General features: G+C 49.5%; 1 protein-coding gene across 1 annotated transcript; it reads left to right on the top strand.

Annotated features, from left to right (window-relative positions):
- Positions 1 to 10,585: 10,585 nt before the first annotated feature.
- LOC148453680 (uncharacterized) lies at positions 10,586 to 63,988 on the top strand. Its single transcript, XM_088461863.1, is given in 5 exon segments — positions 10,586 to 11,185; positions 11,304 to 11,401; positions 12,235 to 12,673; positions 16,176 to 17,933; positions 59,500 to 63,988. Coding segments are annotated over 5 exon segments (3,318 nt in total). The 5' UTR covers positions 10,586 to 11,079; the 3' UTR covers positions 60,417 to 63,988.
- Positions 63,989 to 125,402: the final 61,414 nt, after the last annotated feature.

Here is a 125,402-nt window from a genome sequence, read left to right as displayed (position 1 = left end):
CTCCTGTCTCCCTACCTCTCCTGTACACACGGTCTCCTGTCTCCCTACCTCTCCTGTACACACGGTCTCCTGTCTCCCTACCTCTCCTGTACACACGGTCTCCTGTCTCCCTACCTCTCCTGCGTACACACGGTCTCCTGTCTCCCTACCTCTTCTGCGTACACACGGTCTCCTGTCTCCCTACCTCTCCTGTACACACGGTCTCCTGTCTCCCTACCTTTCCTGCGTACACACGGTCTCCTGTCTCCCTACCTCTCCTCTTACTCCGTTCCATCCCAAACACTCAGTGATTTACCTACAACGAAGTCTAAGGGTCACCTCTGCATACTCCTCCTCCTGGACCTCTCCGCTGTGTCACCATTCATCACCCTCTGCTGCACGCAGTTCCCACCATTGGCCCTCATGACACAGTTCATTCCTCATGTAATTGCTTCCTATCCATCCGCACTTTCCACATTGGTAGGTCTGCCAGTTTTTCCCTTCCCTTCATCTGCCAATCTTTCACCCCCAACTGCCACTCTTCCCACTCGGCTGCCAGTCTTCCCCCCCCTCCTTCCTCGGCTGCCAGTCTTTCACCCCCAACTGCCATTCTTTCACCCCCAACTGCCATTCTTTCCCATCAGTTGCCAGTTTTTCCCTTCCCCCTCATAATGACACCGCACCTACCTCTCCCCCTCCTTACTGCCTGGTGTGTCTCTGCCGTCTGGATGTCCCTAAAGCTTCTCACACCCAAACCAGCGCTGGTTATCACCTCCCTCCAAATCCCCCTGACCATCAGCAGCACCACCATTTCCTCCGTCTCCTAATCCCACTGCCCTCCGCTGTATAGCTGACAACCAGTCTCTCCCCAGAACATCTCCACCATAAACCTAGATAGGATGCTTCCTTCTCCCTTCCTGTGTGGTCTGTGGAAGGTGTGCTCAGGGACACATGTTTGCAATATGCCATCAACAGATCTGTCCTCGTACACCTGTCCCTATTGCACTACATGGCGTGAGACGTCTGGCGCAACTCTTATTCTGTGTCCTCCTTACTCAGTTTTGGGTCTTAGTTTGATTATAGTGTACTAGGTACTTAGGATTAGTGCCCTCGTGCTCCTGTGCTACCTGGAGAAGAGGTCCTTGATTTCGGACCTATCGGTGGCCGGGAGTAAATAAATGAACACATAAGAAATCCAAGCGCCACTGGTCACAACCTATGCTGCTACACATCTGATAGAGGATCTGCCTTAATCTCTCAACGTGAACAAAAACACCAATAAAAACTACGGAGGAGCCGCCCAAAATTATAAACCTGAATTCCCGTAAAAAAAAACCCCAATGTTTTATTATAAATTGTATTGAGAATAGTAATAAAAAATAGTTAAAAAGAAAAAACCTTCAAATGGATACAATATATCAGTCCAAGTCCGCTGTATATAGTAATTGTAATTACTATAGTAATGTTGTATCCACAATAAATTTACTGTCTCACAGAGGTTTAATATCAAAAAACGTATATACAGTCAGGTAATAAATATTGGGACATTGACAGAATTTTCCGATTTTGGCCTCTATTCACCACCACAATGGCTTTGAAATGAAACAAACAAGATGTGCTTTAACTGCAGACTTTCAGATTTAATTTGAGGGTAATTACATCCAAATCGGGTGAACGGTGTAGGAATTACAACGGTTTCTATATGCACCTACCACTGTTTAAGGGGCCAAAAGTAATGGGACTATCAACTCCAAAGCTATTTCATGGACAGGTGTGGGCTATTCCCTCGTTATTTCATTATCAATTAGGCAGGTAAAAGGTCTGGAGTTGATTCTAGGTGTGACATTTGCATTTGGAATCAGTTGCTGTCAACGCTCAATATGAGATCCAAAGAGCTGTCACTATCAGTGAAGCAAGCCATCATTAGGCTGAAAAATCAAAACAAACCCATCAGAGAGATAGCAAAAACATTAGGTGTGGCCAAATCAACTGTTTGGAACATTCTTAAAAAGAAAGACCGCATCGGAGAGCTCAGCAACACCAAAAGACCCGGAAGACCACGGAAAACAACTGTGGTGGATGACAGAAGAATTATTTCCCTGGTGAAGAAAAACCCCTTCACAACAGTTGGCCAAATCAAGAACACTCTCCAGGAGGTAGATGTATATGTGTCAAAGTCAACAATCAAGAGAAGACTTCACAAGAGTGAATATAGAGGGTTCACCACAAGATGCAAACCATTGGTGAGCCACAAAAACAGGAAGACCAGATTAGAGTTTGCCAAACAACATCTAAAAAAGCCATTACAGTTCTGGAACAACAACCTATTGCAGATGAGACAAAGATCAACTTGTACCAGAGTGATGGGAAGAGAAGAGTAAGGAAAAGAACTGCTCATGATCCAAAACATACCACCTCATCAGTGAAGCATGGTGGTGGTAGTGTCATGGCGTGGGCATGTATGGCTGCCAATGGAACTGGTTCCCTTGTATTTATTGATGATGTGACTGCTGACAAAAGCAGCAGAATGAATTCTGAAGTGTTTCGGGCAATATTATATGCTCATATTCAGTCAAATGCTTCAGAACTCATTGGACGGCGCTTCACAGTGCAGATGGACAATGACCCGAAGCATACTGCAAAAGTAACCAAAGAGTTTTTTAAGGCTAAAAAGTGGAATGTTATGCAATGGCCAAGTCAATCTCCTGACCTGAATCCGATTGAGCATGCATTTCACTTGATGAAGACAAAACTGAAGGGAAAATGCCCCAAGAACAAGCAGGAACTGAAGACATTTGCAGTAGAGGCCTGGCAGAGTATCACCAGGGATGAAACCCAGCATCTGGTGATGTCTATGCATTACAGACTTCAGGCTGTAATTGCCTTCAAAGGATTTGCAACAAAGTATTAAAAAGTGGAAGTTAGATTTAGGATTGTTTAGTTTGTCCCATTACTTTTGGCCCCTTAAAAAGTGGGAGGCACATATAGAAACCGTTGTAATTCCTACACCGTTCACCTGATTTGGATGTAATTGCCCTCAAATTAAATCTGAAAGTCTGCAGTTAAATCACATCTTGTTTGTTTCATTTCAAAGCCATTGTGGTGGTGAATAGAGGCCAAAATCTGAAAATTCTGTCAATGTCCCAATATTTATGGACCTGACTGTATATATCAAATGGATTCTGGAGCGGTAGGCATCATATACAACGGATAATAGAGTTGTGTGTGAAAACTTGCTCACCCGTCCGTCTGTCAAGGAGCACCAAAAAGTCCTCTCACTGTCTGTAATTTGAATCCCGTCTGCTCACGGAATTACTCAGCCAGTGGATCTGTTCACCGGTAATCAGATTGATGGTGGCCGGAGTCTAAATCTCCCCACTTCGGAACCGGATCAGGCAGTGCAGCTGGGCCGCCGCACCGTCCGATAACCTCAGAGGGTATGTGACGGTCCTACTGAGGTGGGGGCTGAGCACCGTTCAGTAGTAATGCCGGCTCGGTGGTGGCCGGGAGTGACCTAGATCACCACGAGTACTGACTCGCGGCACTAGGACCGTGGCTCCGGTAGTGTTAGTGCTTGCTGCCCCTCTCTGGCAGCCAGACAATAACTAGAAAATAGTATACTCTGTACTACGCCATCTCCACCTTTAAAGGGGAGATTGGGCTCCTTATGGTTATAGTTGCTGCCTGGTCCTTCCATTTATACACCTGTTTCTGCTTTGCTGATTCCTCCTGCTGGAGCTGTTGTAACTGGGCAATGCTTTGTGGTGCTTTAGTTCCTGCGTTGTTTGACCCCCGTATTCTGTTTGGTTCACTCTCAGCTTAGTGTGTAATGTGTTCTGTAGCTTGTCGTCACTTGTGTTTTCTTCATTCTTCTGCTATTACTGAAAATAAATCTTCCTCCAGGTCTCAGGCTGAGGGGGTACAGTCGGTATCGCACTGCACGTGTTCCAGGTTAAATGACCTCACGGCTCTTCTCAGCCAGGTAGACGCTGTGCATCTAGCGCCATAGGGGACAAAGCTTCGTGCTAATCTTAAGAGCTGGCAGGAGAGTTGGTGAAAACCGTCTGGTTAAAGAAGTTGGTGCACTCCATTGTGGAACTTACTCAGGAGAAGTCAGACCATCAGCGCCTGGTGCATGACCAGTTCTCCCCTTCCCTTACTGTGTAGTGGCCCCTCCTCCTTGTCCCCTACCCTTACAAACCCCACTGCATCCAGTTGGGATTGTTTCCCAGTTCAGAAGTCTGTCTCCACCTGGGATATTGCCATGCAGCAGACGATGGCCTCCATGACCTTGCCACTAGATAAACTTTGTGAGGTATGTTCATCTGGGCTTCCTCACAAGCATAATGGCTTTGCACGGGTTCAGCCTCCAGATGATTCTGAGCTCTATAAAGTGGAGGAGAGAGGATGAGATTGGATTGATATAGAAGACCCTGTTCCTGGGGTGGGGGACTCTACCACACACCGCGGAGTGAAGGAATTGGCCTTGGCAGTCCGGCATGCTTTCCAGGATGCGGTGGAACCTTCGGTTTCATTGTGGAAAAGTCCAAAGGAAGCTCCTGTTCTTTTTCTTGTGATCTCCCACCTTACAGATATCCTGGGAGAAGCTTGGATAAAGCCTGATAGGCCTTGTGCCGAAGCGCTTCACTTTATCCTATGCCTTTCCAGAAGATGATATGGGTAAGTGGTAGAGCACACCTCGAGTACCCATTCCTCACCTGGCTAAGGCCACTATTATCCCCATTCCTAATGCAGTATCCTTAAAGGACAGCGTGGATTGGTATGTGAGGGGATTGTTAAATCAATCTTTGTCAGTGCTGGGGCATCTCTCTGGCCTGTCTTGGTGGTTCCCTGGGTGAATAAGGCAGCAAAGAAATGGGCTGAGCAACTCTGGTTACAATTTAGTCCATCCATACAATCATAAGTTCCATGGGACAGAACGAGTTTCTTGCTGCCATGAATAAAAGATGCATACTTGCATATCCCAATCTGGAAGTGGCATCACTGTCCCCTCAGATTTGTTGTAGGCAAGGTCATTACCAGTTCAGTGATCTGCCCAGCGGTCTGGCAACAGCTCCTGGGGTATTCACCAAGGTCATGGCTGTAATAGTAATGCACCTCAGATATCGGGATCAGCTCATATCTGGCTGATCTCATCAAGGCCGGCTCAGTAACATTGCTCCGGCTTCCCTTGCAGCTGGCAATATAACGGCATTGATTGGTGATAAAAGTCCAACTCGTCGCATATTTTGGTCCCCCTCCAAAATATAAGCTCATTGGATGGTCGGCAGAATCCATCTGGCGTCCGACTGTTTAGTTGTTAGCCAGCCTCTCATGGAGTTTGTCTGTTTTACTGAATACAGTAGATCTCTTCAGGACCTTTCAATATTTTCTAGTGTAACTTGGACGCTATCTCTGAAGTTCAGACTTTTCTTCATGTCCAACCACGGCGCATGATCTTCCTGAGTCGCCAGGTGTCACATGGTAATCCTGCCGGAGTACACAATCTTTGCCCTCCACAGACAGTTTCTCACCCTGCTGTTTGCCAAGTGGGTGTCTGTTCTGCTCTGCTTGAAGTTGTTGGGCATTTGTAGACCTTTCAGCGGCAACTTCTTACTCCCATTGGTCTTGTGCGAATCCCAACTTGGCGTCTCAAGTGTTTCAGTCGTAGCAAACAACTCTCCTCTCCTTTGGTGGCTCAGGAGCTGCAAACTGGTATAGAGTCGACCTCTGTCAACATGGCAGTGGACCATACTGACCACAGATGCCAGTCTGCAGGGTTGGGGTGCAGTGACATTAGGATCTTTGTATCCAGGGGGTTTGGACTTGGACAGAGGCAAGACTTCCAATAAGCATTTTAGAGTTAAGGGCCATTCATTTTGCTCTCCTTTAGGCACTGTCTCATCTTCAAGAAAGACCATTAAAGATCCAGTCGGGCAAAACTACAGTTGTGGCTTACATCTACCACCAAGACAGAAGATGCAGCTTGATGGGTGGAATGGCACGTGCCAGTGATGTCAGCAGTGTTCATCCCAGGTGTAGACAACTAAGAAGCAGATTTTCTAAGATGGCACAAGGTTCATCCCGGGAAACTATCCTTTTTGGAGATCTTCGAACAACTCCTGACCGATGGGATCAGCCAAAGGGGTGGACTTGATGGCTTCTCGACGCAACCACAAGGTGCTGCTCTACAGCATGTGCATGAGGGATCGAAACGCAAACCTGGTGGATGCAATGACTGTCTCATAGAAGTTCCACTTAGTGTATCTATTATTGCCATTTCCGCTGCTCCCATGCGTGCTGAAAAAAGCAAAAGCCAAGGGCAGTCCCATGATCTTGGTGGCTCCGAACTGGTCAAAACAGTTATGGTACACTGACATTCTCAGCATGGTGATGACTGTCAATCCGATCAGATCTGCTCAGTCATTGCCTGGTTTTCCATCTGAACTTGGCTTTGTTGGTTTTGATGGCATGGCTGTTGAAGCCATGATCTTCTAAGCTAAGGGCCTCTGATCAGTTCACTCAGACCATGATAAAGGCTAGGAAGCCATCCTCGGCAACAAATTATCCTTGCTTTTGGAGTATTTACATCCCATGGTATGAACAGAAGTAGGTCCATACGTCTACATTCAACTAGGCTAGCCAGCTGTCATTTCTGCAGGGCAGCTTGGACAGTGGGATGAAATTATATTCACTGTAGGTTCAGGTTTAGGACCTTTCAATATTTTCTAGTGTAAATTGGACGCTATCTCTGAAGTTCAGACTTTTCTTCAGGGTGTGCTTCATGTCCAACCACCCTTTGTTCCTTCGGTTGAGTTGTGGGATCTCAATTTCATCATGTGCACATTTCAATGGCCGCCTTTTGAACCTCTGGATAATGGAGATCTTAACTTTCTGACCTGAAAAGTGCTGGCCATTTAATCTGCTATGCAAGTCTCGGAGTTGATGCTTTGAGCACCAGACCACCTTTTCAGCTGAAGGTTGTCTACTGGTTTAATCTTATTTTTTTATTCTAGCTCTCAGTGATGACTCATCCTCAGGCAGCAGGGATGATCAGGGCCTTTGTGACGTCAGAGCCTTGTGGATGTATGTGAAGAGATCTACTGTATTCAGTAAAACAGACAAACTCCATGAGAGGCTGGCTAACAAGTAAACAGTCGGAGGCCAGATGGATTCTGCCGACCATCCAATGAGCTTATATTTTGGAGGGGACCATATACCAGATCACCGGAATATTCTACCAAATCGGTTGACTGACTCTTAGGGGGCACAGCACAGTGCTTAGTGAAGAAGTTATGCAAGGCAGCCACATGCTCCTTAATCCATACTTTTACAAAGTTCTACAAATGTAATGAGTTCGTAGACAGAGATGGCAGTTTTGGGTTTAAGATTTTGCACGCAGTCATGAATGAGCATTGTTCCTCCTTAGGAGGCATCTTTGGAACGTCCCTTATGATATCCAGTGTCCCACAGGTATGATGACAGAGAAAATGGGATTTCTGGTACTCACCATTAAATCTGTTTTCATTCCCTCCCTTTCTTTGTTACACTCTGTTTTGACAATCCCTTGTTAGTGTTCTTGTTACGTGTGTGATCTTTCTCCTATGGACTTTTTAAAATAAAAAAATAAGGCACTATGGAATATAGAGGAGGTAGAGGCATCCCACAAACAAGTTTAGTTTGCAGTCGTGCCTGCTCCTTGAACAGCGCCCTCCTCCATCCCAGGTGGATTAAGACAAACGGATTCAACACTGGGTACCAAAATTCTATGATTTAAAAATAAAGTGTAGGTCTGTTTTTTTTTAAGAAATTGCAGAGAAAGCCAAGTTGTCAGTGATTACCGTTTTCTACACCTTCAAAAGGCACTTGGAGACTGGGGGCAACTCTGGCAGGAAGAGGTCTGGCCAACCCAAAGCCGCAACAGAATCAGAAAACAAGTTTGAGAGTCAACAGCTTGCGTGGTAGGTGGCTGATAGGACAACAGCTTCTAGTCCAGCTCATCACTGGTCAAACTAAGCAAGTCACTGGTTGAGTATCAGTAAGAAAACTATTGCTAAGAGAGCAGTGTAGGAAAAGGAGGCTTGCCTGGGCCATGAAGGACCACCAGTGGACTACTGAAGACTGGAAGAAGTTCTTATGGAATGATGAATCAATATGTGCAATCTTGTCACACAGGGTTTCTGTGTGCTGAGTTGAGTAGGTGAAAGGACGGTTCCTTAGTGTGTGACACCAATTGTCAAACATGTAGGAAGTGTGATGGCCTGGGGCTCTTTGCTGGATCCTGAGTTTGGTGACTTCTAGAAAAAGAATAAGACAATAGGCCTCAAATCATGGTATGGCCGCACAGTCTCCAGACGCACCCCATCAGGCTGGTTTGGGTGCAAGCAAAGCCATCTACAGGTGCAGCACATCTGTGGGAGCTTCTGCAGTAGTGTTGGGAAGAACTTTCTAAGCAGTATTGTAGGAAGATGTCATGTGTGTGATTGGCCATTATATCTGTTAAAAGCGGCTACTCTGAAGAGTCAGAAATTGACATTAAATGATATTACCATAAATGATTCTAATTACATTATCTCCTTTTTGTTTCTTTGTTCAATGATTTATTTCAGAGTGGAGGGAGACAGCAAAGTGGGATATTCTAAAGCCTTTTACCCGCAGTGTATCTGGTGTTGTCTGTTTTGTAGGGTGAGCCAATTGCAGGCCGTGTGCACGTCAGTGGGATGAGTATATAGTTCTGTGAGCTGTGGCCCTGATTCAGAGCCGATCGCTCTGAATCAGCGCCGGGCTTTTTTTTTTTTTTTTTTAACGGCCTCCTAGCCGCTCGCATAGCTGTGGATGACCACCCACAGCTATAGCGAGCGGCCAGGAAGATGGTTGTGATGGTCAAGACCATCGCGACCATCGGGCTTGTGACGAGACCCTTGTGGTAGGGTCTCATTGCCGCAAGCCCCAGAGAGGTTTCGGCTCTACCAGAGCCGAAATCCATGTCAGTGGGGCCGGCCCCAGACGGAGGCGTTCACATGGGAATGCCTCCGTTTGGGCAGCCACTCCCCCGGCCCGCCCACCAAAGGGGGCATGCTGTCACTCAACATCGACAGCACGCCCCCTTTGATGCGAGACCCAGAGCGACGGAGTGCCCGTCGCTATCCGGTTCTCGCGCATTGCGCACGACAGCCGGCTCTGTCGTGCGCATGCGCACTGGCCCACCATGGACCCGGTTGCGAGCGCACAGCACTTGCGACCGGGTCTGAATCAGGCCCTGTGTGTATAATGCTGTTTCTCAGCTTTTCTATGTATGGTCATCGTATCATCTCCAATCGTCTTCGTGATTATACCCATATATGGTCATCCTGTAACCTCCAATCTGCATCATAAGTGATTATACCCATATATGGTCATCCTATAACCTCCAATCAGCATCGTAAGTGATTATACCCATATATGGTGATCGTATAATCTTCAATCATCAAGTGATTATGCCCATATATGGTCATTGTATCATCTCCAATCATCAAGTGATTATACCCATATATGGTCATCCTATAACCTCCAATCATCATGAAGTGATTATGCCCATATATGGTGATCGTATAATCATCATCATAAGTGATTATACCCATATATGGTCATCCTATAACATCCAATCATCATAAGTGATTATACCCATATATGGTCATACTATAACCTCCAATCATCATAAGTGATTATACCCATATATGGTGATCGTATAATCTCCATTCATGATAAGTGATAATACCCATATATGGTCATCCTATAACCTCCAATCATCATCATAAGTGATTACACCCATATATGGTCATGCTATAACCTCCAATCATCATAAGTGATTATACCCATATATGGTCATCCTATAACCTCCAATCATCATAAGTGATTACACCCATATATGGTCATCCTATAACCTCCAATCATCATAAGTGATTACACCCATATATGGTCATCCTATAAACTCCAATCATCATCATTATAAGTGATTATACCCATATATGGTGATCGTATAATCTTCAATCATCACCAAGTGATTATACACATATATGGTCATGCTATAACCGCCAATCATAAGTGATTATACCCATCTACCGTCATCCTATAACCTCCAATCATCATCTTAATTGATTATACCCATATATGGTCATCCTATAACCTCCAATCATCACTATAAGTGATTATACCCATATATGGTCATGCTATAACCTCCAATCATCATCATAAGTGATTATACCCATATATGGTCATCCAATTCCTCCAATCATCATCGTAAGTGATTATACCTATATATGGTCATGCTATATCCTCCAATCATCATAAGTGATTATACCCATGTATGGTGATTGTATAATCTCCATTCATGATAAGTGATTATACCTATATATGGTCATCCTATAACCTCCAATCATCATAAGGGATTAGACCCATATATGGTCATCCTATAACCTCCAATCATCATCACTATAAGTGATTATACCCATATATGGTCATGCTATAACCTCCAATCATCATCATAAGTGATTATACCCATATATGGTCATCCAATTCCTCCAATCATCATCGTAAGTGTTTATACTTAGATATATGGTCATGCTATATCCTCCAATCATCATAAGTGATTATACCCATATATGGTGATTGTATAATCTCCATTCATGATAAGTGATTATACCTATATATGGTCATCCTATAACCTCCAATCATCATAAGGGATTAGACCCATATATGGTCATGCTATAACCTCCAATCATCATCGTAAGTGATTATACCCATATATGGGCATCCTATAACCTCCAATCATCATCGTAAGTGATTATACCCATATATGGGCATCCTATAACCTCCAATCATCATAAGTGATTATGCCCATATATGGTTATCCTATAATCTACATCCTATAATCTACAATCGTCTTCGTAAATGTAAGAGCCAATGAATAATAAGAGATCTTGTTACAGGTTTATTGGGTGAGCAAATGTATTAAAAATGACGTTGGTTATGTTATCAATAACTGATTAATAAATAATGAAATCAATAAAACTAGTTGATGACTGTATCATTGTGTGTGTCAGGTTCCTATAAGGTGTCAGGATGTCACTGTCTATGTCTCCATGCAGGAGGGGGGAGTATATAGAGGAACACAGGGGTCTGTACAAGGACGTGATGATGGAGAATCACCAGCCCCTCACATCACTGGGTAAGAGGAGACTGTCATTTATTGTACAGGGGAGAGCATGTACGGGGGCCCGTATATATACACACCCCCTGATAATCACATATATACAATGTACTCAGTCACTGTTTGTCTCCTACAGATGGACCCAGTAACAGAAATACCCCAGAGAGATGTCCCCATCCTCTTTATTCCCAGGACTGTACAGAGGAGAATTACAGGATCCCACAGGAGCATCATGTAGGTGTGATTTAGGGTCTCACCAATATACCAAAGTTACTGTCAGAATTCAGTAACAGTCAGAATACTCATGGGATAGTAGTATGTAAAGGTAATGGTAGGTGGTGTCACCGTACTGTGGCATCTTGGAAATGCCCAGACCTGCATCAGTTGTAATCTGACGTCTCGTAAGATGAACACCGGCTAGACTGCTCATGGCAAGGCAACGAAAATTGACTGGTAACTGCTATGTTGTATTGCTTAATAACCATTTGCAGCCCTTCATGTTCCCCCACACCAAGATGGAATATTCCAGCAGGATAATGCACCATGTCATCAGTCCCATGTTGTCCAGAATTGGTTTGAGGAGCATTCTGGAGAGTTCTGACGAATGGTGTGGCCACCACGTTTGCCCAATATGAACCCAATTGAGCATTTATGAGACGTGGAGGTGAAGTACATTCATACCCAAGACCCTACAAATAGGGAGCTGTGGGAAGCTATCCAGATGGTCAACATCTCTGCAGAGGTTTTCCGTCCACATGTGGAATCAATGCCACGTTGAGTTGCTGCTCTTTGCCGTGCTAGACGGGGGTCCTACACAATACTAGGCACCTATCCCATGAATTTTGCTTCTAATTGTAGAATTTTTGCTTCTAATTATATTAACAAAGACAACTACCGCACAGGTTCGTATTGACAACCACCAACTGGATATATTTGTATATTATAATATTAAATATAATATCTCAGGGGTGTGCTACCTGCTACCAATTTGCTTCTAATTATATTTATTGTTTAATCTCTTACTGAAATCAGAAATTATTAATGTATTTTTTTGCTCATTTATATAGTGTGAAGTCCTCTTGAATGATAAAGTAAAAGATTCAGAGGGAGAAGAGACATATGTGACTGATATAAATGCAGAAGATATAGAGGGAGAAGAGACGTATGTGACTGATATGAAGGCAGAAGATATAGAGGGAGAAGAGACGTATGTGACTGATATAAAGGCAGAAGATATAGAGGGAGAAGAAGAGACGTATGTGACTGATATAAAGGCAGAAGATATAGAGGGAGAAGAAGAGACGTATGTGACTGATATGAAGGCAGAAGATACAGAGAGGGAAAAAGAAACGTATGTGACTGATATAAAGGCAGAAGATATAGAGGGAGAAAAAGAGACGTATGTGACTGATATAAAGGCAGAAGATATAGAGGAAGAAGTAGAGACGTATGTGAGGGGTGATCAGCAGTATAAGGAGGAGGAAATCCCTACAGATATCAGCACTGGTGAGTAATAAACACTTATTACAGGAAAAATTCACATATTCTCCCAGGGCACCATGATGACACTGTGTAGCATTGTTGTCTCACAGTGCTGCGTTTGATTCTGACCAGGGCGTTATGTGTGTGGGGTTTGTTTGTTCCAGTTTTGAGTAGATTACCTTCCCCAATCCAAAAATATACTGAAATGTTTATTGAATTTTGACGACATGTGCGTTAGGGAATTTAGATAGTAAACTCCAATGGGTTTGAGACATGTGCATAAATACAAATAAACCATAATAATACGGCACTATATAAATAAACCATAATCACTCGGTACAATAATCTCGTTTTCTACACCCTTTTCAGCTCCTATTAGACTCCTGCTCTACCCCTCACATCATGTCACTGTGTGTTACCAGCCCAGAGATCTGACCAGTCTCCTCCCCACACTCTCTGGTGTATCTTATACATCAGGAGCCATCAGTCCCTATTATACTCCTGCTCTCCTCCTCACATCGTGTTACTGTGTATTACCAGCCCAGAGATCTGACCAGTTTCCGCCTCCCCACACTCTCTAGTGTATCTCATACATCAGGAGCCATCAGCCCCTATTATACTCCTGCTCTCCCTCTCACATCATGTCACTGTGTGGCACCAGTCCCTGGTAGGGAGTGTAAGAGTTAAGGCTCCAAAACAGATGCAGAATATTTCCACCACTGAAACACCACCTCAACATCACCAGATCCTTAAGGACCCAGTGGAGGACTTGTATGCGCATGACACCCTACAATATGTCATCTCCAAATGAATCTCTAGGCCTCTTCATTGCTGAGAAACATCCAGAGAGGCCCAGATGCACCAAATTTGGGGTATGGAAGGACATACTCCTCTCTCAAATGCTCATTCCCAGTTTTAACAGCCACGCCCCTGGTTTCTGAGGAAGCCATCCCATGGAGCTCAACTGGGTAATTACTACCTTAGTACCCACATAATAGTTCTGAACTATTCCGGGCACCGACCACCCAGTCAGGGGTCCCTGAGGCTGACTTGTAGAAATGGTTCCTTGCTTCAGTATGACTCCACCCTGCTTCTCTAGGACACTCCCTCACAGCACTAGTGCCTCTCAAAGCCAGAGACCTCAAAACAGAATTTGGTGGCCCCTTAAAATGAACTGCCTTCAATTTTGAGGGGCCACAGCTCCTCAATACTGGGCCCTAGGTGCACCAAGCTTAGAGGAATGAAAACTGGGACTGCACCCTTTCGAAGAAATTTGGACTTGTTTTTAGGAGCAGTCCCCACAGTTTGTGGAAAATTTTAATAGTACCCCCCTGTTATCTTAATGGGGGAATGCCACAGAACACCAGGAACCAGTGGCGTAACTGCCGTAGGTGCTGCTGCTATGGGGCCAGGACTAATCCGGGGACCGGCACTGCCCCTGCACCTATGGTGCCAGGCCTCGGTCCGTGTCACCCCTCCCGCACCCTCTTCACTCCCCTCTCCATGCTTTACCTGCTCATTGCTAGCGGCCCCCATTCCGTGTTGCGTCCTGGTCGGCTCCCCTTCATTGACTGATATTGCATCAGTCAGTGAGGAGAGAGGAGCTGGCCGGGAGAGGCGGTGTGCCTGCCCTGCGCACCGAGACCATGGAACAGGTAAGTCAAGGAGGGGTAAGTGAGGTGGGTGCGGGGGGCGCAGCCCAAGTGGTGGGGCTGTGAAAAGTTTGCTGTGTGGGCCCCCTAGGTCTAGTTACGCCCCTGCCAGGAACTGCTCAACCCTTATGGAGCTGAGCCGAGTGTCTATTACCCCACTACCCGGAAAGCAGTTCTGAACATTTCCAGGCACTGCTAATCCAATTAGGAGCCCCTTGGACCTTCATACCCAATAATTATCTTGTAGCAACAGTTCCTGGATTCACTATGACTTAACCCCCTACTCTCTGAAACACTTCAACATCTACCCTCTGGAACACTTCAACATGTTGCTCGAGCCTCTGAAAGCCAGGGACCCCAGATTTTAGGATAGGCACACCCTTTGGTGAAAAATATAGGAGACACCACTCAACACAAGAGGCATGGGTACAACAAACTTGGGGAGAGGGAGCGGTGGGCACTCCTCTCTCCAATTCTCCACTCCTTTGGCAACTTTATGCCCGCCTCTCGCATTTTGGTGATGAAGAGGCCGCAGGAGAAGACATTCCAGTTCTCTATAAGGGCACCTGAGGGAACCAGCATTCCACAAAGTGCTCTAGATTCTCCTAGACCACCCAGGGAAATTTAAGTGCAATTTTCTTATAAATACTTAACTCACATGTAATAATGTAGAATATTTATATACACCGCTATACTCTGTGCTCAGTATTCCCATCTGCACTGCCGCCCAGGACACCTCTATCCCAGATACAGTGTCTCGCATATATATTAGGTACATTATTATATATAAATACCGGTACACACTTTATTCTGATACACTGGCTTTAACCAGTACAGCACCTGTGGTACGGTAAGATACTTTCCCAGTCATCACGTTCTTTGTACTGCCATCAGCACTGGGAGGGTGCTGGGAGCTACCCTCCTGGTCGCCAGTAGATGGGTTCCTTCGCCTATAGCCGGTACCATGTTCTCAGAGCTGAACACCCCCACTCCTGAGCATCATATCATCCCTACAACATTCACAAAGCAATCGCGTGCGCAGTGCGACTTACACCCATGCACAATGGCAAATAATCTCCCCGTCTGCATACATTTCGGCATTACGTCTACTGTATCACGCCATCAGTGTCCTCACTTTCCTCAGAGCTGGGACTTAAACTATTCACTCTCTGCAGCCGCCGGGGGGTGGTCTGGGCTGCGGCACACACAAATTCAATACCTGGTGCCTAGCGCCAAATGGTTAATTTGAAAACGGCGCTTCGCCGTCAGTGATAACCAATTCAGTGCTATGGCTACTACGGTGGAAGCAGCGGAGTCGGCAAAGCTAACTCACAACAGTCCTAGTGTGCAAACAACCTGGCCTACCACTGGGTGTAGTGCACCAACACAACCTTGTAATAGATGAGGCTACTTAATATGAAGGATGTGCTGCAGTTGCAGATGAGAACAGAGAAACAGCAACACATCGTAGGACAAGGAAAGTAGAAAGAAGCACAACCTCCTGGCTCTATGGGAAATGGTGAAACAAATTACAGCCTCCTACAGAGATATAGCCTAAATGCTTACGTGAGTGATGGACCTAATGCCGTCACCCTTTGCCTATATCTTGAGAACCAGGTGAAAGTTCCCAAGAAGTAGGAGGCACTGATTGGCTGAGACTGTCTTAACACCTGGTGTCTATTTAGACATTGTCTACCTTTTTACTGTAGATCTTTCAATCCACCTCCATTATGTTTGAGTGTGAACGGTAGAAGTCCAAAGTGTCCCTCATTATGTTGTACTAAGCACAAACTTATGGGAATAGGGGTGAGATAAATAATGATTAATGACACCTTTGCTGTGGGATAACTAGATAACTATTTTATTTCTACCAGATGGACACAATACAAGGAAGACCTCGGAGGGACATCTCGTTTGGTCTGCAGAATATAAAGTAAAAGATGAGAACGTCACGCTCCAGTCTCCAGAAGAAAACCTAAATATACATTCATCACTTCACAGTGCAGATATATCATCTGATCCCTCTATTCTTGAGGAATGTACTTCTGGTAACTCGCATATTGCTGCGCATAGTACAGATCATAGCGGTGATACAGTCACTTCCTCTTCTGAGTGTGGGAAAAGTTCTACAGATAACCTAGCTATTGTTACAAATGAGAGATGTCACACAAATGAGAGGTCATTTCCATGTTCTGAATGTGAGAAATTTTTTACACATAAATCATTTCTTATTATACATATGAGAAGTCACACAGTTGAGAAACCATTTCCATGCTCTGAGTGTGGGAAATGTTTTGCAGAGAAATCACATCTTGTTATACATGAGAGAAGTCACACAGGTGAGAAACCATTTCCGTCTTCTGAGTGTAGGAAATGTTTTACACAGAAATCACAGCTTGTTATACATCAGAGAAATCACACAAGTGAGAAGCAATTCCCATGCTCTCAGTGTGGGAAATGTTTTGCACAGAAATCAAATCTGGTTACACATCAAAGAACTCACACAGGTGAGAAACCATTTCCATGCTCTAAGTGTGGGAAATGTTTTACACAGAAATCCCAGCTGGTTACACATGAGAGAACTCACACAGGTGAGAAACCATTTCCATGTTCTAAATGTTCAAAACGTTTTGCACATAAATCAGCTCTTGTTACACATCAGAGAAGTCACACAGGTGAGAAACAATTTCCATGCTCTCAGTGTGGGAAATGTTTTACACAGAAATCATCTCTTGTTATACATGAGAGAAGTCACACAGGTGAGAAGCCATTTCCATGTTCTGAGTGTGGGAAATGTTTTACAAATAAATCAGAGCTTGTAATACATCAGAGAAGTCACACAGGTGAGAAACCATTTCCATGTTCTGAGTGTGGGAAATGTTTTACACAGAAATCAGATCTTATTATACATGAGAGAATACATACAGGTGAGAAACCATTTCCGTGTTCTGAGTGTGGGAAATGTTATACAAGCAAATCACATCTTTTTACACATGAGAAAAGTCACACAGGTGAGAAACCATTTCCATGTTCTGAGTGTGGGAAATGGTTTGCACAGAAATCACAGCTTGTAATACATGAGAGACGTCACACAGGTGAGAAACAATTCCCATGTTCTGAGTGTGGGAAATGTTTTCCACAGAAATCATCTCTTGTTACACATCAGAGAACTCACACAGGTGAGAAACCATTTACATGCTCTGAGTGTGGGAAATGTTTTGCACAGAAATCCCAGCTGGTTACACATCAGAGAAGTCACACAGGTGAGAAGCCATTTCCATGTACTGAGTGTGAGAAATGTTTTACAAATAAATCAGATCTGGTTATACATCAGAGAAGTCACACAGGTGAGAAACCATTTCCATGTTCTGAGTGTGGGAAATGTTTTACAAAGAAATCAGCTCTTGTTATACATGAGAGAAGTCACACAGGTGAGAAACCATTTCCATGTTATGAGTGTGGGAAATGTTTTGCACATAAATCAGCTCTTGTTACACATCAGAGAAGTCACACAGGTGAGAAACCATTTCCATGCTCTGAGTGTGGGAAATGTTATACAAAGAAATCAGATCTTGTTACACATCAGAGAAGTCACTGAAAGAAAAGATTTCCATGTTCTGAGTGTGGGAAGTGTCATTTTAATATTCTGAATGTGAGAGATGTTATACACACAAATCAGCTCTTATACATTAGAAAGTCACAATTGAATTTCCTCAAGTGGTAGACTTGAAACAGGGTTGTGTTTAATATTTTACATATAAGAAAACGAATGACATTGTGTATATAGCACCTTTCTCCCAATAGGATGCAAAGCACCTTGCATTTTGGTATGAGAAAGAAGACATTTTAAATGTGCACAGTAGCTAGTGGTTACTCACATTCAGCCATTCACCATTGGAGCTTACAATCTATTTCCATATCACGCACTTAATCCATCAGTCTGCTTTTGAAAGCTGTGGGAGAAAACCAGAGTAACCAGTGGTAGCCCATGCATAAAGAGAACCTCAAAGCTCCAAACAATTAGGTCCTTGGTGGGAATAGCTAAGGAACCCTCCCACTAACATAAAACTCCTCCCCAGTGTTGCCCTTTGACTGATAGTGGACAAGGGAGGAGGTGGCTGAGCCTCTACCAGCAGCTGCAGAACTAGTGAGGCTGAGCCGCCTGTATCTGAGGTCACTCTCACCATTGGCATTAGAATACGGCTGTACCACTGGACTGTCCATTTCAATCGGCGCGGTGAATTACACTGCACTGGGCCTCGGCTAACCCAGATCCATTGGCGTGGCCGTCTACTTCAGCGGAGAGACGGCCCGTGAAGTTATCATGTACAGTGGACCGGCTACACAGCCGGAGACATATCCACTGCAGCTCATCCTCCTCCCATCTGAGGGTGGGCTCCTTGTCCTTGAGTCCTTTTGCTGAATGATAATAGGTGCAGTTTGGTTTACTTGCAGCCCCCTGGGTTGGAGAATTATAACAAATCTGAGATATTAGAAGTGCTGCTACTGCTGTACCTCAGTTTCGTTTAACATTTGGTCAAATCTGGCTTTCAATGGGGATGTAGTTATTATACCTACAATCGGGATGTCGATTGACGAAAAACCTGCGCTAGAATCCTGACAACTGGATCCGTTAGCTTTTAGACGCGTGGGAGGGAGAGTTAGTTTTAGGCCCCCCAGAAGGTTAGGGTTAGGCTGTGGGAAGGGGGAGGTAAGGGTTAGGCTGCGGGAGAGGTTAGAGTTAGGCTGCGGGAGGGGGGAGGTTTGGGGTTAGGCTAATGGAGGGGGAGAATAGGGTGATGCTGCGGGAGGGGGGAGGTTTGGGGTTAGGCTGTGAGAGGGGGTTGGTTTGGGGTTAGACTGTGGGAGGGGGGGAGGTTAGGGGTTAGTCTGTGGGAGGGGGGAGGTTAGGGTTAGGCTGTGGGAGGAGGGAGGTTTGGGGTTAGGCTGCGGGAGGGGTGAGGCTACGGGACGGGGGAGGTTTAGGCTAGACTGCAGGAGGGGTGAGGTTATGGTGAGGCTGCGGGAGGAGTGAGGTTTGGTGTTAGGCTGCGGGAGGGAGGTTTGGGGTGAGGCTGCGGTAGCGGGGAGGTTTGGGTTAGACCACGGGAGGGGTGTGGTTAGAGTGAGGCACTAAAAGGGGGAGGGTGCAGAAAAAGGGTTAAGGAGAGGGTTTGGATGCTTACCTAACCCCTGTCAGGATACTGAGCATCGGGATGACAGCCGGGCATCCCATACCCAGCCCTTTCCATATATGACTCCTATGTCACTGGATATTTTTTATCCATTCACTACAGTTATAAGTTGGTTATAAAACTAAACATAAATGTATTCCTGCTGAAAGATTTGTATTATCACACACAGACATTGTGGACTCAAATATATACATGTATATATACACTACATGAAAACTGTCTTATTTATCAAATGAGTTGTAAAATGAATAGAACATATAGTCTAGACATTGGCAAGGTTAGAAATAATGATTTTTATTTGAAATAATAATTTTGTCCTTCAAACTTTGCTTTCGTGAAAGAATGCTCCTTCTGCAGCAGTTACAGAATTGCAGACCTTATTAATCTTTTCCTTTTATTGGCCAGTCTCAGATATGGCTTTTTCTTTGCCACTCTGCCTAGAAGGCCAGCATCCCGGAGTCGTCTCTTCACTGTAGACGTTGACACTGGCGTTTTGCGGGTACCATTTAATGAAGCCGCCAGTTGAGGACTTGTGAGGCGTCTATTTCTCAAACTAGAGACTCTAATGTACTTGTCTTCTTGCACAGTTGTGCACCGGGGCCTCCTGCTTCTCTTTCTACTCTGGTTAGAGCCTGTTTGTGCTGTTCTCTGAAGGGAGCAGTACACACCGTTGTAGGAAATGTTCAGTTTCTTGGCAATTTCTTGCATGGAATAGCCTTCATTTCTAAGAACAGTCTGTCGAGTTTCACATGAAAGTTCTCTTTTTCTGGCCATTTGGAGAGTATAATTGAACCCACAATTGTGATGCTCCAGATACTCAACTAGCTCAAAGGAAGGACAGTTTTATAGCTTCTCTAATGAGCAAACCCGTTTTCAGCTGTGCTAACATAATTGTACAAGGTTTTTCTAATCATCCATTAATCTACTAACGCGTTTAGCAAACACAATGTATCATTAGGACACTGGAGTGATGGTTGCTGGAAATGGGCCTCTAGACACCTATGTAGATATTTCTTTAAAAAAACAGATGTTTGCAGCTAATATAGCCATTTACCACATTAACAATGTATAGAGTGTATTTCTGATTAATTTCCTGTTATCTTCATTGAAAAAAAAACATTCTGTCAAAAATAAGGAAATTGACCCCAAACTTTTGAACAGTTGTGTGTGTGTGTATATATTATATGTGATGCATACATGCTGATAATATATATGTGATAAAAGGAAATTTTGATATTTCAATATCTACAGATTGATATTATAATACAAATGTACATACAAGCAATTATATGTATTAAACACCATCATTAATTAACATTGATTAAGTCCATTTGTGGTTACAGCGCTTCCCACTTTCTTTCCTATACTCTTTATGTGTGACCCTGTGTATGTGTGAGAGCTGCTGTGAGTGTGACCCTGTGTATGTGTGAGAGCTGCTGTGAGTGTGACCCTGTGTATGTGTGAGAGCTGCTGTGAGTGTGACCCTGTGTATGTGTGAGAGCTGCCGTGAGTGTGACCCTGTGTATGTGTGAGCTGCTGTGAGTGTGACCCTGTGTATGTGTGAGAGCTGCTGTGAGTGTGACCCTGTGTATGTGTGAGAGCTGCTGTGAGTGTGACCCTGTATATGTGAGAGCTGCTGTGAGTGTGACCCTGTGTATGTGTGAGAGCTACTGTGAGTGTGACCCTGTGTATGTGAGAGCTGCTGTGAGTGTGACCCTGTGTATGTGAGAGATGCTGTGAGTGTGACCCTGTGTATGTGTGAGAGCTGCTGTGAGTGTGACCCTGTGTATGTGAGAGCTGCTGTGAGTGTGACCCTGTGTATGTGAGAGCTGCTGTGAGTGTGACCCTGTGTATGTGTGAGAGCTGCAGTGAGTGTGACCCTGTGTATGTGAGAGCTGCTGTGAGTGTGACCCTGTGTATGTGTGATGGCTGCTGTGAGTGTGACCCTGTGTATGTGTGAGAGCTGCTGTGAGTGTGACCCTGTGTATGTGTGAGGGCTGCTGTGAGCGTGACCCTGTGTATGTGTGAGAGATGCTGTGAGTGACCCTGTGTATGTGTGAGAGATGCTGTGAGTGTGACCCTGTGTATGTGTGAGAGATGCTGTGAGTGTGACCCTGTGTATGTGTGAGAGCTGCTGTGAGTGTGACCCTGTGTATGTGTGAGAGCTGCTGTGAGTGTGACCCTGTGTATGTGTGAGGTGCTGTGAGTGTCACCCTGTGTATGTGTGAGAGCTGCTGTGAGTGTGAGCCTGTGTATGTCTGAGAGATGCTGTGAGTGTGACCCTGTGTATGTGTGAGAGCTGCTGTGAGTGTGACCCTGTGTATGTGTGAGAGCTGCTGTGAGTGTGACCCTGTGTATGTGTGAGAGCTGCTGTGAGTGTGACCCTGTGTATGTGTGAGAGCTGTGAGCGTGACCCTGTGTATGTGTGAGAGCTGCTGTGATTGTGACCCTGTGTATGTGTGAGAGATGCTGTGAGTGACCCTGTGTATGTGTGAGCTGCTGTGAGTGTGACCCTGTGTATGTGTGATAGCTGCTGTGAGTGTGACCCTGTGTATGTGTGAGAGCTGCTGTGAGTGTGACCCTGTGTATGTGTGAGAGCTGCTGTGATTGTGACCCTGTGTATGTGTGAGAGATGCTGTGAGTGACCCTGTGTATGTGTGAGAACAGCTGTGAGTGTGACCCTGTGTATGTGTGAGAGCTGCTGTGAGTATGACCCTGTGTATGTGTGATAGGTGCTGTGAGTGTGACCCTGTGTATGTGTGAGAGGCTGCTGTGAGTGTGACCCTGTGTATGTGTGAGATCTGCTGTGAGTGTGACCCTGTGTATGTGTGAGAGCTGCTGTGAGTGTGACCCTGTGTATGTGTGAGAGCTGCCGTGAGTGTGACCCTGTGTAGGTGTGAGAGGTGCCGTGAGTGTGACCCTGTGTATGTGTGAGAGGTGCCGTGAGTGTGACCCTGTGTATGTGTGAGAGGTGCCGTGAGTGTGACCCTGTGTATGTGTGACCCTGTGTATGTGTGAGAGGTGCCGTGAGTGTGACCCTGTGTATGTGTGAGAGGTGCCGTCAGTGTGACCCTGTGTATGTGTGAGAGCTGCCGTGAGTGTGACTCAGGACGGTACGTGAGTAATAAGGGGATGTAACAGGACGGTACGGTGTAATAAGGGGATGTAGCAGAAGGGTACGGTGTAATAAGGGGATGTAGCAGGACGGTACGGTGTAATAAGGTGATATAACAGGACGGTACGGTGTAATAAGGTGATATAACAGGACAGTATGGTGTAATAAGGGGATGTAGGAGGACGGTACGGTGTAATAAGGTGATATAACAGGACAGTATGGTGTAATAAGGGGATGTAGGAGGACGGTACGGTGTAATAAGGGGATGTAGCATGACGGTACGATGTAAAAGGGATGTAACAGGACGGTAGGGTGTAATAAGGGGATGTAGCAGGACGGTACGGTGTAATAAGGGGATGTAGCAGGACGGTACGGTGTAATAAGGGGATGTAACAGGACGGTACGGTGTAATAAGGGGATGTAGCAGGACGGTACGGTGTAATAAGGGGATGTAGCAGGACGGTACGGTGTAATAAGGGGATATAACAGGACGGTACGTTGTAATAAGGGGATGTAGGAGGACGGTACGGTGTAATAAGGGGATGCAGCAGGACGGTACGGTATAATAAGGGGATGTAGCAGGACGGTACGGTGTAATAAGTGGATGTAACAGGACAGTACGGTATAATAAGGGGATGTAGCAGGACGGTACGGTGTAATAAGGGGATGTAGCAGGACGGTACGGTGTAATAAGGGGATGTAACAGGACGGTACAGTATAATAAGGGGATGTAGCAGGACGGTACGGTGTAATAAGGGGATGTAGCAGGACGGTACGGTGTAAGTAGGGGATGTAACAGGACGGTACGGTGTAAGTAGGGGATGTAACAGGACGGTACGGTGTAATAAGGGGATGTAGCAGGACGGTACGGTGTAATAAGGGGATGTAGCAGGACGGTACGGTGTAATAAGGGGATGTAGCAGGACGGTACGGTGTAATAAGGGGATGTAGCAGGACGGTACGGTGTAATAAGGGAAGGTAGCAGGACAGAAGGGTGTAATAAGGGGATATAGGAGGACAGTACGGTGTAATAAGGGGATGTAGCAGGACGATACGGTGTAATAAGGGGATGTAGCAGGACGGTACGGTGTAATAAGGGGATGTAGCAGGTCGGTACGGTATAATAAGTGGATGTAACAGGACGGTACGGTGTAATAAGGGGATGTAGCAGGACGGTACACTGTAATAAGGGGATGTAGCCGGACGGTACAGTGTAATAAGGGGATGTAACAGGACGGTACGGTGTAATAAGGGGATGTAACAGGACGGTACGGTGTAATAAGTGGATGTAGCAGGACGGTACGGTGTAATAAGGGGATGTAGCAGGACGGTACGGTGTAATAAGGGGATGTAGCAGGACGGTACGGTGTAATAAGGGGATATAACAGGACGGTACGTTGTAATAAGGGGATGTAGGAGGACGGTACGGTGTAATAAGGGGATGCAGCAGGACGGTACGGTATAATAAGGGGATGTAGCAGGACGGTACGGTGTAATAAGTGGATGTAACAGGACAGTACGGTATAATAAGGGGATGTAGCAGGACGGTACGGTGTAATAAGGGGATGTAGCAGGACGGTACGGTGTAATAAGGGGATGTAACAGGACGGTACAGTATAATAAGGGGATGTAGCAGGACGGTACGGTGTAATAAGGGGATGTAGCAGGACGGTACGGTGTAAGTAGGGGATGTAACAGGACGGTACGGTGTAAGTAGGGGATGTAACAGGACGGTACGGTGTAATAAGGGGATGTAGCAGGACGGTACGGTGTAATAAGGGGATGTAGCAGGACGGTACGGTGTAATAAGGGGATGTAGCAGGACGGTACGGTGTAATAAGGGGATGTAGCAGGACGGTACGGTGTAAAAAGGGAAGGTAGCAGGACAGAAGGGTGTAATAAGGGGATATAGGAGGACAGTACGGTGTAATAAGGGGATGTAGCAGGACGATACGGTGTAATAAGGGGATGTAGCAGGACGGTACGGTGTAATAAGGGGATGTAGCAGGACGGTACGGTATAATAAGTGGATGTAACAGGACGGTACGGTGTAATAAGGGGATGTAGCAGGACGGTACACTGTAATAAGGGGATGTAGCCGGACGGTACAGTGTAATAAGGGGATGTAACAGGACGGTACGGTGTAATAAGGGGATGTAACAGGACGGTACGGTGTAATAAGTGGATGTAGCAGGACGGTACGGTGTAATAAGGGGATGTAGCAGGACGGTACGGTGTAATAAGGGGATGTAGCAGGACGGTACGGTGTAATAAGGGGATGTAGCAGGACGGTACGGTGTAATAAGGGGATGTAGCAGGACAGAAGGGTGTAATAAGGGGTTGTAGCAGGACAGTACGGTGTAATAAGGGGATGTAGCAGGACGGTACGGTGTAATAAGGGGATATAGCAGGACGGAACAGTGTAATAAGGGGATGTAGCAGGACTGTACGGTGTAATAAGGGGATATAGGAGGACAGTACGGTGTAATAAGGGGATGTAGCTGGACGGTACGGTGTAATAAGGGGATGTAGCAGGACGGTACGGTGTAATAAGGGGATGTAACAGGACGGTACGGTGTAATAAGGGGATGTAGCAGGACGGTACACTGTAATAAGGGGATGTAACAGGACGGTACGGTGTAATAAGGGGATGTAGCAGGACGGTACGGTGTAATAAGGGGATATAACAGGATGGTACGTTGTAATAAGGGGATGTAGGAGGACGGTACGGTGTAATAAGGGGATGTAGCAGGACGGTACGATGTAATAAGGGGATGTAACAGGACGGTACGGTGTAATAAGGGGATGTAGCAGGACGGTACGGTATAATAAGGGGATGTAGCAGGACGGTACGGTGTAATAAGTGGATGTAACAGGACAGTACGGTATAATAAGGGGATGTAGCAGGACGGTACGGTGTAATAAGGGGATGTAGCAGGACGGTACGGTGTAATAAGGGGATGTAACAGGACGGTACAGTATAATAAGGGGATGTAGCAGGACGGTACGGTGTAATAAGGGGATGTAGCAGGACGGTACGGTGTAAGTAGGGGATGTAACAGGACGGTACGGTGTAAGTAGGGGATGTAACAGGACGGTACGGTGTAATAAGGGGATGTAGCAGGACGGTACGGTGTAATAAGGGGATGTAGCAGGACGGTACGGTGTAATAAGGGGATGTAGCAGGACGGTACGGTGTAATAAGGGGATGTAGCAGGACGGTACGGTGTAATAAGGGGAGGTAGCAGGACAGAAGGGTGTAATAAGGGGATATAGCAGGACGGTACGGTGTAATAAGGGGATGTAGCAGGACTGTACGGTGTAATAAGGGGATATGGGAGGACAGTACGGTGTAATAAGGGGATGTAGCAGGACGGTTCGGTGTAATAAGGGGATGTAGCAGGACGGTACGGTGTAATAAGGGGATGTAGCAGGACGGTACGGTGTAATAAGGGGATGTAACAGGACGGTACGGTGTAATAAGGGGATGTAGCAGGACGGTACACTGTAATAAGGGGATGTAGCCGGACGGTACAGTGTAATAAGGGGATGTAACAGGACGGTACGGTGTAATAAGGGGATGTAACAGGACGGTACGGTGTAATAAGTGGATGTAGCAGGACGGTACGGTGTAATAAGGGGATGTAGCAGGACGGTACGGTGTAATAAGGGGATGTAGCAGGACGGTACGGTGTAATAAGGCGATGTAGCAGGACGGTACGGTGTAATAAGGGGATGTAGCAGGACAGAAGGGTGTAATAAGGGGTTGTAGCAGGACAGTACGGTGTAATAAGGGGATGTAGCAGGACGGTACGGTGTAATAAGGGGATATAGCAGGACGGAACAGTGTAATAAGGGGATGTAGCAGGACTGTACGGTGTAATAAGGGGATATAGGAGGACAGTACGGTGTAATAAGGGGATGTAGCTGGACGGTACGGTGTAATAAGGGGATGTAGCAGGACGGTACGGTGTAATAAGGGGATGTAACAGGACGGTACGGTGTAATAAGGGGATGTAGCAGGACGGTACACTGTAATAAGGGGATGTAGCAGGACGGTACGGTGTAATAAGGGGATGTAACAGGACGGTGCGGTGTAATAAGGGGATGTAACAGGACGGTATGGTGTAATAAGGGGATGTAGCAGGACGGTACGGTGTAATAAGGGGATGTAGCAGGACGGTACGGTGTAATAAGGGGATGTAGCAGGACGGTACGGTGTAAGAAGGGGATGTAGCAGGACGGTACGGTGTAATAAGGGGATGTAGCAGGACGGTACGGTGTAATAAGGGGATGTAGCAGGACGGTACGGTGTAATAAGGGATGTAGCAGGACGGTACGGTGTAATAAGGGGATGTAACAGGACGGTACGGTGTAATAAGGGGAGATAACAGGACGGTACGGTGTAATAAGGGGATGTAGCAGGACGGTACGGTGTGTGAGGAGACAAGGGAAAAGGACTTCTAGGACTTGCCTGCATGTTGAAAAGAGTTATGACCCAGTTCTGTGTTCTTAAATTGAAACCCTCAGTCTGCATGTCTCATACAGGAAGTTTGCCAGCAGCAGACAGCAAAGGTGTGTTCCTGTTACAAAACCCTCCTCCTTCCTCTCTGCAAAGACTGACACCTGAGCCCACCAATGAGTGAGAGAGAGGGAAGTAGGGTGGTGCAGCAAGAGGAATTGTGGGATAGTGTGTGAGTAGAGTGTGACTCTGAAGGTTGGGGTGTTGTCCCCTCTCAGTGTCTTAAGATATATAACAGCTCTGTGTGCCCTGCTACAGCTGCCATTGCTGGCCAGGTAGGGAAGAGATATACAGCAGCTCTGTGTGCCCTGTTACAGCTGGCCAGGTAGGGAAGAGATATACAGCAGCTGGAAAAGACTTTGCTGAACTCTGAGTGGACTGTAATGATATAACCCTGCTTACTGTTTGCTGAATTTCTGTGTCTCCATGAATAAAGTTCATCATTCCTTCATTATAACCTGCTCCACTGTGTGATCCCTGAACCCCAGGATACCCAGGACACCCGGTATCCTCACATTTGGCGGCAGCGGTGGGACGTCACACAGTTCCTGCAGTAATTCCAGGGGAGTGAGTAGAAGCCACTCTAATACCAGAGAATATCAGCATGGAGAGTCAGTCAGCAGTTGCAACCGGCGGCCAAATTGAAAACGTCATGAGAGAGCAGGAGAAGTTTTACCGGACAGCCCGGAAACCGCACCTGCAAGGATTTTGCAGGATGAAGGGAATTGCTTATAATGGGACTGACACCCGGGAGATTCTGGTACTACGGTTGTTGGAGTGGGATCGTGCACACCCAGAGGATCCCGACCACCTGAGTGATGATGAAGAAGGACCGACAGGCAGTGGAAGCACTTCCAGTCGGTTACCCGAGTCAACCACCGCTACTCCCGCCCTACTACAGAGCTGGCTGGGGGCGCTAGGTGAAAGTGCAACTACACAAGAGAGAGCTGGAGTGATCCAAGCAATATTAGGGGTACAAATCCCTACTAGCAGCGGAACTGTGCTGTCGCCCAGAGGGGCTGAACAAGAGAAGCGGCGCTTGGGATTTAAGGATGTTCCCACATTTCGAGAGAATGAAACTGACATTGACACTCACCTGCAGATCTTTGAGAATCTCATGGGAGTGCACGGGATAGAGCCAGCTGAATGGCCCAAGTACTTGGGGCCAAGTCTCACCGGTAGGGCTTTGGAAGCCTACAGGGCTCTAACTTCCCAGGAATGTGGAATCTACACCTGCATAAAGAAGGCATTGCTGGCTAAGTTTCAGATCACTGCAGAATCTTATCGTCTCAAATTCAGGACACTGAGCAAAAGTGGGACTGCTTCCTACCAAGAGTTTGCCAGTCAGCTACGGCAAGCTTGTGGAAAATGGCTCGAGGGTAGACAGGCCTCTACCGTGGAGCAGATCATCAACCTAATTGTGGCAGAACAACTAATGATTAAGATGGCACCAGAGATACGGGAGTGGGTCGCAGACCGGAAGCCCAGCACGCCTGAACAAGCTGCAGAATGGGCTGATGAATATATAGCTAACCGTCCCCAATGGAGAGTCTTCAGTGCAACAGGTGGTACAAGAACCCCACGAGCGGAGAAGCTCCCTGACAGAGAACCACGCATAATTGATAGTAGTAAAGGAGGCCCTATCAAAAACATTTCTTATCAACCACCCAGATTCAAAGTGGCTAACCCAGAACCTCGGAAGTGCTACCGCTGCAATCAACCAGGACACTTGTTGAGGGACTGTCCACGCACGCGAGGGCCATTCCCTGGGGCTAGACCGGCCCCAGTCTCTGTGGTATGTTACCCCATGGAGGATTATTGCGAGGAGGTCATCCATTCAGATGCGACCGAGATGATGGATGGGGTGTATATTGTAGACCTGGTTCTGGGGGAGGAGCAGGCAACTCCTCAGAATATGCAGGGGCACTTACAGCCTGTGTTGGTAGAGGACCAGCGGGTACAGGGCCTACGAGATTCTGGGGCCTCACTCACATTGATTGAGCTAGACCTGATTCCCACCTCCCGGGTGATTCCTGGACAGTATGTACGAATTGCCACCGCCGGGGGACAACAGACCGATATCCCCGTCGCCAAGATACATCTCGACTGGGGAGCTGATCAAGGAATCGTGGAGGTCGGAGTACTCAAGGGGCTACCAGCCAAGGTCATCCTCGGGAATGATCTGGGACAGGGACTGGTGACACGCTTCGTTCAAGTGGTGACCCGGAGCCAAACCCAAAGAGCAGTGACCCAGGTGACAGATTCAGAACAGAACCAACCTACCCCGACCACAATGGTGAGTGATTCCAGTTTCTTGTCCAGTACTTCAGAGTTAGACTTGGGGGAGGTGGACCGGAGCGAGTTTCGACAGGCCCAACGGACAGACCCTTCCCTAAGTAAATTAAGGAGTGCAGCCGACCTGGGGTTGGAAACAGCTGATGGGAGCAAGATAGTTTGGGAAGAGGAATTGCTGTACTGAGTGGTCGTTCTTCAGTCTGGACAGGAAACAGTAATGCCTACTAAACAGTTGGTGGTACCTACACCGTACAGAGCACAATTACTAGCCCTTGCTCATGACATTCCAGCGGCCGGGCATTTTGGCACCCGTAAAACACTGGCACGATTGTTGCGGAATTTCTTCTGGCCACGAATCTCTAGAGACGTTAAGCAGTATCGAGACACCTGCAATACCTGCAAAGGCTCGGGAAGCCCCAGCGAAAAGCTCCTCTGCACCCATTACCTATTATAGGGGAGCCCTTTGCCCGTGTTGCCATAGACCTAATTGGACCATTAGCTATTCCCAGTCATACGGGAAAGAAGTACATCCTAACACTGGTGGACTTTGCTACACGCTATCCTGAGGCTGTGGCCCTATCATCTATTGACACAGAACACGTTGCGCAAGCATTAACAGACATATTCAGTCGGCTTGGATACCCACAGGAAGTCATCACAGATCAAGGGCCCCAATTCCAAGGTGAACTAATGCAAACCCTGTGGGAAAAGTGGGGGGTTCGACCTCTTCGGACCACCTCTTACCATCCACAGACCAACGGACTCTGTGAACGTTTCAATGGAACGCTAAAAAGACTTCTACAAGCTTACATGCTGTCCGAGGGGAGGGACTGGGAGAGAGCCCTTCAACAGCTTCTCTTCGCTTATCGGGAAGTCCCACAGGCGTCTACTGGATATTCCCCATTTGAACTTTTGTACGGCCGGAAAGTGCGGGGGCCTCTAGACCTGGTCAAAGAGAGCTGGGAGGGAACTTTCCAAGAACACCAGCAGCCCATTTTACAATATGTAGAGAATATGCGGAACCGCATGAGAAGATTGCTACAGTTAACCCAAGAGCATCTCAGGGAATCACAAGAGAGACAAAAGGAATGGTATGACGCCCATGCTCAAGACCGAGAGTTGCATCCAGGGCAAAAAGTAATGGTGCTTATCCCAGTGCGAAGAAACAAACTGCAGGCTACGTGGGAAGGACCGTATACCGTGGTAAGGCGCACCGGGCCGGTCAATTACGTGATTGCCCTGGATAAGGGAGGGAAGTACCTACACACCTTCCATATAAATCGAATTAAGGCCTATCGTGATCGTCAAGTAGTAACAATGGCGGTATGTTGTCCTCCGATGGAGGCACCAGAAACTGATCCATTGCTTGACCTTTTGGGAGCTGCTAAAGAGAAGAAAGGAGTGGAATCAGTCCAGGTGGGACAACAGTTGAATGCAGCCCAGCAGCAAGAGATGTGGAGGATCTTAGAGGCTGAACAGGCCCAGTTTTCTTGTCTACCTGGTCGAACTCATCTGACCGCCCACCATGTGGACACTGGGAGTGCTAGGCCCATCCGACAAGTCGCTTACCGGATGACTCCAGGTGTTATGAGGCAGGTAAAGGCTGAGATCGAGGAGATGCTAGCTTTGGGGGTCATAGTGCCATCTAAAAGCCCATGGGCTGCTGGGGTTGTGTTGGTTCCCAAGAAAGATGGGACCACACGGTTTTGTGTGGACTATCGCAAATTGAACGAAGTCACCACCACTGATGCTTACCCTATGCCCCGTGTTGATGAGCTACTGGATCGGATTGGAGGGGCTGAGTTTGCCTCAACATTGGATTTGAGCAAAGGCTACTGGCAAATCCCACTTACCAAAGAAGCCCAGGAGCGTTCTGCCTTCATCACACCGGAAGGACTCTTTGAGTGGACTACAATGCCTTTCGGGATGAAGAACGCCCCTGCCACATTCCAGCGAATGGTTAATGACCTCTTGGAGGGGTGTCAAGACTTTTCCCAAGCCTACTTAGATGACATTGCCATCTTCAGCCATACCTGGGAGGAGCATTTAATTCAGGTGACAGAAGTGCTGAAGAGGATTAGACAGGCTGGACTCACCATACGCCCAGATAAGTGTCAAATGGGGATGGCTGAGGTTCAGTACCTAGGACATCGGGTCGGAGGAGGTGCTATCAGACCTGATCCGGCAAAGGTGGAGGCTATTTCCAATTGGCCCCAACCTGTCAACCAAAAACAAGTGCGGGCGTTCCTTGGAGTCACTGGCTATTACAGGAAATTTATACCACATTACAGCACCGTGGCCAAGGCTCTGACAGACTTGACCAAAAAGAGATATGCTCGGAATATTGAATGGACTGTTGAATGTGAGCAAGCTTTCAACACCTTAAAAGACTTGCTGACTCGAGCCCCAGTGTTGGCTGCCCCTGACTACAACAGAAAGTTTATTGTGCAGACAGACGCATCAGGGTGTGGACTTGGGGCAGTGTTGAGTCAAGTGGGAGCAGATGGTAGGGAACATCCAATTGTGTATCTATCCCGTAAACTAGCTGACCGAGAGATAGCCTACGCCACTATTGAAAAAGAATGTCTAGCCATAGTCTGGGCCTTAAAGAAGCTACAACCATATCTTTATGGGAAAGAATTTACTGTTGTCACTGACCATAACCCGTTGTATTGGCTAAACAGAACCTCGGGGGAAAATGGGAGGTTGTTGAGGTGGAGTCTGGCGTTACAAAGTTTCAACTTTTCCATTTCTCACAAAAAGGGACGAGAACATCACAATGCTGATGGGCTATCCAGATGTGAGGAAACAAATATCAAGCTTCGCAGACCCTCGGGCCGAGTCGACAGTCAGGACTCCAACATTGGGACCATGTCTGTCTCCTCGATTTAAGAAGGGGGAGGTATGTGAGGAGACAAGGGAAAAGGACTTCTAGGACTTGCCTGCATGTTGAAAAGAGTTATGACCCAGTTCTGTGTTCTTAAATTGAAACCCTCAGTCTGCATGTCTCATACAGGAAGCTTCTCAGCAGCAGACAGCAAAGGTGTGTTCCTGTTACAAAACCCTCCTCCTTCCTCTCTGCAACGACTGACACCTGAGCCCACCAATGAGTGAGAGAGAGGGAAGTAGGGTGGTGCAGCAAGAGGAATTGTGGGATAGTGTGTGAGTAGAGTGTGACTCTGAAGGTTGGGGTGTTGTCCCCTCTCAGTGTCTTTAGATATATAGCAGCTCTGTGTGCCCTGTTACAGCTGTCATTGCTGGGCAGGTAGGGAAGAGATATACAGCAGCTGGAAAAGACTTTGCTGAACTCTGAGTGGACTGTAATGATATAACCCTGCTTACTGTTTGCTGAATTTCTGTGTCTCCATGAATAAAGTTCATCATTCCTTCATTATAACCTGCTCCACTGTGTGATCCCTGAACCCCAGGATACCCAGGACACCCGGTATCCTCACATTTGGCGGCAGTGGTGGGACGTCACACAGTTCCTGCAGTAATTCCAGGGGAGTGAGTAGAAGCCACGCTAATACCAGAGAATATCAGCATGGAGAGTCAGTCAGCAGTTGCAACCGGCGGCCAAATTGAAAACGTCATGAGAGAGCAGGAGAAGTTTTACCGGACAGCCCGGAAACCGCACCTGCAAGGATTTTGCAGGATGAAGGGAATTGCTTATAATGGGACTGACACCCGGGAGATTCTGGTACTACGGTTGTTGGAGTGGGATCGTGCACACCCAGAGGATCCCGACCACCTGAGTGATGATGAAGAAGGACCGACAGGCAGGGTGGAAGGGAAGGCACTTCCAGTCGGTTACCCGAGTCAACCACCGCTACTCCCGCCCTACTACAGAGCTGGCTGGGGGCGCTAGGTGAAAGTGCAACTACACAAGAGAGAGCTGGAGTGATCCAAGCAATATTAGGGGTACAAATCCCTACTAGCAGCGGAACTGTGCTGTCGCCCAGAGGGGCTGAACAAGAGAAGCGGCGCTTGGGATTTAAGGATGTTCCCACATTTCGAGAGAATGAAACTGACATTGACACTCACCTGCAGATCTTTGAGAATCTCATGGGAGTGCACGGGATAGAGCCAGCTGAATGGCCCAAGTACTTGGGGCCAAGTCTCACCGGTAGGGCTTTGGAAGCCTACAGGGCTCTAACTTCCCAGGAATGTGGAATCTACACCTGCATAAAGAAGGCATTGCTGGCTAAGTTTCAGATCACTGCAGAATCTTATCGTCTCAAATTCAGGACACTGAGCAAAAGTGGGACTGCTTCCTACCAAGAGTTTGCCAGTCAGCTACGGCAAGCTTGTGGAAAATGGCTCGAGGGTAGACAGGCCTCTACCGTGGAGCAGATCATCAACCTAATTGTGGCAGAACAACTAATGATTAAGATGGCACCAGAGATACGGGAGTGGGTCGCAGACCGGAAGCCCAGCACGCCTGAACAAGCTGCAGAATGGGCTGATGAATATATAGCTAACTGTCCCCAATGGAGAGTCTTCAGTGCAACAGGTGGTACAAGAACCCCACGAGCGGAGAAGCTCCCTGACAGAGAACCACGCATAATTGATAGTAGTAAAGGAGGCCCTATCAAAAACATTTCTTATCAACCACCCAGATTCAAAGTGGCTAACCCAGAACCTCGGAAGTGCTACCGCTGCAATCAACCAGGACACTTGTTGAGGGACTGTCCACGCACGCGAGGGCCATTCCCTGGGGCTAGACCGGCCCCAGTCTCTGTGGTATGTTACCCCATGGAGGATTATTGCGAGGAGGTCATCCATTCAGATGCGACCGAGATGATGGATGGGGTGTATATTGTAGACCTGGTTCTGGGGGAGGAGCAGGCAACTCCTCAGAATATGCAGGGGCACTTACAGCCTGTGTTGGTAGAGGACCAGCGGGTACAGGGCCTACGAGATTCTGGGGCCTCACTCACATTGATTGAGCTAGACCTGATTCCCACCTCCCGGGTGATTCCTGGACAGTATGTACGAATTGCCACCGCCGGGGGACAACAGACCGATATCCCCGTCGCCAAGATACATCTCGACTGGGGAGCTGATCAAGGAATCGTGGAGGTCGGAGTACTCAAGGGGCTACCAGCCAAGGTCATCCTCGGGAATGATCTGGGACAGGGACTGGTGACACGCTTCGTTCAAGTGGTGACCCGGAGCCAAACCCAAAGAGCAGTGACCCAGGTGACAGATTCAGAACAGAACCAACCTACCCCGACCACAATGGTGAGTGATTCCAGTTTCTTGTCCAGTACTTCAGAGTTAGACTTGGGGCCGGAGCGAGTTTCGACAGGCCCAACGGACAGACCCTTCCCTAAGTAAATTAAGGAGTGCAGCCGACCTGGGGTTGGAAACAGCTGATGGGAGCAAGATAGTTTGGGAAGAGGAATTGCTGTACTGAGTGGTCGTTCTTCAGTCTGGACAGGAAACAGTAATGCCTACTAAACAGTTGGTGGTACCTACACCGTACAGAGCACAATTACTAGCCCTTGCTCATGACATTCCAGCGGCCGGGCATTTTGGCACCCGTAAAACACTGGCACGATTGTTGCGGAATTTCTTCTGGCCACGAATCTCTAGAGACGTTAAGCAGTATCGAGACACCTGCAATACCTGCCAAAGGCTCGGGAAGCCCCAGCGAAAAGCTCCTCTGCACCCATTACCTATTATAGGGGAGCCCTTTGCCCGTGTTGCCATAGACCTAATTGGACCATTAGCTATTCCCAGTCATACGGGAAAGAAGTACATCCTAACACTGGTGGACTTTGCTACACGCTATCCTGAGGCTGTGGCCCTATCATCTATTGACACAGAACACGTTGCGCAAGCATTAACAGACATATTCAGTCGGCTTGGATACCCACAGGAAGTCATCACAGATCAAGGGCCCCAATTCCAAGGTGAACTAATGCAAACCCTGTGGGAAAAGTGGGGGGTTCGACCTCTTCGGACCACCTCTTACCATCCACAGACCAACGGACTCTGTGAACGTTTCAATGGAACGCTAAAAAGACTTCTACAAGCTTACATGCTGTCCGAGGGGAGGGACTGGGAGAGAGCCCTTCAACAGCTTCTCTTCGCTTATCGGGAAGTCCCACAGGCGTCTACTGGATATTCCCCATTTGAACTTTTGTACGGCCGGAAAGTGCGGGGGCCTCTAGACCTGGTCAAAGAGAGCTGGGAGGGAACTTTCCAAGAACACCAGCAGCCCATTTTACAATATGTAGAGAATATGCGGAACCGCATGAGAAGATTGCTACAGTTAACCCAAGAGCATCTCAGGGAATCACAAGAGAGACAAAAGGAATGGTATGACGCCCATGCTCAAGACCGAGAGTTGCATCCAGGGCAAAAAGTAATGGTGCTTATCCCAGTGCGAAGAAACAAACTGCAGGCTACGTGGGAAGGACCGTATACCGTGGTAAGGCGCACCGGGCCGGTCAATTACGTGATTGCCCTGGATAAGGGAGGGAAGTACCTACACACCTTCCATATAAATCGAATTAAGGCCTATCGTGATCGTCAAGTAGTAACAATGGCGGTATGTTGTCCTCCGATGGAGGCACCAGAAACTGATCCATTGCTTGACCTTTTGGGAGCTGCTAAAGAGAAGAAAGGAGTGGAATCAGTCCAGGTGGGACAACAGTTGAATGCAGCCCAGCAGCAAGAGATGTGGAGGATCTTAGAGGCTGAACAGGCCCAGTTTTCTTGTCTACCTGGTCGAACTCATCTGACCGCCCACCATGTGGACACTGGGAGTGCTAGGCCCATCCGACAAGTCGCTTACCGGATGACTCCAGGTGTTATGAGGCAGGTAAAGGCTGAGATCGAGGAGATGCTAGCTTTGGGGGTCATAGTGCCATCTAAAAGCCCATGGGCTGCTGGGGTTGTGTTGGTTCCCAAGAAAGATGGGACCACACGGTTTTGTGTGGACTATCGCAAATTGAACGAAGTCACCACCACTGATGCTTACCCTATGCCCCGTGTTGATGAGCTACTGGATCGGATTGGAGGGGCTGAGTTTGCCTCAACATTGGATTTGAGCAAAGGCTACTGGCAAATCCCACTTACCAAAGAAGCCCAGGAGCGTTCTGCCTTCATCACACCGGAAGGACTCTTTGAGTGGACTACAATGCCTTTCGGGATGAAGAACGCCCCTGCCACATTCCAGCGAATGGTTAATGACCTCTTGGAGGGGTGTCAAGACTTTTCCCAAGCCTACTTAGATGACATTGCCATCTTCAGCCATACCTGGGAGGAGCATTTAATTCAGGTGACAGAAGTGCTGAAGAGGATTAGACAGGCTGGACTCACCATACGCCCAGATAAGTGTCAAATGGGGATGGCTGAGGTTCAGTACCTAGGACATCGGGTCGGAGGAGGTGCTATCAGACCTGATCCGGCAAAGGTGGAGGCTATTTCCAATTGGCCCCAACCTGTCAACCAAAAACAAGTGCGGGCGTTCCTTGGAGTCACTGGCTATTACAGGAAATTTATACCACATTACAGCACCGTGGCCAAGGCTCTGACAGACTTGACCAAAAAGAGATATGCTCGGAATATTGAATGGACTGTTGAATGTGAGCAAGCTTTCAACACCTTAAAAGACTTGCTGACTCGAGCCCCAGTGTTGGCTGCCCCTGACTACAACAGAAAGTTTATTGTGCAGACAGACGCATCAGGGTGTGGACTTGGGGCAGTGTTGAGTCAAGTGGGAGCAGATGGTAGGGAACATCCAATTGTGTATCTATCCCGTAAACTAGCTGACCGAGAGATAGCCTACGCCACTATTGAAAAAGAATGTCTAGCCATAGTCTGGGCCTTAAAGAAGCTACAACCATATCTTTATGGGAAAGAATTTACTGTTGTCACTGACCATAACCCGTTGTATTGGCTAAACAGAACCTCGGGGGAAAATGGGAGGTTGTTGAGGTGGAGTCTGGCGTTACAAAGTTTCAACTTTTCCATTTCTCACAAAAAGGGACGAGAACATCACAATGCTGATGGGCTATCCAGATGTGAGGAAACAAATATCAAGCTTCGCAGACCCTCGGGCCGAGTCGACAGTCAGGACTCCAACATTGGGACCATGTCTGTCTCCTCGATTTAAGAAGGGGGAGGTATGTGAGGAGACAAGGGAAAAGGACTTCTAGGACTTGCCTGCATGTTGAAAAGAGTTATGACCCAGTTCTGTGTTCTTAAATTGAAACCCTCAGTCTGCATGTCTCATACAGGAAGCTTCTCAGCAGCAGACAGCAAAGGTGTGTTCCTGTTACAAAACCCTCCTCCTTCCTCTCTGCAACGACTGACACCTGAGCCCACCAATGAGTGAGAGAGAGGGAAGTAGGGTGGTGCAGCAAGAGGAATTGTGGGATAGTGTGTGAGTAGAGTGTGACTCTGAAGGTTGGGGTGTTGTCCCCTCTCAGTGTCTTTAGATATATAGCAGCTCTGTGTGCCCTGTTACAGCTGTCATTGCTGGGCAGGTAGGGAAGAGATATACAGCAGCTGGAAAAGACTTTGCTGAACTCTGAGTGGACTGTAATGATATAACCCTGCTTACTGTTTGCTGAATTTCTGTGTCTCCATGAATAAAGTTCATCATTCCTTCATTATAACCTGCTCCACTGTGTGATCCCTGAACCCCAGGATACCCAGGACACCCGGTATCCTCACATTTGGCGGCAGTGGTGGGACGTCACACAGTTCCTGCAGTAATTCCAGGGGAGTGAGTAGAAGCCACGCTAATACCAGAGAATATCAGCATGGAGAGTCAGTCAGCAGTTGCAACCGGCGGCCAAATTGAAAACGTCATGAGAGAGCAGGAGAAGTTTTACCGGACAGCCCGGAAACCGCACCTGCAAGGATTTTGCAGGATGAAGGGAATTGCTTATAATGGGACTGACACCCGGGAGATTCTGGTACTACGGTTGTTGGAGTGGGATCGTGCACACCCAGAGGATCCCGACCACCTGAGTGATGATGAAGAAGGACCGACAGGCAGTGGAAGCACTTCCAGTCGGTTACCCGAGTCAACCACCGCTACTCCCGCCCTACTACAGAGCTGGCTGGGGGCGCTAGGTGAAAGTGCAACTACACAAGAGAGAGCTGGAGTGATCCAAGCAATATTAGGGGTACAAATCCCTACTAGCAGCGGAACTGTGCTGTCGCCCAGAGGGGCTGAACAAGAGAAGCGGCGCTTGGGATTTAAGGATGTTCCCACATTTCGAGAGAATGAAACTGACATTGACACTCACCTGCAGATCTTTGAGAATCTCATGGGAGTGCACGGGATAGAGCCAGCTGAATGGCCCAAGTACTTGGGGCCAAGTCTCACCGGTAGGGCTTTGGAAGCCTACAGGGCTCTAACTTCCCAGGAATGTGGAATCTACACCTGCATAAAGAAGGCATTGCTGGCTAAGTTTCAGATCACTGCAGAATCTTATCGTCTCAAATTCAGGACACTGAGCAAAAGTGGGACTGCTTCCTACCAAGAGTTTGCCAGTCAGCTACGGCAAGCTTGTGGAAAATGGCTCGAGGGTAGACAGGCCTCTACCGTGGAGCAGATCATCAACCTAATTGTGGCAGAACAACTAATGATTAAGATGGCACCAGAGATACGGGAGTGGGTCGCAGACCGGAAGCCCAGCACGCCTGAACAAGCTGCAGAATGGGCTGATGAATATATAGCTAACCGTCCCCAATGGAGAGTCTTCAGTGCAACAGGTGGTACAAGAACCCCACGAGCGGAGAAGCTCCCTGACAGAGAACCACGCATAATTGATAGTAGTAAAGGAGGCCCTATCAAAAACATTTCTTATCAACCACCCAGATTCAAAGTGGCTAACCCAGAACCTCGGAAGTGCTACCGCTGCAATCAACCAGGACACTTGTTGAGGGACTGTCCACGCACGCGAGGGCCATTCCCTGGGGCTAGACCGGCCCCAGTCTCTGTGGTATGTTACCCCATGGAGGATTATTGCGAGGAGGTCATCCATTCAGATGCGACCGAGATGATGGATGGGGTGTATATTGTAGACCTGGTTCTGGGGGAGGAGCAGGCAACTCCTCAGAATATGCAGGGGCACTTACAGCCTGTGTTGGTAGAGGACCAGCGGGTACAGGGCCTACGAGATTCTGGGGCCTCACTCACATTGATTGAGCTAGACCTGATTCCCACCTCCCGGGTGATTCCTGGACAGTATGTACGAATTGCCACCGCCGGGGGACAACAGACCGATATCCCCGTCGCCAAGATACATCTCGACTGGGGAGCTGATCAAGGAATCGTGGAGGTCGGAGTACTCAAGGGGCTACCAGCCAAGGTCATCCTCGGGAATGATCTGGGACAGGGACTGGTGACACGCTTCGTTCAAGTGGTGACCCGGAGCCAAACCCAAAGAGCAGTGACCCAGGTGACAGATTCAGAACAGAACCAACCTACCCCGACCACAATGGTGAGTGATTCCAGTTTCTTGTCCAGTACTTCAGAGTTAGACTTGGGGGAGGTGGACCGGAGCGAGTTTCGACAGGCCCAACGGACAGACCCTTCCCTAAGTAAATTAAGGAGTGCAGCCGACCTGGGGTTGGAAACAGCTGATGGGAGCAAGATAGTTTGGGAAGAGGAATTGCTGTACTGAGTGGTCGTTCTTCAGTCTGGACAGGAAACAGTAATGCCTACTAAACAGTTGGTGGTACCTACACCGTACAGAGCACAATTACTAGCCCTTGCTCATGACATTCCAGCGGCCGGGCATTTTGGCACCCGTAAAACACTGGCACGATTGTTGCGGAATTTCTTCTGGCCACGAATCTCTAGAGACGTTAAGCAGTATCGAGACACCTGCAATACCTGCCAAAGGCTCGGGAAGCCCCAGCGAAAAGCTCCTCTGCACCCATTACCTATTATAGGGGAGCCCTTTGCCCGTGTTGCCATAGACCTAATTGGACCATTAGCTATTCCCAGTCATACGGGAAAGAAGTACATCCTAACACTGGTGGACTTTGCTACACGCTATCCTGAGGCTGTGGCCCTATCATCTATTGACACAGAACACGTTGCGCAAGCATTAACAGACATATTCAGTCGGCTTGGATACCCACAGGAAGTCATCACAGATCAAGGGCCCCAATTCCAAGGTGAACTAATGCAAACCCTGTGGGAAAAGTGGGGGGTTCGACCTCTTCGGACCACCTCTTACCATCCACAGACCAACGGACTCTGTGAACGTTTCAATGGAACGCTAAAAAAGACTTCTACAAGCTTACATGCTGTCCGAGGGGAGGGACTGGGAGAGAGCCCTTCAACAGCTTCTCTTCGCTTATCGGGAAGTCCCACAGGCGTCTACTGGATATTCCCCATTTGAACTTTTGTACGGCCGGAAAGTGCGGGGGCCTCTAGACCTGGTCAAAGAGAGCTGGGAGGGAACTTTCCAAGAACACCAGCAGCCCATTTTACAATATGTAGAGAATATGCGGAACCGCATGAGAAGATTGCTACAGTTAACCCAAGAGCATCTCAGGGAATCACAAGAGAGACAAAAGGAATGGTATGACGCCCATGCTCAAGACCGAGAGTTGCATCCAGGGCAAAAAGTAATGGTGCTTATCCCAGTGCGAAGAAACAAACTGCAGGCTACGTGGGAAGGACCGTATACCGTGGTAAGGCGCACCGGGCCGGTCAATTACGTGATTGCCCTGGATAAGGGAGGGAAGTACCTACACACCTTCCATATAAATCGAATTAAGGCCTATCGTGATCGTCAAGTAGTAACAATGGCGGTATGTTGTCCTCCGATGGAGGCACCAGAAACTGATCCATTGCTTGACCTTTTGGGAGCTGCTAAAGAGAAGAAAGGAGTGGAATCAGTCCAGGTGGGACAACAGTTGAATGCAGCCCAGCAGCAAGAGATGTGGAGGATCTTAGAGGCTGAACAGGCCCAGTTTTCTTGTCTACCTGGTCGAACTCATCTGACCGCCCACCATGTGGACACTGGGAGTGCTAGGCCCATCCGACAAGTCGCTTACCGGATGACTCCAGGTGTTATGAGGCAGGTAAAGGCTGAGATCGAGGAGATGCTAGCTTTGGGGGTCATAGTGCCATCTAAAAGCCCATGGGCTGCTGGGGTTGTGTTGGTTCCCAAGAAAGATGGGACCACACGGTTTTGTGTGGACTATCGCAAATTGAACGAAGTCACCACCACTGATGCTTACCCTATGCCCCGTGTTGATGAGCTACTGGATCGGATTGGAGGGGCTGAGTTTGCCTCAACATTGGATTTGAGCAAAGGCTACTGGCAAATCCCACTTACCAAAGAAGCCCAGGAGCGTTCTGCCTTCATCACACCGGAAGGACTCTTTGAGTGGACTACAATGCCTTTCGGGATGAAGAACGCCCCTGCCACATTCCAGCGAATGGTTAATGACCTCTTGGAGGGGTGTCAAGACTTTTCCCAAGCCTACTTAGATGACATTGCCATCTTCAGCCATACCTGGGAGGAGCATTTAATTCAGGTGACAGAAGTGCTGAAGAGGATTAGACAGGCTGGACTCACCATACGCCCAGATAAGTGTCAAATGGGGATGGCTGAGGTTCAGTACCTAGGACATCGGGTCGGAGGAGGTGCTATCAGACCTGATCCGGCAAAGGTGGAGGCTATTTCCAATTGGCCCCAACCTGTCAACCAAAAACAAGTGCGGGCGTTCCTTGGAGTCACTGGCTATTACAGGAAATTTATACCACATTACAGCACCGTGGCCAAGGCTCTGACAGACTTGACCAAAAAGAGATATGCTCGGAATATTGAATGGACTGTTGAATGTGAGCAAGCTTTCAACACCTTAAAAGACTTGCTGACTCGAGCCCCAGTGTTGGCTGCCCCTGACTACAACAGAAAGTTTATTGTGCAGACAGACGCATCAGGGTGTGGACTTGGGGCAGTGTTGAGTCAAGTGGGAGCAGATGGTAGGGAACATCCAATTGTGTATCTATCCCGTAAACTAGCTGACCGAGAGATAGCCTACGCCACTATTGAAAAAGAATGTCTAGCCATAGTCTGGGCCTTAAAGAAGCTACAACCATATCTTTATGGGAAAGAATTTACTGTTGTCACTGACCATAACCCGTTGTATTGGCTAAACAGAACCTCGGGGGAAAATGGGAGGTTGTTGAGGTGGAGTCTGGCGTTACAAAGTTTCAACTTTTCCATTTCTCACAAAAAGGGACGAGAACATCACAATGCTGATGGGCTATCCAGATGTGAGGAAACAAATATCAAGCTTCGCAGACCCTCGGGCCGAGTCGACAGTCAGGACTCCAACATTGGGACCATGTCTGTCTCCTCGATTTAAGAAGGGGGAGGTATGTGAGGAGACAAGGGAAAAGGACTTCTAGGACTTGCCTGCATGTTGAAAAGAGTTATGACCCAGTTCTGTGTTCTTAAATTGAAACCCTCAGTCTGCATGTCTCATACAGGAAGCTTCTCAGCAGCAGACAGCAAAGGTGTGTTCCTGTTACAAAACCCTCCTCCTTCCTCTCTGCAACGACTGACACCTGAGCCCACCAATGAGTGAGAGAGAGGGAAGTAGGGTGGTGCAGCAAGAGGAATTGTGGGATAGTGTGTGAGTACAGTGTGACTCTTGAGGTTGGGGTGTTGTCCCCTCTCAGTGTCTTTAGATATATAGCAGCTCTGTGTGCCCTGTTACAGCTGTCATTGCTGGGCAGGTAGGGAAGAGATATACAGCAGCTGGAAAAGACTTTGCTGAACTCTGAGTGGACTGTAATGATATAACCCTGCTTACTGTTTGCTGAATTTCTGTGTCTCCATGAATAAAGTTCATCATTCCTTCATTATAACCTGCTCCACTGTGTGATCCCTGAACCCCAGGATACCCAGGACACCCGGTATCCTCACACGGTGTAATAAGGGGATGTAGCAGGACGGTACGGTGTAATAAGGGGATGTAGCAGGACGGATCGGTGTAATAAGGGGATGAAGCAGGAAGGTACGGTGTAATAAGGGGATGTAGCAGGACGGTACGGTGTAATAAGGGGATGTAGCAGGACGGTACGGTGTAATAAGGGGATGTAGCAGGACGGTACGGTGTAATAAAGGGATGTTGCAGGACGGTACGGTGTAATAAGGGGATGTAGCAGGACAGTACGGTGTAATAAGGGGATGTAGCAGGACGGTACGGTGTAATTAAGGGATGTAGCAGGACGGTACGGTGTAATTAAGGGATGTAGCAGGACGGTACGGTGTAATAAGGGGATGTAGCAGGACAGTACGGTGTAATAAGGGGATGTAGCAGGACGGTACGGTGTAATAAGGGGATGTAGCAGGAAGGTACGGTGTAATAAGGGGATGTAGCAGGAAGGTACGGTGTAATAAGGGGATATAGCAGGACAGTACGGTGTAATAAGGGGATATAGCAGGACGGTACAGTATAATAAGGGGATATAGCAGGACGGTACGGTGTAATAAGAGGATGTAACAGGAGGGTACGGTGTAATAAGGGGATGTAGCAGGAGGGTACGGTGTAATAAGGGGATGTAGCAGGAGGGTACGGTGTAATAAGGGGATGTAGCAGGACGGTACGGTGTAATAAGGGGATGTAGCAGTAAGGTACGGTGTAATAAGGGGATGTAGCAGGAAGGTACGGTGTAATAAGGGGATATAGCAGGACAGTACGGTGTAATAAGGGGATATAGCAGGACGGTACAGTATAATAAGGGGATATAGCAGGACAGTACGGTGTAATAAGGGGATATAGCAGGACAGTACGGTGTAATAAGGGGATATAACAGGACAGTACAGTGTAATAAGGGGATATAGCAGGACAGTACAGTATAATAAGGGGATATAGCAGGACAGTACGGTGTAATAAGGGGATATAACAGGACAGTACGGTGTAATAAGGGGATATAGCAGGACAGTACGGTGTAATAAGGGGATATAACAGGACAGTACAGTATAATAAGGGGATATAACAGGACAGGACAGTGTAATAAGGGGATATAACAGGACAGTACAGTATAATAAGGGGATATAACAGGACAGTACGGTGTAATAAGGGGATATAACAGGACAGGACAGTGTAATAAGGGGATATAACAGGACAGTACGGTGTAATAAGGGGATATAACAGGACAGGACGGTGTAATAAGGGGATATAACAGGACAGTACAGTATAATAAGGGGATATAACAGGACGGTACAGTATAATAAGGGGATATAACAGGACAGGACAGTGTAATAAGGGGATATAACAAGACAGTACAGTATAATAAGGGGATATAACAGGACAGTACGGTGTAATAAGGGGATATAACAGGACAGGACAGTGTAACACGGCGGCTGTGTACAGAGCTATAATAGATATACTATAACAGTGACTCCGAGAAGATGGCCGCCTGGCTCCGGCATTGAGGACACAGCTTTGTATATAATGGACAATCCCCGTTTGTCTGCGGTATTTACATACCAGGCTCCGCCCACCCTATGAGGTCAGTCACCCTGTCACCAGCGCCTAGTGACCAACAGCTATATGTGGCCCCGCCCATCTCTGTAGTATTAGGCAAACAGCGGCGGCCATTTTCTATAGGTCTATTATCTGTCCCCAAATATCCCGGCTGTGCCCAATACACGGAGCCTGTATAACAGGTAACACAGGCCGGTCCCTGATTATTACTCCTCATCCTCCCTATTATTACTCTCCTCACCCCTATTATTACTCTCCTCACCCCTATTATTACTCTCCTCACCCCTATTATTACTCTCCTCACCCCTATTATTACTCTCCTCCTCCTATTATTACTCTCCTCCTCCTATTATTACTCTCCTCCTCCTATTATTACTCTCCTCACCCCTATTATTACTCTCCTCACCCCTATTATTACTCTCCTCACCCCTATTATTACTCTCCTCACCCCTATTATTACTCTCCTCACCCCTATTATTACTCTCCTCCTCCTATTATTACTGTCCTCCTCCTATTGTTACTCTCCTCCTCCTATTATTACTCTCCTCACCCCTATTATTACTGTCCTCACCCCTATTATTACTGTCCTCACCCCTATTATTACTCTCCTCCCCTATTATTACTCTCCTCACCCCTATTATTACTCTCCTCACCCCTATTATTACTCTCCTCACCCCTATTATTACTCTCCTCCTCCTATTATTACTCTCCTCCTCCTATTATTACTCTCCTCACCCCTATTATTACTCTCCTCACCCCTATTATTACTCTCCTCACCCCTATTATTACTCTCCTCACCCCTATTATTACTCTCCTCACCCCTATTATTACTCTCCTCCTCCTATTATTACTGTCCTCCTCCTATTGTTACTCTCCTCCTCCTATTATTACTCTCCTCACCCCTATTATTACTGTCCTCACCCCTATTATTACTGTCCTCACCCCTATTATTACTCTCCTCCCCTATTATTACTCTCCTCACCCCTATTATTACTCTCCTCACCCCTATTATTACTCTCCTCACCCCTATTATTACTCTCCTCCTCCTATTATTACTCTCCTCCTCCTATTATTACTCTCCTCCTCCTATTATTACTCTCCTCACCCCTATTATTACTCCTCACCCCTATTATTACTGTCCTCCTCCTATTGTTACTCTCCTGACCCCTATTATTACTCTCCTCCTCCCCTATTATTACTCTCCTCACCCCTATTATTACTGTCCTCCTCCTATTATTACTCCTCACCCCTATTATTACTGTCCTCCTCCTCCTATTATTACTCTCCTCACCCCTATTATTACTCTCCTCACCCCTATTATTACTCTCCTCCTCCCCTATTATTACTCCTCACCCCTATTATTACTCTCCTCACCCCTATTACTCTCCTCCTCCCCTATTATTACTGTCCTCCTCCCCTATTATTACTGTCCTCCTCCTCCTATTATTACTCTCCTCCTCCCCTATTATTACTCTCCTCACCCCTATTATTACTCTCCTCCTCCCCTATTATTACTCCTCACCCCTATTATTACTCTCCTCACCCCTATTATTACTCTCCTCCTCCCCTATTATTACTCTCCTCCTCCCCTATTTACTCTCCTCACCCCTATTATTACTCTCCTCACCCCTATTATTACTCTCCTCCTCCCCTATTATTACTCTCCTCACCCCTATTATTACTCTCCTCACCCCTATTATTACTCTCCTCCTCCCCTATTATTACTCCTCACCCCTATTATTACTCTCCTCACCCCTATTATTACTCTCCTCCTCCCCTATTATTACTGTCCTCCTCCCCTATTATTACTCTCCTCATCCCCTATTATTACTCTCCTCCTCCCCTATTATTACTATCCTCCTCCCCTATTATTACTGTCCTCACCCCTATTATTACTGTCCTCCTCCTTCTATTATTACTCTCCTCACCCCTATTATTACTCTCCTCCTCCCCTATTATTACTGTCCTCACCCCTATTATTACTCTCCTCCTCCCCTATTATTACTGTCCTCACCCCTATTATTACTGTCCTCCTATTATTACTCTCCTCACCCCTATAATCACTCTCCTTCCTCCTATTATTACTCTCCTCCTCCCCTATTATTACTGTCCTCCATCCCTATTATTACTCTCCTCCTCCCCTATTATTACTGTCCTCCACCCTTATTATTACTCTCCTCACCCCTATTATTACTCTCCTCACCCCTATTATTACTGTCCATCCATATTATTACTCTCCTCACCCCTATTATTACTCTACTATTATTACTTTTCTCTCCCCTATTATTACTCTCCTCTCTCCTATTTTTACTCCTCATCCTCCCTATTATTACTCTCCTCACCCCTATTATTACTTTTCTCTCCCCTATTATTACTCTCCTCTCCCCTATTATTACTCTCCTCCTCCCCTATTATCACTGTCCTCCTCCTATTATTACTCTCCTCACCCCTATTATCACTCTCCTTCCTCCTATTATTACTCCTCATCCTCCCCTATTATTACTGTCCTCCATCCCTATTATTACTCTCCTCCTCCCCTATTATTACTGTCCTCCTCCCCTATTATTACTGTCCTCACCCCTATTATTACTGTCCTCCTCCTATTATTACTCTCCTCACCCCTATTATTACTGTCCTCCATCCCTATTATTACTCTCCTCCTCCCCTAATATTACTGTCCTCCACCCTTATTATTACTCTCCTCACCCCTATTATTACTCTCCTATTATTACTTTTCTCTCCCCTATTTTTACTCCTCATCCTCCCTATTATTACTCTCCTCACCCCTATTATTACTCTCCTCCCTCTTAGTATTATTACTCTCCTCCACCCCTATTATTACTCTCCTATTATTACTTTCCTCACCCCTATTATTACTCTCCTCCCTCTTAGTATTATTACTCTCCTCCCCCCTATTATTACTCTCCTCCACCCCTATTATTACTCTCCTTCATCCTAATGTTACTCTCCTTCCCCCTATTATTGCTGTATTCCTCCCTATTATTACTATCCACTCTCCTATTGTTACTTTCCTCCCTATAATTACTCTCCTCCATCCTGGTATAATTACTCTCCTTACCCCTAATATTACTCTCCTCCTGCCTAGTATTATTATGCTCTTCTCCCCTATTATTACTCTACCCCTCCTAGTATTCTACTCTAATTACCCCTATTATTACTCTCCTCCTGCCTAGTATTACTACCCTCTTCTCCCTTATTATTACTCTTCCCCTCCTACTATTATTACACTGATCCCTATTATTACTGTCCTTTCTCATAGTATTATTGCTCTCTTTCCCCTTATCATTACTCCCCCTCCCTATTATTACTCTCCTACCCGCTATTATTACTCTCCTCACCAATTATTACTCACCTCCCCCATATTACCCTCCTCCCTCCTAGGATTAGTACTCTCTTCGTTCCTATTATCAGTTTTCCCCTTTTTATTACTCTCCCCTCCCTATTATTACTCTCCACTCCTATTATTACTCTCCTCCCTCCTAGTATTATCTCCCCCCTATTCTTACTCTGCTCTTATTAATACTGTCCTTCCTTATTACTCTCTTCCTCCCTATTAACACTTCCCCTTATTATTACTTTCCCCACTATTATTACTCTAATCCCCCTCATTACTTTCCTTCATCCTAGTATTATTACTCTCTCCCACCTATTTCTACTCTTCTCCTCCCTTTTATTACTCTTCCCGGTACTAGTATTATTACTCACTTCACCATTATTATTACTCTCCTCCCTCCTAGTATTATTACTCTCTTCTCCCCTATTATTACTCTCCTCCCTCCTTGTATTATTACTTCCCTCACCCCTACTACTACTCTCATCACCCTTATTATTACTCTCCTCCATCCTAGTATAATTACTCTCATCACCCCTAATATTACTCTCCTCCCGCCTAGTATAATTTCTCTCTTCTCCCCTATTATTACTGTTCTCCCTCCTAGTATTATTACTCTCCTTACCCATATTATAACTCTCCTCCCACCTAGTATTATTACTATCTTCCTTATTATTACTCTGCCCCTCCTAGTATTATTAATCTCCTCACCCCTATTATTACTCTCCTCCCTATTATTTCTCTCCTCCCTCCTAGTATTATTACTCTCCTCACCCCTATTATTTCTCTCCTCCCTATTATTGCTCCCCTCCTAGTATTATTACTCTCTTCTCTCATATTTTTACTTTTCCCCCCTTAGTATGTTTACTCTCCTCCCTATTATTACTCTTCCCCCTCCTAATATTATTTCTCTCCTCACACCTATTATTACTGTCCTCCTTCCTAGTATTATTACTCTTTCCTATTCTTACTCTCCTCCTTCCTAGTATTATTATCCTCTTCGACCCTATTATTACTCTCCTCATCCCATTATTAATATCCTCCTCCCAATTATTACTCTCCTCTCTCCTAATAGTATTACTTGCCTCCTAGTATTATTAATCTCATATTCCCTTATTATTACTCTCCTCCCTCCTAGTATTATTACTCTATTTTCCCCTATTATTACTCTTCACCATCTTAGTATTATTACTCTCATCACCCCTGTTTTTACTCTCCTCCTCCCTTTTATTCTTCTTCCCCCTACTAGTATTATTACTCACTTCACCATTATTATTATTACTCTCCTCCCTCCTAGTATTATTACTCTCTTCTCCCCTATTATTACTCTCCTCCCTCCTTGTATTATTACTCTCCTCCCTATTACTCTCCTCCATCCTAGTATAATTAGTCTCACCCCTAATATTACTCTCCTCCCGCCTAGTATAATTACTCTCTTCTCCCCTATTAGTACTGTTCCCCCTCCTAGTATTATTACTCTACTTACCCATATTATAACTCTCCACCCACCTAGAATTATTACTATCTTCTTCCTTATTATTACTCTGCCCCTCCTAGTATTATTAATCTGCTCACCCCTATTATTACTCTCCTCCCTCCTAGTATTATTACTCTCCTCACCCCTATTATTTATCTCCTCCCTATTATTACTCTCCTCCCTTCTGGTATTAATACTCTCTGTTCCCCTATAATTACTCTCCTCCCTCCTAGTATTATTACTATAATCTCCCCTATTACTCTCCCCCCTCCTAGTATTATTACTCTCCTCATCCCTATTATTTCTCCTCCCTATTACTCTCCTCCCTCCTAGTATTATTACTCTCTTCTCCCCTATTATTACTCTCCTCCCTCCTAGTATAATTACTCTCCACCACATTATTCCTCTCCTCCTTCCTACTGTTATTACTCTTACACCATTTTATTGCTGTCCTTCCTCATAGTAGTATTACTTTCTTTCCCCCTTTTACTCCCCCCTCCCTATTATTACTCTCCAACCCCCTATTACCCTCCTCCTTCCTAGGATTATTAATCTTTCTTCCTATTATCCGTTTTCCCCTTTTTATTACTCTCCACTCCTATTATTGCTCTCCTCACTCCTAGTATTATCTCCTCTTATTCTTACTCTCCTCCATTATTACTCTCTTCTTCCCTATTAACACTCCCTCTTATTATTACTCTCCTCCCTATTATTACTGCCCCCTATTTATCTAATCCCCCGTTTATTACTTTCCATCCTCCTAGTATTATTACTTCTCCTATTACTTCTCTACTCCCTCCTAGTATTATTACTCTCTCTCCTATTATTACTCTCCTCCCTCCTAGTATTAATGCTCTTCTCTCCCCTTATACTCTCCTGCCCTATTATTCCTTTCTTCCTCCCTATTATTACTTCCTTATTATTACTCTCCTTCCCCTATTATTACTCTCTTCCCTCCATAATATACTAATCTCCTCCCTGTTATTGCTCCCCCCTATTATTACTCACCCCCCTATTTTGACTGGGGTTGTGTAGGGCTCTAGGGGTGTCACAGTGACATCACTTATATCTGTATTAATAATACAGGGACATGACTGGGGACGTGTGGGGATCTGGGAGTGTCACAGTGACATCACTTGTATCTATAGTAATAATACAGGGACATGACTGGGGACGTGTGGGGATCTGGGAGTGTCACAGTGACATCACATATCTATAATAATACTGGGACATGACTGGGAAGGTAAGGGGACCTGGGAGTGTCACAGTGACATCACTTATGTCTATAGTAATAATACAGGGACATGACTGGGGAGATGAGTGGATCTGGGGGTGTCACAGTGACATCACTTATATCTATAGTAATAATACAGGGACATGACTGGGGATGTGTGGGGATCTGGAGGTGTCACAGTGACATCTCTTATATCTATATTAATAATACAGGGACATGACTGGGGAGGTGAGTGGATCTGGGAGTGTCACAGTGACATCACTTATATCTATAATAATACAGAGACATGACTGGGGAGGTGAGGGGATCTGGGGGTGTCACAGTGACATCACTTATTTCTATAGTAATAATACAGGGATATGACTGGGGAGGTGAGGGGATCTGGGAGTGTCACAGTGACATCACTTATATCTATAGTAATAATACAGAGACATAACTGGGAAGGTGGGGGATCTGGTGGTGTCACAGTGACATCACTTATATCTATAGTAATAATACAGGGACATGACTGGTGAGGTGAGGGTATCTGGGAGTGTCACAGTGACATCACTTATATCTATAGTAATAATACAGGGACATGACTGGGGACGTGTGGGGATCTGGGAGTGTCACAGTGACATCACTTATATCTATAGTAATAATACAGGGACATGACTGGGGACGTGTGGGGATCTGGGAGTGTCACAGTGACATCAATATATCTATAATAATACTGGGACATGACTGGGAAGGTAAGGGGACCTGGGAGTGTCACAGTGACATCACTTATGTCTATAGTAATAATACAGGGACATGACTGGGGAGATGAGTGGATCTGGGGGTGTCACAGTGACATCACTTATATCTATAGTAATAATACAGGGACATGACTGGGGAGGTGAGGGGATCTGGGAGTGTCACAGTGACATCACTTATATCTATAGTAATAATACAGGGACATGACTGGTGAGGTGAGGGTATCTGGGAGTGTCACAGTGACATCACTTATATCTATAGTAATAATACAGGGACATGACTGGGGAGGTGAGGGGATCTGGGAGTGTCACAGTGACATCACTTATATCTATAGTAATAATACAGGGACATGACTGGGGATTTGAGGTGATCTGGGAGTGTCACAGTGAGATCACTTATATCTATAGTAATAATACAGGGACATGACTGGGGAGGTGAGGGGGTGTCACAGTGATATCACTTATATCTATAGTAATAATACAGGGACATGACTGGGGAGGTGAGGGAATCTGGGAGTGTCACGGTGACATCACATATATCTATAGTAATAATACAGGGACATGACTGGGGAGGTGATGGGGATCTGGGAGTGTCACACTGACATCACTTATATCTATAGTAATACAGGGACATAACTGGGGGTGAGGGGATCTGGGGGTGTCACAGTGACATCACATATGTATAGTAATAAAACAGGGACATAACTGGGGAGGTGAGGGAATCTGGGAGTGTCACAGTGACATCACTTATATATCTATAGTAATAATACAGGGACATGACTGGGGAGGTGAGGGGATCTGGGAGTGTCACACTGACATTACTTATATCTATAGTAATAGTACAGGGACATGACTGGGGGTGAGGGGATCTGGGGGTGTCACAGTGACATCACTTATATCTATAGTAATAATACGGGGAGATGACTGGGGAGGTGATGGGGGCTCGGAGTGTCACAGTGACATCTCTTATATCTATAGTAATAATACAGGGACATGACTGGGAAGGTGAGGGGATCTGAGAGTGTCACAGTGATATCACTTATATCTATAGTAATAATACAGGGACATTACATGGGGAGGTGAGGGGATCTGGGAGTGTCACAGTGACATCACTTCTATCTATAGTAATAATACAGGGACATGACTGGGGAGGTGAGGGGATCTGGGTGTGTCACAGTGACATCACTTCTATCTATAGTAATAATACAGGGACATGACCGGGGAGGTGAAGGGACCTGGGAGTGTCACAGTGATATCACTTATATCTATAGTAATAATACAGGGACATGACCGGGGAGGTGAGGGGATCTGGGTGTGTCACAGTGACATCACTTATATCTATAGTAATAATACAGGGACATGACTGGGGAGGTGAAGGGACCTGGGAGTGTCACAGTGACATCACTTATATCTATAGTAATAATACAGGGATATGAGTGGGGAGGTGAGGGGACCTGGGAGTGTCACAGTGACATCACTTATATCTATAGTAATAATACAGGGACATGACTGGGGAGGTGAGGGGATCTGGAAGTGTCACAGTGACATCACTTATATCTATAGTAATAATACAGGGACATGACTGGGGAGGTGAGGGGACCTGGGAGTGTCACAGTGACATCACTTATATCTATAGTAATAATACAGGGACATGACTGGGGAGGTGAGGGGATCTGGGAGTGTCATAGTAACATCACTTATATATCTATAGTAATAATACAGGGACATGACTGGGGAGGTGAGGGGATCTGGGGGTGTCACAGTGACATCACTTATATCTATAGTAATAATACAGGGACATGACTGGGGAGGTGAGGGGATCTGGGAGTGTCATAGTAACATCACTTATATCTGGGAGTGTATGCAGTGATATTTGGTGTCTCCCCCAATACACAGGGTTACACAGTAGTGAAGACGACGACCGTTGAGCGCGAGGCACCCAGCAGCCGTCCCTGTATCAGGAGGACTGAGCAGGTCCCAGAGCCCCATCACGGTGCCTCGACCTCACTCACTGATACATGACAGACACAATGACCAGAAGATCCTTGAACTTACCAAGAAGATCATTCAGCTGCTGACTGGAGAGGTGACTGCTGGGAATTGGACATGATACAGTAACACTGGGGGATGTGTCTTGGTGATGACTGGAGAGGTGACTGCTGGGAATGGGACATTATACAGTAACACCAGGGGATGTGTCTGGGTGATGACTGGAGAGGTGACTGCTGGGAATGGGACATTATACAGTAACACCAGGGGATGTGTCTGGATGATGACTGGAGAGGTGACTGCTGGGCATGGGACATTATACAGTAACACTGGGAGATGTATCTGGGTTATGACTGGAGAGGTGACTGCTGGGAATGTGACATTATACAGTAACACCAGGGGATGGGTCGGTTATGACTGGAGAGGTGACTGCTGGGGGGAAGCAGTCTGGAAGCCGACTGCCTATATACCGGCAGCTGGCTTCCCGACTGTCTTATCCCGACAAGGGTGAAATACCGGGCGTCTAGATGTAGACGCCCGCATTTCCCCGACGCCGGGAGACCGGCGCCCGGCATCACGATCGTAGTGATGCCGGGCGCTGCGAGGGGACAGCCGCTGGGGGGGAGGGTTAGGTTTAGGGCTCCCGGGGGGCACTTAGGGTTAGGCACCCCCCCCGGGGGACTTAGGTTTAGGCAGCGGGGAAGGGGGTGGTTAGGGCTAGGCACTTAGAGGGAGGATTAGGGTTAGGCACTTGGGGGGGGAAGTTAGGGTTAGGCACCTCTAAGGAGGGTTAGGGTTAGGGGGGTTAGGTTAGTGGATACTTACCTATCCACGATCGGGGATGGGTCTGGGTGATGACTGGAGAGGTGGCTGCTGGGAATGGGACATTATACAGTAACACCAGGGGATGGGTCTGGGTGATGACTGGAGAGGTGACTGCTGGGAATGGGACATTATACAGTAACACCAGGGGATGGGTCTGGGTGATGACTGGAGAGGTGACTGCTGGGAATGTGACATTATACAGTAACACCAGGGGATGTGTCTGGGTGATGACTGGAGAGGTGACTGCTGGGAATGTGACATTATTCAGTAACATCAGGGGATGTGTCTGGGTGATGACTGGGGAGGTGACTGCTGGGAATGGGAAATTATACAGTAACACCAGGGGATGTGTCTGGGTGATGACTGGAGAGGTGACTGCTGGGAATGGGACATTATACAGTAACACCAGGGGCTGTGTCTGGGTGATGAGTGGAGAGGTGACTGCTGGGAATAGGACATTATAAACTAACACCAGGGGATGTGTCTGAGTGATGACTGGGGAGGTGACTGCTGGGAATGGGACATTATACAGTAACACCGGGGGATGTGTCTGGGTGATGACTGGTGAGGTGACTGCTGGGAATGGGACATTATACAGTAACACCAGGGGATGTGTCTGGGTGATGACTGGAGAGGTGAGTGCTGGGAATGGGACATTATACAGTAACACCGGGGGATGTGTCTGGGTGATGACTATCATTATGTGTGTGTCAGGTTACTATAAGGTGTCAGGATGTCACTGTCTATGTCTCCATGCAGGAGGGGGAGTATATAGAGGAACACAAGGGTCTGTACAAGGACGTGATGATGGAAAATCACTGGCCCCTCACATCACTGGGTAAGAGGAGACTGTCATTTATTGTACAGGGGAGAGCAGGTATGGGGGCCCCCTATATACACAGATCACCTGATGATCACATATATACAATGTACTCAGTCACTGTGTGTCTCCTACAGATGGACCCAGTAACAGAAATACCCCAGAGAGATGTCCCCGTCCTCTTTATTCACAGGATTGTACAGAGGAGAATCACAGGACCCCACAGGAGGATTCGGTAGGAGGGATTTAGGGTCTCACCAATAGGCAAATGTGACTGTCTCTATATTATCAGTACAGAAGCAGAGTGAGTCAAATTATTTGACTTGTTTTATCTCTTACGGAATTTAGAAATGATTAATGTCGTCTTTATTGCTGGTGTATATAGGGTGAAAACCACTTGACTAATTTTAAGGTAGAATATATAGAAGGAGAAGAGACGTATGTGACTGATATAAAGGCAGAAGATATAGAGGGAGAAGAGATATATGTGACTGATATGAAAGCAGAAGATACAGAGGGAGGAGAAGAGACGTATGTGACTGATATAAAAGCAGAATATACAGAAGGAGAAGAAGAGACGTATGTGACTGATATGAAGACAGAAGACAAAGATGGAGAAGTAGAGACGTATGAGACTGATATAAAGGCAGAAGATACAGAGAGAGAAGAGACGTATGTGACTGATATAGAGGCAGAAGATGCAGAGAGAGAAGAAGAGACGTATGTGATTGATATGAAGGTAGAAGATATAGAAGGAGAAGAAGAAATGTATGTGACTGATATGAAGGCAGAAGACAAAGATGGAGAAGAGACATATGAGCCTGATATAGAGAGAGAAGAAGAGACGTATGAGACTGATATAGAGAGAGAAGAAGAGATGTATGAGCCTGATATAGAGAGAGAAGAAGAGACGTATGTGACTGATATGAAGGCAGAAGATATAGAGGGCGAAGAAGAGACATATGTGAGTGGTGATCAGCTGTGTAAAGAGGAGGAAATCCCTACAGATATCAGCACTGGTGAGTAATAAATACTTATTACAGAATAGAGTCACATATTCTCCTTGTTCAGTCACTACAGCAATCTCTTATCCTGCACCCTCCTCTGTCAGTACAAACTAATGAGGGAAATGTATCTGCCCAGTTGGGGAGTCATAAGCCTCCTGCTGAAAGTGGTATCACCTTACCCTAGAAACAGTTCCACTGCTTGTGGCCACCACCATGGCTTGTGGTTCATGATTTCTAATACATTAGTGGGATTTATAGACCCCATTAGTTTCTCAAATTACATGAGTTGAAAGCTTTGAAACTGTGACCTCTAGTATTTGCAGTACCTTGGACCTTAGAGGCTAGCTGGAGGTACCACCTTATAGTTAGAAACGCCCTCTGAGTCACAGTGATTGTCATGTAATAAGGAGCATCAATGAAACCTTACAATACAGTGAACATCATAGTGACCACCATGTAATACAGAGAGCATCAGTTACTACAATATATTAAAGAGAACATCACAGTAGCCACCATGTAATACAAACAGTGACCACCATATGCATTAAGCATTGCATTAATTGCCATATAATACACAAGGCTTCAGTGACTGCCATACAATAGAGATAACATCAGTAACCGTCATACAATGCAGAGAGCGTCAGTGACGCCCCCATAAAATGCAGAGAGCGTCATTGACCACCATACAATGCAGTGTGCTTCAGTAATCGCCATGTAATACAGAGAGCATCAGTGACCACCAAATATTATAGAGAGCATCAGTGACTCCATTTAATACAGAGAGCATTGCATGAACTGCTATATATTGGAGAGCATCAGTGACTGCCATATATTAGGAGGCCATAATCAGATGGAGTGACTTCACCTGCCATAGGATTTGAGCAAGTATCAGTGGTGCGACCGATGATTGCGTATAAAGACGCGGCAGGTGCAAATTCACAGTGTCCGTATACAGGATAAGGGCTTTGTAGCGGCATTAGTTTGAAGCCTCAGATGTGTCATTGACAAAAGACGCACTGCGACTGCTTCAGTCTTTGAATCATGCCCCTATTGCAAGCAATATGCTTTTCTGCCGCCGCATGAGTGGTCTTCTCAACCATTGCCGATTCTCACTCCACCCCTACCATTGTCTTCCTCATTCCAGTACAATTATAGATTCTTTACCTTCTGGCCTAGTCCAAATATCAAGTGTCGTCGTCCCCCCTTTTTTTTCTCATCATTTTTTTTATGGAATTTACTAAATTGTGGAAGGTTCTTTTGTTGGTAGGAGGTGATTTTAATAAGATCCTCTCAGCAGACCTGGATAGATCTGACCCTAGAGGACCCTCTGTGCCCCTGACGAGCACTAAATCCCTCCTGAAGCACATGGCCAGTTCTGGTCTCTGTGACTCTTGTGGGCAGTCCATCCCACTACTAGAATGTATTCTTGCTATTACTATCCTCATCAGTCCTGATATGTTCCTAGGCCATAGTCCGTTGATCCAGTTCTTCTCCCAGACACCCATTCTCTCCAATGAAGAATGGTTTAATCTCTCTCTTTTTGGGCATCTTTCGATTTGGTAGACCCTGGAGCTTGGATGAGTATTTTGACCTTAATCTGACCTCCAGGATTATATTTACTAAAGTTCAGATATGCAGCTAGTGAGAAGAGCCCTAAGGGTCTTCTATATTTAAGAGGGCCTATTGCTCTAATTTGGCAGGAAAAAAGGAACATTAATTTGGAAAAATGGACTTTGTTTTGGATGGGAAAGCAGGCTTTGTATTGGCAAGAAAAATAGATGTTGAAGTCAGATAATGTCTCATTCCTATCGGGGGACATTTAGGGATCACAGGCTTAGCACCTGAACTTATTCCAAGCCTAGAGTTTCCTCATGAGCTTACTTCCTTAGGCTAGTGTGTGCCGCAGGACTAGCTCCAAATTTGTTGTCTGCCACAGGCCTAATACCCATACTCCCTGGTGGTCAAGGGCAGGCCTGGCCCACCTGTGGCTCTATAGCATGCCCTGCCACAGTTTTAATATTCACTAATTGCAGAACTGGCAGTGCATGCTAAGACTTGTAGTTTGACAACATCTGGAGGTCCTCAGGTGTACCAGGCCTTGCCTAGGGGGTTATAGGTAAGTAAAGATGTTCCAAGGGTGCCTACCTGGTCTAGAGGGAGAGGCTGCAGTGAGGAGTGTTGTGTATCTTGCTTCCCACCACTGCTGGCCTCTCCTGTCATCAGCATCTATCTTGACTCTAACTGCCACCTGCTGTCCTCCATGCTTATCTGCCACCATAGAGTCTTCTCCAGTGGCCTACGCAATTTTTTGCTTGATCTTCCTTTTTTCTGGTCTCTTATGTGGCCATCAGAACAATTCCTCCCAGAAGCTTTTCTTTCTGGCCTGGGTTCTCTCCACAATCATGGCTCACCACGGCTGCTCCGCTGTAGCTGTCTATTAGCAGTGCAAGCTGTCTATTAGCAGTGCCTGCAATTTCAAATCGAGGATGCCATGTTTGAAATAGGAGACACTGATTGGCTGAACTTAAATCATTTTGGTGTCAAGCTTTGCCATTTCACTGCAAAAGACCACTTGCTTGCCTTTCATAATGATGTTCTCTTCAGATCCGACATCTGGACAAGTCGGAGATGAGCATGGAAATCTGCTGGACTACTCTGGCTCTCTGACTGGACCCAGCCACACTCTCCAAAAAACTCCCCTTGTTTCCTTTCTTCTCCTGTATTATGTGTATGAGTGTGAATGGTAGAACCCTAAAGTGTCCCTCATGAGGTTGTACTAAGCACAAACTCATGGGAATAGGGGAGAGATCAAATATTGATTAATTACGCCTTTACTGTAAGATACTTAGTTAACTATTTTATTTCTACCAGATGGACGCAATACAAGGAAGACCTCGGAGGGGCATCTTGTTTGGTCTCCAAATTTTAAATTCGAAGACAAAAACCTTGCTCAAGGGTCTCCAGAAGAAAACTGCATTACCCTAAATATACACCCAGCTCTTCTTAGTGCAGCTATATCATCTGATCCCTCTATTCTTGAGGAATGTTCTCCTGGTAACTCACATATTGCTGAACATAGTACAGATCCTAGGGGTGGCACAAACATTTCCTCTTCTGAGTGTGGAAAAAGTTCTACAGCTAAACTAGCTGTTGTTAGACATGAGAGACATAAGACAGGTGAGAAGCCATTTCCATGTTCTGAGTGTGGGAAATGTTTTACAAACAAATCATATCTTGTTGTACATGAGAGACGTCACACAGGTGAGAAACCATTTTCATGTTCTGAGTGTGGAATATGTTTTACACAGAAATCAGATCTTGTTAGACATTGGAGACGTCACACAGGTGAGAGGCCATTTCCATGTCCTGAGTGTGGGAAATGTTTTGCACTGAAATCAGGTCTTCTTATACATGAGAGAAGTCACACAGGTGAGAAACCATTTCCATGTTCTGAGTGTGGGAAATGTTTTACACACAAATCAGCTCTTGTTATACATGAGAGATGTCACACAGGTGTGAATCCATTTCCATGTTCTGAGTGTGAGAAACGTTTTAAACACAAATCACATCTTCTTAGACATGAGAGAACGCACACAGGTGAGAAACCATTTCCATGTTCTGAATGCGGAAAATGTTTTACACTCAAATCGGCTCTTGTCGTACATGAGAGAAGTCACACAGGCGAGAAATCATTTCCATGTTCTGAGTGTGAGAAATGTTTTATACGTAAATCAGATCTTGTTAGACATGAGAGACGTCACACAGGTGAGAAACCATTTCCATGTTCTGAATGTGGGAAATGCTTTACACACAAATCAGCTCTTGTTATACATGAGAGACGTCACACAGGTGTGAAACCATTTACATGCTCTGAGTGTGGGAAATGTTTTTTACGTAGATCAGATCTTATTAGACATGAGAGACATCACACAGGTGAGAAACCATTTAAATGTTCTGAGTGTGAGAAATGTTTTTCACAGAAAGCCTATCTTGTTACACATCAGAGAATTCACACAGGTGAGAAACAATTTCATGTTCTGAGTCTAGCTATTTGAGTCTAGCTATCAGAGGAACATTGATGGTTGCTAACTATCGGTTTCGGATGCCCATCCCCAGTTCTGTGTGGGAAATGTTTTACAGTAATCAGCTCTTGTCACACATGAGAGAACACACAGGTGAGGACCATTTGCATGCTCTGAGTGTGGGCAGTGTTACATAAGAGATCACATTTTATTATAAATCAGAGGCATCACACAGGTAAGAACCAGATCTTGTAAGACATCAGGAAGTCCCAGTTGAATTTCCTTGAGTTGGTAGACATGAAATGGTTGCATTAGTTTATTTTACATCTGTAACATTACTTGTGTATATAGCACCTTTCTCCTAATAGGACTCAAAGCACTTTGCATATTTGTATCCAGTAAGGCAGCCATCTTGTGTGTGCACAGTTAGAGCTAACAATCTAATTCCATATCATGCACTTAATCTATCAGTCTGCTTTTGATCTTTGTGGGAGAAACCAAAGTAATCAGTGGTAACCCATACAAGCAGGGAGAGAACATAAAAACTTCACACAAATAGGGCATTGGTGGGAATCCTACCTGTGACGCCAAAGCAGTGAGCCAGCAATTCTAACCAGTTTGTCACCATGAAGTAGTTTAAATGATGAAAACAGGCATAAATAAATGTACAGAGTGTACTTAAAGCAGTAGCGTACCCTATGGGGAACATGGGGAGGGGTCAGTGCTCCCCCAACATAAAACTTCCCCACCAGTGCTGCCTTCTGAGGAATAGGCCATACAGTAAGAAGAGAGGGAGAGGACAGGTCTGAGCCATAGGATGGGGCTACACAGCATAGGGTACAGCTCTGGTGCCTGACTCCTGTATGCACTATGGTAGATAGAAGAAATAGGAGCAGCTGTAACCACTGTACAGCCTGTAATATATGGTAAGACTAAGGGAGGAGGCTCACTATATTGTGTTTGTGTGCGTGCCCTGTAATTGTGTGTTTCTGCAGATCTGTGACCCTATGTATGTGTGTGAGCCTGCTGTGAGTGTGACTCCAAGTGTGTGAACCTGCTGTGAGTGTGACTCCGTGTGTGAGTCTGCTGTGACTGTGACTCCATGTGTGTGAGCTGCTGTGAGTGTGACTCCATGTGTGTGATCCTGCTGTGAGTGTGACTCCATGTGTGTGAGCCTACTGTGAGTGTGACTCCATGTGTGTGAGCCTGCTGTGAGTGTGGCTCCATGTGTGTGATCCTGCTGTGAGTGTGGCTCCATGTGTGATCCTGCTGACTGACTCCATGTGTGTGATCCTGCTGTGAGTGTGACTCCATGTGTGTGAGCCTACTGTGAGTGTGACCCCATGTGTGTGAGCCTACTGTGAGTGTGATCCTGCTGTGAGTGTGACTCCATGTGTGTGATCCTGCTGTGAGTGTGACTCCATGTGTGTGATCCGGCTGTGAGTGTGACTCCATATGTGTGAACCTACTGTGAGTGTGGCTCTATGTGTGTGATCCTGCTGTGACTGTGACTCCATGTGTGTGAGCCTGCTATGACTGTGACTCCATGTGCGAGAGCCTGCTGTGAGTGTGACCCTGCATGTGTGAGCCTGCTGTGAGTGTGACTCCATGTGTGTGAGCCTGCTGTGAGTGTGGTATGAGTAGTGTATTCAGAGCCAGATTAAGGGACGGAAGCAGGTAGAGCAGAGGTATGTGCCTTCCAATACATGCGGCAATTAAATGGCTCTGAGGGGAATTCTGGGCTCATATTGCCCCATATTATGCCTCAAAAGTGACTATTAATGAAAATCTTGGCAGATCATCTGAAAACACTTCTACCCCATGTTATTTATACTGATCAGACTAGACTCCTCTGGGGCCGTCAATCCACCAGTAATGGTAAAGTTTTTCCAGCTTCACAGAGAACCCAAACACTCATCAGCTTTGCAGAAAATGTTTTTGACCTTGTTCCCTGGGAACGTTTGTGTGAATCTTTTTCTCGGTTTAGATTCCCTGATGAATTTCTTGGTACTGTGCAAGCCTGGCACCTTACCCCCCCCCCTCCCAAACCCAAGTTCTATGTAATGGTTACTTATCTGACACTATTTTTATTTGTTGAGGAACACTTCAAGGTTGCCCACTGTCTCCTCTTCTATGTGCAATAGTTGTTGTGGCTCTGGTGATAACCATTCTGTTCCAGTATGCAATTCCATGGCATAAGGGTGGGCTCACCGTAGATCAAACTAGCACTGTTCACAGATGACAAGCTGCTCTTGGTTCCGTAGCTGAGCACTTTAATCCCAGGTTATTGGAGGGCCCTCTATCTGCTGGGTTGAGCGGTCGTCCTTAAGAACAAAGTAGGAATAAAAATATGTGCTAAATCAGTCACATCGGGGCCCACTAGGTGTAAATGAAGTGTCACCCCACACCAATATATAGAATACATATACCAACGATCACCATAAGGTCCATAGGCGCTAATTGAAAGCTTAAACAAATGGAAGTTCCAAGTCTGATTACCCGTGCTTATTAGTCATATAGCATTTTCCACATGTTACCAGAGAGAATAAAAACAAACACAACAATAGTGTAATATAGCCACAATAAAGTGCTTAATAAATATTAATTAAATGATAACTCGCACCAAAACAATATGTCTACCGCCTAGAGTAGACAAGAATCGCATAGGGGGGACAATGGCATCTATCCAGATATAAGACCCGTCACTCCTCTCCTTTTCTGTTCTCCAATTTCCATCAGACAATATGGTTAACATGGAAAGGAGACATAGGATTATGTCTACAACAACAACAGTAGACAAAAAGATCATAATGACCAGGTGTCCCTGGATTGTCTGAGAACGTCCAATGGATCAGGTCCAATCGCCCCTTGAATAGTGTCTTCCTTTCCAACCCGTTTCGATACCTATAGGATGGTATCTTTTACAAGGCTTTGAAACACTTTCAAGACTTGTAGAGCACGGAGGATAGATGTATGTGGACACATCTGTAAGACGCTGATGACAACGTTATAAGTCGAGAGACCATCCACTCTTCCTGATGTAGAGAAGGGAGTTATCTGATTCTATGAGAAACGGGGTTCATGCATAGACTTCCTAGACTCGAGAGGGTTTATACTGTATACTAAACTGCGGGTATTTAGAAGTGGAGATGTTGCCCATAGTAACCAATTAGATTCTAGCTATTATTTTGTAGAAGGTGCTATATAAATGATAAGTAGAATTTGATTGGTTGCTATGGACAACTTCTCCACTTCTGTCAACCCGCACTTTAGTAAATATACACCTAGTACGCGACAGAAAATTTTAAGCCTGTTTGAAAATAAACCGGATTTTATACCGCAGCTTCTACACCATGATGTCACTCCTTAAAAGCCTTCCCAGTCACCGTCCATGCTCTACCTTGTCCTCTCCCCGCTTTCCTGGTGTTTCCATCCTCTTGTCTGGTACCCCATCCCCCCTTCCTGCAAACATGGAGTTATGTTTCTTTGTGGATCTATGAACATGTGGAGCTGTAACTGCTTCTGTATGGCTGACTGACCAAATATGTATCCGTTTAATACAATCACATTTCCTATTTTTGTATACAAGTTCTTTTTGTTTCTCGAAAAATCTCAATAAATTCATTTTGCAAAAAGATGTCTCTAGATGATGTATCCATGCCTCCTGTGGCAGCTATCGTTACCCTTTCCTTCCCCTCATTTCAAAATCCTGGCTATGTGACTGACTCAAAAGGGGCATTTACATCACAGAGTAATGGAGGGCAATTCAATGCTCCAGTCACACAGATTACTAACATGTATTACTATCCACAGACATAAGTGCCTTCTGTAATCAACATAAGACTGGAACATATCGCTCATGTGTGGTACTTATAGCTATTATATAGCCTAACCAGCAGTGGATGCAGCTCTTTGGTGGGCTGAAAGAACATCTATAACAATACATCTTATCACTTCACAAGGAACCAGTGACATCACTGAGAGTGCAACCTATCACTAGGAACCAGTGACATCACTGAGAATGCAGCCTATCACTAGGAACCAGTGACATCACTGAGAATGCAATCCTATCACTAGGAACCAGCGACATCACTGAGCATGCAGCCTGTCATTCGGAACCAGTGACATCACTGAATGCAGCCTATCACTATGAACCAGTGACATCACTGAGCATGCAGCCTGTCATTTGGAACCAGTGACATCACTGAATGCAGCCTATCACTATGAACCTGTGACATCACTGAGAATGCACCCTATCTCTAGGAACCAGTGACATCACTGAGCGTGCAGCCCATCACTAGGAACCAGTGACATCACTGAGAATGCAGCCTATCACTAGGAACCAGTGACATCACTGAGCATGCAGCCTATCACTAGGAACCAGTGACATCACTGTGAATGCAGCCTATCACTAGGAACCAGTGACATCACTGAGCATGCAGCCTGTCATTCGGAACCAGTGACATCACTGTGAATGCAGCCTATCACTAGGAACCAGTGACATCACTGAGCATGCAGCCTGTCATTCGGAACCAGTGACATCACTGAATACAGCCTATCACTATGAACCAGTGACATCACTGAGCATGCAGCCTGTCATTCGGAACCAGTGACATCACTGAATGCAGCCTATCACTATGAACCAGTGACATCACTGTGAATGCAGCCTATCACTAGGAACCAGTGACATCACTGTGAATGCAGCCTATCACTAGGAACCAGTGACATCACTGAGAATGCAGCCTATCACTAGGAACCAGTGGCATCACTGAGAATGCAGCCTATAGCTAGGAACCAGTGACATCACTGAGAATGCAATCCTATCACTAGGAACCAGTGACATCACTGAGAATGCAGCCTGTTACTAGGAACCAGTGACATCACTGAGAATGCAACCTATCACTAGGAACCAGTGACATCTCTGAGAGAGCAGCCTATCACTAGGAACCAGTGACATCACTGAGAATGCAGCCTATAGCTAGGAACCAGTGACATCACTGAGAATGCAGCCTATCACTAGGAACCAGTGACATCACTGAGCATGCAGCCTGTCATTCGTAGCCAGTGACATCACTGAATGCAGCCTATCACTAGGAACCAGTGACATTACTGAGAATGCAGCCTATCACTAGGAACCAGTGACATCACTGAATGCGGCCTATCACTAGGAACCAGTGACATCACTGTGAATGCGGCCTATAACTAGGAACCAGTGACATCACTGAGAATGCTGCCTATCACTAGGAACCAGTGACATCACTGAGAATGCAGCCCATTACTAGGAACCAGTGACATCACTGAGAATGCAGCCCATCACTAGGAACCAGTGACATCACTGAGAATGCAGCCTATAGCTTGGAAAGTTTTATATGAATGCTGAAAGAACTCGATGAAGCTCCCAATACTCAGTCTATGACCTTATTGTAAGACCTACTGTACTGTATAAGTCCACTTCTGGCTACGGGAAAGCACTTATAGCCTGAAGTGAAGTCTTCATGAATTTGGTATATAAGGATTTTGACAACATTTAGAAAACAAAAATATCGTACATATGAAAGAAACCTATGCATGGGAGAGAGAAGGGCAACTGCCAAACAAGAGAGGGAATCTTTCTTTGGCCCACAGATGTCCCTAACTAGCCATTAAATTACTCTAGGGCACTGGTTCCCACCTGTACGCCTTTGCACCCTGGGGTGCCCTGGGACACGTGCAGGGGTGCCTCAGGTTGGTGGTCCAGCACCAAATCAAATTATTTATGGTCAATGTAATGTAAATATGTGGACAAACGCGAAGCGCAAACCTGTCCCCACCACATAACTGACCCTAAGGATGACAGGTCAGCACATTCCTGTCCTCACCACATAACTGACCCTAAGGATGACAGCTCAGCACATCCCTGTCCTCACCACATAACTGACCCTAAGGGTGACAGGTCAGCACATCCCTGTCCTCACCACATAACTAACCCTAAGGATGACAGGTCAGCACATCCCTGTCCCCACCACATAACTGACCCTGAGGATGCCAGGTCAGCACATCCCTGTCCCCACCACATAGCTAACCCTGAGCATGACAGGTCAGCACATCCCTGTCCTCACCACATAACTGACCCTAAGGATGACAGGTCAGCACATCCCTGTCCCCACCACATAGCTGACCCTGAGGATGACAGGTCAGCACATCCCTGTCCCCATCACATAACTGATCCTGAGGATGACAGGTCAGCACATCCCTGTCCTCACCACATAAGTGACCATAAGGGTGACAGGTATCACATCCCTGTCCCCATCACATAACTGACCCTACGGATGACAGCTCAGCACATCCCTGTCCCCACCACATAGCTGACCCTGAGGATGACAGGTCAGCACATCCCTGTCCTCACCACATAACTGACCCTAAGGATGACAGGTCAGCACATCCCTGTCCTCACCACATAACTAACCCTGAGGATGACAGGTCAGCACATCCCTGTCCTCACCACATAACTAACCCTGAGGATGACAGGTCAGCACATCCCTGTCCCCACCACGTAACTGACCCTGAGGATGACAGGTCAGCACATCCCTGTCCCCACCACGTAACTGACCCTGAGGATGACAGGTCAGCACATCCCTGTCCTCACCACATAAGTGACCCTGAGGATGACAGGTCAGCACATCACTGTCCCCACCACATAACTGACCCTAATGATGACAGGTCAGCACATCCCCATCCCCATCACATAACTGACCCTAAGGATGACAGATATCACATCCCTGTCCCCACCACATAACTGACCCTAAGGATGACAGGTCAGCACATCCCTGTCCTCACCAAATAACTGACCGAAAGGATGACAGGTCAGCACATCCCTGTCCCCACCACATAACTGACCCTGAGGATGACAGGTCAGCACATCCCTGTCCCCATCACATAACTGACCCTAAGGATGACAGGTCAGCACATCCCTGTCCTCACCACATAACTGACCCTAAGGGTGACAGGTCAGCACATCCCTGTCCCCACCACATAACTGACCCTAAGGGTGACAGGTCAGCACATCCCTGTCCCCACCACATAACTGACCCTAAGGATGACAGATCAGCACATCCCTGTCCCCACCACATAACTGACCCTGAGGACATAACTGACCCTGAGCACATCCCTGTCCCCACCACATAACTGACCTGATGACAGGTCAGCACATCCCTGTCCCCACCACATAACTGACCCTAAGGGTGACAGGTCAGCACATCCCTGTCCCCACCACATAACTGACCCTAAGGATGACAGATCAGCACATCCCTGTCCCCACCACATAACTGACCCTGAGGAAATAACTGACCCTGAGCACATCCCTGTCCCCACCACATAACTGACCTGATGACAGGTCAGCACATCCCTTTCCTCACCACATAAGTGACCATAAGTGTGACAGGTCAGCACATCCCTGTCCCCACCACATAACTGACCCTGAGGATGACAGGTCAGCACATCCCTGTCCTCACCACATAACTGACCCTGAGGATGACAGGTCAGCACATCCCTGTCCCGATCATATAACTGACCCTAAGGATGACAGGTCAGCACATCCCCGTCCCCACCACATAACTGACACTAAGGAAGACAGGTCAGCACATCCCTGTCCCCACCACATAACTGACCCTAAGGGTGACAGGTCAGCACATCCCTGTCCTCACCACATAACTGACCCTAAGGGTGATAGGTCAGCACATCCCTGTCCTCACCACATAACTGACCCTAAGCACATCTCTGTCCCCACCACATAACTGACCCTGAGGACATAACTGACCCTGAGCACATCCCTGTCCCCACCACATAACTGACCCTATGGATGACCCATCACATAACTGACCCTGAGGATGACAGATCAGCATATCCCTGTCCTCACCACATAAGTGACCGTAAGGGTGACAGGTATCACATCACTGTCCCCACCACATAACTGACCCTGAGGATGACAGGTCAGCACATCCCTGTCCCCATCACATAACTGACCCTGAGGATGACAGGTCAGCACATCCCTGTCCTCACCACATAACTGACCCTAAGGATGACCCATCACATAACTGACCCTGAGGATGACAGATCAGCATATCCCTGTCCTCACCACATAAGTGACCGTAAGGGTGACAGGTATCACATCCCTGTCCCCACCACATAACTGACCCTGAGGATGACAGGTCAGCACATCCCTGTCCCCATCACATAACTGACCCTGAGGATGACAGGTCAGCACATCCCTGTCCTCACCACATAACTGACCCTAAGGATAAAAGATCAGCACATTCCTGTCCTCTCCACATAAGTGACCATAAGGGTGACAGGTATCACATCCCTGTCCCCACCACATAACTGATCCTAATGATGACCAGTCAGCACATCCCTGTCCCCACCACATAACTGACCCTAAGGGGGACAGGTCAGCACATCCCTGTCCTCACCACATAACTGACCCTAAGGATGACAGGGCAGCACATCCCTGTCCCCCACCATATAACTGACCCTAAGGGTGACAGGTCAGCACATCCCCGTCCCCACCACAAAACTGACCCTAAGGGTGACAGGTCAGCACATCCCTGTCCCCACCACATAATTGACCCTGAGGATGACTGGTCAGCACATCCCTGTCCTCACCACATAACTAACCCTAAGGATGACAGGTCAGCACATCCCTGTCCCCACCACATAACTGACCCTGAGGATGACAGGTCAGCACATCCCTGTCCCCATCAAATAACTGACCATGAGGATGACAGGTCAGCACATCCCTGTCCTCACCACATAAGTGACCATAAGGGTGAGAGGTATCACATCCCTGTCCCCACCACACAACTGACCCTGAGGATGACAGGTAAGCACATCCCCGTCCTCATCACATAACTGACCCTAAGGATGACAGGTCATCACATCCCTGTCCTCACCACATAACAGCCTAAGGATGACAGGTCAGCACATCCCTGTCCCCACCACATAACTGACCTTAAGGGTGACAGGTCAGCACATCCCTGTCCTCTCAACATAACTGACCATGAGGATGACAGGTCAGCACATCCCTGTCCCCACCACATAGCTGACCCTGAGCATGACAGGTCAGCACATCCCTGTCCTCACCACATAACTGACCCTAAGGATGACAGGTCAGCACATCCCTGTCCCCACCACATAGCTGACCCTGAGGATGACAGGTCAGCACATCCCTGTCCCCATCACATAACTGATCCTGAGGATGACAGGTCAGCACATCCCTGTCCTCACCACATAAGTGACCATAAGGGTGACAGGTATCACATCCCTGTCCCCATCACATAACTGACCCTACGGATGACAGCTCAGCACATCCCTGTCCCCACCACATAACTGACCCTGAGGATGACAGGTCAGCACATCCCTGTCCTCACCACATAACTGACCCTAAGGATGACAGGTCAGCACATCCCTGTCCCCACCACGTAACTGACCCTGAGGATGACAGGTCAGCACATCCCTGTCCTCACCACATAAGTGACCCTGAGGATGACAGGTCAGCACATCACTGTCCCCACCACATAACTGACCCTAAGGATGACAGGTCAGCACATCCCCATCCCCATCACATAACTGACCCTAAGGATGACAGATATCACATCCCTGTCCCCACCACATAACTGACCCTAAGGATGACAGGTCAGCACATCCCTGTCCTCACCAAATAACTGACCGTAAGGATGACAGGTCAGCACATCCCTGTCCCCAGCACATAACTGACCCTGAGGATGACAGGTCAGCACATCCCTGTCCCCAGCACATAACTGACCCTAAGGATGACAGGTCAGCACATCCCTGTCCTCACCACATAACTGACCCTAAGGGTGACAGGTCAGCACATCCCTGTCCCCACCACATAACTGACCCTAAGGGTGACAGGTCAGCACATCCCTGTCCCCACCACATAACTGACCCTAAGGATGACAGATCAGCACATCCCTGTCCCCACCACATAACTGACCCTGAGGACATAACTGACCCTGAGCACATCCCTGTCCCCACCACATAACTGACCTGATGACAGGTCAGCACATCCCTGTCCCCACCACATAACTGACCCTAAGGGTGACAGGTCAGCACATCCCTGTCCCCACCACATAACTGACCCTAAGGATGACAGATCAGCACATCCCTGTCCCCACCACATAACTGACCCTGAGGACATAACTGACCCTGAGCACATCCCTGTCCCCACCACATAACTGACCTGATGACAGGTCAGCACATCCCTTTCCTCACCACATAAGTGACCATAAGTGTGACAGATATCACATCCCTGTCCCCACCACATAACTGACCCTAAGGATGACAGGTCAGCACATCCCTGTCCTCACCAAATAACTGACCGTAAGGATGACAGGTCAGCACATCCCTGTCCCCACCACATAACTGACCCTGAGGATGACAGGTCAGCACATCCCTGTCCCCAGCACATAACTGACCCTAAGGATGACAGGTCAGCACATCCCTGTCCTCACCACATAACTGACCCTAAGGGTGACAGGTCAGCACATCCCTGTCCCCACCACATAACTGACCCTAAGGGTGACAGGTCAGCACATCCCTGTCCCCACCACATAACTGACCCTAAGGATGACAGATCAGCACATCCCTGTCCCCACCACATAACTGACCCTGAGGACATAACTGACCCTGAGCACATCCCTGTCCCCACCACATAACTGACCTGATGACAGGTCAGCACATCCCTGTCCCCACCACATAACTGACCCTAAGGGTGACAGGTCAGCACATCCCTGTCCCCACCACATAACTGACCCTAAGGATGACAGATCAGCACATCCCTGTCCCCACCACATAACTGACCCTGAGGACATAACTGACCCTGAGCACATCCCTGTCCCCACCACATAACTGACCTGATGACAGGTCAGCACATCCCTGTCCCCACCACATAACTGACCCTGAGGATGACAGGTCAGCACATCCCTGTCCTCACCACATAACTGACCCTGAGGATGACAGGTCAGCACATCCCTGTCCCGATCATCTAACTGACCCTAAGGGTGACAGGTCAGCACATCCCTGTCCTCACCACATAACTGACCCTAAGGGTGATAGGTCAGCACATCCCTGTCCTCACCACATAACTGACCCTAAGCACATCTCTGTCCCCACCACATAACTGACCCTGAGGACATAACTGACCCTGAGCACATCCCTGTCCCCACCACATAACGGACCCTAAGGATGACCCATCACATAACTGACCCTGAGGATGACAGATCAGCATATCCCTGTCCTCACCACATAAGTGACCGTAAGGGTGACAGGTATCACATCACTGTCCCCACCACATAACTGACCCTGAGGATGACAGGTCAGCACATCCCTGTCCCCATCACATAACTGACCCTGAGGATGACAGGTCAGCACATCCCTGTCCTCACCACATAACTGACCCTAAGGATAAAAGATCAGCACATTCCTGTCCTCTCCACATAAGTGACAATAAGGATGACAGGTATCACATCCCTGTCCCCACCACATAACTGATCCTAATGATGACCAGTCAGCACATCCCTGTCCCCACCACATAACTGACCCTAAGGGGGACAGGTCAGCACATCCCTGTCCCCATCACATAACTGACCCTACGGATGACAGCTCAGCACATCCCTGTCCCCACCACATAGCTGACCCTGAGGATGACAGGTCAGCACATCCCTGTCCTCACCACATAACTGACCCTAAGGATGACAGGTCAGCACATCCCTGTCCTCACCACATAACTAACCCTGAGGATGACAGGTCAGCACATCCCTGTCCTCACCACATAACTAACCCTGAGGATGACAGGTCAGCACATCCCTGTCCCCACCACGTAACTGACCCTGAGGATGACAGGTCAGCACATCCCTGTCCCCACCACGTAACTGACCCTGAGGATGACAGGTCAGCACATCCCTGTCCTCACCACATAAGTGACCCTGAGGATGACAGGTCAGCACATCACTGTCCCCACCACATAACTGACCCTAATGATGACAGGTCAGCACATCCCCATCCCCATCACATAACTGACCCTAAGGATGACAGATATCACATCCCTGTCCCCACCACATAACTGACCCTAAGGATGACAGGTCAGCACATCCCTGTCCTCACCAAATAACTGACCGAAAGGATGACAGGTCAGCACATCCCTGTCCCCACCACATAACTGACCCTGAGGATGACAGGTCAGCACATCCCTGTCCCCATCACATAACTGACCCTAAGGATGACAGGTCAGCACATCCCTGTCCTCACCACATAACTGACCCTAAGGGTGACAGGTCAGCACATCCCTGTCCCCACCACATAACTGACCCTAAGGGTGACAGGTCAGCACATCCCTGTCCCCACCAAATAACTGACCCTAAGGATGACAGATCAGCACATCCCTGTCCCCACCACATAACTGACCCTGAGGACATAACTGACCCTGAGCACATCCCTGTCCCCACCACATAACTGACCTGATGACAGGTCAGCACATCCCTGTCCCCACCACATAACTGACCCTAAGGGTGACAGGTCAGCACATCCCTGTCCCCACCACATAACTGACCCTAAGGATGACAGATCAGCACATCCCTGTCCCCACCACATAACTGACCCTGAGGAAATAACTGACCCTGAGCACATCCCTGTCCCCACCACATAACTGACCTGATGACAGGTCAGCACATCCCTTTCCTCACCACATAAGTGACCATAAGTGTGACAGGTCAGCACATCCCTGTCCCCACCACATAACTGACCCTGAGGATGACAGGTCAGCACATCCCTGTCCTCACCACATAACTGACCCTGAGGATGACAGGTCAGCACATCCCTGTCCCGATCATATAACTGACCCTAAGGATGACAGGTCAGCACATCCCCGTCCCCACCACATAACTGACACTAAGGAAGACAGGTCAGCACATCCCTGTCCCCACCACATAACTGACCCTAAGGGTGACAGGTCAGCACATCCCTGTCCTCACCACATAACTGACCCTAAGGGTGATAGGTCAGCACATCCCTGTCCTCACCACATAACTGACCCTAAGCACATCTCTGTCCCCACCACATAACTGACCCTGAGGACATAACTGACCCTGAGCACATCCCTGTCCCCACCACATAACTGACCCTATGGATGACCCATCACATAACTGACCCTGAGGATGACAGATCAGCATATCCCTGTCCTCACCACATAAGTGACCGTAAGGGTGACAGGTATCACATCACTGTCCCCACCACATAACTGACCCTGAGGATGACAGGTCAGCACATCCCTGTCCCCATCACATAACTGACCCTGAGGATGACAGGTCAGCACATCCCTGTCCTCACCACATAACTGACCCTAAGGATGACCCATCACATAACTGACCCTGAGGATGACAGATCAGCATATCCCTGTCCTCACCACATAAGTGACCGTAAGGGTGACAGGTATCACATCCCTGTCCCCACCACATAACTGACCCTGAGGATGACAGGTCAGCACATCCCTGTCCCCATCACATAACTGACCCTGAGGATGACAGGTCAGCACATCCCTGTCCTCACCACATAACTGACCCTAAGGATAAAAGATCAGCACATTCCTGTCCTCTCCACATAAGTGACCATAAGGGTGACAGGTATCACATCCCTGTCCCCACCACATAACTGATCCTAATGATGACCAGTCAGCACATCCCTGTCCCCACCACATAACTGACCCTAAGGGGGACAGGTCAGCACATCCCTGTCCTCACCACATAACTGACCCTAAGGATGACAGGGCAGCACATCCCTGTCCCCCACCATATAACTGACCCTAAGGGTGACAGGTCAGCACATCCCCGTCCCCACCACAAAACTGACCCTAAGGGTGACAGGTCAGCACATCCCTGTCCCCACCACATAATTGACCCTGAGGATGACTGGTCAGCACATCCCTGTCCTCACCACATAACTAACCCTAAGGATGACAGGTCAGCACATCCCTGTCCCCACCACATAACTGACCCTGAGGATGACAGGTCAGCACATCCCTGTCCCCATCAAATAACTGACCATGAGGATGACAGGTCAGCACATCCCTGTCCTCACCACATAAGTGACCATAAGGGTGAGAGGTATCACATCCCTGTCCCCACCACACAACTGACCCTGAGGATGACAGGTAAGCACATCCCCGTCCTCATCACATAACTGACCCTAAGGATCACAGGTCATCACATCCCTGTCCTCACCACATAACAGCCTAAGGATGACAGGTCAGCACATCCCTGTCCCCACCACATAACTGACCTTAAGGGTGACAGGTCAGCACATCCCTGTCCTCTCAACATAACTGACCATGAGGATGACAGGTCAGCACATCCCTGTCCCCACCACATAGCTGACCCTGAGCATGACAGGTCAGCACATCCCTGTCCTCACCACATAACTGACCCTAAGGATGACAGGTCAGCACATCCCTGTCCCCACCACATAGCTGACCCTGAGGATGACAGGTCAGCACATCCCTGTCCCCATCACATAACTGATCCTGAGGATGACAGGTCAGCACATCCCTGTCCTCACCACATAAGTGACCATAAGGGTGACAGGTATCACATCCCTGTCCCCATCACATAACTGACCCTACGGATGACAGCTCAGCACATCCCTGTCCCCACCACATAACTGACCCTGAGGATGACAGGTCAGCACATCCCTGTCCTCACCACATAACTGACCCTAAGGATGACAGGTCAGCACATTCCTGTCCTCACCACATAACTAACCCTGAGGATGACAGGTCAGCACATCCCTGTCCTCACCACATAACTAACCCTGAGGATGACAGGTCAGCACATCCCTGTCCCCACCACGTAACTGACCCTGAGGATGACAGGTCAGCACATCCCTGTCCTCACCACATAAGTGACCCTGAGGATGACAGGTCAGCACATCACTGTCCCCACCACATAACTGACCCTAAGGATGACAGGTCAGCACATCCCCATCCCCATCACATAACTGACCCTAAGGATGACAGATATCACATCCCTGTCCCCACCACATAACTGACCCTAAGGATGACAGGTCAGCACATCCCTGTCCTCACCAAATAACTGACCATAAGGATGACAGGTCAGCACATCCCTGTCCCCACCACATAACTGACCCTGAGGATGACAGGTCAGCACATCCCTGTCCCCAGCACATAACTGACCCTAAGGATGACAGGTCAGCACATCCCTGTCCTCACCACATAACTGACCCTAAGGGTGACAGGTCAGCACATCCCTGTCCCCACCACATAACTGACCCTAAGGGTGACAGGTCAGCACATCCCTGTCCCCACCACATAACTGACCCTAAGGATGACAGATCAGCACATCCCTGTCCCCACCACATAACTGACCCTGAGGACATAACTGACCCTGAGCACATCCCTGTCCCCACCACATAACTGACCTGATGACAGGTCAGCACATCCCTGTCCCCACCACATAACTGACCCTAAGGGTGACAGGTCAGCACATCCCTGTCCCCACCACATAACTGACCCTAAGGATGACAGATCAGCACATCCCTGTCCCCACCACATAACTGACCCTGAGGACATAACTGACCCTGAGCACATCCCTGTCCCCACCACATAACTGACCTGATGACAGGTCAGCACATCCCTTTCCTCACCACATAAGTGACCATAAGTGTGACAGATATCACATCCCTGTCCCCACCACATAACTGACCCTAAGGATGACAGGTCAGCACATCCCTGTCCTCACCAAATAACTGACCGTAAGGATGACAGGTCAGCACATCCCTGTCCCCACCACATAACTGACCCTGAGGATGACAGGTCAGCACATCCCTGTCCCCAGCACATAACTGACCCTAAGGATGACAGGTCAGCACATCCCTGTCCTCACCACATAACTGACCCTAAGGGTGACAGGTCAGCACATCCCTGTCCCCACCACATAACTGACCCTAAGGGTGACAGGTCAGCACATCCCTGTCCCCACCACATAACTGACCCTAAGGATGACAGATCAGCACATCCCTGTCCCCACCACATAACTGACCCTGAGGACATAACTGACCCTGAGCACATCCCTGTCCCCACCACATAACTGACCTGATGACAGGTCAGCACATCCCTGTCCCCACCACATAACTGACCCTAAGGGTGACAGGTCAGCACATCCCTGTCCCCACCACATAACTGACCCTAAGGATGACAGATCAGCACATCCCTGTCCCCACCACATAACTGACCCTGAGGACATAACTGACCCTGAGCACATCCCTGTCCCCACCACATAACTGACCTGATGACAGGTCAACACATCCCTGTCCCCACCACATAACTGACCCTGAGGATGACAGGTCAGCACATCCCTGTCCTCACCACATAACTGACCCTGAGGATGACAGGTCAGCACATCCCTGTCCCGATCATCTAACTGACCCTAAGGGTGACAGGTCAGCACATCCCTGTCCTCACCACATAACTGACCCTAAGGGTGATAGGTCAGCACATCCCTGTCCTCACCACATAACTGACCCTAAGCACATCTCTATCCCCACCACATAACTGACCCTGAGGACATAACTGACCCTGAGCACATCCCTGTCCCCACCACATAACGGACCCTAAGGATGACCCATCACATAACTGACCCTGAGGATGACAGATCAGCATATCCCTGTCCTCACCACATAAGTGACCGTAAGGGTGACAGGTATCACATCACTGTCCCCACCACATAACTGACCCTGAGGATGACAGGTCAGCACATCCCTGTCCCCATCACATAACTGACCCTGAGGATGACAGGTCAGCACATCCCTGTCCTCACCACATAACTGACCCTAAGGATAAAAGATCAGCACATTCCTGTCCTCTCCACATAAGTGACAATAAGGATGACAGGTATCACATCCCTGTCCCCACCACATAACTGATCCTAATGATGACCAGTCAGCACATCCCTGTCCCCACCACATAACTGACCCTAAGGGGGACAGGTCAGCACATCCCTGTCCTCACCACATAACTGACCCTAAGGATGACAGGGCAGCACATCCCTGTCCCCCACCATATAACTGACCCAAAGGGTGACAGGTCAGCACATCCCCGTCCCCACCACAAAACTGACCCTAAGGGTGACAGGTCAGCACATCCCTGTCCCCACCACATAACTGACCCTGAGGATGACAGGTCAGCACATCCCTGTCCCCACCACATAATTGACCCTGAGGATGACAGGTCAGCACATCCCTGTCCTCACCACATAACTAACCCTAAGGATGACAGGTCAGCACATCCCTGTCCCCACCACATAACTGACCCTGAGGATGACAGGTCAGCACATCCCTGTCCTCACCACATAAGTGACCATAAGGGTGAGAGGTATCACATCCCTGTCCCCACCACACAACTGACCCTGAGGATGACAGGTAAGCACATCCCCGTCCTCATCACATAACTGACCCTAAGGATGACAGGTCATCACATCCCTGTCCTCACCACATAACAGCCTAAGGATGACAGGTCAGCACATCCCTGTCCCCACCACATAACTGACCTTAAGGGTGACAGGTCAGCACATCCCTGTCCTCTCCACATAACTGACCCTGAGGATGACAGGTCAGCACATCCCTGTCCCCATCACATAACTGATCCTGAGGATGACAGGTCAGCACAACCCTGTCCTCACCACATAATTGACCTTAAGGGTGACAGGTATCACATCCCTGTCCCCATCACATAACTGACCCTACGGATGACAGCTCAGTACATCCCTGTCCCCACCACATAACTGACCCTGACGATGACAGGTCAGCACATCCCTGTCCTCACCACATAACTGACCCTAAGGATGACAGGTCAGCACATCCCTGTCCTCACCACATAACTAACCCTGAGGATGACAGGTCAGCACATCCCTGTCCTCACCATATAACTAACCCTGAGGATGACAGGTCAGCACATCCCTGTCCCCACCACATAACTGACCCTGAGGATGACAGGTCAGCACATCCCCGTCTTCACCACATAACTGACCCTAAGGATGACAGGTCAGCACATCCCTGTCCTCACCACATAACTGACCCTAAGTGTGACAGGTCAGCACATCCCTGTCCCCACCACATAACTGACCCTATGGATGAGAGATCAGCACATCCCTGTCCCCACCACATAACTGACCCTAAGGGTGACAGGTCAGCACATCCCTGTCCCCACCACATAACTGACCCTAAGGATGACAGATCAGCACATCCCTGTCCCCACCACATAACTGACCCTGAGGACATAACTGACCCTGAGCACATCCCTGTCCCCACCACATAACTGACCTGATGACAGGTCAGCTCATCCCTTTCCTCACCACATAAGTGACCTAAGTGTGACAGGTCAGCACATCCCTGTCCCCACCACATAACTGACCCTGAGGATGACAGGTCAGCACATCCCTGTCCTCACCACATAACTGACCCTGAGGATGACAGGTCAGCACATCCCTGTCCCGATCATATAACTGACCCTAAGGATGACAGGTCAGCACATCCCCGTCCCCACCACATAACTGACACTAAGGAAGACAGGTCAGCACATCCCTGTCCCCACCACATAACTGACCCTAAGGGTGACAGGTCAGCACATCCCTGTCCTCACCACATAACTGACCCTAAGGGTGATAGGTCAGCACATCCCTGTCCTCACCACATAACTGACCCTAGGCACATCTCTGTCCCCACCACATAACTGACCCTGAGGACATAACTGACCCTGAGCACATCCCTGTCCCCACCACATAACTGACCCTAAGGATGACCCATCACATAACTGACCCTGAGGATGACAGATCAGCATATCCCTGTCCTCACCACATAAGTGACCGTAAGGGTGACAGGTATCACATCCCTGTCCCCACCACATAACTGACCCTGAGGATGACAGGTCAGCACATCCCTGTCCTCACCACATAACTGACCCTAAGGATGACCCATCACATAACTGACCCTGAGGATGACAGATCAGCATATCCCTGTCCTCACCACATAAGTGACCGTAAGGGTGACAGGTATCACATCCCTGTCCCCACCACATAACTGACCCTGAGGATGACAGGTCAGCACATCCCTGTCCCCATCACATAACTGACCCTGAGGATGACAGGTCAGCACATCCCTGTCCTCACCAAATAACTGACCGAAAGGATGACAGGTCAGCACATCCCTGTCCCCACCACATAACTGACCCTGAGGATGACAGGTCAGCACATCCCTGTCCCCATCACATAACTGACCCTAAGGATGACAGGTCAGCACATCCCTGTCCTCACCACATAACTGACCCTAAGGGTGACAGGTCAGCACATCCCTGTCCCCACCACATAACTGACCCTAAGGGTGACAGGTCAGCACATCCCTGTCCCCACCACATAACTGACCCTAAGGATGACAGATCAGCACATCCCTGTCCCCACCACATAACTAACCCTAAGGATGACAGGTCAGCACATCCCTGTCCCCACCACATAACTGACCCTGAGGATGACAGGTCAGCACATCCCTGTCCCCATCAAATAACTGACCATGAGGATGACAGGTCAGCACATCCCTGTCCTCACCACATAAGTGACCATAAGGGTGAGAGGTATCACATCCCTGTCCCCACCACACAACTGACCCTGAGGATGACAGGTAAGCACATCCCCGTCCTCATCACATAACTGACCCTAAGGATGCCAGGTCATCACATCCCTGTCCTCACCACATAACAGCCTAAGGATGACAGGTCAGCACATCCCTGTCCCCACCACATAACTGACCTTAAGGGTGACAGGTCAGCACATCCCTGTCCTCTCAACATAACTGACCATAAGGATGACAGGTCAGCACATCCCTGTCCCCACCACATAGCTGACCCTGAGCATGACAGGTCAGCCCATCCCTGTCCTCACCACATAACTGACCCTAAGGATGACAGGTCAGCACATCCCTGTCCCCACCACATAGCTGACCCTGAGGATGACAGGTCAGCACATCCCTGTCCCCATCACATAACTGATCCTGAGGATGACAGGTCAGCACATCCCTGTCCTCACCACATAAGTGACCATAAGGGTGACAGGTATCACATCCCTGTCCCCATCACATAACTGACCCTACGGATGACAGCTCAGCACATCCCTGTCCCCACCACATAACTGACCCTGAGGATGACAGGTCAGCACATCCCTGTCCTCACCACATAACTGACCCTAAGGATGACAGGTCAGCACATTCCTGTCCTCACCACATAACTAACCCTGAGGATGACAGGTCAGCACATCCCTATCCTCACCATATAACTAACCCTGAGGATGACAGGTCAGCACATCCCTGTCCTCACCACATAAGTGACCCTGAGGATGAAAGGTCAGCACATCACTGTCCCCACCACATAACTGACCCTAAGGATGACAGGTCAGCACATCCCCATCCCCATCACATAACTGACCCTAAGGATGACAGATATCACATCCCTGTCCCCACCACATAACTGACCCTAAGGATGACAGGTCAGCACATCCCTGTCCTCACCAAATAACTGACCGTAAGGATGACAGGTCAGCACATCCCTGTCCCCACCACATAACTGACCCTGAGGATGACAGGTCAGCACATCCCTGTCCCCACCACATAACTGACCCTAAGGGTGACAGGTCAGCACATCCCTGTCCCCACCACATAACTGACCCTAAGGATGACAGATCAGCACATCCCTGTCCCCACCACATAACTGACCCTGAGGACATAACTGACCCTGAGCACATCCCTGTCCCCACCACATAACTGACCTGATGACAGGTCAGCACATCCCTGTCCCCACCACATAACTGACCCTAAGGGTGACAGGTCAGCACATCCCTGTCCCCACCACATAACTGACCCTAAGGATGACAGATCAGCACATCCCTGTCCCCACCACATAACTGACCCTGAGGACATAACTGACCCTGAGCACATCCCTGTCCCCACCACATAACTGACCTGATGACAGGTCAGCACATCCCTTTCCTCACCACATAAGTGACCATAAGTGTGACAGGTCAGCACATCCCTGTCCCCACCACATAACTGACCCTGAGGATGACAGGTCAGCACATCCCTGTCCTCACCACATAACTGACCCTGAGGATGACAGGTCAGCACATCCCTGTCCCGATCATATAACTGACCCTAAGGGTGACAGGTCAGCACATCCCTGTCCTCACCACATATCTGACCCTAAGGGTGATAGGTCAGCACATCCCTGTCCTCACCACATAACTGACCCTAAGCACATCTCTGTCCCCACCACATAACTGACCCTGAGGACATAACTGACCCTGAGCACATCCCTGTCCCCACCACATAACGGACCCTAAGGATGACCCATCACATAACTGACCCTGAGGATGACAGATCAGCATATCCCTGTCCTCACCACATAAGTGACCGTAAGGGTGACAGGTATCACATCACTGTCCCCACCACATAACTGACCCTGAGGATGACAGGTCAGCACATCCCTGTCCCCATCACATAACTGACCCTGAGGATGACAGGTCAGCACATCCCTGTCCTCACCACATAACTGACCCTAAGGATAAAAGATCAGCACATTCCTGTCCTCTCCACATAAGTGACAATAAGGATGACAGGTATCACATCCCTGTCCCCACCACATAACTGATCCTAATGATGACCAGTCAGCACATCCCTGTCCCCACCACATAACTGACCCTAAGGGGGACAGGTCAGCACATCCCTGTCCTCACCACATAACTGACCCTAAGGATGACAGGGCAGCACATCCCTGTCCCCCACCATATAACTGACCCAAAGGGTGACAGGTCAGCACATCCCCGTCCCCACCACAAAACTGACCCTAAGGGTGACAGGTCAGCACATCCCTGTCCCCACCACATAACTGACCCTGAGGATGACAGGTCAGCACATCCCTGTCCCCACCACATAATTGACACTGAGGATGACAGGTCAGCACATCCCTGTCCTCACCACATAACTAACCCTAAGGATGACAGGTCAGCACATCCCTGTCCCCACCACATAACTGACCCTGAGGAAGACAGGTCAGCACATCCCTGTCCCCATCAAATAACTGACCATGAGGATGACAGGTCAGCACATCCCTGTCCTCGCCACATAAGTGACCATAAGGGTGAGAGGTATCACATCCCTGTCCCCACCACACAACTGACCCTGAGGATGACAGGTAAGCACATCCCCGTCCTCATCACATAACTGACCCTAAGGATGACAGGTCATCACATCCCTGTCCTCACCACATAACAGCCTAAGGATGACAGGTCAGCACATCCCTGTCCCCACCACATAACTGACCTTAAGGGTGACAGGTCAGCACATCCCTGTCCTCTCCACATAACTGACCCTGAGGATGACAGGTCAGCACATCCCTGTCCCCATCACATAACTGATCCTGAGGATGACAGGTCAGCACATCCCTGTCCTCACCACATAAGTGACCATAAGGGTGACAGGTATCACATCCCTGTCCCCATCACATAACTGACCCTACGGATGACAGCTCAGTACATCCCTGTCCCCACCACATAACTGACCCTGACGATGACAGGTCAGCACATCCCTGTCCTCACCACATAACTGACCCTAAGGATGACAGGTCAGCACATCCCTGTCCTCACCACATAACTAACCCTGAGGATGACAGGTCAGCACATCCCTGTCCTCACCATATAACTAACCCTGAGGATGACAGGTCAGCACATCCCTGTCCCCACCACATAACTGACCCTGAGGATGACAGGTCAGCACATCCCCGTCCTCACCACATAACTGACCCTGAGGATGACAGGTCAGCACATCCCTGTCCTCACCACATAACTGACCCTAAGGGTGACAGGTCAGCACATCCCTGTCCCCACCACATAACTGACCCTATGGATGAGAGATCAGCACATCCCTGTCCCCACCACATAACTGACCCTAAGGGTGACAGGTCAGCACATCCCTGTCCCCACCACATAACTGACCCTAAGGATGACAGATCAGCACATCCCTGTCCCCACCACATAACTGACCCTGAGGACATAACTGACCCTGAGCACATCCCTGTCCCCACCACATAACTGACCTGATGACAGGTCACAACATCCCTTTCCTCACCACATAAGTGACCTAAGTGTGACAGGTCAGCACATCCCTGTCCCGATCATATAACTGACCCTAAGGATGACAGGTCAGCACATCCCCGTCCCCACCACATAACTGACACTAAGGAAGACAGGTCAGCACATCCCTGTCCCCACCACATAACTGACCCTAAGGGTGACAGGTCAGCACATCCCTGTCCTCACCACATAACTGACCCTAAGGGTGATAGGTCAGCACATCCCTGTCCTCACCACATAACTGACCCTAAGCACATCTCTGTCCCCACCACATAACTGACCCTGAGGACATAACTGACCCTGAGCACATCCCTGTCCCCACCACATAACTGACCCTAAGGATGACCCATCACATAACTGACCCTGAGGATGACAGATCAGCATATCCCTGTCCTCACCACATAAGTGACCGTAAGGGTGACAGGTATCACATCCCTGTCCCCACCACATAACTGACCCTGAGGATGACAGGTCAGCACATCCCTGTCCCCATCACATAACTGACCCTGAGGATGACAGGTCAGCACATCCCTGTCCTCACCAAATAACTGACCGAAAGGATGACAGGTCAGCACATCCCTGTCCCCACCACATAACTGACCCTGAGGATGACAGGTCAGCACATCCCTGTCCCCATCACATAACTGACCCTAAGGATGACAGGTCAGCACATCCCTGTCCTCACCACATAACTGACCCTAAGGGTGACAGGTCAGCACATCCCTGTCCCCACCACATAACTGACCCCTAAGGGTGACAGGTCAGCACATCCCTGTCCCCACCACATAACTGACCCTAAGGATGACAGATCAGCACATCCCTGTCCCCACCACATAACTGACCCTGAGGACATAACTGACCCTGAGCACATCCCTGTCCCCACCACATAACTGACCTGATGACAGGTCAGCACATCCCTGTCCCCACCACATAACTGACCCTAAGGGTGACAGGTCAGCACATCCCTGTCCCCACCACATAACTGACCCTAAGGATGACAGATCAGCACATCCCTGTCCCCACCACATAACTGACCCTGAGGAAATAACTGACCCTGAGCACATCCCTGTCCCCACCACATAACTGACCTGATGACAGGTCAGCACATCCCTTTCCTCACCACATAAGTGACCATAAGTGTGACAGGTCAGCACATCCCTGTCCCCACCACATAACTGACCCTGAGGACGACAGGTCAGCACATCCCTGTCCTCACCACATAACTGACCCTGAGGATGACAGGTCAGCACATCCCTGTCCCGATCATATAACTGACCCTAAGGATGACAGGTCAGCACATCCCCGTCCCCACCACATAACTGACACTAAGGAAGACAGGTCAGCACATCCCTGTCCCCACCACATAACTGACCCTAAGGGTGACAGGTCAGCACATCCCTGTCCTCACCACATAACTGACCCTAAGGGTGATAGGTCAGCACATCCCTGTCCTCACCACATAACTGACCCTAAGCACATCTCTGTCCCCACCACATAACTGACCCTAAGGATGACTGACCAGCACATCCCTGTCCCCACCACAAAACTGATCCTAATGATGACCGGTCAGCACATCTCTGACCTCACCACATAACTGACTCTAAGGGTGACCGGTCAGCACATCCCTGTCCTCACCACATAACTGACCCTGAGGATGACAGGTCAGCACATCCCTGTCCCGATCATATAGCTGACCCTAAGGATGACAGGTCAGCACATCCCCGTCCCCACCACATAACTGACACTAAGGAAGACAGGTCAGCACATCCCTGTCCCCACCACATAACTGACCCTAAGGGTGACAGGTCAGCACATCCCTGTCCTCACCACATAACTGACCCTAAGGGTGATAGGTCAGCACATCCCTGTCCTCACCACATAACTGACCCTAAGCACATCTCTGTCCCCACCACATAACTGACCCTGAGGACATAACTGACCCTGAGCACATCCCTGTCCCCACCACATAACTGACCCTATGGATGACCCATCACATAACTGACCCTGAGGATGACAGATCAGCATATCCCTGTCCTCACCACATAAGTGACCGTAAGGGTGACAGGTATCACATCACTGTCCCCACCACATAACTGACCCTGAGGATGACAGGTCAGCACATCCCTGTCCCCATCACATAACTGACCCTGAGGATGACAGGTCAGCACATCCCTGTCCTCACCACATAACTGACCCTAAGGATAAAAGATCAGCACATTCCTGTCCTCTCCACATAAGTGACCATAAGGGTGACAGGTATCACATCCCTGTCCCCACCACATAACTGATCCTAATGATGACCAGTCAGCACATCCCTGTCCCCACCACATAACTGACCCTAAGGGGGACAGGTCAGCACATCCCTGTCCTCACCACATAACTGACCCTAAGGATGACAGGGCAGCACATCCCTGTCCCCCACCATATAACTGACCCTAAGGGTGACAGGTCAGCACATCCCCGTCCCCACCACAAAACTGACCCTAAGGGTGACAGGTCAGCACATCCCTGTCCCCACCACATAATTGACCCTGAGGATGACTGGTCAGCACATCCCTGTCCTCACCACATAACTAACCCTAAGGATGACAGGTCAGCACATCCCTGTCCCCACCACATAACTGACCCTGAGGATGACAGGTCAGCACATCCCTGTCCCCATCAAATAACTGACCATGAGGATGACAGGTCAGCACATCCCTGTCCTCACCACATAAGTGACCATAAGGGTGAGAGGTATCACATCCCTGTCCCCACCACACAACTGACCCTGAGGATGACAGGTAAGCACATCCCCGTCCTCATCACATAACTGACCCTAAGGATGACAGGTCATCACATCCCTGTCCTCACCACATAACAGCCTAAGGATGACAGGTCAGCACATCCCTGTCCCCACCACATAACTGACCTTAAGGGTGACAGGTCAGCACATCCCTGTCCTCTCAACATAACTGACCATGAGGATGACAGGTCAGCACATCCCTGTCCCCACCACATAGCTGACCCTGAGCATGACAGGTCAGCACATCCCTGTCCTCACCACATAACTGACCCTAAGGATGACAGGTCAGCACATCCCTGTCCCCACCACATAGCTGACCCTGAGGATGACAGGTCAGCACATCCCTGTCCCCATCACATAACTGATCCTGAGGATGACAGGTCAGCACATCCCTGTCCTCACCACATAAGTGACCATAAGGGTGACAGGTATCACATCCCTGTCCCCATCACATAACTGACCCTACAGATGACAGCTCAGCACATCCCTGTCCCCACCACATAACTGACCCTGAGGATGACAGGTCAGCACATCCCTGTCCTCACCACATAACTGACACTAAGGATGACAGGTCAGCACATTCCTGTCTTCACCACATAACTAACCCTGAGGATGACAGGTCAGCACATCCCTGTCCTCACCACATAACTAACCCTGAGGATGACAGGTCAGCACATCCCTGTCCCCACCACGTAACTGACCCTGAGGATGACAGGTCAGCACATCCCTGTCCTCACCACATAAGTGACCCTGAGGATGACAGGTCAGCACATCACTGTCCCCACCACATAACTGACCCTAAGGATGACAGGTCAGCACATCCCCATCCCCATCACATAACTGACAATAAGGATGACAGGTATCACATCCCTGTCCCCACCACATAACTGATCCTAATGATGACCAGTCAGCACATCCCTGTCCCCACCACATAACTGACCCTAAGGGGGACAGGTCAGCACATCCCTGTCCTCACCACATAACTGACCCTAAGGATGACAGGGCAGCACATCCCTGTCCCCCACCATATAACTGACCCAAAGGGTGACAGGTCAGCACATCCCCGTCCCCACCACAAAACTGACCCTAAGGGTGACAGGTCAGCACATCCCTGTCCCCACCACATAACTGACCCTGAGGATGACAGGTCAGCACATCCCTGTCCCCACCACATAATTGACCCTGAGGATGACAGGTCAGCACATCCCTGTCCTCACCACATAACTAACCCTAAGGATGACAGGTCAGCACATCCCTGTCCCCACCACATAACTGACCCTGAGGAAGACAGGTCAGCACATCCCTGTCCCCATCAAATAACTGACCATGAGGATGACAGGTCAGCACATCCATGTCCTCACCACATAAGTGACCATAAGGGTGAGAGGTATCACATCCCTGTCCCCACCACACAACTGACCCTGAGGATGACAGGTAAGCACATCCCCGTCCTCATCACATAACTGACCCTAAGGATGACAGGTCATCACATCCCTGTCCTCACCACATAACAGCCTAAGGATGACAGGTCAGCACATCCCTGTCCCCACCACATAACTGACCTTAAGGGTGACAGGTCAGCACATCCCTGTCCTCTCCACATAACTGACCCTGAGGATGACAGGTCAGCACATCCCTGTCCCCATCACATAACTGATCCTGAGGATGACAGGTCAGCACATCCCTGTCCTCACCACATAAGTGACCATAAGGGTGACAGGTATCACATCCCTGTCCCCATCACATAACTGACCCTACGGATGACAGCTCAGTACATCCCTGTCCCCACCACATAACTGACCCTGACGATGACAGGTCAGCACATCCCTGTCCTCACCACATAACTGACCCTAAGGATGACAGGTCAGCACATCCCTGTCCTCACCACATAACTAACCCTGAGGATGACAGGTCAGCACATCCCTGTCCTCACCATATAACTAACCCTGAGGATGACAGGTCAGCACATCCCTGTCCCCACCACATAACTGACCCTGAGGATGACAGGTCAGCACATCCCCGTCCTCACCACATAACTGACCCTAAGGATGACAGGTCAGCACATCCCTGTCCTCACCACATAACTGACCCTAAGGGTGACAGGTCAGCACATCCCTGTCCCCACCACATAACTGACCCTATGGATGAGAGATCAGCACATCCCTGTCCCCACCACATAACTGACCCTAAGGGTGACAGGTCAGCACATCCCTGTCCCCACCACATAACTGACCCTAAGGATGACAGATCAGCACATCCCTGTCCCCACCACATAACTGACCCTGAGGACATAACTGACCCTGAGCACATCCCTGTCCCCACCACATAACTGACCTGATGACAGGTCAGCACATCCCTTTCCTCACCACATAAGTGACCTAAGTGTGACAGGTCAGCACATCCCTGTCCCCACCACATAACTGACCCTGAGGATGACAGGTCAGCACATCCCTGTCCTCACCACATAACTGACCCTGAGGATGACAGGTCAGCACATCCCTGTCCCGATCATATAACTGACCCTAAGGATGACAGGTCAGCACATCCCCGTCCCCACCACATAACTGACACTAAGGAAGACAGGTCAGCACATCCCTGTCCCCACCACATAACTGACCCTAAGGGTGACAGGTCAGCACATCCCTGTCCTCACCACATAACTGACCCTAAGGGTGATAGGTCAGCACATCCCTGTCCTCACCACATAACTGACCCTAAGCACATCTCTGTCCCCACCACATAACTGACCCTGAGGACATAACTGACCCTGAGCACATCCCTGTCCCCACCACATAACTGACCCTAAGGATGACCCATCACATAACTGACCCTGAGGATGACAGATCAGCATATCCCTGTCCTCACCACATAAGTGACCGTAAGGGTGACAGGTATCACATCCCTGTCCCCACCACATAACTGACCCTGAGGATGACAGGTCAGCACATCTCTGTCCCCATCACATAACTGACCCTGAGGATGACAGGTCAGCACATCCCTGTCCTCACCACATAACTGACCCTAAGGATGACCCATCACATAACTGACCCTGAGGATGACAGATCAGCATATCCCTGTCCTCACCACATAAGTGACCGTAAGGGTGACAGGTATCACATCCCTGTCCCCACCACATAACTGACCCTGAGGATGACAGGTCAGCACATCCCTGTCCCCATCACATAACTGACCCTGAGGATGACAGGTCAGCACATCCCTGTCCTCACCACATAACTGACCCTAAGGATAAAAGATCAGCACATTCCTGTCCTCTCCACATAAGTGACCATAAGGGTGACAGGTATCACATCCCTGTCCCCACCACATAACTGATCCTAATGATGACCAGTCAGCACATCCCTGTCCCCACCACATAACTGACCCTAAGGGGGACAGGTCAGCACATCCCTGTCCTCACCACATAACTGACCCTAAGGATGACAGGGCAGCACATCCCTGTCCCCCACCATATAACTGACCCTAAGGGTGACAGGTCAGCACATCCCCGTCCCCACCACAAAACTGACCCTAAGGGTGACAGGTCAGCACATCCCTGTCCCCACCACATAACTGACCCTGAGGATGACAGGTCAGCACATCCCTGTCCCCACCACATAATTGACCCTGAGGATGACAGGTCAGCACATCCCTGTCCTCACCACATAACTAACCCTGAGGATGACAGGTCAGCACATCCCTGTCCCCACCACATAACTGACCCTGAGGATGACAGGTCAGCACATCCCTGTCCCCATCAAATAACTGACCATGAGGATGACAGGTCAGCACATCCCTGTCCTCACCACATAAGTGACCATAAGGGTGAGAGGTATCACATCCCTGTCCCCACCACTCAACTGACCCTGAGGATGACAGGTAAGCACATCCCCGTCCTCATCACATAACTGACCCTAAGGATGACAGGTCATCACATCCCTGTCCTCACCACATAACAGCCTAAGGATGACAGGTCAGCACATCCCTGTCCCCACCACATAACTGACCTTAAGGGTGACAGGTCAGCACATCCCTGTCCTCTCCACATAACTGACCATGAGGATGGCAGGTCAGCACATCCCTGTCCCCACCACATAGCTGACCCTGAGCATGACAGGTCAGCACATCCCTGTCCTCACCACATAACTGACCCTAAGGATGACAGGTCAGCACATCCCTGTCCCCACCACATAGCTGACCCTGAGGATGACAGGTCAGCACATCCCTGTCCCCATCACATAACTGATCCTGAGGTTGACAGGTCAGCACATCCCTGTCCTCACCACATAAGTGACCATAAGGGTGACAGGTATCACATCCCTGTCCCCATCACATAACTGACCCTACGGATGACAGCTCAGCACATCCCTGTCCCCACCACATAACTGACCCTGAGGATGACAGGTCAGCACATCCCTGTCCTCACCACATAACTGACCCTAAGGATGACAGGTCAGCACATCCCTGTCCTCACCACATAACTAACCCTGAGGATGACAGGTCAGCACATCCCTGTCCTCACCACATAACTAACCCTGAGGATGACAGGTCAGCACATCCCTGTCCCCACCACGTAACTGACCCTGAGGAAGACAGGTCAGCACATCCCTGTCCTCACCACATAAGTGACCCTGAGGATGACAGGTCAGCACATCACTGTCCCCACCACATAACTGACCCTAAGGATGACAGGTCAGCACATCCCCGTCCCCATCACATAACTGACCCTAAGGATGACAGATATCACATCCCTGTCCCCACCACATAACTGACCCTAAGGATGACTGGTCAGCACATCCCTGTCCTCACCAAATAACTGACCGTAAGGATGACAGGTCAGCACATCCCTGTCCCCACCACATAACTGACCCTGAGGATGACAGGTCAGCACATCCCTGTCCCCATCACATAACTGACCCTAAGGATGACAGGTCAGCACATCCCTGTCCTCACCACATAACTGACCCTAAGGATGACTGGTCAGCACATCCCTGTCCCCACCACATAACTGACCCTATGGATGAGAGATCAGCACATCCCTGTCCCCACCACATAACTGACCCTAAGGGTGACAGGTCAGCACATCCCTGTCCCCACCACATAACTGACCCTAAGGATGACAGATCAGCACATCCCTGTCCCCACCACATAACTGACCCTGAGGACATAACTGACCCTGAGCATATCCCTGTCCCCACCACATAACTGACCTGATGACAGGTCAGCACATCCCTTTCCTCACCACATAAGTGACCATAAGTGTGACAGGTCAGCACATCCCTGTCCCCACCACATAACTGACGCTGAGGATGACAGGTCAGCACATCCCTGTCCTCACCACATAACTGACCCTGAGGATGACAGGTCAGCACATCCCTGTCCTGATCATATAACTGACCCTAAGGATGACAGGTCAGCACATCCCCGTCCCCACCACATAACTGACACTAAGGAAGACAGGTCAGCACATCCCTGTCCCCACCACATAACTGACCCTAAGGGTGACAGGTCAGCACATCCCTGTCCTCACCACATAACTGACCCTAAGGGTGATAGGTCAGCACATCCCTGTCCTCACCACATAACTGACCCTAAGCACATCTCTGTCCCCACCACATAACTGACCCTGAGGACATAACTGACCCTGAGCACATCCCTGTCCCCACCACATAACTGACCCTAAGGATGACCCATCACATAACTGACCCTGAGGATGACAGATCAGCATATCCCTGTCCTCACCACATAAGTGACCGTAAGGGTGACAGGTATCACATCACTGTCCCCACCACATAACTGACCCTGAGGATGACAGGTCAGCACATCCCTGTCCCCATCACATAACTGACCCTGAGGATGACAGGTCAGCATATCCCTGTCCTCACCACATAACTGACCCTAAGGATAAAAGATCAGCACATTCCTGTCCTCTCCACATAAGTGACCATAAGGGTGACAGGTATCACATCCCTATCCCCACCACATAACTGATCCTAATGAAGACCAGTCAGCACATCCCTGTCCCCACCACATAACTGACCCTAAGGGGGACAGGTCAGCACATCCCTGTCCTCACCACATAACTGACCCTAAGGATGACAGGGCAGCACATCCCTGTCCCCCACCATATAACTGACCCTAAGGGTGACAGGTCAGCACATCCCCGTCCCCACCACAAAACTGACCCTAAGGTTGACAGGTCAGCACATCCCTGTCCCCACCACATAACTGACCCTGAGGATGACAGGTCAGCACATCCCTGTCCCCACCACATAATTGACCCTGAGGATGACAGGTCAGCACATCCCTGTCCTCACCACATAACTAACCCTAAGGATGACAGGTCAGCACATCCCTGTCCCCACCAGATAACTGACCCTGAGGATGACAGGTCAGCACATCCCTGTCCCCATCAAATAACTGACCATGAGGATGACAGGTCAGCACATCCCTGTCCTCACCACATAAGTGACCATAAGGGTGAGAGGTATCACATCCCTGTCCCCACCACACAACTGACCCTGAGGATGACAGGTAAGCACATCCCTGTCCTCATCACATAACTGACCCTAAGGATGACAGGTCATCACATCCCTGTCCTCACCACATAACAGCCTAAGGATGACAGGTCAGCACATCCCTGTCCCCACCACATAACTGACCTTAAGGGTGACAGGTCAGCACATCCCTGTCCTCTCCACATAACTGACCATGAGGATGACAGGTCAGCACATCCCTGTCCCCACCACATAGCTGACCCTGAGCATGACAGGTCAGCACATCCCTGTCCTCACCACATAACTGACCCTAAGGATGACAGGTCAGCACATCCCTGTCCCCACCACATAGCTGACCCTGATGATGACAGGTCAGCACATCCCTGTCCCCATCACATAACTGATCCTGAGGATGACAGGTCAGCACATCCCTGTCCTCACCACATAAGTGACCATAAGGGTGACAGGTATCACATCCCTGTCCCCATCACATAACTGACCCTACGGATGACAGCTCAGCACATCCCTGTCCCCACCACATAACTGACCCTGAGGATGACAGGTCAGCACATCCCTGTCCTCACCACATAACTGACCCTAAGGATGACAGGTCAGCACATCCCTGTCCTCACCACATAACTAACCCTGAGGATGACAGGTCAGCACATCCCTGTCCTCACCACATAACTAACCCTGAGGATGACAGGTCAGCACATCCCTGTCCCCACCACATAACTGACCCTGAGGATGACAGGTCAGCACATCCCTGTCCTCACCACATAAGTGACCCTGAGGATGACAGGTCAGCACATCACTGTCCCCACCACATAACTGACCCTAAGGATGACAGGTCAGCACATCCCCGTCCCCATCACATAACTGACCCTAAGGATGACAGATATCACATCCCTGTCCCCACCACATAACTGACCCTAAGGATGACAGGTCAGCACATCCCTGTCCTCACGAAATAACTGACCGTAAGGATGACAGGTCAGCACATCCCTGTCCCCACCACATAACTGACCCTGAGGATGACAGGTCAGCACATCCCTGTCCCCATCACATAACTGACCCTAAGGATGACAGGTCAGCACATCCCTGTCCTCACCACATAACTGACCCTAAGGGTGACAGGACAGCACATCCCTTTCCCCTCCACATAACTGACCCTATGGATGAGAGATCAGCACATCCCTGTCCCCACCACATAACTGACCCTAAGGGTGACAGGTCAGCACATCCCTGTCCCCACCACATAACTGACCCTAAGGATGACAGATCAGCACATCCCTGTCCCCACCACATAACTGACCCTGAGGACATAACTGACCCTGAGCACATCCCTGTCCCCACCACATAACTGACCTGATGACAGGTCAGCACATCCCTTTCCTCACCACATAAGTGACCATAAGTGTGACAGGTCAGCACATCCCTGTCCCCACCACATAACTGACCCTGAGGATGACAGGTCAGCACATCCCTGTCCTCACCACATAACTGACCCTGAGGATGACAGGTCAGCACATCCCTGTCCCGATCATATAACTGACCCTAAGGATGACAGGTCAGCACATCCCCGTCCCCGCCACATAACTGACAGTAAGGAAGACAGGTCAGCACATCCCTGTCCCCACCACATAACTGACCCTAAGGGTGACAGGTCAGCACATCCCTGTCCTCACCACATAACTGACCCTAAGGGTGATAGGTCAGCACATCCCTGTCCTCACCACATAACTGACCCTAAGAACATCTCTGTCCCCACCACATAACTGACCCTGAGGACATAACTGACCCTGAGCACATCCCTGTCCCCACCACATAACTGACCCTAAGGATGACCCATCACATAACTGACCCTGAGGAAGACAGATCAGCATATCCCTGTCCTCACCACATAAGTGACCGTAAGGGTGACAGGTATCACATCCCTGTCCCCACCACATAACTGACCCTGAGGATGACAGGTCAGCACATCCCTGTCCCCATCACATAACTGACCCTGAGGATGACAGGTCAGCACATCCCTGTCCTCACCACATAACTGACCCTAAGGAAGACCCATCACATAACTGACCCTGAGGATGACAGATCAGCATATCCCTGTCCTCACCACATAAGTGACCGTAAGGGTGACATGTATCACATCCCTGTCCCCACCACATAACTGACCCTGAGGATGACAGGTCAGCACATCCCTGTCCCCATCACATAACTGACCCTGAGGATGACAGGTCAGCACATCCCTGTCCTCACCACATAACTGACCCTAAGGATAAAAGATCAGCACATTCCTGTCCTCTCCACATAAGTGACCATAAGGGTGACAGGTATCACATCCCTGTCCCCACCACATAACTGATCCTAATGATGACCAGTCAGCACATCCCTGTCCCCACCACATAACTGACCCTAAGGGGGACAGGTCAGCACATCCCTGTCCTCACCACATAACTGACCCTAAGGATGACAGGGCAGCACATCCCTGTCCCCCACCATATAACTGACCCTAAGGGTGACAGGTCAGCACATCCCCGTCCCCACCACAAAACTGACCCTAAGGGTGACAGGTCAGCACATCCCTGTCCCCACCACATAACTGACCCTGAGGATGACAGGTCAGCACATCCCTGTCCTCACCACATAACTAACCCTAAGGATGACAGGTCAGCACATCCCTGTCCCCACCACATAACTGACCCTGAGGATGACAGGTCAGCACATCCCTGTCCCCATCAAATAACTGACCATGAGGATGACAGGTCAGCACATCCCTGTCCTCACCACATAAGTGACCATAAGGGTGACAGGTATCACATCCCTGTCCCCACCACACAACTGACCCTGAGGATGACAGGTAAGCACATCCCCATCCTCATCACATAACTGACCCTAAGGATGACAGGTCATCACATCCCTGTCCTCACCACATAACAGCCTACGGATGACAGGTCAGCACATCCCTGTCCCCACCACATAACTGACCTTAAGGGTGACAGGTCAGCACATCCCTGTCCTCTCCACATAACTGACCCTGAGCATGACAGGTCAGCACATCCCTGTCCTCACCACATAACTGACCCTAAGGGTGATAGGTCAGCACATCCCTGTTCTCACCACATAACTGACCCTAAGCACATCTCTGTCCCCACCACATAACTGACCCTGAGGACATAACTGACCCTGAGCACATCCCTGTCCCCACCACATAACTGACCCTGATGACAGGTCAGCACATCCCTGTCCTCACCACATAAGTGACCTAAGGATGACAGATCAGCACATCCCTGTCCGCACCACATAACTGACCCTGAGGATGACAGGTCAGCACATCCCTGTCCTCACCACATAACTGACCCTGAGGAAGACAGGTCATCACATCCCTGTCCCCATCACATAACTGACCCTAAGGATGACAGGTCAGCACATCCCCGTCCCCACCAAATAACTGACACTAAGGATGACAGGTCAGCACATCCCTGTCCTCACCACATAACTGACCCTAAGGGTGAAAGGTCAGCACATCCCTGTCCTCACCACATAACTGACCCTAAGGGTGACAGGTCAGCACATCCCTGTCCCCACCACATAACTGACCCTGAGGCCATAACTGACCCTGAGCACATCCCTGTCCTCACCACATAACTGACCTTAAGGGTGACAGGTCAGCACATCCCTGTCCTCACCGCATAACTGACCCTAAGGATGACAGGTCAGCACATCCCTGTCCTTACCACATAACTGACCCAGAGGATGACAGGTCAGCACATCCCTGTCCCCACCACATAACTGACCCTGAGGATGACAGGTCAGCACATCCCTGTCCTCACCACATAACTGACCCTAAGGGTGACAGGTCAGCACATCCCCATCCTCACCACATAACTGACCCTAAGGGTGACAGGTCAGCACATCCCCGTCCTCACCACATAACTGACCCTAAGGATGACAGGTCAGCACATCCCTGTCCTCACCACATAACTGACCCTAAGGATGACAGGTCAGCACATCCCTGTCCCCACCACATAACTGAACCTGAGGATGACAGGTCAGCACATCCCTGTCCCCACCACATAACTGACCCTGAGGATGACAGGTCAGCACATCCCTGTCCCCATCACATAACTGACCCTAAGGATGACAGGTCAGCACATCCCTGTCCCCACCACATAACTGAGCCTGATATTGACAGGTCAGCACATCCCTGTCCCCACCACATAACTGAGCCTGATATTGACAGGTCAGCACATCCCTGTCCCTCCACATAACTGACCCTGAGGATGACAGGTCAGTACATCCCTGTCCCCACCACATAACTGACCCTGAGGATGACAGGTCAGCACATCCCTGTCCTCACCACATAACTGAGCCTAAGGATGACAGGTCAGCACATCCCTGTCCCCACCACATAACTGACCTTAACGGTGACAGGTCAGCACATCCCTGTCCTCTCCACATAACTGACCATGAGGATGACAGGTCAGCACATCCCTGTCCCCACCACATAGCTGACCCTGAGCATGACAGGTCAGCACATCCCTGTCCTCACCACATAACTGACCCTAAGGATGACAGGTCAGCACATCCCTGTCCTTACCACATAACTGACCCGGAGGATGACAGGTCAGCACATCCCTGTCCCCACCACATAACTGACCCTGAGGATGATAGGTCAGCATATCCCCGTCCTCACCACATAACTGACCCTAAGGATGACAGGTCAGCACATCCCTGTCCTCACCACATAACTGACCCTAAGGATGACAGGTCAGCACATCCCTGTCCCCACCACATAACTGACCCTGAGAATGACAGGTCAGCACATCCCTGTCCCCACCACATAACTGACCCTGAGGATGACAGGTCAGCACATCCCTGTCCTCACCACATAACTGACCCTAAGGGTGATAGGTCAGCACATCCCTGTCCTCACCACATAACTGACCCTAAGCACATCTCTGTCCCCACCACATAACTGACCCTGAGGACATAACTGACCCTGAGCACATCCCTGTCCCCACCACATAACTGACCCTGATGACAGGTCAGCACATCCCTGTCCCCACCACATAACTGACCCTAAGGGTGACAGGTCAGCACATCCCTGTCCCCACCACATAACTGACCCTGAGGACATAACTGACCCTGAGCACATCCCTGTCCCCACCACATAACTGACATGATGACAGGTCAGCACATCCCTTTCCTCACCACATAAGTGACCATAAGTGTGACAGGTCAGCACATCCCTGTCCCCACCACATAACTGACCCTGAGGATGACAGGTCAGCACATCCCTGTCCTCACCACATAACTGACCCTGAGGATGACAGGTCAGCACATCCCTGTCCCGATCATATAACTGACCCTAAGGATGACAGGTCAGCACATCCCCGTCCCCGCCACATAACTGACAGTAAGGAAGACAGGTCAGCACATCCCTGTCCCCACCACATAACTGACCCTAAGGGTGACAGGTCAGCACATCCCTGTCCTCACCACATAACTGACCCTAAGGGTGATAGGTCAGCACATCCCTGTCCTCACCACATAACTGACCCTAAGCACATCTCTGTCCCCACCACATAACTGACCCTGAGGACATAACTGACCCTGAGCACATCCCTGTCCCCACCACATAACTGACCCTAAGGATGACCCATCACATAACTGACCCTGAGGAAGACAGATCAGCATATCCCTGTCCTCACCACATAAGTGACCGTAAGGGTGACAGGTATCACATCCCTGTCCCCACCACATAACTGACCCTGAGGATGACAGGTCAGCACATCCCTGTCCCCATCACATAACTGACCCTGAGGATGACAGGTCAGCACATCCCTGTCCTCACCACATAACTGACCCTAAGGAAGACCCATCACATAACTGACCCTGAGGATGACAGATCAGCATATCCCTGTCCTCACCACATAAGTGACCGTAAGGGTGACATGTATCACATCCCTGTCCCCACCACATAACTGACCCTGAGGATGACAGGTCAGCACATCCCTGTCCCCATCACATAACTGACCCTGAGGATGACAGGTCAGCACATCCCTGTCCTCACCACATAACTGACCCTAAGGATAAAAGATCAGCACATTCCTGTCCTCTCCACATAAGTGACCATAAGGGTGACAGGTATCACATCCCTGTCCCCACCACATAACTGATCCTAATGATGACCAGTCAGCACATCCCTGTCCCCACCACATAACTGACCCTAAGGGGGACAGGTCAGCACATCCCTGTCCTCACCACATAACTGACCCTAAGGATGACAGGGCAGCACATCCCTGTCCCCCACCATATAACTGACCCTAAGGGTGACAGGTCAGCACATCCCCGTCCCCACCACAAAACTGACCCTAAGGGTGACAGGTCAGCACATCCCTGTCCCCACCACATAACTGACCCTGAGGATGACAGGTCAGCACATCCCTGTCCTCACCACATAACTAACCCTAAGGATGACAGGTCAGCACATCCCTGTCCCCACCACATAACTGACCCTGAGGATGACAGGTCAGCACATCCCTGTCCCCATCAAATAACTGACCATGAGGATGACAGGTCAGCACATCCCTGTCCTCACCACATAAGTGACCATAAGGGTGACAGGTATCACATCCCTGTCCCCACCACACAACTGACCCTGAGGATGACAGGTAAGCACATCCCCATCCTCATCACATAACTGACCCTAAGGATGACAGGTCATCACATCCCTGTCCTCACCACATAACAGCCTACGGATGACAGGTCAGCACATCCCTGTCCCCACCACATAACTGACCTTAAGGGTGACAGGTCAGCACATCCCTGTCCTCTCCACATAACTGACCCTGAGCATGACAGGTCAGCACATCCCTGTCCTCACCACATAACTGACCCTAAGGGTGATAGGTCAGCACATCCCTGTTCTCACCACATAACTGACCCTAAGCACATCTCTGTCCCCACCACATAACTGACCCTGAGGACATAACTGACCCTGAGCACATCCCTGTCCCCACCACATAACTGACCCTGATGACAGGTCAGCACATCCCTGTCCTCACCACATAAGTGACCTAAGGATGACAGATCAGCACATCCCTGTCCGCACCACATAACTGACCCTGAGGATGACAGGTCAGCACATCCCTGTCCTCACCACATAACTGACCCTGAGGAAGACAGGTCATCACATCCCTGTCCCCATCACATAACTGACCCTAAGGATGACAGGTCAGCACATCCCCGTCCCCACCAAATAACTGACACTAAGGATGACAGGTCAGCACATCCCTGTCCTCACCACATAACTGACCCTAAGGGTGAAAGGTCAGCACATCCCTGTCCTCACCACATAACTGACCCTAAGGGTGACAGGTCAGCACATCCCTGTCCCCACCACATAACTGACCCTGAGGCCATAACTGACCCTGAGCACATCCCTGTCCTCACCACATAACTGACCTTAAGGGTGACAGGTCAGCACATCCCTGTCCTCACCGCATAACTGACCCTAAGGATGACAGGTCAGCACATCCCTGTCCTTACCACATAACTGACCCAGAGGATGACAGGTCAGCACATCCCTGTCCCCACCACATAACTGACCCTGAGGATGACAGGTCAGCACATCCCTGTCCTCACCACATAACTGACCCTAAGGGTGACAGGTCAGCACATCCCCATCCTCACCACATAACTGACCCTAAGGGTGACAGGTCAGCACATCCCCGTCCTCACCACATAACTGACCCTAAGGATGACAGGTCAGCACATCCCTGTCCTCACCACATAACTGACCCTAAGGATGACAGGTCAGCACATCCCTGTCCCCACCACATAACTGAACCTGAGGATGACAGGTCAGCACATCCCTGTCCCCACCACATAACTGACCCTGAGGATGACAGGTCAGCACATCCCTGTCCCCATCACATAACTGACCCTAAGGATGACAGGTCAGCACATCCCTGTCCCCACCACATAACTGAGCCTGATATTGACAGGTCAGCACATCCCTGTCCCCACCACATAACTGAGCCTGATATTGACAGGTCAGCACATCCCTGTCCCTCCACATAACTGACCCTGAGGATGACAGGTCAGTACATCCCTGTCCCCACCACATAACTGACCCTGAGGATGACAGGTCAGCACATCCCTGTCCTCACCACATAACTGAGCCTAAGGATGACAGGTCAGCACATCCCTGTCCCCACCACATAACTGACCTTAACGGTGACAGGTCAGCACATCCCTGTCCTCTCCACATAACTGACCATGAGGATGACAGGTCAGCACATCCCTGTCCCCACCACATAGCTGACCCTGAGCATGACAGGTCAGCACATCCCTGTCCTCACCACATAACTGACCCTAAGGATGACAGGTCAGCACATCCCTGTCCTTACCACATAACTGACCCGGAGGATGACAGGTCAGCACATCCCTGTCCCCACCACATAACTGACCCTGAGGATGATAGGTCAGCATATCCCCGTCCTCACCACATAACTGACCCTAAGGATGACAGGTCAGCACATCCCTGTCCTCACCACATAACTGACCCTAAGGATGACAGGTCAGCACATCCCTGTCCCCACCACATAACTGACCCTGAGAATGACAGGTCAGCACATCCCTGTCCCCACCACATAACTGACCCTGAGGATGACAGGTCAGCACATCCCTGTCCTCACCACATAACTGACCCTAAGGGTGATAGGTCAGCACATCCCTGTCCTCACCACATAACTGACCCTAAGCACATCTCTGTCCCCACCACATAACTGACCCTGAGGACATAACTGACCCTGAGCACATCCCTGTCCCCACCACATAACTGACCCTGATGACAGGTCAGCACATCCCTGTCCCCACCACATAACTGACCCTGAGAATGACAGGTCAGCACATCCCTGTCCCCACCACATAACTGACCCTGAGGATGACAGGTCAGCACATCCCTGTCCTCACCACATAACTGACCCTAAGGGTGATAGGTCAGCACATCCCTGTCCTCACCACATAACTGACCCTAAGCACATCTCTGTCCCCACCACATAACTGACCCTGAGGACATAACTGACCCTGAGCACATCCCTGTCCTCACCACATAACTGACCTTAAGGGTGACAGGTCAGCACATCCCTGTCCTCACCACATAACTGACCCTAAGGATGACAGGTCAGCACATCCCTGTCCTCACCACATAACTGAGCCTGATATTGACAGGTCAGCACATCCCTGTCCCTCCACATAACTGACCCTGAGGATGACAGGTCAGTACATCCCTGTCCCCACCACATAACTGACCCTGAGGATGACAGGTCAGCACATCCCTGTCCTCACCACATAACTGAGCCTAAGGATGACAGGTCAGCACATCCCTGTCCCCACCACATAACTGACCTTAACGGTGACATGTCAGCACATCCCTGTCCTCTCCACATAACTGACCATGAGGATGACAGGTCAGCACATCCCTGTCCCCACCACATAGCTGACCCTGAGCATGACAGGTCAGCACATCCCTGTCCTCACCACATAACTGACCCTAAGGATGACAGGTCAGCACATCCCTGTCCTTACCACATAACTGACCCGGAGGATGACAGGTCAGCACATCCCTGTCCTCACCACATAACTGACCCTAAGGGTGACAGGTCAGCACATCCCCGTCCTCACCACATAACTGACCCTAAGGGTGACAGGTCAACACATCCCCATCCTCACTACATAACTGACCCTAAGGATGACAGGTCAGCACATCCCCGTCCTCACCACATAACTGACCCTGAGGATGACAGGTCAGCACATCCCTGTCCCCACCACATAACTGACCCTGAGGATGACAGGTCAGCACATCCCTGTCCCCACCACATAACTGACCCTGAGGATGACAGGTCAGCACATCCCTGTCCCCATCACATAACTGACCCTGAGGATGACAGGTCAGCACATCCCTGTCCCCACCACATAACTGAGCCTGATATTGACAGGTCAGCACATCCCTGTCCCCACCACATAACTGAGCCTGATATTGACAGGTCAGCACATCCCTGTCCCTCCACATAACTGACCCTGAGGATGACAGATCAGTACATCCCTGTCCCCACCACATAACTGACTCTGAGGATGACAGGTCAGCACATCCCTGTCCTCACCACATAACTGAGCCTAAGGATGACAGGTCAGCACATCCCTGTCCCCACCACATAACTGACCTTAACGGTGACAGGTCAGCACATCCCTGTCCTCTCCACATAACTGACCATGAGGATGACAGGTCAGCACATCCCTGTCCCCACCACATAGCTGACCCTGAGCAAGACAGGTCAGCACATCCCTGTCCTCACCACATAACTGACCCTAAGGATGACAGGTCAGCACATCCCTGTCCCCACCACATAGCTGACCCTGAGGATAACAGGTCAGCACATCCCTGTCCCCACCACATAAGTAACCATAAGGGTGACAGGTATCACATCCCTGTCCCCATCACATAACTGACCCTAAGGATGACAGCTCAGCACATCCCTGTCCCCACCACATAACTGACCCTAAGGGTGACAGGTCAGCACATCCCTGTCCTCACCACATAACTGACCCTAAGGATGACAGGTCAGGACATCCCTGTCCTCACCACATAACTGACCCTGAGGATGACAGGTCAGCACATCCCTGTCCCCACCACATAACTGACCCTGAGGATGACAGGTCAGCACATCCCTGTCCTCACCACATAGCTGACCCTAAGGGTGACAGGTATCACATCCCTGTCCTCACCACATAACTGACGCTAAGGGTGACAGGTATCACATCCCTGTCCCCACTACATAACTAACCCTGAGGATGACAGGTCAGCACATCCCCATCCTCATCACATAACTAACCCTGAGGATGACAGGTCAGCACATCCCCATCCTCATCACATAACTGACCCTAAGGAAAACAGGTCAGCTCATCCCTGTCCTCACCACATATCTGACCCTGAGGATGACAGGTCAGCACATCCCTGTCCCCACCACATAACTGACCCTATGGATGACTGGTCAGCACATCCCTGTCCCCACCACATAACTGACCCTGAGGATGACAGGTCAGCACATCCCTGTCCTCACCACATAAGTGACCATAAGGGTGACTGGTATCACATCCCTGTCCCCCACCACATAACTGACCCTAAGGATGACAGGTCAGCACATCCCTGTTCCCACCACATAACTCACCCTAAGGATGACAGGTCAGCACATCCCTGTCCTCACTACATAACTGACCCTGAGGATGACAGGTCAGCACATCCCTGTCCTCACCACATAACTGACCTAAAGGATGACAGGTCAGCACATCCCTGTCCCCCACCTCATAACTGACCCTAAGGATGCCAGGTCAGCACATCCCTGTCCTCACCACATAACTGACCCTGAGGATGACACGTTAGCACATCCCGGTCCCCACCACATAACTGACCCTGAGGATGACAGGTCAGCACATCCCTGTCCTCACCACATAACTGACCCTAAGGATGACAGGTCAGCACATCCCTGTCCCCCACCTCATAACTGACCCTAAGGATGCCTAGTCAGCACATCCCTGTCCCCCACCTCATAACTGACCCTAAGGATGCCAGGTCAGCACATCCCTGTCCTCACCGCATAACTGACCCTGAGGATGACACGTTAGCACATCCCTGTCCCCACCGCATAACTGACCCTGTGGATGACTGTTCAGCACATCCCTGTCCTCACCACATAACTGACCCTAAGGATGACAGGTCAGCACATCCCTGTCCCCTACCACATAACTGACCCTAAGGATGCCAGGTCAGCACATCCCTGTCCCCACCACATAACTGACCCTAAGGATGACAGGTCAGCACATCCCTGTCCTCGCCAAATAACTGACCCTAAGGATGACTGGTCAGCACATCCCTGTCCCCACCACATAACTGACCCTAAGGATGACAGGTCAGCACATCCCCGTCCCCATCACATAACTGACCCTAAGGATGACAGGTCAGCACATCCCTGTCCCCATCACATAACTGACCCTAAGGCTGACAGGTCAGCACATCCCTGTCCTCACCACATAACTGACCCTAAGGGTGACTGGTCAGCACATCCCCGTCCTCACCACATAACTGACCCTAAGGGTGATAAGTCAGCACATCCCTGTCCCCACCACATAACTGACCCTAAGGAAGACCGACCAGCACATCCCTGTCCCCACCACATAACTGACCCTAATGATGACCGGTCAGCACATCCCTGTCCTCACCACATAACTGACTCTAAGGGTGACCGGTCAGCACATCCCTGTCCTCACCACATAACTAACCCTAAGGATGACAGGTCAGCACATCCCTGTCCTCACCACATAACTGACCCTAAGGATGACAGGTCTGCACATCCCTGTCCTCACCACATAACTGACCCTAAGGATGACAGGTCAGCACATCCCTGTCCTCACCACATAAATGACCCTAAGGATGACAGGTCAGCACATCCTTGTCCCCATCACATAACTGACCCTAAGGATGACAGGTATCACATCCCTTTCCCCACCACATAACTGACCTTAAGGATGACAGGACAGCACATCCCTGTCCCCCACCATATAACTGACCCTCAGGGTGACAGGTCAGCACATCCCCGTCCCCACCACATAACTGATCCTAAGTGTGACAGGTCAGCACATCCCTGTCCCCACCACATAATTGACCCTGAGGATGACAGGTCAGCAAATCCCTGTCCCCACCACATAACTGACCCTGAGGATGACGGGTCAGCACATCCCTGTCCTCACCACATAAGTGACCATAAGGGTGACAGCTATCACATCCCTGTCCCCACCACATAACTGACCCTATGGATGAGAGATCAGCACATCCCTGTCCCCACCACATAACTGACCCTAAGGGTGACAGGTCAGCACATCCCTGTCCCCACCACATAACTGACCCTAAGGATGACAGATCAGCACATCCCTGTCCCCACCACATAACTGACCATGAGGACATAACTGACCCTGAGCACATCCCTGTCCCCACCACATAACTGACCTGATGACAGGTCAGCACATCCCTTTCCTCACCACATAAGTGACCATAAGTGTGACAGGTCAGCACATCCCTGTCCCCACCACATAACTGACCCTGAGGATGACAGGTCAGCACATCCCTGTCCCTCACCACATAACTGACCCTGAGTATGACAGGTCAGCACATCCCTGTCCCCATCATATAAAACTGACCCTAAGGATGACAGGTCAGCACATCCCCGTCCCCACCACATATCTGACACTAAGGATGACAGTCAGCACATCCCTGTCCCCACCACATAACTGACCCTAAGGGTGACAGGTCAGCACATCCCTGTCCTCACCACATAACTGACCCTAAGGGTGACAGGTCAGCACATCCCTGTCCTCACCACATAACTGACCCTGAGGATGACAGGTCAGCACATCCCTGTCCTCACCACATAACTGACCCTGAGGACATAACTGACCCTGAGCACATCCCTGTCCCCACCACATAACTGACCCTGATGACAGGTCAGCACATCCCTGTCCTCAATACATAAGAGACCCTAAGGATGACAGATCAGCACATCCCTGTCCCCACCACATAACTGACGCTGAGGATGACAGGTCAGCACATCCCTGTCCTCACCACATAACTGACCCTGAGGATGACAGGTCATCACATCCCTGTCCCCATCACATAACTGACCCTAAGGATGACAGGTCAGGACATCCCCATCCCCACCAAATAACTGACACTAAGGATGACAGGTCAGCACATCCCTGTCCTCACCACATAACTGACCCTAAGGGTGACAGGTCAGCACATTCCTGTCCTCTCCACATAACTAACCCAAAGGGTGACAGGTCAGCACATCCCTGTCCCCACCACATAACTGACCCTGAGTCCATAACTGACCCTGAGCACATCCCTGTCCTCACCACATAACTGACCTTAAGGGTGACAGGTCAGCACATCCCTGTCCTCACCACATAACTGACCCTAAGGATGACAGGTCAGCACATCCCTGTACTTACTACATAACTGACCCTGAGGATGACAGGTCAGCACATCCCTGTCCCCACCACATAACTGACCCTAAGGATGACAGATCAGCACATCCCTGTCCCCACCACATAACTGACCCTGAGGACATAACTGACCCTGAGCACATCCCTGTCCCCACCACATAACTGACCTTAAGGGTGACAGGTCAGCACATCCCTGTCCTCACCACATAACTGACCCTAAGGATGACAGGTCAGCACTTCCCTGTACTTACTACATAACTGACCCTGAGGATGACAGGTCAGCACATCCCTGTCCCCACCACATAACTAACCCTGAGGGTGACAGGTCAGCACATCCCTGTCCTCACCACATAAGTGACCATAAGGGTGACAGGTATCACATCCCTGTCCCCCACCACATAACTGACCCTAAGGATGACAGGTCAGCACATCCCTGTTCCCACCACATAACTCACCCTAAGGATGACAGGTCAGCACATCCCTGTCCTCACTACATAACTGACCCTGAGGATGACAGGTCAGCACATCCCTGTCCTCACCACATAACTGACCCAAAGGATGACAGGTCAGCACATCCCTGTCCCCCACCTCATAACTGACCCTAAGGATGCCAGGTCAGCACATCCCTGTCGTCACCACATAACTGACCCTGTGGATGACACGTTAGCACATCCCGGTCCCCACCGCATAACTGACCCTGAGGATGACAGGTCAGCACATCCCTGTCCTCACCACATAACTGACCCTAAGGATGACAGGTCAGCACATCCCTGTCCCCCACCTCATAACTGACCCTAAGGATGCCAGGTCAGCACATCCCTGTCCCCCACCTCATAACTGACCCTAAGGATGACAGGTCAACACATCCCCGTCCCCATCACATAACTGACCCTAAGGATGACAGGTCAGCACATTCCTGTCCCCATCACATAACTGACCCTAAGGCTGACAGGTCAGCACATCCCTGTCCTCACCACATAACTGACCCTAAGGGTGACTGGTCAGCACATCCCCGTCCTCACCACATAACTGACCCTAACGGTGACAGGTCAGCACATCCCTGTCCCCACCACATAACTGACCCTAAGGATGACCGACCAGCACATCCCTGTCCCCACCACATAACTGACCCTGATGACAGGTCAGCACATCCCTGTCCTCAATACATAAGTGACCCTAAGGATGACAGATCAGCACATCCCTGTCCCCACCACATAACTGACGCTGAGGATGACAGGTCAGCACATCCCTGTCCTCACCACATAACTGACCTTAAGTGTGACCGGTCAGCACATCCCTGTCCTCACCACATAACTGACCCTAAGGATGACAGGACAGCACATCCCTGTCCCCCACCATATAACTGACCCTAAGGGTGACAGGTCAGCACATCCCCATCCCCAGCACATAACTGATCCTAAGTGGAACAGGTCAGCACATCCCTGTCCCCACCACATAATTGACCCTGAGGATGACAGGTCAGCACATCCCTGTCCCCACAACATAACTGACCCTGAGGATGACAGGTCAGCACATCCCTGTCCTCATCACATAACTGACCCTAAGGATGACAGGTCAGCACATCCCTGTCCTCACCACATTACTCACCCTAAGGATGACAGGTCAGCACATACCCGTCCTCACCACATAACAGACCCTAAGGATGACAGGTCAGCACATCCCCGTCCTCACCACTTAACTGACCCTAAGGATGACAGGTCCGCACATCCCTGTCCCTACCAGATAACTGACCCTAAGGATGAAAGGTCAGCACATCCCTGTCCTCACCACATAACTGACCCTGAGGATGACAGGTCAGCACATCCCTGTCCCCATCACATAACTGACCCTGAGGATGACAGGTCAGCACATCCCTGTCCCCACCACATAACTGACCCTGAGGATGACAGGTCAGCACATCCCTGTCCTCACCACATAACTGACCCTGAGGATGACAGGTCAGCAAATCCCTGTCCTCACCACATAACTGACCCTACGGATGACAGGTCAGCACATCCCTGTCCCCACCACATAACTGACCCTGAGGATGACAGGTCAGCACATCCCTGTCCTCACCACATAACTAACCCTGAGGATGACAGGTCAGCACATCCCTGTCCCCACCACATAACTAACCCTGAGGATGACAGGTCAGCACATCCCTGTCCCCACCACATAACTGACCCTGAGGATGACAGGTCAGCACATCCCTGTCCTCACCACATAACTGACCCTGAGGATGACAGGTCAGCACATCCCTGTCCCCACCACATAACTGACGCTAAGGATGACAGGTCAGCACATCCCTGTCTCCACCACATAACTGTCCCTGAGGATGACAGGTCAGCACATCCCTGTCCTCACCACATAACTGACCCTGAGGATGACAGGTCAGCACATCCCTGTCTCCAACCACATAACTGTCCCTGAGGATGACAGGTCAGCACATCCCTGTCCTCACCACATAACTAAGCCTAAGGATGACAGGTCAGCACATCCCTGTCCTCACCACATAACTAACCCTAAGGATGACAGGTCAGCACATCCCTGTCCCCAACACATACCTGATCCTGAGGATGACAGGTCAGCAGATCCCTGTCCTCACCACATAACTGACCCTAAGCACATCTCTGTCCCCACCACATAACTGACCCTGAGGACATAACTGACCCTGAGCACATCCCTGTCCTCACCACATAACTGACCTTAAGGGTGACAGGTCAGCACATCCCTGTCCCCACCACATAACTGACCCTGATGACAGGTCAGCACATCCCTGTCCTCAATACATAAGTGACCCTAAGGATGACAGATCAGCACATCCCTGTCCCCACCACATAACTGACGCTGAGGATGACAGGTCAGCACATCCCTGTCCTCACCACATAACTGACCCTGAGGATGACAGGTCATCACATCCCTGTCCCCATCACATAACTGACCCTAAGGATGACAGGTCAGGACATCCCCGTCCCCACCAAATAACTGACACTAAGGATGACAGGTCAGCACATCCCTGTCCTCACCACATAACTGACCCTAAGGGTGACAGGTCAGCACATCCCTGTCCTCTCCACATAACTGACCCAAAGGGTGACAGGTCAGCACATCCCTGTCCCCACCACATAACTGACCCTGAGTCCATAACTGACCCTGAGCACATCCCTGTCCTCACCACATAACTGACCTTAAGGGTGACAGGTCAGCACATCCCTGTCCTCACCACATAACTGACCCTAAGGATGACAGGTCAGCACATCCCTGTACTTACTACATAACTGACCCTGAGGATGACAGGTCAGCACATCCCTGTCCCCACCACATAACTGACCCTAAGGATGACAGATCAGCACATCCCTGTCCCCACCACATAACTGACCCTGAGGACATAACTGACCCTGAGCACATCCCTGTCCCCACCACATAACTGACCTGATGACAGGTCAGCACATCCCTTTCCTCACCACATAAGTGACCTAAAGTGTGACAGGTCAGCACATCCCTGTCCCCACCACATAACTGACCCTGAGGATAACAGGTCAGCACATCCCTGTCCTCACCACATAACTGACCCTGAGGATGACAGGTCAGCACATCCCTGTCCCCATCATATAAAACTGACCCTAAGGATGACAGGTCAGCACATCCCCGTCCCCACCACATATCTGACACTAAGGATGACAGTCAGCACATCCCTGTCCCCACCACATAACTGACCCTAAGGGTGACAGGTCAGCACATCCCTGTCCTCACCACATAACTGACCCTAAGGGTGACAGGTCAGCACATCCCTGTCCTCACCACATAACTGACCCTGAGGATGACAGGTCAGCACATCCCTGTCCTCACCACAAAACTGACCCTAAGGATGACAGGTCAACACATCCCTGTCCCCCACCACATAACTGACCCTATGGATGCCAGGTCAGCACATCCCTGTCCCCACCACATAACTGACCCTAAGGATGACAGGTCAGCACATCCCTGTCCTCACCAAATAACTGACCCTAAGGATGACTGGTCAGCACATCCCTGTCCCCACCACATAACTGACCCTAAGGGTGACAGGTCAGCACATCCCTGTCCTCACTACATAACTGACCCTAAGGGTGACAGGTCAGCACATCCCCGTCCCCATTACATAACTGACCCTAAGGATGCGTGTCAGCACATCCCCGTCCCCATCACATAACTGACCCTAAGGATGACAGGTCAGCACATCCCTGTCCCCACCACATAACTGACTCTAAGGATGACAGGTCAGCACATCCCCGTCCCCATTACATAACTGACCCTAAGGATGCGGGTCAGCACATCCCCGTCCCCATCACAAAACTGACCCTAAGGATGACAGGCCAGCACATCCCTGTCCTCACCACATAACTGACCCTAAGGGTAACAGGTCAGCACATCCCTGTCCCCACCACATAACTGACCCTAAGGATGACCGACCAGCACATCCCTGTCCCCACCACATAACTGATCTTAATGATGACCGGTCAGCACATCCCTGTCCTCACCACATAACTGACCCTAAGGATGACAGGACAGCACATCCCTGTCCTCACCACATAACTGACCCTAAGGATGACAGGACAGCACATCCCTGTCCCCCACCATATAACTGACCCTAAGGGTGACATGTCAGCACATCCCCGTCCCCACCACATAACTGATCCTACGTGTGACAGGTCAGCACATCCCTGTCCCACCACATAATTGACCCTGAGGATGACAGGTCAGCACATCCCTGTCCCCACCACATAACTGACCCTGAGGATGACAGGTCAGCACATCCCTGTCCTCATCACATAACTGACCCTAAGGATGACAGGTCAGCACATCCCTGTCCTCACCACATTACTCACCCTAAGGATGACAGGTCAGCACATACCCGTCCTCACCACATAACAGACCCTAAGGATGACAGGTCAGCACATTCCCGTCCTCACCACTTAACTGACCCTAAAGATGACAGGTCCGCACATCCCTGTCCCTACCAGATAACTGACCCTAAGGATGAAAGGTCAGCACATCCCTGTCCTCACCACAAAACTGACCCTTAGGATGACAGGTCAGCACATCCCTATCCCCACCACATAACTGACCCTGAGGATGGCAGGTCAGCACATCCCTGTCCCCATCACATAACTGACCCTGAGGATGACAGGTCAGCACATCCCTGTCCCCACCACATAACTGACCCTGAGGATGACAGGTCAGCACATCCCTGTCCTCACCACATAACTGACCCTGAGGATGACAGGTCAGCAAATCCCTGTCCTCACCACATAACTGACCCTACGGATGACAGGTCAGCACATCCCTGTCCCCACCACATAACTGACCCTGAGGATGACAGGTCAGCACATCCCTGTCCTCACCACATAACTAACCCTGAGGATGACAGGTCAGCACATCACTGTCCCCACCACATAACTAACCCTGAGGATGACAGGTCAGCACATCCCTGTCCCCACCACATAACTGACCCTGAGGATGACAGGTCAGCACATCCCTGTCCTCACCACATAATTGACCCTGAGGATGACAGGTCAGCACATCCCTGTCCCCACCACATAACTGACGCTAAGGATGACAGGTCAGCACATCCCTGTCTCCACCACATAACTGTCCCTGAGGATGACAGGTCAGCACATCCCTGTCCGCACCACATAACTGACCCTGAGGATGACAGGTCAGCACATCCCTGTCTCCACCACATAACTGTCCCTGAGGATGACAGGTCAGCACATCCCTGTCCCCACCACATAACTAAGCCTAAGGATGACAGGTCAGCACATCCCTGTCCTCATCACATAACTAACCCTAAGGATGACAGGTCAGCACATCCCTGTCCCCACCACATAACTGATCCTGAGGATGACAGGTCAGCACATCCCTGTCCTCACGACATAACTGACCCTAAGCACATCTCTGTCCCCACCACATAACTGACCCTGAGGACATAACTGACCCTGAGCACATCCCTGTCCCCACCACATAACTGACCCTGATGACAGGTCAGCACATCCCTGTCCTCAATACATAAGTGACCCTAAGGATGACAGATCAGCACATCCCTGTCCCCACCACATAACTGACGCTGAGGATGACAGGTCAGCACATCCCTGTCCTCACCACATAACTGACCCTGAGGATGACAGGTCATCACATCCCTGTCCCCATCACATAACTGACCCTAAGGATGACAGGTCAGGACATCCCCGTCCCCACCAAATAACTGACACTAAGGATGACAGGTCAGCACATCCCTGTCCTCACCACATAACTGACCCTAAGGGTGACAGGTCAGCACATCCCTGTCCTCTCCACATAACTGACCCAAAGGGTGACAGGTCAGCACTTCCATGTCCCCACCACATAACTGACCCTAAGGATGACAGATCAGCACATCCCTGTCCCCACCACATAACTGACCCTGAGGACATAACTGACCCTGAGCACATCCCTGAACCCACCACATAACTGACCTGATGACAGGTCAGCACATCCCTTTCCTCACCACATAAGTGACCATAAGTGTGACAGGTCAGCACATCCCTGTCCCCACCACATAACTGACCTTAAGGGTGACAGGTCAGCACATCCCTGTCCTCACCACATAACTGACCCTAAGGATGACAGGTCAGCACATCCCTGTCCTCACCACATAACTGACCCTAAGGATGACAGGTCAGCACATCCCTGTCCCCACCACATAACTGACCCTAAGGATGACAGATCAGCACATCCCTGTCCCCACCACATAACTGACCCTGAGGACATAACTGACCCTGAGCACATCCCTGAACCCACCACATAACTGACCTGATGACAGGTCAGCACATCCCTTTCCTCACCACATAAGTGACCATAAGTGTGACAGGTCAGCACATCCCTGTCCCCACCACATAACTGACCCTGAGGATGACAGGTCAGCACATCCTTGTCCTCACCACATAACTGACCCTGAGGATGACAGGTCAGCACATCCCTGTCCCCATCATATAAAACTGACCCTAAGGATGACAGGTCAGCACATCCCCGTCCCCACCACATATCTGAAACTAAGGATGACAGTCAGCACATCCCTGTCCCCACCACATAACTGACCCTAAGGGTGACAGGTCAGCACTTCCCTGTCCTCACCACATAACTGACCCTAAGGGTGACAGGTCAGCACATCCCTGTCCTCACCACATAACTGACCCTAAGGGTGACAGGTCAGCACATCCCTGTCCTCACCACATAACTGACCCTAAGCACATCTCTGTCCCCACCACATAACTGACCCTGAGGACATAACTGACCCTGAGCACATCCCTGTCCCCACCACATAACTGACCCTGATGACAGGTCAGCACATCCCTGTCCTCACCACATAAGTGACCCTAAGGATGACAGATCAGCACATCCCTGTCCCCACCACATAACTGACCCTGAGGATGACAGGTCTGCACATCCCTGTCCTCACCACATAACTGACCCTGAGGATGACAGGTCATCTCATCCCTGTCCCCATCACATAACTGACCCTAAGGATGACAGGTCAGCACATCCCCGTCCCCACCAAATAACTGACCCTGAGTATGACAGGTCAGCACATCCCTGTCCTCATAACATAACTGACCCTGAGGATGACAGGTCAGTATATCCCTGTCCCCACCACATAACTGACCCTGAGGATGACAGGTCAGCACATCCCTGTCCTCACCACATAATTGAGCCTAAGGATGACAGGTCAGCACATCCCTGTCCTCACCGCATAACTGACCCTGAGGATGACAGGTCAGCACATCCCTGTCCCCACCGCATAACTGACCCTAAGGGTGACAGGTCAGCACATCCCTGTCCTCTCCACATAACTGACCATGAGGATGACAGGTCAGCACATCCCTGTCCCCACCACATAGCTGACCCTGAGCATGACAGGTCAGCACATCCCTTTCCTCACCACATAACTGACCCTAAGGATGACAGGTCAGCACATCCCTGGCCCCACCACATAGCTGACCCTGAGGATGACAGGTCAGCACATCCCTGTCCCCATCACATAAATGACCCTGAGGATGACAGGTCAGCACATCCCTGTCCTCACCACATAACTGACCCTAAGGATGACAGGTCAGCACATCCCTGTCCTCACCACATAAGTGACCCTGAGGATGACAGGTCAGCACATCCCTGTCCTCACCACATAACTGGCCCTGAGGATGACAGGTCAGCACATCCCTGTCCCCAACTCATAACTGACCCTAAGGATGACAGTTCAGCACATCCCTGTCCCCACCACATAACTGACCCTGAGGATGACAGGTCAGCACATCCTTGTCTTCACCACATAAGTAAACATAATGGTGACAGGTATCACATCCCTGTCCCCATCACATAACTGACCCTAAGGATGACAGCTCAGCACATCCCTGTCCCCACCACATAACTGACCCTAAGGGTGACAGGTCAGCACATCCCTGTCCTCACCACATAACTGACCCTAAGGATGACAGGTCAGGACATCCCTGTCCTCACCACATAACTGACCCTAAGGATGACAGGTCAGCGCCTCCCTGTCCCCCATCACATAACTGACCCTAAAGGTGACAGGTCAGCGCATCCCTGTCCTCACCACATAACTGACCCTGAGGATGACAGGTCAGCACATCCCTGTCCCCATCACATAACTGACCCTAAGGGTGACAGGTCAGCAATCCCTGTCCTCACCACATAACTGACCCTGAGGATGACAGGTCAGCACATCCCTGTCCCCACCACATAACTGACCCTGAGGATGACAGGTCAGCACATCCCTGTCCTCACCACATAGCTGACCCTAAGGGTGACAGGTATCACATCCCTGTCCCCACCACATAGCTGACCCTAAGGGTGACAGGTATCACATTCCTGTCCCCACCACATAACTAACCCTGAGGATGACAGGTCAGCACATCCCCATCCTCATCACATAACTGACCCTAAGGATGACAGGTCAGCTCATCCCTGTCCTCACAACATAACTGACCCTGAGGATGACAGGTCAGCACATCCCTGTCCCCACCACATAACTGACCCTAAGGATGACTGGTCAGCACATCCCTGTCCCCACCACATAACTGACCCTGAGGATGACAGGTCAGCACATCCCTGTCCTCACCAAATAAGTGACCATAAGGGTGACAGGTATCACATCCCTGTCCCCCACCACACAACTGACCCTAAGGATGACAGGTCAGCACATCCCTGTTCCCACCACATAACTGACCCTAAGGATGACAGGTCAGCACATCCCTGTCCCCACCACATAACTGACCCTGAGTATGACAGGTCAGCACATCCCTGTCCTCACTACATAACTGACCCTGAGGATGACAGGTCAGCACATCCCTGTGCTCACCACATAACTGACCCAGAGGATGACAGGTCAGCACATCCCTGTCCCCCACCTCATAACTGACCCTAAGGATGCAAGGTCAGCACATCCCTGTCCTCACCACATAACTGACCCTGAGGATGACACGTTAGCACATCCCTGTCCTCACCAAATAACTGACCCTAAGGATGACTGGTCAGCACATCCCTGTCCCCACCACATAACTGACCCTAAGGGTGACAGGTCAGCACATCCCCGTCCCCATTACATAACTGACCCTAAGGATGCGGGTCACCACATCCCCGTCCCCATCACATAACTGACCCTAAGGATGACAGGTCAGCACATCTCTGTCCCCACCACATAACTGACCCTAAGGATGCCAGGTCAGCACATCCCTGTCCCCCACCTCATAACTGACCCTAAGGATACCAGGTTAGCACATCCCTGTCCTCACCGCATAACTGACCCTGAGGATGACATGTTAGCACTTCCCCGTCCCCACCGCATAACTGACCCTGAGGATGACAGGTCAGCACATCCCCGTCCCCACCACATAATTGACCCTGAGGATGACAGGTCAGCACATCCCTGTCCCCACCACATAACTGACCCTGAGGGTGACAGGTCAGCACATCCCTGTCCTCACCACATAACTGACCCTAAGGATGACAGGTCAGCACATCCCTGTCCCCCACCACATAACTGATCCTAAGGATGCCAGGTCAGCACATCCCTGTCCCCACCACATAACTGACCCTAAGGATGACAGGTCAGCACATCCCTGTCCTCACCAAATAACTGACCCTAAGGATGACTGGTCAGCACATCCCCGTCCCCACCACATAACTGACCCTAAGGATGACAGGTCAGCACATCCCCGTCCCCATCACATAACTGACCCTAAGGATGACAGGTCAGCACATCCCCGTCCCCATCACATAACTGACCCTAAGGATGACAGGTCAGCACATCCCTGTCCCCATCACATAACTGACCCTAAGGCTGACAGGTCAGCACATCCCCGTCCTCACCATATAACTGACCCTAAGGGTGACTGGTCAGTACATCCCCGTCCTCACCACATAACTGACCCTAAGGGTGACAGGTCAGCACATCCCTGTCCCCACCACATAACTGACCCTAAGGATGACCGACCAGCACATCCCTGTCCTCACCACAAAACTGATCCTAATGATGACCGGTCAGCACATCCCTGTCCTCACCACATAACTGACTCTAAGGGTGACCGGTCAGCACATCCCTGTCCTCACCACATAACTAACCCTAAGGATGACAGGTCAGCACATCCCTGTCCCCACCACATAACTGACCCTAAGGGTGACAGGTCAGCACATCCCTGTCCCCATCACATAACTGACCCTAAGGATGACAGGTATCACATCCCTTTCCCCACCACATAACTGACCCTAAGGATGACAGGACAGCACATCCCTGTCCCCCACCATATAACTGACCCTAAGGGTGACAGGTCAGCACAACCCCGTCCCCACCACATAACTGATCCTAAGTGTGACAGGTCAGCACATCCCTGTCCCCACCACATAATTGACCCTGAGGATGACAGGTCAGCACATCCCTGTCCCCACCACATAACTGACCCTGAGGGTGACAGGTCAGCACATCCCTGTCCTCACCACATAAGTGACCATAAGGGTGACAGCTATTACATCCCTGTCCCCACCACATAACTGACCCTCTGGATGAGAGATCAGCACATCCCTGTCCCCACCACATAACTGACCCTAAGGGTGACAGGTCAGCACATCCCTGTCCCCACCACATAACTGACCCTAAGGATGACAGATCAGCACATCCCTGTCCCCACCACATAACTGACCCTGAGGACATAACTGACCCTGAGCACATCCCTGTCCCCACCACATAACTGCCCTGATGACAGCTCAGCACATTCCTTTCCTCACCACATAAGTGACCATAAGTGTGACAGGTCAGCACATCCCTGTCCCCAACACATAACTGACCCTGAGGATGACAGGTCAGGACATCCCTGTCCCCATCACATAACAGACCCTAAGGGTGACAGGTCAGCACATCCCTGTCCTCACCACATAACTGACCCTGAGGATGACAGGTCAGCACATCCCTGTCCCCATCATATAACTGACCCTAAGAATGACAGGTCAGCACATCCCCGTCCCCACCACATAACTGACAATAAGGATGACAGGTCAGCACATCCCTGTCCCCACCACATAACTGACCCTAAGGGTGACAGGTCAGCACATCCCTGTCCTCACCACATAACTGACCCTAAGGGTGACAGGTCAGCACATCCCTGTCCTCACCACATAACTGACCCTAAGCACATCTCTGTCCCCACCACATAACTGACCCTGAGGACATAACTGACCCTGAGCACATCCCTGTCCCCACCACATAACTGACCCTGATGACAGGTCAGCACATCCCTGTCCTCACCACATAAGTGACCCTAAGGATGACAGATCAGCACATCCCTGTCCCCACCACATAACTGACCCTGAGGATGACAGGTCTGCACATCCCTGTCCTCACCACATAACTGACCCTGAGGATGACAGGTCATCTCATCCCTGTCCCCATCACATAACTGACCCTAAGGATGACAGGTCAGCACATCCCCGTCCCCACCAAATAACTGACCCTGAGTATGACAGGTCAGCACATCCCTGTCCTCACTACATAACTGACCCTGAGGATGACAGGTCAGTATATCCCTGTCCCCACCACATAACTGACCCTGAGGATGACAGGTCAGCACATCCTTGTCTTCACCACATAAGTAAACATAATGGTGACAGGTATCACATCCCTGTCCCCATCACATAACTGACCCTAAGGATGACAGCTCAGCACATCCCTGTCCCCACCACATAACTGACCCTAAGGGTGACAGGTCAGCACATCCCTGTCCTCACCACATAACTGACCCTAAGGATGACAGGTCAGGACATCCCTGTCCTCACCACATAACTGACCCTAAGGATGACAGGTCAGCGCATCCCTGTCCCCCATCACATAACTGACCCTAAAGGTGACAGGTCAGCACATCCCTGTCCTCACCACATAACTGACCCTGAGGATGACAGGTCAGCAGATCCCTGTCCCCATCACATAACTGACCCTAAGGGTGACAGGTCAGCAATCCCTGTCCTCACCACATAACTGACCCTGAGGATGACAGGTCAGCACATCCCTGTCCCCACCACATAACTGACCCTGAGGATGACAGGTCAGCACATCCCTGTCCTCACCACATAGCTGACCCTAAGGGTGACAGGTATCACATCCCTGTCCTCACCACATAACTGACCCTAAGGGTGACAGGTATCACATCCCTGTCCCCACCACATAACTAACCCTGAGGATGACAGGTCAGCACATCCCCATCCTCATCACATAACTGACCCTAAGGATGACAGGTCAGCTCATCCCTGTCCTCACAACATAACTGACCCTGAGGATGACAGGTCAGCACATCCCTGTCCCCACCACATAACTGACCCTAAGGATGACTGGTCAGCACATCCCTGTCCCCACCACATAACTGACCCTGAGGATGACAGGTCAGCACATCCCTGTCCTCACCAAATAAGTGACCATAAGGGTGACAGGTATCACATCCCTGTCCCCCACCACATAACTGACCCTAAGGATGACAGGTCAGCACATCCCTGTTCCCACCACATAACTGACCCTAAGGATGACAGGTCAGCACATCCCTGTCCCCACCACATAACTGACCCTGAGTATGACAGGTCAGCACATCCCTGTCCTCACTACATAACTGACCCTGAGGATGACAGGTCAGTATATCCCTGTCCCCACCACATAACTGACCCTGAGGATGACAGGTCAGCACATCCCTGTCCTCACCACATAATTGAGCCTAAGGATGACAGGTCAGCACATCCCTGTCCTCACCGCATAACTGACCCTGAGGATGACAGGTCAGCACATCCCTGTCCCCACCACATAACTGACCCTAAGGGTGACAGGTCAGCACATCCCTGTCCTCTCCACATAACTGACCATGAGGATGACAGGTCAGCACATCCCTGTCCCCACCACATAGCTGACCCTGAGCATGACAGGTCAGCACATCCCTTTCCTCACCACATAACTGACCCTAAGGATGACAGGTCAGCACATCCCTGGCCCCACCACATAACTGACCCTAAAGGTGACAGGTCAGCGCATCCCTGTCCTCACCACATAACTGACCCTGAGGATGACAGGTCAGCACATCCCTGTCCCCATCACATAACTGACCCTAAGGGTGACAGGTCAGCAATCCCTGTCCTCACCACATAACTGACCCTGAGGATGACAGGTCAGCACATCCCTGTCCCCACCACATAACTGACCCTGAGGATGACAGGTCAGCACATCCCTGTCCTCACCACATAGCTGACCCTAAGGGTGACAGGTATCACATCCCTGTCCCCACCACATAACTGACCCTAAGGGTGACAGGTATCACATCCCTGTCCCCACCACATAACTAACCCTGAGGATGACAGGTCAGCACATCCCCATCCTCATCACATAACTGACCCTAAGGATGACAGGTCAGCTCATCCCTGTCCTCACAACATAACTGACCCTGAGGATGACAGGTCAGCACATCCCTGTCCCCACCACATAACTGACCCTAAGGATGACTGGTCAGCACATCCCTGTCCCCACCACATAACTGACCCTGAGGATGACAGGTCAGCACATCCCTGTCCTCACCAAATAAGTGACCATAAGGGTGACAGGTATCACATCCCTGTCCCCCACCACACAACTGACCCTAAGGATGACAGGTCAGCACATCCCTGTTCCCACCACATAACTGACCCTAAGGATGACAGGTCAGCACATCCCTGTCCCCACCACATAAATGACCCCGAGTATGACAGGTCAGCACATCCCTGTCCTCACTACATAACTGACCCTGAGGATGACAGGTCAGCACATCCCTGTGCTCACCACATAACTGACCCAGAGGATGACAGGTCAGCACATCCCTGTCCCCCACCTCATAACTGACCCTAAGGATGCAAGGTCAGCACATCCCTGTCCTCACCACATAACTGACCCTGAGGATGACACGTTAGCACATCCCTGTCCTCACCAAATAACTGACCCTAAGGATGACTGGTCAGCACATCCCTGTCCCCACCACATAACTGACCCTAAGGGTGACAGGTCAGCACATCCCCGTCCCCATTACAAAACTGACCCTAAGGATGCGGGTCACCACATCCCCGTCCCCATCACATAACTGACCCTAAGGATGACAGGTCAGCACATCTCTGTCCCCACCACATAACTGACCCTAAGGATGCCAGGTCAGCACATCCCTGTCCCCCACCTCATAACTGACCCTAAGGATACCAGGTTAGCACATCCCTGTCCTCACCGCATAACTGACCCTGAGGATGACATGTTAGCACATCCCCGTCCGCACCGCATAACTGACCCTGAGGATGACAGGTCAGCACATCCCCGTCCCCACCACATAATTGACCCTGAGGATGACAGGTCAGCACATCCCTGTCCCCACCACATAACTGACCCTGAGGGTGACAGGTCAGCACATCCCTGTCCTCACCACATAACTGACCCTAAGGATGACAGGTCAGCACATCCCTGTCCCCCACCACATAACTGATCCTAAGGATGCCAGGTCAGCACATCCCTGTCCCCACCACATAACTGACCCTAAGGATGACAGGTCAGCACATCCCTGTCCTCACCAAATAACTGACCCTAAGGATGACTGGTCAGCACATCCCCGTCCCCACCACATAACTGACCCTAAGGATGACAGGTCAGCACATCCCCGTCCCCATCACATAACTGACCCTAAGGATGACAGGTCAGCACATCCCCGTCCCCATCACATAACTGACCCTAAGGATGACAGGTCAGCACATCCCTGTCCCCATCACATAACTGACCCTAAGGCTGACAGGTCAGCACATCCCCGTCCTCACCATATAACTGACCCTAAGGGTGACTGGTCAGCACATCCCCGTCCTCACCACATAACTGACCCTAAGGGTGACAGGTCAGCACATCCCTGTCCCCACCACATAACTGACCCTAAGGATGACCGACCAGCACATCCCTGTCCTCACCACAAAACTGATCCTAATGATGACCGGTCAGCACATCCCTGTCCTCACCACATAACTGACTCTAAGGGTGACCGGTCAGCACATCCCTGTCCTCACCACATAACTAACCCTAAGGATGACAGGTCAGCACATCCCTGTCCCCACCACATAACTGACCCTAAGGGTGACAGGTCAGCACATCCCTGTCCCCATCACATAACTGACCCTAAGGATGACAGGTATCACATCCCTTTCCCCACCACATAACTGACCCTAAGGATGACAGGACAGCACATCCCTGTCCCCCACCATATAACTGACCCTAAGGGTGACAGGTCAGCACATCCCCGTCCCCACCACATAACTGATCCTAAGTGTGACAGGTCAGCACATCCCTGTCCCCACCACATAATTGACCCTGAGGATGACAGGTCAGCACATCCCTGTCCCCACCACATAACTGACCCTGAGGGTGACAGGTCAGCACATCCCTGTCCTCACCACATAAGTGACCATAAGGGTGACAGCTATTACATCCCTGTCCCCACCACATAACTGACCCTCTGGATGAGAGATCAGCACATCCCTGTCCCCACCACATAACTGACCCTAAGGGTGACAGGTCAGCACATCCCTGTCCCCACCACATAACTGACCCTAAGGATGACAGATCAGCACATCCCTGTCCCCACCACATAACTGACCCTGAGGACATAACTGACCCTGAGCACATCCCTGTCCCCACCACATAACTGCCCTGATGACAGCTCAGCACATTCCTTTCCTCACCACATAAGTGACCATAAGTGTGACAGGTCAGCACATCCCTGTCCCCAACACATAACTGACCCTGAGGATGACAGGTCAGGACATCCCTGTCCCCATCACATAACAGACCCTAAGGGTGACAGGTCAGCACATCCCTGTCCTCACCACATAACTGACCCTGAGGATGACAGGTCAGCACATCCCTGTCCCCATCATATAACTGACCCTAAGAATGACAGGTCAGCACATCCCCGTCCCCACCACATAACTGACAATAAGGATGACAGGTCAGCACATCCCTGTCCCCACCACATAACTGACCCTAAGGGTGACAGGTCAGCACATCCCTGTCCTCACCACATAACTGACCCTAAGGGTGACAGGTCAGCACATCCCTGTCCTCACCACATAACTGACCCTAAGCACATCTCTGTCCCCACCACATAACTGACCCTGAGGACATAACTGACCCTGAGCACATCCCTGTCCCCACCACATAACTGACCCTGATGACAGGTCAGCACATCCCTGTCCTCACCACATAAGTGACCCTAAGGATGACAGATCAGCACATCCCTGTCCCCACCACATAACTGACCCTGAGGATGACAGGTCTGCACATCCCTGTCCTCACCACATAACTGACCCTGAGGATGACAGGTCATCTCATCCCTGTCCCCATCACATAACTGACCCTAAGGATGACAGGTCAGCACATCCCCGTCCCCACCAAATAACTGACCCTGAGTATGACAGGTCAGCACATCCCTGTCCTCACTACATAACTGACCCTGAGGATGACAGGTCAGTATATCCCTGTCCCCACCACATAACTGACCCTGAGGATGACAGGTCAGCACATCCCTGTCCTCACCACATAATTGAGCCTAAGGATGACAGGTCAGCACATCCCTGTCCTCACCGCATAACTGACCCTGAGGATGACAGGTCAGCACATCCCTGTCCCCACCACATAACTGACCCTAAGGATGACAGGTCAGCACATCCCTGTCCTCACCACATAACTGACCCTAAGGATGACAGGTCAGTACATCCCTGTCCTCACCACATAAGTGACCCTGAGGATGACAGGTCAGCACATCCCTGTCCTCACCACATAACTGGCCCTGAGGATGACAGGTCAGCACATCCCTGTCCCCAACTCATAACTGACCCTAAGGATGACAGTTCAGCACATCCCTGTCCCCACCACATAACTGACCCTGAGGATGACAGGTCAGCACATCCTTGTCTTCACCACATAAGTAAACATAATGGTGACAGGTATCACATCCCTGTCCCCATCACATAACTGACCCTAAGGATGACAGCTCAGCACATCCCTGTCCCCACCACATAACTGACCCTAAGGGTGACAGGTCAGCACATCCCTGTCCTCACCACATAACTGACCCTAAGGATGACAGGTCAGGACATCCCTGTCCTCACCACATAACTGACCCTAAGGATGACAGGTCAGCGCATCCCTGTCCCCCATCACATAACTGACCCTAAAGGTGACAGGTCAGCGCATCCCTGTCCTCACCACATAACTGACCCTGAGGATGACAGGTCAGCACATCCCTGTCCCCATCACATAACTGACCCTAAGGGTGACAGGTCAGCAATCCCTGTCCTCACCACATAACTGACCCTGAGGATGACAGGTCAGCACATCCCTGTCCCCACCACATAACTGACCCTGAGGATGACAGGTCAGCACATCCCTGTCCTCACCACATAGCTGACCCTAAGGGTGACAGGTATCACATCCCTGTCCCCACCACATAACTGACCCTAAGGGTGACAGGTATCACATCCCTGTCCCCACCACATAACTAACCCTGAGGATGACAGGTCAGCACATCCCCATCCTCATCACATAACTGACCCTAAGGATGACAGGTCAGCTCATCCCTGTCCTCACAACATAACTGACCCTGAGGATGACAGGTCAGCACATCCCTGTCCCCACCACATAACTGACCCTAAGGATGACTGGTCAGCACATCCCTGTCCCCACCACATAACTGACCCTGAGGATGACAGGTCAGCACATCCCTGTCCTCACCAAATAAGTGACCATAAGGGTGACAGGTATCACATCCCTGTCCCCCACCACACAACTGACCCTAAGGATGACAGGTCAGCACATCCCTGTTCCCACCACATA

Source organism: Taudactylus pleione, unplaced genomic scaffold (genome assembly GCF_031769625.1).
Source record: "Taudactylus pleione unplaced genomic scaffold, aTauple2 ptg001120l, whole genome shotgun sequence".
In the NCBI taxonomy this organism is placed as follows: Eukaryota; Metazoa; Chordata; class Amphibia; order Anura; family Myobatrachidae; genus Taudactylus; species Taudactylus pleione.
This window is presented reverse-complemented; position numbering and strand designations above follow the sequence as displayed.